General features: G+C 45.3%; 1 protein-coding gene across 1 annotated transcript; it reads right to left on the bottom strand.

Annotated features, from left to right (window-relative positions):
* Nucleotides 1-23329: 23329 nt before the first annotated feature.
* On the bottom strand, nucleotides 23330-136674 carry LOC139254239 (kalirin-like). Its single transcript, XM_070873657.1, has 13 exons — nucleotides 136545-136674; nucleotides 111382-111548; nucleotides 83718-83845; nucleotides 76612-76678; nucleotides 75405-75508; nucleotides 71823-71892; nucleotides 69155-69241; nucleotides 68023-68115; nucleotides 66953-67003; nucleotides 53029-53106; nucleotides 37805-37990; nucleotides 30427-30598; nucleotides 23330-25532 (listed from the first exon to the last, which is right to left on the bottom strand). The coding sequence occupies exons 1-13, from the start codon at nucleotides 136672-136674 to the stop codon at nucleotides 25399-25401; spliced, it is 1467 nt and encodes a 488-aa protein (XP_070729758.1). The 3' UTR covers nucleotides 23330-25398.
* Between the last annotated feature and the right edge of the window lie 7505 nt (nucleotides 136675-144179).

The following is a 144179-nucleotide window of genomic DNA, read 5'->3' as shown; positions in this document are numbered from 1 at the left end:
CTTGGTCCCCATGAAAGTGCCAATGCCGGTTTGAAATAGTGAGTCAAATTTGTCCAGGACCTGTGAGCATGATATTCGCTCCACAGAAGAAATTGCATTGACATCGCCCCATTTCCAGTTCATGACAGCAAGCCAACTCCTCCCCAGCAGTGCGGGACCGTCTCCCGGGACAATCCAGAGTGGCAACCTGTTCTCCGAATCTTTGTGGGTCACGACTACCGTGGCACTGCCTAGCACCGGAATGATCTCCTTTGTATATGTCCATAGCTGTGTGTCAATCGGCAATAATTTTGGCCTCCTGGCCTTGAACGGCCACAACTCTAGCTCCATTGATACTGGGATGCCATTGAGGAGCACTTTCATCATTATTGGTGGCGTCCTGGTGTATGAACTATATATGTGCTCCACATGAACTCGCTGAACTTCAGCTTCCAGCGATTTCCCCCAGTATCCATTTGCCCTCGTAGGGCTTACATCGGGCCCGTCCTCCTCCTACATCAACCTGGCTGCAGGCTTCCTGCACATACGCGCCAAGTGACCACTGACGTTGCAATTTCTGCAGGTATATTACTGATACCTGCAAGCTCTGGCTGTGTGTTTGCTTCCACACCTCCAACATGAGCGATTGTTGAAAACAAAAGGTCCATTACCAGTCGATCGTCTCTGACTGTCTCTGTAACTGTCCTTAAATGCACCGTTGATATGTGTTGGTTGCCCCATTACTGGCCGCATTGTCCCTTGCGCTGGCATGAATTGCCGTTCAGCTAGCCATTGCCTCTGTTGAATTCCCCCTTTGGGTTCGACTACATGTTCGGGCATGGCCAATTGCCCTTGTCTGCCTGGAGAACTGTGTGCCACGTTAACAATGTTGACTCCCTGTCCATTTGCTCCATGATTTTTGTCAAACATCATTTTGGTCTCTTCCTCCCCTGAGATGAATGTCTGGCCATCAAAGCTGTCGTTTCCAGGGTCAAGTCTTTGGTCTCAATCAGTTTCCTGAAAACCCCAGCGTGCCCGATGCCCTCAATAAAAAAGTCTCGCAGCATCTCCGCTCTGCATGCATCTGGGAACTTACATAGGCTCGCCAGTCGCCGGAGGTCTGCCACGAAGTTTGGAACGCTTTGCCCTTCTCACCGCCGTGCGTGTAAAACTGATATCTCGCCATGTGCATGCTGCTTGCCGGTTTAAAGTGTTCCCCGATCAACTTACTGAGCTCTTCAAAAGTCTTGTCCACCAGCTTCTCTGGCGCTAGAAGGTCCTTCATCAGTGAGTACGTTCTGGATCCACTGTCAGGAGATGAGCCCTGCGTTTATCGGCCGAATCCTGTCCCAGCCATTCCTTAGTGACGAAACTTTGCTGTAGTCTCTAAATAAAATCGTCCCAATCATCACCAACACAGAACCTCTCGTCTGCTGCTCGTGGCCATGCTCGCGTGGTTTAAATCACAGTTTCTCGTCGCCAATGATATGTCCTTACTCTACAGTACAAATGCACACGAGACCCATACTTGAGAGAAGGTCACTCTGTGACCAGTTACCTTTATTCCAGCACTGAAGTGATGAAGGTGGGTGGAGCTTCCCCTTTTATAACTGAAAATCCAGGTTAGGAGTGTCTCCCACAAGTTCACCATCTGGTGGTCAGTGTTCTCATGGTGTACAACTTAGGTCAGTTTATACATGGATTCCAATGATAGTTGAATACATGACAGATCATGTGAAGGTGCGGGAAGGGTGGAAATTGGAAGCAAAGTGAATTACATTTTTTAGTTTAGAGTGAGAGCAGGAAACGGCACTGATATAGCCATCGACACCATGGAAAAAGAGATGAGGGAGGGGACCCAAGTAGGACTGGAACAAAGAATGTTGTATCACAAAAAGACAGGCATACCTAGGACCCATGCGGGTTCCCATAGCAACACCTTTAATTTGAAGGAAGTGAGTGGAGTCAAAGGAGAAGTAGTCCAATGTGAGAACAAGTTCAGTCAGGTGGAGGATGGTGATGGTGGATGAGGACTGGTTGGGCCTCTGTTCAACGAAGAAGCCGAGTGCCCTCAGGCCATCCTGATAGGGGATGGGGCTGTGGACAGATTGGACATCCGTAGTGAAAAAGAGACTTGGGGCCAGGAAACTGTTAAAGTGACAGAGGGCGTCGGAAGAGTTGCAGATGTAGCTGGGTACAGACTGGACAAGGGGAGATCAAATACAAGCCGTATCTTCTTAAAATACTAAACACGTGGTTACAGTTAGAGTACGATCAACAAAGCAACCCCCAGCGGCAGGACCGACCCTTGGACTAGGGACAGACCCGAGCAGGTTGGTCAGTGTCAGTCAGGCTCCCAAGGGACTGATTTCCTTTCAGTAATGAACACTAGCAGTGGTCTTTCTGATAGAATAGAGGTGATGAAATACTTCAGTGCATTCAAGATTCAGTTAGATGAAGTGCTGAGGGGACTATAAGTAATTTGTCTGGATGGAGGAGCTAAGATAGCATCCCTCATCTCTATTTTTGGACTTTTTATTTATTCCTCTTCTTAGCTTTTCCATATCAGAGTGGAACTCAACAATGAACACATTGCAAGTAGGGTTCCATCCAGTTGCAGTTTTCCTTTGAAGGCAGTTCTGTTCTTTTTAAAATAAAGAAAGAAATGTTTCTTTTTAAAAACCTATTCTTAGCCTCCATTACAAGAACTGGGATGGGAGTACAAGCACAAGTTTAATGAGCTTTTAGGTTATAAAACAAAAGCTATAACAGGTATGTAATTAGATCATTTTCATTTTTCTCACCCTTTCACACACACACATCATCATCATAGGCAGTCCCTCAGAATCAAGGAAGACTTGCTTCCACTCTTAAAATGAGTCCTTAGGTGGCTGAACAGTCCAATACGAGAATCACAGTCCCTGTCACAGGTGGGACAGATAGTCGTTGAGGGTAAGGGAAGATGGGACAGGTTTGCCGCACGCTCTTTCTGCTGCCTGCGCTTGATTTCTGCATGCTCTCGGCGATGAGACTCGAGGTACACAGCGCCCTGCCAGATGCACTTCCTCCACTTAGGGCGGTCTTTGGCCAAGGACTCCCAGGTGTCAGTGGGGATGTTGCACTTTATTGAGGGTGTCCTTGTAACGTTTCGTTTGCCGTGAAGGAGTTCCGAGTAGAGCGCTTGCTTTGGGAGTCTCGTGTCTGGCATGCGGACAATGTGGCCTGCCCAGCGGAGCTGATGAAGTGTGATCAGTGCTTCAATGCTGGGGATGTTGGTCTGGTCGAGGACTGTAAGAGCGAAAAACCTTAATCAGGGGTAAAGTAATTCGGTGTAATTAAAATATAAAGTAAGAAAGACTGAGAGAACGGTTTAAATGCATTCATGGTAGAATAGCTGCATTCCACATCCCAGCAATTAGGCAGAACATAGAAGGTCAGAGAAATGAAACACTCCCCCGCGTAGTTCCACCATTTTGACTGTATCTCAACTGTATAAAAATGTAATTACACAGCCTGTCTTGAGAGATCACCGTTGAGAGCACTCAGTAACGGTACTGATGAGGCAGGATCTCCCTTGATTAATTAGGTCTTAATAAATAATTATTTTCTCTATATACGGACCTTTGTGTCGAGTGTTCTATTTTTAATACTCCACAACATTTTGTCGCTGCGAGCAGGGTACAACAGGCAACCTACAGACGAGCGTATACGAATCCATCACGAGTGAGTATCTTTAACTACCACTCATAATCCGATGTGAGATGTTACGAGACGTGTCTGTTGCCCGGGGTACCAGAATCTGTGAAAGGTCTGTTATGGTGTAAAAGACTTGGGGGAATTAGGAAGTCACGATAGACACTATCATAAGGTATCGATGTGGATGTGGCCTCTTAAGTTCAAGGGGAACCGGGTACAGGAACCGTCAGCATCAGAATACAGATAAATTGATATGGGTGTCGATGGGATTGGAGGCTCTAGGGGTAGGGGAAACCGATTAGAGGGACAATCAGTATCTAGAGATACAGTTTAAATCGATAAGAAGTCGGTGAGACTGTAGACACCAGGGTTAGGTGATACAAGTGGAAAGATGGTCAGTATCTGAGAATACAGTGAAACCGATATAGGGATAAACGTACCAAAAAGCTGAGTATGGCATGTTAAGATATGCTGGACACTGCTCCCTTATGGGAGGCTGGGATATTTTTCAGGCAACCATAAAAAAACCTGATAGTGACTATCTTAAGTGACAGATGGATCCAAAAAAAATAGAGCCGGCCAAACAATAGCAATCACCAGCGGCTGCCGGTCTGTCCAGATACGTGGCCGCACTGGATTGTGCCAGTTAGGCAGTCAAAATTAACAAGCCTGTAATAATGACAGGAGAAATAATACTGCACACAAAACACACACTGATGGAAATGCTAAATGGGAGGCAGTCCTATTACCACATGATTGACTCGGGTCAAGGGACTCATTTCACGGGTCAAGTGATGAAAGAAACTTGTAGAGTATTCGGTATCACATCCCATATCACCTCTAAAGTTCAGGGATGGTAGCGAGAATGAATTGGACCCTTAAAACCGCCTTGAGCAAGGCAATGAGGTTACCAGAAGGAATAGTGACAGGAGGAACCGACTTAGGCCCCCTACGAGATAGAATCAAAAAGTATGCGAGGGAATTGAGTGAGCAGTTGAAAGCTTTGCGACAGGAGGTCCGAGAAAGGCAGAAAGAGGCGGACGAAGGCAGTGAGATAACCGCCTCAGCTATAATCCCCGAGGTTGGGGCAAAGGTAATGGTTAAGGAAGTGGCAGAGAAACCAAGGTTCGCACCTAGGGGGAGTGGACCATATGAGGTATTAATTAGTGGAGATAAGTGTGCTTGCGTGAATATGAAAGGTAGGGGCCGATGGAAACACTGGTCCCAGCTGAAAGAATATAAAGGTACAACAGATGGACTTTTTAGAGGATGAGGATGGATATTTGCAATATAAGGGGTGCTGGCTATAATAAAATGGATCTGAAAAAGGGCACATGCCCGGAGAAACGGTGCAAACAATCCGGTTGAAACAGAAATGGTAAGACTCTAACTAAAAACCTGGAATATCCAGGATGTGTTTATCAACAGAATGTAAATAAACGTGATCACCACTGCCCTTACGAGTCTACAAGGACAAGCTACAAGGCTGCCCCTAGGAGGCCCAGAAGCATATACCCACATCGGAGGTACAACAACTACGTAAAGCAGCCCCTAGGGGGCTGCATCCAAGTGTCAGGAGCGTTTATCTTGAAGCCACAAGATAAGTGGATAACAAAATGTTACCTGAATATTGTAAACCAGGGGAATTAACCCTGGGAAAGCGCATGGTAGTTAAACCTGGAACAAAAGTAACAGTACATTGTCTGGACCCAGAGAGGGACATGGTCTTAGAGCCGTCCTCGTTAAAAGCCATAGAATGGGTCAGGAAGAGAGTGTGTTCAAGTCCAGCAGTGATGATTAATTGGCAAAAACCTATAGTCACGACCACAGGAACAACAACATTACCACCAATTACTTGCCCCCCTCCCCCCTTACTGAAGGCCTGCCCGGCGGGTTGGTGACAAGAACGGAGGGAATGTTGTTATTTGACAATATGCAACATGAAATGTTATCTGTGAGCATAAATTTAACAGCCCTATATCTGCCAGAAAAGTTTAGCCCCAAGACTAAAGCGTTGTACACACGATTGTTAGACACAATCCTGAGAAAAGCTAGTGATACATCAGGATCAAGGGAGCTATAGTGATAGGGGATTCTATTGTAAGGGGAATAGATAGATGTTTCTGCGGCCGCAACCGAGACTCCAGGATGGTATGTTGCCTCCCTGGTTCAAGGGTCAAGGATGTCTCGGAGCGGATGCAGGACATTTTGAAGAGGGAGGGTGAACAGCCATGTGTTGTGGTGCATATACGTACCAACGATATAGGTAAAAAACGGGATGAGGTCCTACAAGAAGAATTTAGGGAGCTAGGAGCTAAATTAAAAAGTAGAACCTCAAAAGTAGTAATCTCAGGATTGCTACCAGTGCCACGTGCTAGTCAGAGTAGGAATCGTAGGATAGCGCAGATGAATACGTGGCTTGAGCAGTGGTGCAGCAGGGAGGGATTCAAATTTCTGGGTCATTGGAACTGGTTCTGGGGGAGATGGGACCAGTACAAACCGGACGGTCTGCACCTGGGCAGGACTGGAACCAATGTCCTCGGGGGAGTGTTTGCTAGTGCTGTTGGGGAAGGGATAAACTAATATGGCAGGGGGATGGGAACCTATGCAGGGAGACAGAGGGAAGTAGAATGGGAGCAGAAGCAAAAGATAGAAAGAAGAAAAGTAAAAGTGGAGGGCAGAGAAACCCAAGGCAAAAAGCAAAAAGGGCCACATTACAGCAAAATTCTAAAGGGGCAAAGTATGTTAAAAAGACAAGCCTGAAAGCTCTGTGCCTCAATGCGAGGAGTATTCGGAATAAGGTGGACGAATTAACTGCGCAGATAGCAGTTAACGGATAAGATGTAATCGGCATCACGGAGACATGGCTCCAGGGTGACCAAGGCTGGGAACTCAACATCCAGGGGTATTCAACATTTAGGAAGGATAGACAGAAAGGAAAAGGTAGGGTGGGGTTGCTGGATAAAGAAGAAATTAATGCAATAGTAAGGAAGGACATTAGCTTGGATGATGTGGAATCGGTATGGGTGGTGCTACAGAATACCAAAGGGCAGAAAACGCTTGTGGGAGTTGTGTACAGACCACCAAACAGTAGTAGTGAGGTTGGGGACAGCATCAAACAAGAAATTAGGGATGCGTGCAATAAAGGTACAGCAGTTATCATGGTTGACTTTAATCTACATATTGATTGGGCTAACCAAACTGATAGCAATGCGGTGGAGGAGGATTTCCTGGAGTGTATTAGGGATGGTTTTCGAGATCAATATGTTGAGGAACCAACTAGAGGGCTGGCCATCCAAGACTGGGTGATGGGTAATGAGAAAGGTCTAATTAGCAATCTTCTTGTGCGAGGCCCCTTGGGGAAGAGTGACTGTAAGAGAAAAATTTGGCGTTAGGGGTACCAGCAGGACAAGGGTTAAAGTGCTGGTTCCTGCACCGACCCATAAGGAGGTAAAAGGCCTCTCTTTGGCCTTGTACATTCCAGTACCAAGGTGCCAGAAGTTATCAATTCAATGATATTCCGACAGGATACGATGTGAGAACCTAAACAGACATTGATAAGTCCTTGTGAAGAGGCTCGAGGCAGACTCATGGGCACCAAGGAGAATCAACAAATTCTGACCTAATGAAGTCATTCTAGTCACGGCCTAAGGTCTTGGCCTATCAATCCAAAGTAGCATTAATAAGGTAGTCCAATTAGAGAAGTAGCACTGATAAGATAGTCCAATTAAAAATCTAGGGAGGTCTTACCAGGGAATGGAGGGGTTTTTGAAATGTATAAAAGTTGTATGATTGTGCTGTTTGGGGAGCATCTCCATTCACAGGCGGCTGTGATGAGAGGTGTTCCCGGATGTTCGTAATAAAAGATCGTTATACCTTGCCATTCGTCTCTGTCTGCTAACTCTGAGGGCTGTTACGCGAGTTGGGGCGAGCGTTGACCCTCGATATCAGGGGGCCTGCTCGTGGGAGGAGAAGCCTTCCCATTTTCCCCTTACAGTGACCATAAGAGTGAACTTCAGCAATTATACATCCCTGTCTGGAGTAAAAATAAAACAGGGAAGGTGGCTCAACCGTGGCTAACAAGGGAAATTAAGGATAGTGTTAAAACCAAGGAAGAGGCATATAAATTGGCTAGAAAAAGCAACAAAACCTGAGGACTGGGAGAAATTTAGAATTCAACAGAGGAGAACTAAGGGTTTAATTAAGAGGGGGAAAATAGAGTATGAGAGGAAGTTTGCAGGGAACAACAAAACTGACTGTAAAAGCTGCTTTAAATATGTGAAGAGAAAAAGATTAGTGAAGAGAAACGTGGGTCCCTTCCAGTCGGATTCAGGTGAATTTATAACGGGGAATAAAGAAATGGCAGACCAATTGAACAAATACTTCGGTTCTATCTTCACGAAGGAAGACACAAGTAACCATCCGAATGTACTAGGGAACAGTGGGTCTAGTGAGAAGGAGGAACTGAAGGATATCCTTATTAGGCGGGAAATTGTGTTAGGGAAATTGATGGGATTGAAGGCTGATAAATCCCCGGGGCCTGATAGTCTGCACCCCAGAGTACTTAAGGAAGTGACCCTAGAAATAGTGGATGCATTGGTGATCATTTTACAACAATTTATCGACTCTGGATCAGTTCCTATGGACTGGAGGGTAGCTAATGTAACACCACTTTTTAAAAAAGGAAGGAGAGAGAAAACGGGTAATTATAGACCGGTTAGCCTGACATCAGTAGTGGGGAAAATGTTGGAATCAATCATTAAGAATGAAATTGCAGCACATTTGTAAACCAGTGACAGGATCGGTCCAAGTCAGCATGGATTTATGAAAGGGAGATCATGCTTGACAAATCTTCTGGAATTTTTTGAGGATGTACCTAGCAGAGTGGACAAGGGAGAGCCAGTGGATGTGGTGTATTTGGACTTTCAAAAGGCTTTTGACAAGGTCCTGCACGAGAGATTGGTGTGCAAAATCAAAGCACGTGGTATTGGGGGTAATGTACTGATGTGGATAGAGAACTGGTTGGCAGACAGGAAGCAGAGAGTTGGGATAAACGGGTCCTTTTCAGAATGGCAGGCAGTGACGAGTGGAGTACCGTAGGGCTCAGTGCTGGGACCCCAGCTCTTTACAATATAAACGATTTAGATGAAGGAATTGAGTGTAATATCTCCAAGTTTGCAGACGACACTAAACTGGTGTGAGCTGTGAGGAGGACGCTAAGAGGCTGCAGGGTGACTTGGACAGGTTAGGTGAGTGGGCAAATGCATGGCAGATGCAGTATAATGTGGATAAATGTGAGGTTATCCATTTTGGGGGCAAAAACACGAAGGCAGAATATTATCGGAATGGTGCCAGATTAGAAAAAGGGGAGGTGCAACGAGACCTGGATGTCATGGTTCATCAGTCATTGAAAGTTGGCATGCAGGAACAGCAGGCGGTGAAGAAGGCAAATGGTGCGTTGGCCTTCATAGCTAGGGAATTTGAGTATAGGAGCAGGGAGGTCTTACTGCAGTTGTACATGGCCTTAGTGAGACCTCACCTGGTTCAGTTTTGGTCTCCTAATCTGAGGAAGGACGTTCTTGCTATTTGTGGAGTGGAGCGAAGGTTCACCAGACTGATTCCAGGGATGGCTGAACTGTCATATGAGGAGAGACTGGATCAACTGGGCCTTTATTCACTGGAGTTTAGAAGGATGAGAGGGGATCTCATAGAAACGTATAAGATTCTGACGGGACTGGACAAGTTGGATGCGGGAAGAATGTTCCCGATGTTGGGGAAGTCCAGAACCAGGGGACATAGTCTAAGGATAAGGGGTAAGCCATTTAGGACTGAGATGAGGAGAAACTTCTTCACTCAGAGAGTTGTTAACCTGTGGAATTCCCTGCCGCAGAGAGTTGTTGATGCCAGTTCATTGGATATATTCAAGAGGGAGTTAGATATGGCCCTTACCGCTAACGGGATCAAGGGGTATGGAGAGAAAACAGGAAAGGGGTACTAAGGGAATGATCAGCCATGATCTTATTGAATGGCGGTGCAGGCTCGAAGGGCCAAATGGCCTACTCCTCCACCTATTTTCTATGTTTCTATAATATGGTAGAATTCTTTATTAAGATGGAGAGTGACACAGTTAATTCAGAGACTAGGGTCCTGAACTTAAGAAAAGGTAACTTCGATGGTTTGAGACGTGAATTGGCTAGAATCGACTGGCGAGTGATACTTAAAGGGTTGACGGTCGATAGGCAATGGAAAACATTTAAAGATCACATGGATGAACTTCAACAATTGTACATCCCTGTCTGGAGTAAAAATAAAACAGGGAAGGTGGCTCAACTGTGGCTAACAAGGAAAATTAAGGATAGTGTTAAATCCAAGGAAGAGGCATATCAATTGGCCAGAAAAAGCAGCAAACCTGAGGACTGGGAGAATTTTGTAACACAGCAGAGGAGGACAAAGGGTTTAATTAGATGGGGGGAAAATAGAGTATGAGAGGAAGCTTGCTGGGAACATAAAAATCGACTGCAAAAGCTCCTATAGATAAGTGAAGAGAAAAAGATTAGTGAAAATAAATGTAGGTCCCTTGCATTCAGATTCAGGTGAATTTATAATGAGGAACAAAGAAATGGCGGACCAGTTAAACAAATACTTTGGTTCTGTCTTCACGAAGGAAGACACAAATAACCTTCTGGAAATACTGGGGGACCGAGTGTCTAGTGAGAAAGAGGACCTGAAGGAAATCCTTATTAGGCGGGGAATTGTGTTCGGAAAATTGATGGGATTGAAGGCTGTTAAATCCGCGGGGCCTGATAGTCTGCATCCCAGAGTACTTAAGGAAGTAGCCCCAGAAATAGTGGATGCATTGTTGATCATTTTCCAACAGCCTATCGACTCTGGATCGGTTCCTATGGACTGGAGGGTAGCTAATGTAACACCACTTTTTAAAAAAGGAGGGAGAGAGAAAATGGGTAATTATAAACCGGTTAGCCTGTCATCAGTAGTGGGGAAAATGTTGGAATCAATTATTAAAGATGAAATAGCAGCACATTTGGAAAGCAGTGACGGGATCGGTCCAAGTCAGCATAGATTTATGAAAGCGAAATCCTGCTTGACAAATCTTCTAAAATTTTTTGAGGATGTAGCTGGTAGAGTGGACAAAGGGAGAACCAGTGGATGTGATGTATTTGGACTTTTCAAAGGCTTTTGACAAGGTCCCACACAAGGTCCCACACGTGGCTAGAGAACTGGTTGGCAGACAGGAAGCAGAGAGTCGGGATAAACAGGTCCTTTTCAGAATGGCAGGCACGGACTAGTGGGGTGCCGCAGGGCTCAGTGCTGGGACCCCAGCTATTTACAATATACATTAATGATTTGGATGAGGGAATTGAATGAAATATCTCCAAGTTTGCAGATGACACTAAGCTGGGTGGCGGTGTGAGCTGAGAGGAGGTCGCTAAAAGGCTGCAGGGTGACTTGGACAGGTTAGGTGAGTGGGCAAACGTGCGGCAGATGCAGTATAATGTGGATAAATGTGAGCTTATCCACTTTGGGGGCAAAAACACGAAGGGAGAATATTATCTGAATAGCGGCAGATTCGGAAAAGGGGAGGTGCAACGAGACCTGGGTGTCATGGTACATCAGTCATTGAAAGTTGACATGCAGGTACAGCAGGCGGTGAAGAAAGCAAATGGTATGTTGGCCTTCATAGCTGGGGGATTTGAGTATAGGAGCAGGGAGGTCTTACTGCAGTTGTACAGGGCCTTAGTGAGGCCTCACCTGGAATATTGTGTTCAGTTTTGGTCTCCTAATCTGAGGAAGGGCGTTCTTGCTATTGTGGGAGTGCAGTGAAGGTTCACCAGATTGATTCCTGGGATGGCAGGACTGACATATGATGAGAGACTGGATCGACTGGGCCTGTATTCACTGGACTTTAGAAGATGAGAGGGGATCTCATAGAAACATATAAAATTCTGACGGGACTGGACAGGTTAGATGCAGGAAGAATGTTCCCGATATTGGGGAAGTCCAGAACCAGGGGACATAGTCTAAGGATAAGTGGTAAGCCATTTAGGACTGAGATGAGGAGAAACTTCTTCACTCAGAGAGTTGTTAACCTGTGGAATTCCCAATTGCAGAGTTGTTGATGCCAGTTCATTGTATATATTCAAGAGGGAGTTAGATATGGCCCTTATGGCTAAAGGGATCAAGGGCTATGGCGAGAAAACAGGAAAGGGGTACTGAGATGAATGATCAGCCATGATCTTATTGAATGGCGGTGCATGCCCCAAGGGCCAAATGGCCTACTCCTGCACCTATTTTCTATGTTTCTATGTATCACAAGCAGCTGATACACAAAGGAGGAAGACAGAGGAAATCTATAGGGAATGACGTATTAACTAGAGTAAGTACAGGGACCTCTCTGGTAGATGCACTAGATATACAGGTGATCCAAGCAGGAGTCGATAGTTTGAGGGGAACAATGAGGAAACAGGCCGTGATAGGGATAAAATCTTCAGAGTTAGGATCTAAAACATCCAAAATGCTGCTTGAGGGTATATCCGTACTGGAAGATCATGCACGAACAATTAAGGAGCTAAATAAGCAGGAATGAGAGGACAATGCCAAGGACAGGAAAAGAGACACATGTCATGCCTATGGGAGATGAATGATCGGTCAGGTGAGACACAATATGGATCAGATACAAACCGGCCGAGTTCCAGATTGGATCAATAGCATCCAGTTGAAAGAAATGGCAGAGCACACTGGGCCATTAGATGCCTGCACTCTGAAAGGAATGACTAGGGTGTATGTGGTTACAGGAGGATGAGAGGGGAAACAAACCCCTGTGGTCGGGATAATATTAGTGATCCTGTAACAAACCAAGGCTTGTACCCGTATCTTCAATATCAAGTTGAAAACAGGGATATACGAGGGGAAGAGTACATCCGCGATGGACCAGTGTGAGATCAAAAAGAATGGAAATATAAGGGGAATATCTTTATCCGGGTGCTGGAGAGAAGAAAGCCTAACTATTTGCCCTCACTCAGTGGGAGACGGGAGCAAGGATAGCTGCGGGTTTGACAATACTACGGAAGGATGTGTCATTGGAATAAGCCCTGCCCGAACCGAACCCACACATTACGCCTATCAAGGGCGAGGAGAATATTGTGTGGTAATTAGCCTGGGAAGTTACGATTATGGAGGCTTGACTTGTAACATTAAAATGCCTAACTTTTGCTTTACTCCCAGAGTGTCGGTGGCAGTGGGAAGAGCACGGATGACGTATATACACGCCAGGAAGACAATGACATTAAATATAAGTAATGAGATTAAGCAAGATATTGAAGACTACATGGAAAAGCAAGCACCACCAATTCCCCTGTTACTTGAAGATTTAACTGAGCTCAAAGGACCATTAAGAAATAACATTAAAAGATATTATGAGCTGAAGGATAAAAGCAAAGAACTGGACAGTGAAATAAAGGATAATCTGAAAAACCCGCCTTGATACTTGAGATTATACATCCGTGGATAAGGATCCTTTCACATACCCTAGTGGCAGTACAGATAGTTGGTTGGTGATGTTATGTAACAAGCACAAAGACAGAAGAGACATACCCGAGCAAAGTTACAAGATAGGGATCAGAATTATATGCCACGTGTTAGTCCTAGTGCAGCTATAGTGATGCTGATACTCTTGGGAGAATGTGCAGGCAGGTACAAGAATCGCAGAGCAAAGACGTTGGTCAAGGCCCGTAACCAAGAACACAGAGAGCCTTTGTTAGATCCAAAAAGGGGTAATCAAACACAAAGACGGCATGAATACCTGATATGAGTCATGAGTGTCCCAATCCTATTGCCTGATCAACGAAACCGAGGTGGGAGACGCATGAATCAAGACGGAAAGGAAAATTGTTATTCATGGTGGGTATTAGGGGTTACCACCTGATCAAATGGGGGATTGTAAGAGCGAAAAACCTTAATTGGGGTAAAGTAATGCGGTGTAATTAAAATATAAAGAAAGACTGAGAGAAAGGTTTAAATGCGTTCATGGTAGAATAGCTGAATTCCACATCCCAGCAATTAGGCAGAACATAGAAGGTCAGAGAAATGGAACAGTTCCCCGTGAAGTTCCACCATTTTGACTATATCTCAACTGTATAAAAATGTAATTACACAGCCTGTCCCGTGAGATCGGCGTTGAGAGTACTCTGTAACGGTACTGATGAGGCCGGATCTCCCTTGATTAATCAGATCTTAATAAACAATTCTTTTCTCTACATACGGACCTTTGTGTCAAGTGTTCTATTTTTAATACTCCACAACAAAGACGCGAATGTTGGTGCGTCTGTCCTCCCAGGGGATTTGTAGGATCTTGCGGAGACATCATTGGTGGTATTTCTCCAGCGACTTGAGGTGTCCACTGTACATGGTCCATGTCTCTGAGCCATACAGGAGGGTGGGTATTACTACAGCCCTGTAGACCATGAGCTTGGTGGCAGATTTGAGGGCCTGGTCTTCAAACACTCTCATCCTCAGGGCCGAAGGCTGCACTGGCGCACTGGAGGCGATGTTGAATCTCGTCGTCAATGTCTGCTTTTCTTGATAAGAGGCTCCCGAGGGAAATGGTTCACATTGTCCAGGGCCGCGCCGTGGATCTTGATGACTGGGGGACAGTGCTGTGCAGCAAGGACAGGCTGGTGGAGGACCTTTGTCTCACGGATGTTTAGCGTAAGACCTATGCTTTCGTACGCCTCAGTAAATACATCGACTATGTTCTGCAGTTCAGCCTCTATGTACACAGACGCAGGCGTCGTCCACGCACTGTAGATGTCCCCTGGGAGGACAGACTCACCAACATTAGCGTCCTTGACCAGGTCAGCATCCCCAGCATTGAAGCACTGACCATACTTGATCAGCTCCGCTGGGCAGGCCACAGTGTCGGCATGCCAGACACAAGACTCCCAAAGCAAGCACTCTACTCGGAACATTTTTCTCATCCTTTCACACACACACATACATTCGGTGTTACATTCAATATAAAATTTACCTCAGCTTTTGAAACATAGAAACATAGAAAATAGGTGGAGGAGTAGGCCATTCGGCCCTTCTAGCCTGCACCGCCATTCAATGAGTTCATGGCTGAACATGCAACTTCAGTACCCCATTCCTGCTTTCTCGCCATACCCCTTGATCCCCCTAGTAGTAAAGACTTCATCTAACTCCTTTTTGAATATATTTAGTGAATTGGCCTCAACAACTTTCTGTGGTAGAGAATTCCACAGGTTCACCACTCTCTAGGTGAAGAAGTTTCTCCTCATCTCGGTCCTAAATGGCTTACCCCTTATCCTAAGACTGTGACCCCTGGTTCTGGACTTCCCCAACATTGGGAACATTCTTCCTGCATCTAACCTGTCTGAACCCATCAGAATTTTAAACGTTTCTATGAGGTCCCCTCTCATTCTTCTGAACTCCAGTGAATACAAGCCCAGTTGATCCAATCTTTCTTGATAGGTCAGTCCCGCCATCCCGGGAATCAGTCTGCTGAACCTTCGCTGCACTCTCTCAATAGCAAGAATGTCCTTCCTCAAGTTAGGAGACCAAAACTGTACACAATACTCCAGGTGTGACCTCACCAAGGCCCTGTACAACTGTAGCAACACCTCCCTGCCCCTGTATTCAAATCCCCTCGCTATGAAGGCCAACATGCCATTTGCTTTCTTAACCGCCTGCTGTACCTGCATGCCAACCTTCAATGACTGATGTACCATGACACCCAGGTCTCGTTGCACCTCCCCTTTTCCTAATCTGTCACCATTCAGATAATAGTCTGTCTCTCTGTTTTTACCACCAAAGTGGATAACCTCACATTTATCCACATTATACTTCATCTGCCATGCATTTGCCCACTCACCTAACCTATTCAAGTCACTCTGCAGCCTCTTAGCATCCTCCTCACAGCTCACACTGCCACCCAACTTAGTGTCATCTGCAAATTTGGAGATACTACATTTAATCCCCTCGTCTAAATCATCAATGTACAATGCAAACAGCTGGGGCCCCAGCACAGAACCTTGCGGTACCCCACTAGCCACTGCCTGCCATTCTGAAAAGTACCCATTTACTCCTACTCTTTGCTTCCTGTCCGACAATCAGTTCTCAATCCATGTCAGCACACTACCCCCAATCCCATGTGCTTTAACTTTGCACATTAATCTCTTGTGTGGGACCTTGTCGAAAGCCTTCTGAAAGTCCAAATATACCACATCAACTGGTTCTCCCTTGTCCACTCTACTGGAAACATCCTCAAAAAATTCCAGAAGATTTGTCAAGCATGATTTCCCTTTCACAAATCCATGCTGACTTGGACCTATCATGTCTCCTCTTTCCAAATGCGCTGCTATGACATCCTTAATAATTGATTCCATCATCTTACCCACTACTGAGGTCAGGCTGACCGGTCTATAATTCCCTGTTTTCTCTCTCCCTCCTTTTTTAAAAAGTGGGGTTACATTGGCTACCCTCCACTCCATAGGAACTGATCCAGAGTCAATGGAATGTTGGAAAATGACTGTCAATGCATCCGCTATTTCCAAGGCCACCTCCTTAAGTACTCTGGGATGCAATCCATCAGGCCCTGGGGATTTATCGGCCTTCAATCCCATCAATTTCCCCAACACAATTTCCCGACTAATAAGGATTTCCCTCAGTTCCTCCTCCTTACTAGACCCTCTGACCCCTTTTATATCCGGAAGGTTGTTTGTGCCCTCCTTATTGAATACCGAACCAAAGTACTTGTTCAATTGGTCTGCCATTTCTTTGTTCCCCGTTATGATTTCCCCTGATTCTGACTGCAGGGGACCTATGTTTGTCTTTACTAACCTTTTTCTCTTTACATATCTATAGAAACTTTTGCAATCCGTCTTAATGTTCCCTGCAAGCTTCTTCTCGTACTCCATTTTCCCTGCCCTAATCAAACCCTTTGTCCTCCTCTGCTGAGTTCTAAATTTCTCCCAGTCCCCGGGTTCGCTGCTATTTCTGGCCAATTTGTATGCCACTTCCTTGGCTTTGATACTATCCCTGATTTCCCTTGATAGCTACGGTTGAGCCACCTTCCCTTTTTTATTTTTACGCCAGACAGGAATGTACAATTGTTGTAGTTCATCCATGCGGTCTCTAAATGTCTGCCATTGCCCATCCACAGTCAACCCCTTAAGTATCATTCGCCAATCTATCCTAGCCAATTCACGCCTCATACCTTCAAAGTTACCCTTCTTTAAGTTGTGGACCATGGTCTCTGAATTAACTGTTTCATTCTCCATCCTAATGCAGAATTCCACCATATTATGGTCACTCTTCCCCAAGGGGCCTCGCACAACAAGATTGCTAATTAACCCTCTCTCATTACACAACACCCAGTCTAAGATGGCCTCCCCCCTAGTTGGTTCCTCGACATATTGGTCTGGAAAACCATCCCTTATGCATTCCAGGAAATCCTCCTCCACCGTATTGCTTCCAGTTTGGCTAGCCCAATCTATGTGCATATTAAAGTCACCCATTATAACTGCTGCACCTTTATTGCATGCACCCCTAATTTCCTGTTTGATGCCCTCCCCAACATCACTACTACTGTTTGGAGGTCTGTACACAACTCCCACTAAAGTTTTTTGCCCTTTGGTGTTCTGCAGCTCTACCCATATAGATTCCACATCATCCAAGCTAATGTCCTTCCTAACTATTGCATTAATCTCCTCTTTAACCAGCAATGCTACCCCACCTCCTTTTCCTTTTATTCTATCCTTCCTGAATGTTGAATACCCCTGGATGTTGAGTTCCCAGCTCTGATCATCCTGGAGCCAGGTCTCTGTAATCCCAATCACATCATATTTGTTAACATCTATTTGCACTGTTAATTCATCCACCTTATTACGGATACTCCTTGCATTAAGACACAAAGCCTTGAAATTTGCCATTTTTCAAAATTATTTTTCTGAAAGGTGAGGTCTTCAAGTAAAATCTTTATTGAAGGTATGTAAAGATAATTCATTGGATAAATTATGTGTAAGCCATTGGCTCATATATTTTATAGTTTATAAAAGACTGGAATTGTACCCACGGTCTGGAGAAAGACCCATGTGGTGCCTATATTTAAAAGGGCAGTAAGTCAAAAACAGGAAACAGTAGGCCCATTAGTTTAACCTCAGTTAAACCAGGCAAGTTGCTAGAAGGTATTATTAGAGATGCATTGTATGATCATCTCGGTAAAACAGAGGCCATAAGGGAATCTCAGGATTGCTTCTGGAAAAGTAAGTCCAGGCTCACCAACTCAATTGAATGTTTGAAATGTTTATAAAGCTGGTGAATGATCTCGAGTAGATATTGTATATTTTGATTTTCAAAAAGCTTTTGAAAGAATGCTGCACAAAAGTAAGGTTACATCTTGTTGGATTGGCATGAAGATTTTAGGTTAGATAGTGAATTAGTTGCATTTGCGTAGACGGAGTATTTATTAATGGTAATAGCTCTGCATTAGATTGCTGCATGGATCGACGTTAGGTTCGTTACTCTTCACCATATTTACTACTGACCTGGCTGAAGGCATTAACGCATTCCACAAGTTTGCTAATGACAGGAAGACGTGTGCAGAAGTGAGTATTTTTGACAAAATAAGTAGTCTGTAGGTGGATTTAGATTAGGAAAATGGGCCTGAGTGCAGCAGCTGCCTTTCAATAAGGATAAATGTGTGTTACATCTGGGCCTGGGTAATTCCAGGCATATGTATGTCACTCAGGGTTGTCTGCTCAAGGCTGTGGAGAGGTAGAAAGATCTGGGTGTTGAAACATTGAAGGTCCATAACCAGTGTTGTGAGACTGTAGTGAAAGCAAATAAGATGTCATGTGTATAGTCAGGACAATTAAATATAAAACTAGACATATAATGTTACCTTATAGAAGGCCTTGGTAGAGCTGCATCACGAATACTGCGCCCAGTTCATCCATCACCCCTATCCAGTCCATTTCAGCTGAATATTTTACAGGCGGTGTTCACTATTAGGCCTCCATGACCCACTTTCCTCTTTCAGCTACCTGAATTTGCCCAGTAAACAGGATCTAGCTCTGTATGTGTGTGTGTGTGTGTATGTTTGTGTACCTGTATACATGTGTGCCTGACTGCTTAAGTGGGTTTTGATTGCCTCATATTTCACAACCACTATGGTCTGAATTTTAATCGGACGGCAGGTTTAATCAGAAGCAGGGCGGAGTGCTCAGAAACAGTCGGGAAACTCAAGAGAACGGGTTTTCTGCAGGCCCTGCCATTAAATTTGCTTATATTCAATGTATATGTATAAAAAACAGAATCCCATTTGCCACTCTTTAGCCTTTTTTTTTAACCTGAACTCCACATTTAAAGCAAAATAAATCTATTGAAGGAGAATTACAAATCAGTGGAGGCAGAAGGTAAGAAAAATGTTCTAAAGTGATACAAGAAAAACAATATTTATTTTAAGAGTTCTCAATTTTTCTTGTACCAATTTCACCATGAGCATTGCCATGGGTGATCCATTATAAACTGGCAGCAAAATATGACAAATATTGAATTAATTTATTAAAAGACAGGTCTACTACCAAAGCTTAACCCAACTGTTAACAAACTTGTGTATTTCCAGCATTTTCTACTTTTATTTCAGCATTTCGAGCATTTTGTAGCCTTTTAATTTTTTACAAAGTATTACAAATTATTTCCAGCAGAGGCACGTTCGGCCCAACAGGTCCATGCCAGTGTTTATGCTCCACACAAGCCTCCTGCCACTCTTCTTCATTTAACCCCATCAACATTTTCTTCTATTCCTTTCTCCCTCATGTGTTTATCTAGCTTCCCTTTAAATGCATCTATGCTACTCCTTGTGGTAGCGAGTTACGGATTCTAACCAATCTTTGGGTAAATAAGTTTCTCCTGAATTCCCTATTGGATCTATTAATTACTATCTTATATTAATAGCCTCTAGTTCTGGTCTCGTCCGCAAGTGGAGATCTCTTATCTATGTGTATCCTATCAAATCCTTTCATAACCTTAAAGACCTCGATCAGGTCCTCCCTCTTTTCTAGAGAAAAGAACCCCAGCCAGTTCAATGTTTCCTGATGGGCATAACTTCTCAGTTCTGGTATCTCTCAATTTCATTAATCAATTTTGGATTTTTTTCTAGAAAAGTATGTGAATGCATGGGACAGGTTTTTTGTATTAAAAAAAAGCCTTGTACTGAATATTGTTTCAAAATACTCAGAAGAAAAGATTATACACCTAATGAAAATAACAAAACTTTATTTATTGATTTAAGCAAAATGTCTGAAAACAATAATCCTTTGCATTAAATGCATTTTTAACAACAATAATGGTAAGACAACATGACTGGATAGATGCATAGAAGCACAAAATCACAGAAGTTGATAAAGACTGAAGGGAGTCAAGGGTTATGAGGAGCGGCCAGGGAAGTGGAGTTGAGGTCAAGATCAGATCAGCCATGTTCTTATTGAATGGCGGAGCAGGCTCGAGGGACCAAATGGCCTACTCCTCCTATTTCTTATGTTCTTGTGTAACTCACTGATCAAGTCTTTTGCTCCTTTTTTTAATCAATCCATACATAGTTTCAGGTACCTAACTATAAATGTGCAACATAAATTGATGAAGTTGTCCACATTGTTATCCATTCTTTCATATGATTTCATATACATTTATATATAATATATATATATATATATATATATACACACATATACATTATATATAGCAAAGCTGTGTACATATACATTGTGCATTATTAGTTTATTAACAATAGCAGTTTAAATACAGAATGCCATATATTAAAAATGTCAATTAATAATTAAAGTGTTAATTGTCCTAATGACAACTGCAAGATCCCAATGCCTCCTATATTAAAAATGTCAAATAATAATTAATGCCTATAATATATTACCCAAAAAGCTTTCAGAAGTATTTATTATGACCAATGCAGCATCACTGATAACAAGGAATTAATCAGTGTTATAAACTTGCACAGAAATCAAGCACAATGTCAAATTCAAACTAATCGCGTTTGCTGCAAAAAACAAAAATCAGCTGGTAAGAGATGGCTACCTGGGGTAATGGGACTTTTATCATTCCCAAAATAGTGCTTACATTGCTGCCCTCTTCATTTAGCAGCACATTAGAGTTATTGGGGCCGAAATTCAGGGTCCGAATAAGGCCAGTTACTGCTGTTTTGCAGCTGCCATGCAGCGGAATTGAGTGGCCGCCTTGTTGCAGTCGATGGACTGCCCAGACCCAAATTTAGCTTGGAGATTATTAGGCCTCTTCCCACTTTCGTCCTGCTGCTGTTGACCAGCGCAAGCACATCATCAAAACGCGCACCGCTGCTCTCCCGCACTTTCAGAAAACTCTGACCCAAATTCACCATTAAAAAAAAATTGTTGATTTGCCGCACGGTGCCCCCGACAGCTTTCTCTGTCGGTGCACCTTCTCATGACTGTGCGGCCTGGCAGTGTGGTGGCCCTTCAAGGGGAGGGCGCACTGCCGCGGCCTCAATTTTTTTTTTTGTCGGCCGACTTCCCGATCGGCTGCCAATTTATTGCCCTGGGTTCAGCCGGGCTGTCAACAGACAGCCTGGCACCCCCTCTTGGGTGCCAGGCCATTGGCCCAGCCGAAACCCTCCCTGGTGGCCCAGTGGCCGAAACTAAAACATTCCCAATTCTCTCCCCTTTAACGGAGGAGAGAGCATGGTGACGCACACACGCAGTGACGTCACCATCGCTTTGCCGCTGAGTGACAGCGGTGGAGACTCAATCCCATCCCAACTTCCGCTCCTCAGCAGGACTTAGCGCCGCGCTTCCGCCCCCACTATGACCGACTTCTGGTCCGACATCAAAAAAATTTCAAAGTGCCTAAAATCAATCCAGAGTCCACCTCATCGTTCCTAGCGGTAAAACCAGGTAAGAAATCATTGGTGCGCATGCTTTCTGGCATGCCTGAATTTCAGCCCCACTACCTTTTCCCAAGTCTAGAACCAACGAAGGGTGGGACAGATTCAATGCATCAAATAAATATGGTAATTGTTAGCATGACCTAGTTAAAATTGATCATTCCATAGAGCAACTGTTATGATGTGACAGATAATTACAATCATAAATCGTGTAATTTTGCATACCAACAGTCGGTTTGATGCATCCTGGCTAATCCAATATGCTTGCAGTTTGTTCAGTCTGACCACTGGATGGCACTTCAGTTATATGGATAGATCAAGCAAAAACTCACTGCACCATCCGACAATGAAGGCAGCTGAGTACCGATGATACTTAGTTGGGCCAGATGTAAAGTAACCTAGTGGGACTTCCTGAAAAGCGAATGATAATGCAACTCCAGCTGTCCCCAGCCACTCAAATGTAACGTTACGTGAATGGGCCTGAAATACAGAATGGTGAACCCTTCACGGACAATGGTTCCAGTTTGGTGTCTGCTTTTAAAAGGCCTCATAACAGGGCAGACCTCAAACATTACGCAGCGACACGTCTCCTTTTTAGAAGTGAACAGTAGCATTTCCCAGTGGTACATGGCTGAATAGCATCTAATTTCCCCCTTATTTCCTCCCTCCTCATGTCCCCATCCTACCTTACCTCTTCCCTTCTCTGTCCCTCTCCTTTCCCCCCATATCATTTACTCTGTTTGGGAACAATTACTTTCTGCCCTCTAATGCTACTTGACCTGAATACTGCATTTGGTCTTGACTCCCTGTATGCAATGCCATGGAAGATCGATAAGTTCTTAAAAAAAAAAATCAGTGTATCACTATCAATATAGTACTTGACATTCACGTATTTTCACGAGTCAACACGCTGGTAATATTTTAGTGAAAGGGCAGGACAGAACTGGGAATATCAACAGGAAGGCTTGGAAAATTAAGTGATGCATTTTAATAATCTCAGTCTTATTTTTGAAAGCTGTTCAGAGAGCGGGACAAAAATCAGAGCTAAGCCCAGACCATAGGTAGCAAGGGGAAGAGGGAAGGAACCCTTGTTTAATCCTATTTATCAGGGTTTGTACTTTGAACTAATCAAGAAGAAATATCTACAAGTTCCAGACCGTTCAATGTCATGTGGACAATAGTAGTCACATGCAGAAGATCCAGTATTGAAATGGGTATTTCATTGCTGGAGGAAAGAACCCCTTAGAAAGGTCAAGGTCAGAGAAATATTAACAATGAGCATATGATATAATTATTCAAATATCTTTCAAAGTATGAAACAAAAGTCTAAACACATTACATGACATTTGTTTTTCAGTTGTCAAGCTGCCTCAAAGACATTCTTGCTCAGCTCCACGTTTTGTGGGTAAGTAGTGTTACCTTTAACATTTTAATTTAAATTAAAATGGTTTAAACATTTATAATATACTGATAAACCTGTGGTGTTGCTCATACTGAGACCAAGGACAATTCTTTAAAAAAAAACATTCTGCTTATTAAAACTCTTTAAAAAAAAATTCAGCTTGGTAAATATCTTATTAAAGAGTGGGGAAAGAAAAACAATGCAGACTGGGGCCGCTAAAGAAAGTGTTAGGAAAAAGAGAGGATAATTAAGTTATTAAAAATTAAAGAAAGAGCCTGAGTAAAAAGAGCAGTGAGTATTAATGATTGCGGGAAAAAGTAAACAAGTAAAATGTGGTATTAAAGAAAAGTTGCAGAAAATTGAGCAGAATAGGTAATATTAAAGAGACATGCCAGAAAAGATAAAGGACAATGCCTAACTTGTGACATGTTTTTAATTCACTTACCTGCCACCCTGCCATGGTGGTTGTGCCAGACTGGGGTCTGATGTTTACTGTTTCCCATCTCTGATATTACTTTTAGAATTGAAGAGTTGATTTACTACTGAATATCACAAGGATGCCCCACAGATGGTGTGAGATCATAGGAAGTGCTTAGCAAATGACAACTAGTGTGGGGCTTGCAAATAATGGGCAGAAAACCCTTGGACTATCCCAGGACCACCATGGCGGGGTGAGTAGGGATGAGGATTGACTGTTAGGCCAGTATATCGGAGGCAACAGACCCCAACAAAATGGTGAAGGAACAAGGTACAGGAGGCCTGGAAGCAAGAACAGCCAGAAAAAAGGCAACAGGGAAAGGATTTTTTTTGTAATTTTACCTCTAGAAACATTAAAAATTGAAGGACAAGTAATGGGAGAAATCTTTGCCCAATACAACACCATTTGCTAGCTAGAGGCCCTGCAGCTAAAGTGTAAAACATGTTGATATATGTTTTTTCAATTATAAAACATTGACATGTTCCTATGGGTTTTTTCCATTGTAAATGTTGACATGAAATATTGACAGAAAATGGAGACAACTAGAAACAAGGCTTGTGGATAGGAAGTGTGCCCAATGCCATTTAATTACCTAGTTGTTAACTGCAAACAATTTCTTGATGCATTTTCAGCATTTGTAACATAATCATTAAACTCCCTTATTCATTGGCATTGGCCATCAGGGCAGTCACTGCTAACTAACCTCAAACAGAATAACATTTATTTATTTTAACTTCCCTTTTTGTTTCTATTCTCTTTTCTCTATCTCTTTTTTCTATCTCTTTGTCTCTTTCTCTTCCCTCAATTATTCAGATTTTATTTCATGCCATTTGTCCCATCATCTCAGCACATTGGAGTTCAGGATTTCATTTTAACATGGATGACAAAGTAATTTTGCCACATTTAAGTAACTTTCAGAGCTTTCCAAAGTAGTTCCATACATATAATGGCTAATGAAGTTACTGCAATAACATGGTACATTTTGTGTGAACTTTGTGAATCTTGCTAAAGGTGTTTGTGTCATTCACTTCTGTAATAGTAGGGGCTTTAATAACATCTCATATCAAGTGATATAAGAAACTTTTTAAGGATACCTTACCATAAAGAACAATAGTATTGTGGTAGGAGCCACTGGCCATTCTGCAATATAAAGCTGCTTACGTTGGGAAGGTTGCCAAATTGAGGACAGAACCTCCCACGTGCAGGGTGTGGTTTGTCTTACTACTCTAATCCCTACACTGAAAGAAAAATGTATCTTTATGAATGCTTACACCTGTTCACTGCCTCAGACCAGTTAATTTTAATGTTATATATAATTGTATTATTAATGTAATAAGATATCAGTTAAGTCAACAAACAATCTAGCAAGCTGATTTTTTTCTAGTGAAAGAATAGTAAGAACTTTAAATATTTGGAAATAAGGAACATATTAAAAAGGACCAAATTGAAAAATGAAGTGGATCGTCACTTCCAAAGACTGCCCGTTTTTATCTTGTACAACAGGTCTATGTAGTATTATTTGGTGATTTTATCATATTAGATGTATTTACCTGAGTAAATTCTATGGCCCAGATGAGATCTGTGAATTACTGATGATGTCAATTATAAACCATTAGGAATGGATGATTGTACTGTTAAAAATGTTAAAAAATTTAGTTGAGGCGTCTCATTCATCTTAACCTTAATAAGAGCACTGGCAGTCTGACGACTAGTTGTGTTTAGCTCCACCTGCTTAATAGAAAGTAGCAGTAGGGGACAACCATTACCATGTTTTAACTATGATGTGTGATATTCATCTATTATTAAATTAGGTTGAAGGACTTTCTTGCAATTTGTAGGTGTCTTGTTTTGCTCATATTTGTCTCCATGCTGTTATTACTTATCGAAGCCTGGAGTGCCCTTGGAGGCACGTGGCCCGAGGTTGGGTTGAGATAGTCTTCCCGCTTGTGCCTTACCGAAAAAGTTGTCACCATTTTCATTTTTCTGGTAATCAATTGGTGATTGCAGTGCTGAAATAAAGATCAACATATTACGTGTGGACTGTGATAATTTAAAAACGGGACATAAAGCTGGTTTGCATTAAGACCATAGAAAAAAACCAAACACATTGTTTGATCATTGATTCTTACTGTTCTGTTCATACAAATAATATATTTAGAGTGATGACTAAGGCCATTCTAATACCTCCGGCAGTGATTTACATTATTGGTCTCTTTGCAAGGAAGACCACAATGTTCTTGGTCTACCATAAGAGCCATATGTTGCAACTCAAAATACTCCTACTTTCCATTAGTTTTACAGGATACCACTGTTATTATTAATTATGTTTGATCTAACTATACAGAATCTTAACTTACAGTCAATAAGGCTTGAGCCCCGATCTTGACAGAGGTGGGTTGCGTAGGCTGGGGGTTTGGAGTTTCAGATGGGAAACCCAGAAGCCCAGGTTTCCCGCATGCTATGATGTTTTGACTCCACAGAGTGCCTATTTGTTTGCCACAATCCATACCCGGAAGTCGGCCTGATTGACAGGCTTGGCTTCCAGTTGGGTGGGGAGCACTCAGGTAGGAAGCCTGCAGATGCTACTGGGAGGGGAGTTGGGGGGTCCGATCCCTTGTTCCGTCTGCCTTAAACCCGGAAGTGCGCAGGTTGGAGGCGTGTCGGGGTCAGGTTTGAAATTTTTAAAGTTCTGACATCTCACCTGACCCCAACCCACCATTTTTGGGAGTTAAAATTCACCCCTTAGTTTCCAAATCAAATGATGTCAGTTGCATGCAATTAGGATTACATCATAACCACACTGCTGCTAAACTTTAGGTAGTTGGAAACAGGAAAACAATAGGTACTCGTCGTCTAAGTTTAACTGCACACTGACACGTGTGGGTACATGGAGCTGTACCCAAACCGTGCTTGCTGTGTTACCTCAAGGTAAAGTGTAGATTATTAGTGGAATGCTTCATTTGTAAAATATGTTGGTCAAGTACAGAATAAAACATGTACAATAGATTGATTTTACAAAAGTATATTGGACATGTTTATAAATATGTGGTCAATAAAAGATGGAATTAAACTACTTATCCAATGTGCGTGAAATATATAATTCACGTCATCAACATCATAGGCATTCCTTCGGAATCGAGGAAGATTTGCTTCCGCTCTTAAAATGAGTCCTTAGGTGTCTGAACAGTCCAATACATATACTGCTACCCTGTATCATGGCCTACATCTTCAGCTATCTTCTTACCAGCATTCAAGAATTTAATTCACAGGCTCATTTTAGTTTTAATTAGGTCTTTCAACAAGAAATTGGAAGAACTAGAATCCAGTTTTAACTCCATGTCTTAATCTAAATCATAGGGGCTAATTTTAACCCCCCAAACGGGTGGGTTTTGGTTGAACTGGAAGCCAAAATTGAAAACATTTCAAACCCGAACTCAACACGCCTCGAATCTGCCTACCCAGTTTTAACGGAGGTGGATTAGGGAAGGGGGAACAGCTCATCCACTCTCAGGAGGCAGATCGGTCACTGAAAGCTTTTGAGGAGGCTGCATGCCTCCATTTTAACAAGCTTTCTATTTTTAAACTCATGTCGGCTGGGTTTCCCCGAGTCCATGGAAACTTGCCATTTTCTTGTCTTTATTTTTTGATAGCATTAATAAGGCGCATACCTTATGGATCCAGTTCTTCTTGCCTCCTTTTACCTGCCGAGTTTCCTTGGATTTGGGAAATCCAGCTGCCATGAGTTAGCAGATGTAGCTTTGTGACTCGACACATTCTACTGTAGTTTGTATGGCAGAATGACCTGTACCTTACTGATACTCATCCTCTTTCCCTGGAGCATAACTTTACTATTGAACACAAAGCATCATTTCCCACAATGACCTAATCTCCACTGGAGATCTTCCTTCCCCACCCCTTCCACTGCCTGATTGTTTCCCAACACTACAGAGCTCACATCTATCTTCTCCCTAAGGTACAGTAACAGAATTGGACTGTATTATTTCTGTCTGTTTCTGTCCCACTGAACTCATTTCTCTCATTTTGACTCTTATTTTTCCCCTTGTCCAGTACCTATATCCATATCTGTTCCTCCTCTACTACTTGAATCAATTTTGATTTGCTGGTCCCATGTTCTTTTCATTATGGACGTACAATACTTATATATCTCTATCCTTCCAACCTGTGGGCCCTCCACTTCTTCCTTGAACAGCAGTTGAAACAGTCCTCATTCACCACCACCCTCCTCTGTCCGGCTGAACTTGTTCACACATTGAACAACTTATTTAACTCCATTCACTTCCTTCAGATAAAAGGTGTCACCATGGGAACCATCATGGGTCCCAGCTATGCCTCTCTTTTGTAGAATAAGTTGAACACTGGGCTGGATTTTCGGTCTTCTGCTGCCCTGGCAATGACGGCAGTAAGCCCTTCCGGGCGGGAGGCCAGCTTCCAGCGCCCCACCAGGACAGTCAGTGCCGGTTTCAACGGGCCGTGGAGCATTACAGCCCGGAAGAGGCGAGCCAGTGTGCAATGCCCCTGGTTGCGACACCAGCTCGACTTTTGGCTGCCGCCCGATCCATAGCGCTTCATAGAGCGCCCTGCTGGGACCGCCTGTGAAAGCTGCCGGTCCGAACTGTAGCGGCCGCAGTGGGGTAAGTAATGCTGACCTCAGGTAAGTGTGATTGTTTTGTTTTGTGATTTATGTTGTGGTGGCGTAAGTTATTATTGGGAACATTTTTGGTGGAGTTTTTTTTATGTTTCTCCCCCCCCCTCCTACCCACCTCAGGCCTCTCTTAGAGTGCTCTGAGGCCGGATGTTTAGCTCGGGATTTTCACTTGCTTAGCCAGCCTACCGCCTGAAAAGAAGTGTTTGATGCCTCCCTTAGCGCTCCGCTCCACACTCAGGGCCCAGCTGATGAATTTTGCTGACTGAGACGCAAACTGTTCCCAGTCGCAAACTTTACCACCTCGCCGCCATTACCGCCCCGAAATTAGCAGGATCGAAAATCCAGCCGTTTGTTCCAGTTCCACTACGTTAGGGAGATCAAGTGCAGATTAGCTGCCAACTTTGCTAAACACCAATGTGCTGTCACAAGTGTGACCCTGTGCTCCCTTTCATTTTCACTTTAATTCCCTATCCCACTTCCATTCTGACCTTTGTTTTCTTGAGCATCCCTGATTATAACTGCTCAACCATTGGTGGTCAGGCCTTCAGTTGCCTAGACTCCAAGCTCTAGAACTCCCTCCCTAAACCTCTCTGCCTCTCGACCTCTCTTTCCTCTTTTCATCATCAAATCATCATCATAGGCAGTCCCTCGAAATCGAGGAGGACTTGCTTCCACTCTAAAAGTGAGTTCTCAGGTGGCTGTCCAGTCCAATGCAGGAATTACAGTCTCTGTCACTGGTGGGGCAGACAGTGGTTGAAGGAAAGGGTGGGTGGGAGTCTGGTTTGCCGAATGCTCCTTCCGCTGTCTTAAGATGCTCCTTAAAACCTACTTATTTGACCAAGCTTTTGGGTCATCTTACGTGGCTCAGTGTCAAATTTATTTGTTTTGTCTTAAAAAATTCCTGTGAAGTGCCTTGGGATGTTTTACTACGTTAAAGGTCCTATATAAATACAAGTTGTTGTTGTTGTTCCATTGAAATCCAATGCAAGATCAAGGTATTTATTTTTCTATTCGGCACTTTGTAATCCTCTGACCTTAATATTGACTTTAATAACTTCAGACCATAACTATAGCTCACAATTTCTTTATGGCAAGAGATACTGGCGATGTGAGATGATGTATTGGTTATTTTTTGGGGAGGGGAGGCAAGTTAGTGCTTGGGGTGTGGATCTCTTTTTTGAAAACTGTGCTGACAGGACATTTTGCATCCTTGGTGTTGACCTGCTTTTATTATTCTTATCAGGCTGCTGGCTTCTGTTCCACTTGCCAGCCCCTGCTGTTCTACTTTCAGACTTGCCTTACCCCCTGCCACCACCTCAGCTATTCAAATTCTTTTGTTATGTTTCTTCCTATTGTCTCATGTTAATATCAACTCAACCATTTAACAATCTGTTTACAGGAGTGAGATTGAGACAGTGAATGGGAGAGTGAGTGCAAGAGTAAGAGCATACGAGAGAAAAAGGGTGAGTGTAAGATGGTGAGTTACTGAGTGAGAGTGTGCGTGTGTAAATCAATGAGAGTCAGTGAGTGAATGTGAGTGAATGTGACAGAGTGTGTGTCAGTGAGTAAGCGTGGAAGAATGAGTGCGAGTTAGTGAGTGATAATAAGAGCTGTAATCCTGCAGCAGGCTTCGACCTCATTGCTTGCCTTCTCACCTGCCCTACTCACCCTCCTGCAGTCATCGCTTAAGTTGGAAAAGGAGAAGCCGAAATTCAGTGCTTATGAACTGGAAGTATCATTCGATTACTCAGATATTATATAAGACTTCAATGCAACTAAAGCATGAAAAGCTAGTTTAAATTGTCATAAGGATCACGTACTAAAATTGCATTAGTGTTTCAAAACCTTTATAATCGTTCATTGTCATTTGCTATCTATTGCTTATAATTTTGTCAACTATTTTTATATTACCTATTGCAAATGTGCTTCTTCACGATTGTACATGAGCGGATTTGACACCAGGTTAAGTAGGTAGTATTATCATTGTCTAGTAAAATGTAGGGGTACTAAACAGAACTTTTGCACAGGACTACTACATGGCAGATGCTGCCCATGTGCTAATATTGGTTGAAGAGTCACACACAAGACCAATGAACAGGGATAATTAAATGAGTGAACAACAGGCTTATTTTTGTGAGGGGGAGGGGGAGGGGGGGCGGTCGAAGGGAATGATTTTAAATTTAAAAACGAAAGTATAATGTGGAATAAAGAATAAATAGGACACAAGGTGTGCATACCATTCAAGAACCTCTGTTGAAAATCGAGCATTTTCTTGATATCATGAACCCAAGCTTGCCAGATTTCAGCATTTGGCGCTTGTAAGATGAACCGCTTCGACATTCCATGAGATATCAGAGCAAACTTGCAATGTTCATTGTCCACATTATCCTCAATTTTTAGGTCATTCACCTGAAGTGGATCAGACAAAGGAACTGCTGAAAAGGTGTATGAATTAGAATCATAGAATATTACAACAGAAGCAGGCAGTTTGGCCCATCGTGCCTGCGCCGGCTCTTTGAAAGAGCAATCCAATTAGTTCCAACTCCTCTGCTCTTTCCCCATAGCCTTTCAATTTTCTCCCCTTCAATTTTTATCCAATTCCCTTTTTGAAAGTTACCATTGAATCTGCTTCCACTTCCCTTTCAGGCAGTGCATTCCAGATTATAATAACTTGCTGTGTAAATAAATTTCCCCTCATCTCATCTCCAGATGTTATATCAATTACCTCCAAAGTGCTTTTTTTACTTTAGAAGCAAAACTTCACCTGTAGATCACAGCAGGCTTCCTCAATGAGACGTTACTAACGTGATATTTGAACCTTGTAGGTGTAGCACAGGCCAGGCCGGCCACAGATTGAATCACCAATCTGTGTTGAGTTAGCTGATCTCAGCTTGGGCAGTTACAATTGGCCTCTGTACCCCAAGTCTGGAGAGTGAAGGGAGGTTGACAGGCAATCGGTGCAACCTCCACCTCCATGAGAAGTGGCACACAGTGCCAGAAGAGATTCAGTTACCTCACGATGCCAACTAAGGTATGTCTAGACACTGGTGCCATTACACATCTTCTACCACTCATACTGCCCTCATTCACTTGCTTACCTATCTTGCTTTCATAACCTGCAGCTCATTAATGCAAAGGGCAACATCTCAAAATACGCAAGCACCATCTTAACCAACAACCACTCTGTCAACTCACATAACCTACCACAAAGGTATCTGCTGGTCTTAAGGATACTTCATTTAAAGGAACAATGCACCTTTACCTCTCATCATGGCGTGCATGCACTCATATGGAGCAAGAGTTCATGTTATTCACATGCCTTTACCATTCTTTTCTCTCCTTACAAAGGAAAAGCTTGCCCATAACCATCATATGAGGTGTGCAACTGAGGGAGGAGTACCATCACTCAGAACTCTGAGTCTGCAGGAAAAGGAATCTTAGACATCTCAGGCAGGCAGAGACAAATGGCTATGGGAGATGGCATGGTTAGAGGCAAGCTTGCAGTAGATGGGTGGGGAAGGCATATCATATATAATTAGTTTCATGTACTTTCTCAAAGTATTACAATGCCTTGCACTCAATAACTATTTCTTTAAGGACAAGTTCTTCTATGTTTCACATCATATGGATTGCCTCGCAGGAAGAGGCCAGCTCTTCAGATAGCCGCTTCCAGATCCAGAACTTCATCACCAACTCCATCATGGCATCTTACTTGCACAAGCATCAGCTTAGAGAAACCCACTCAGGAGGAAGTAGTTGATGAATCAAAAAGGCTACCACTCACTGAAACTTATGTTCAGAATAACTCCACAAGACTGTGTTGTAAGCTCAAACCATTGTGACCTCGGTTTCTTTAATGTAACTCCAAAATGAGGAAGAAGCATGGTGGATTGCCTTTTATAGCTGCTTACCCAGGGTGCACAGGTAGGCCCCCTGGTGGCAAGTCTTACACATTGATGAGGTTTGCATACATAACATCACTCCCCCCGCCCCCCGCAAAGTCTTACGTACAAGTTATTTACAGGTTGAGGCGATCTGGCGCTCTGCGTTCCCGGGTCGATCGCCTGAGTTGAAGTCCTGGCATGGGTGAGTTTGTCGGATCATTGCTGCACGGCAGCAAGGCTGGTCTGACCGGACTGTCGGGCATGGTGGGTTCATCCTCGTGGTTAACAGCGAGGTCGATTGCTGGTTGGGTGTGTGTTGGTAGATCATAGATGGTAAAGTCTTCTTGGTTGTCAGTGAATCGCAGTTTGGTCTGGTCCAAGTGCTTTTTGCACGTTTGCCCATTCAACAGTTTAACAACAAACACTCTATTCCCCTCCTTGGCTAAAACAGTGCCAGCAATCCATTTGGGACCATGACCGTAATTGAGAACAAACACAGGATCATTAACCTCAATGTCACACGATACAGCTGCGCGATCGTGGTACGCGTTATGCCGGTGCTGTCGGGTTTCTACGTGATCATTGAGATCCAGGTGGATTAAGGAGAGCCTGGTTTTGAGCGTTCTCTTCATTAACAATTCTGGAGGGGGAACCCTGGTGAGCGAGTGGGGGCGCGTCCGGTAGCTGAGCAGGACCCGAGGTAACCGTGTCTGCAAGGAGCTGTCCGTTATGCGTTTCAAGCTCTGCTTGATGGTTTGGACTGCGCGTTCTGCTTGACCATTGGATGCGGGCTTAAACGGGGCAGACCTGACATACTTAATCCCATTGTGGGTCATGAGCTTGTTGAATTCCGAGCTGGTGAAACACGGTTCATTGTCACTAACAAGGATATTGGGCAAACCATGGGTGGTGAACATGACCCTGAGGCTTTCAATGGTGGCAGTGGATGTACATGATGTCATTATTATACATTCAATCCATTTAGAGTAAGCGTCCACTGCTACTAGAAACACTTTCCTCGAAAAGGGCCAGGAAAATCAACGTGGACCCTGGACCACGGTTTGGAGGGCCATGACCACAGACTCAGTGGGGCCTTCCGGGGTGCGTTGCTCAACTGTGAGCAAGTGTTGCATTGGAGTACGCATGACTCCAATTTGGAGTCAATGCCGGGCCACCAAACGTGCGACCTGGCGATAGCCTTCATCACGACTATGCCTGGGTGGGTACTGTGTAGATCGCATATAAATGTTTCCCTGACTTTTTTTGGCAAAACCACACGATTACCTCATAGGAGACAATCTGATTGGATGGACAATTCATCCTTACTTCGGTGGAACAGCTTAATTTCATCTTGCATTTCCCCGGGAACCGGCGACCAACTCCCATTAAGGATGCAGCTTTTTATTAGTGATAGCACAGGGTCTTGGCTAGTCCAGGTCCTGACCTGGCGAGCCGTAACGGGTGACCCCTCGCTCTTAAAAGCACCCATTACCAGAAGCAAGTCTGTGGGTTGCGCCATTTTCACCCCGGTGGTGGGCAATAGTAGCCGACTGAGGGCATCAGCACAGTTCTCAGTGCCTGGTCTGTGGCGGATTACATAATCATACGCAGACGATGTTAGCACCCATCTTTGGATGCGGGACGAAGCATTGGTGTTGATACCTTTGCTTTCTGAGAGCAGTGAAGTAAGCGGTTTCGAGCTCGAACTGGAGACCAAATAGGTATTGGTGCATTTTCTTAACCCCGTATACACATGCTAACGCTTCTTTCTCAACCATACTTTAGGCTCTTTCAGCCTTGGATAAACTTCTGGATGCATATGCAACCGGTTGCAGTTTTCCTGACACATTGGCTTGCTGTAACACACAACCGACCCCGTATGACGACGCATCACAAGCTAGTACTAAACGTTTACATGGGTCATACAATACAAGTAACTTGTTAGAACATAGCAGGTTTCTGGCTGTCTCTTGAGATTTACCCCAAACCCAGTCGTCACCCTTGCGTAGCAATAAATGCAAGGGTTTCAGCAAAGTGCTCAACCCCGGTAGAAAGTTACCAAAATAGTTGAGGAGTCCCAGGAACGAACGCAGCTCCATCACATTCTGTGATCTGGGTGCATTCTTGATGGCCTCCGTCTTCGAGTCCATGGGTCTGATTATGTCTGCCGCAATCTTTCTCCCCAGAAATTCGACCTCTGACGCCAGGAAAACATACTTGGAGCGTTTCAGCCTGAGTTCCACTCTGTCTAGTCGCTTTAGACCCTGTTCCAGGTTGTACAACTGTTCGGTGGTGTTGCGACCAGTGATCAAGATGTCGTCTTGGAACACCACGGTGCATGGAACCGATTTCAGCAGACTCTCCATGTTCCTCTGGAAGGTGGCCGCAGCCGAGCGAATCCCAAAGGGGCATCTGTAGTACATGAACAGTCCTTTGTGCATGTTGATGCACGGCAATTTCTTTGACGGTTCATCCAGCTCCTGTTTCATGTAAGCAGAGGTTAGATCTAGCTTGGTGAACGACTTTTCCCCTGCTAGCGTTGCAAACAGGTCCTCCACTTTAGGTAGTGGGTACTGGTCCCGTAATGAGACTCGGTTGATCGTTACCTTGTAGTCTCTGCAGATTCTGACCGTCCCATCGCTCTTTAGCACCAGCACGATTGGATTGGCCCACTCATTGAACTCGACTGGCGATATGATTCCCTCTCGTTGAAGTCTATCTAGCTCGATCTCGACTTTCTCTCACATTATATATATGATGAACAGGCCGTGCCCCAGGAACAAGATGGATCGGCACCTTGGCACCTGTGAAGTTGCCGATGCCTGGCTCAAATAACGCTGGGAATTTGCACCTGGGTGCACGAGGTGTCATCCACCGAAGACAGTGCTTTGATGTCGTCCCAGTTCCATTGGATCTTTCCTAGCCAGCTTCTGCCGAACAGCATTGGGCTATCGCCTGGTACAATCCATAGTGGTAAATCATGCACCATTCCGTCGTACGATACCTTCACTGCTGCACTGCCGATAACAGGTATGAGTACTTTAGTATAAGTGCACAGTGTTGTGTAAATCGGGCTCAGTTTTATACCTTGTTGTCCCACAGTTTCTCAAAAGTACTTCTGGCTCCTGATTGATTCACTCGCCCCCGTGTCCAATTCCATGGAGACTGGAATGCCATTTAATTTGACTTTTAACATTATCGGAGGGCTTTTGGTGGTGAAGGTATGTACCCCATACATTTCCTCTTCATCCTCAGTTGAGTTGCCTCTGCTGCTCGTTCAGCGTGATCCGCGCTGGATCGGTCGTCCTCTGCTGACTCTGCCACGTGGTGAGTCACAGGTCGTTTGCACATTCGCTGGAGGTACCCCATTGTTCCACAGCTCTTGCACACATAGAGCTTGAATCGACATTGATGGGCTCTATGACTGCCCCCCGCAGTGCCAACATGGTGTTAATGGATACGCATTCACACCCCACAGCGGCCTTTGAGTCACCCGAGGCCTGGCCTCTGCGGTGGTGTAGGCCCTGCCATGTACAATTCTGCCTGCTGAAGGCATTATTTTATGCACAGTACTTGCCGGTGAGCTTCAATGCTGTGAAGATATCTGTTTCATGTTGTCGCTCGTGGATATGAAAGCCTGGGCTATCGTGATGACCTTGCTCAGATCTCGGGATTCGGCAGACAGCAGTTTATGAAGAATGACCTTGTGGCCGATTCCAAGCAAGAAAAAGTCCCGCAACATTTCCCCCAAAGATCCGGCAAATTTGCACTGTCCCGCAAGGCGTCTTAGGTCGGCGACAAAGCTCGTCATGTTCTGGCCCTCGGAGCGATGGTGCATGTAAAAGCGATACCTGGTCATTAGGATGCTCTCCTTTGGCTTGAGGTGTTCCCAAACCAGCGTGCACAGCTCTGTGTAAGCCTTGGCCGTTGGTTTGCCCGGTGCCGGCAAATTTTTGACGAGGCCATATATCAAAGACCCACATACGGTGAGGAGAATTGCCCTGCGCTTGACCGCCATCTCAGCCGTGTCCAGCTCGTTGGCCACGAAGTACTGGTCAAGATGCTCAACGAAGGCTTCCCAATCATCACCCTCAACAAATCTCTCAAGAATACCAACGGCAGCCATTACCGCATGAAAGTTTGTGACTTGTAACTCGTCGTCAATTGTTATGTTCAGAATAACTCCACAAGACTGTGTTGTAAGCTCAAACCATTATGACCTTGGTCTCTTTAATGTAACTCCAAAGTGAGGAAGCAGCCTGGTGGATTGCCTTTTATACCTGCTTACCCAGGGTGCACAGGTGACCCTTAGGTCTCCCACAGGTGTGCCCCCTAGTGGCAAGTCTTACACATTGGTGAGATTTGCATACATAACAGAAACACTGAGCGCCAGTGGGAATGAGGACCTTTGAGTGGAAGAGCGAGAGTCTGCCATACCTCCACAGAGGGGGGAGAAACAACTCCAGTGGTTCAGTGAGTTGTGCATCACGTGAGCCACCCCAGGAAAGTCCCAGGTTTAGAACCAGTCTACTTTGAGTTGATCTTTGTATCCTTAGGCTAAGCTAACAAAGGGACCTTAAAAGATATCAGGCACGGTAACTGCATTTCATTGCTATCTAGTGGCCCCTGCTAGAAAGTACGTCATAGAAAGCAGAACTGATGTGATGCTTCCCATTGTTAAACAGGTCACCAAACAATCATTGTCCCAGCTTACACATTAAGGGCCTGAAATTGCCCCTTTCTATAAGGCCTGAAAGCGGCGGCCAAGGGTCGGTGCGGAATGGTCCCTGAGTCTCCGCGGAGAGGCCAACATTTTGGATATTGCCCTCCTTCAGTTTGGAGCGGTGTAGGGGACGATCCCACTCGTTTTCTCACTGCGTTGTGCACGCGCCGACCCCTTTCCGAAATTGTCCCGTGGGAAATTGCCCCTTTTGAAAATTGCCTTGTAGGAGCAGCACTGCCACCGGTTGGTGCCCCCGACAGCTTTTTCTGTCGGTAACCTTTCTGTGGCAGAGCGGCGCGGCCGTCCTTAAAGGGGAGGTGGCACTGCAGCGACTACGTTTTATCTTTTGTCGGCTGACTGCCAGGTAGGGCCGATAATTATGCCCATGGGTTGGGCCGGTCCACCAACAGGCAGTCTGGCACCCCCTCTTGGGTGCCAGGCTGGTGGCCTGGCCAAAACCCTTCGTGGTGGCCCAGTGTTTACCACTAAAGTGGCTGCAGAGTTCGCAGCAGCCCTCCCCTTTAACTGAATGGGAGGGACGTTGTGAAGCGCCAGCACGATGATGTCATCAGCGTGGCGCTGATGACTTCCAGCGTCGGCCACTCCGGCCCGCCTCCACTTCCGCCACGCTGGTGGTGGCTACTCCGACCCGACCGTACTTGCGCCCCAATGATGAGACTAATTCTGCCTCACTCAAAAAAAGCACACCAAGACCTGAATTTCTCCGGATTGTCCGCCCCATGCATTAGGGCGGACGGAATCCTTGGAAATCGGTAGGCGCGCCCCATTCAGGCGGAAGGCAATTTCGGCCCCTAAGAGAGGCCATTTGGGTTAGATAAGGGAAAACTGTCAGTACCCGTGAACTATGCAATGATTAAAATTACATAACTCTTTGATCCCTCACTAAAATCTATGTTATATTATTCTGTTTTTCCAGCTCTGTGGGCTGATTGTGAAGAACGGAGTATCATCATGATGCAATCTTTAGTTACTCGTTTGCACATTTACCTTTATGCTCTTCTTGAACTGATACCGTGGTGTTGAGGAACCCTTGTTCAGTAGTTCACTGAAGATTAAAATCTGCTCAAAGAGGAAGACTCGTCGTTCCTTGCTTCGGGACAGAACTCCAGAGTCCTGCTCTATTACATAGAAAGTATCCTGTTGTAGAAGTTTCCCTTGTGCTGTGAGTTTGTCCTGGAAGTAACAAATGATTCAGAGTTGATTCAGTTCTGTCGGGCATCATTTTATCATTTCAAATTCAAAAAATCAAGGATTTCTGCACCCATTTCGAAAATAGATTGATCGTTTCCCTTTTTGGGATTCCACTCTTCATCCTTCATTCACTGATGGGGATGCAGCAGACAAGGCATCTGATCTCAGGCCTCCATCAGTGGTTATCTATAAAAAGGGATGTGAAAGCAGCCAAATTGATGCTTCATTTTCTGGGGTAAGGGAAGAGAAATGCTTGGTTCATATCTGGTGAGCAGGCTAGCTAACATTGGGAATTCACCGTACTGGGAACTTTTCGGGATGCGCTTATGGGGCGCGAAAGGGTTTTCGCCCAGGCACGGCGGCCAGACCGCCCCCGCCCCCCCGGAATTTTCCCTGGGGCTCCGCCGGTGAAATGTGTTTGCTGGCGCCTCCCGATTAGCACACCGGCACACGCACAGCGATGGCATCATCACTGTGCGCACCAACTCCTTATCACCCTGCGCCAAACCCTTTGCGCCCCTTGGGGAAATTGCCCCGCGGGATGCGAGGTCGGCATGGGGCGATACCATTGATGCGAGAAGCTGTGGTGGCTGTGGCACCCCGGCCACACCTTAAAGGGGAGGTGGTAGCGCGGCTGCCGACAATGGTGGCCGCTGGTGTGGCCAGGCCGCCAACCTGCAGACCAGCACCCCCGGCCGACACCCTCTCTGGTGGCACAGTGGGCACCACTAAAGAGGCTGCAGAGTTCGAAGGGGAGGGACATTGTGATGCGTCAGTGTGATGCGGCATGTCTATGTCGAATTGATGTCATCGGCGCTGATGTGCTGAGCGTGGCGCCCTGCGAGCACCGCGCGAACGCTTTGTTAGCGCAACAAATATTTTTTGTACTCTTAAGAGACCAATTCGCACCGGGGCATAAAAATCAGATAAATCGAATTGACTGCCCCAAACCCAGCGCGGGGCAATTTTGACCCTTAGCTGGCACAGACAAAATAGGGCAAATGACCTATTTCTGCCCTGAAATTCTATGGCCCTGAAACCAAGAAGTAATTTCAGCATGTCTATCTGTGGCATTTTAACACAGTCACATCATTATAATTTTATTTCCAGGTTAGGCGCCGAATGCACGGCAACGGGCGTGGTGCAGACCCTCAGGACGTAATCACAATTGGAGTACTTAAAGGCCCAATCCAAAGATGGAGTTAGAGGTTTGGCACAGAGACAGGAATTGCAGAATATAGACTCAGGATGCTCAAAGCCTGCGCTCCTCTTTAATGACGCCTCCCTGTGCTCCAGAACAAGCCACACCTCTAGCCAAGCTGCTCCAGAACAGCCACGGCACTGGCATCTATCTGAAGCTGGAAAACTGCCCAGGTATATACTGTCTACAAAAAGCAAGACAAATCCAATCCGACCAATTACTGCCCCATCAGTGTACTCTCAATCATCAGCAAAGTGATGGAAGGTGTCGTCGACAGTGCTATCAAGCGGCACTTACCAATAACATTGCTCACCAATGCTCAGTTTGGGTTCCGCCAGGACCACTCAGCTCCAGACCTTATTGCGGCCTTGGTCCAAACATGAACAAAAAAGCTGAATTCCAGAGATGAGGTAAGATTGACTGCCGTTCATATCAAGGCTTCATTCGACCAAGTGTGGCATCAAGGAGCCCTAGTAAAGTTGAAGTTAATGGGTATCTGGGAGAAAACTACCTAGCACAAAGGAAGATAATTGCAACAAAAATATATTCCAGTGAAAAAGAAGGGCGGCAAGAGAAGAGATAACCAGCCGTGGATAACCAAGGAAATAAAGGAAAGTATCAAATCAAAGACCAATGCGTATAAGGTGGCCAAGGTTAGTGGGAAACTAGAGGATTGGGAACATTTTAAGCAACAGCAAAGAATGACTAAAAAAGCAATAAAGAAAGGGAAGATAGATTACGAAGGTAAACTTGTGCAAAACATAAAAACAGATAGTAAAAGCTTTTACAGATATATAAAACGGAAAAGAGTGACTAAAGTAAATGTTGGTCCCTTAGAAGATGAAAAGGGGGATTTAATAATGGGAAATGTGGAAATGGCTGAGATCTTAAACAATTATTTTGCTTCCGTCTTCATAGTGGAAGACATAAAAACCATGCCAAAAATTGCTGGTCATAGGAATGTGGGAAGGGAGGACCTTGAGATGATCACTATCACTCGGGAGGTAGTGCTGGACAGACTAATGGGATTGAAGGTAGACAAGTCCCCTGGTCCTGATGATATGCATCCCAGGGTATTAAAAGAGATGGCGGAAGTTATAGCAGATGCATTTGTTATAATCTACCAAAATTCCGTGGACTCTGGGGAGGTACCAGCGGATTGGAGAGCAGCTAATGTAACGCCTCTGTTTAAAAAAGGGGGCAGGCAAAAGGCAGGTAACTATAGGCCGGTTAGTTTAACATCTGTAGTGGGGAAAATGCTTGAAACTATCATTAAGGAAGAAATAGCGGGACATCTGGATAGGAATAGTGCAATCAAGCAGACGCAGCATGGATTCATGAAAGGGAAATCATGTTTAACTAACTTACTGGAATTCTTTGAGGATATAACGAGCATGGTGGATAGAGGTGTACCGATGGATATGGTGTATTTAGATTTCCAAAAGGCATTCGATAAGGTGCCACACAAAAGGTTACTGCAGAAGATAAAGGTACGCGGAGTCAGAGGAAATGTATTAGCATGGATAGAGAATTGGCTGGCGAACAGAAAGCAGAGAGTCGGGATAAATGGGTCCTTTTCCGGTTGGAAATCAGTGGTTAGTGGTGTGCCACAGGGATCAGTGCTGGGACCACAACTGTTTACAATATACATAGATGACCTAGAGGAGAGGACAGAGTGTAGTGCGACAAAATTTGCAGATGACACTAAGATTAGTGGGAAAGCGGGTTGTGTAGAGGACTCAGAGAGGCTACAAGGAGATTTGGATAGGTTAAGCGAATGGGCTAAGGTTTGGCAGATGGAATACAATGTCGGAAAGTGTGAGGTCATCCACCTTGGGAAAAAAAAACAGTAAAAGGGAATATTATTTGAATGGGGAGAAATTACAACATGCTGAGGTGCAGAGGGACCTGGGGGTCCTTGTGCATGAACTCTTGTCAAGGTGGGTTTCGTTGCAGTGCAAGTGTTGGCTGCAACCACATTAAAGATTGCAGTTAGCAGAGGATGGTTTCGATCCATCGACCTCTGGGTTATGGGCCCAGCACGGAATCCCAAAAGATTAGTTTGCAGGTGCAGCAGGTAATCAGGAAGGCAAATGGAATGTTGGCCTTCATTGCGAAAGGGATGGAGTACAAAAGCAGGGAGGTGTTGCTGCAACTGTATAAGGTATTGGTAAGGCTGCACCTGGAGTACTGCGTGCAGTTTTGGTCACCTTACTTAAGGAAGGATATACTAGCTTTGGAAGGGGTACAGAGACGATTCACTAGGCTGATTCAAGAATTGAGGGGGTTAACTTATGATGATAGATTGAGTAGACTGGGTCTTTACTCCTTGGAGTTCAGAAGGATGAGGGGTGATCTTATAGAAACATTTAAAATCATGAAAGGGATAGACAAGATAGAGGCAGAGAGGTTGTTTCCATTGGTGGGGGAGACTAGAACTAGGGGGCACAGCCTCAAAATACGGAGGAGCCAATTTAAAACCGAATTGAGAAAGAATTTCTTCTCCCAGAGGGTTGTGAATCTGTGGAATTCTCTGCCCAAGGAAGCAGCTGAGGCTGGCTCATTGAATGTTTTCAAGTCAAAGATAGATAGATTTTTAAGCAATAAGGGAATTAAGGGTTACGGGGAGAGGGCGGGTAAGTGGAGCTGAGTCCACGACCAGATCAGCCATGATCTTATTGAATGGCGGAGCAGGCTCGAGGGGCTAGATGGCCTACTCCTGTTCCTAATTCTTATGTTCTTATGTTCTTATGTTGTTGGAGGTCAATCACCTCAGCCCTAGGACATCTTTGCAGGAGTTCCTTAGGGCAGTGTCCTAGGCCCAACCATCTTAGCTGCTTCATCAATGACCTTTCCTCTATCATTAGTTTAAAAGTGGGGATGTTTGCTGATGATTGCACAGTGTTCAGTTCCATTCACAACTCCTCAGATCATGAACCAGGCCATGCCTTATTGCAGCAAGACCTGAACGACATTGAAGCTTTGGCTGATGAATGGCGAGTAACATTTGCACCACACAAGTGCTATAGTAATAACTATCTCCAACAAGAGAGAATCTAATCACTACCCCTTGACATTCAATGGCATTACCATCGCCGAAAGCCCACCATCAAAATCATAGGGGTCACCATTGACCAGAAACTTAACTGGGTCTGCTATATAAATACTGTGGCCACAAGAGCAGGTCAGAGGCTGGGTATTCTGCGGTGAGTGTTTCACCTCCTGGCTCCCCAAACACTTTCCACCAGATACAAGGCGCAAGTCAGGAGTGTGATGGAATACTCCCCACATGCCTGGATGAGTGCAGCTCCAACAACACTCAAGTAGCTCGATAACATCCAGGATGAAGCAGCCCGCTTGATCAGCACCCCCTCTACCACCTTAAACATTCATTCCCTACACCACTGACGCACCATGGCTGCAGTGTGTACCATCTACAAGATGCACTGCAGCAACTCACCAAGGCTACTTCGACAGCATCTCCCAAACCCACAACCTCTACCACCTAGAAGGACAAGGACAGCAGGTACATGGACACACCATCACTTGCAAGTTTGCGTCCAAGTTACACACCATCCTGACTTGGAAATTTATTGCCGTTCCTTCATCATCGCTCGATCAAATCCTGGAAGTCCCTCCCTAACAGCACTATGGGAGTACCTTCACTACACGGACTGCAGTGGTTCAAGAAGGAAGTTCACCACCACCTTCTCAAGGGCAACTAAGGATGGGCAATAAATGTGACGCCCACATCCCAAGAACTAATAAATTTAAAAATATGTACTTCTGGGCACAGTGAGGAGTTCAAGAGACACGCTTTCCCAGCAGCGGGAGGTAAAAGCTTGCTGCTGCTACAATGAAGGTGTGGCTGGAGGTGGCCTAGGAGGCAAGCAGCAGAAGCATTGTGGCATGCTCCTGGTTTCAGTGCAAGAAGCGCTTTAATCACCTAGCCAGGTCAGGAAAGGTGATTACAGTTGTACATTCACCTACATCCTGTAGTGTGTATCATCAATTTCATGCCTCTCCCAGATCGTCACCCTCACTAAATGCACTCCATCCATCGGGTGAACGCATGCCATTACAGTCACTCACAGGAATGTTCTTTCCCCTGTTGTAGGGTGTAATAACACAAGAATCATGTTATTATCAACGCCACCGGGTGTGTACCCGATCTCTTTTATTCCGCCTCGGATGTACAAGATCCGACTTGCTGTATTGCCCGCATGACATCAGACAGTGGTGCCCTCTGGTGTCTGGTGACCCCAAGCATAAATATATTACAACATCCTCCTTTCAATCAGTCTTAGTATCAGTCACTTTACAATATAAGACGATCTGGGGCTTTCCGTTCACGAGTTGATCGTCTCAGTTCAACATTAGTTCTAGGTGAAGGTTCTAAGTCACTTGTGACTGGAGGTTGAGTACAGTGCTGGTGGGAGTGGTAATAACAACATCAGAGACTGAAGGTCCGGCTTCAGGAATGACAACAGAGGCCTCTGGTAAATGAACGATAGTTGGTGGGTCACTGTCTGGATCTTCCTCAAACGGTTCCAGTTCATCTGTGTGTCGCAGTGTTACCTGGTCAACATGTTTTCTGCATGTTTGGCCATCCTTGAGCATGACAATGAACACTCTGTTACCCTCCTTAGCTGTAACAGTACCAGCGATCCATTTTGGATCTCGACCATAGTTCAGTACAAACACTGGATCATTGATAGAGATATCTCGTGACGCAGCAGTACGATCATGTTACAATTGCTGACTTTGACGTCTGTTTTCAACACGATCATTCAAATCAGGATGAACAATTGAAAGCTTGGTCTTGTGATTTCTCTTCATCAGTAGTTCAACAGGGGAAACACCAGTGACAGTAGGAGGTCTTGTCCTATAACTGAGCAATATACTTGACAAACGAGTTTGAAGTGAACCCTGAGTTACACGTTTCATACTTTGATAGTTTGAACAGCACGCTCTGCTTGACCATTAGAAGCAGGTTTGAATGGAGCTGACCTCACATGTCTAATATCATTGAGTTTCATGAACTCCTGAAACTCAAGACTTGTGAAACAAGATCCGTTGTCGCTCACAACAATGTCAGGTAAACCATGATTAGCAAACATGACACAAAGGCTCTCAATAGTGGCTGTATATGTACTGGATGACATAATAATACACTTTATCCACTTTGAATATGCATCCACTACAACAAAAAACATTTTTCCAAGGAATGGACCCGCAAAATCGATGTGGATCCTCGACCATGGTTTAGATGGTCACGACCAAAGATTCAACAGAGATTCCGCTGGTACATTACTTAGCTGCATGCAAGTATTACATTGATGGACACATGATTCCAGATCTGAGTCAATTCCGGCCACCATATGAGACCTAACAATGGCTTTCATCATAACAATACCGGGATGAGTGCTATGTAGCTCACATACAAATCTTTCTCTACCTTTCTTAGACATGATAACACGATTACCCCACAGTAAACAATCTGACTGAATGGACAGCTCATCCTGGGGGAGGTGGGACCTGTACAAGCCGGGTGGGTTGCATCTCAACAGGGCCGGGACCATGTATCCTCACTGGGGATTTTGCTAGTGCTGTTAGGGAGGGTTTAAACTAGTTTGGCAGGGGGATGGGAACTGGAGAGTAGATTCAGAAGGGAGAAAAGTAAAGCTGAAAATGGATGGCAGAAAATTAGTAAGCGGGTTTTGAAGGGAGAGGAAACAAAGACTAGAAAATAGACAACAAGGGAGTTTGGCAGTGCTAATTGCTATATACTTCAATGCAAGGAGTCTAGGAAATAAGGCAGATGAGCTGAGGGCACAGATAGACATGTGGGAGTATGATATTATAGCTATTACTGAGACATGGCTGATAGAAGGGCAGGAATGGCAGCTCAACATTCCTGGTTACTGGGTTTTCAGACGAGATAGAAAGAGGGATAAAAATTGAGTGGGGGTCGTAATATTGATTAAAGAAACAATTGCAGTTGTGAGGAGGGATGATATGTTTGAAGGAACATCAAATGAGGCCATATGGATTGAGCTTAAGAACAAAAAAGGAGCAATCACAAAAAAGGAGTGTACTATAGACCCCCAAACGGTCAGAGGGAGATAGAAGAGCAAATATGTAGATACACTTCTGAGAAGTGCAAAAACAATAGGGCAGTAATAGAAGGGGATTTCAACTACCCTAATATTAACTGGATAGAATTAGTGTGAAAGGTATAGAGGGAGCAGAATTCTTAAAATGCATTCAGGGGAACTTTTTTAGCTAGTACATAGCAAACCCAACAAGTGAGGGGGTGGTTCTGCACTTAGTTTTAGGGAATGAAGCTGAGCAGGTGGAAGGGGTATCAGTGGGAGAACATTTTGTTGGTAGTGATCATAATTCAGTTAGATTTTAGGTAGTTACGGAAAAGGACAAAGATAGACCAGGAATAAAAGTTCTCAGTTGGGGAATAGCTATTGTTACTAAGCTGAGATGTGATTTAGCCAAAGTGGACTGGAAACAGCGACTTGAAGGTAAATCAGTGTCAGAGCAGTGGGAGGCATTCAAGGAGAAGATAGTGAGGATTCAGAACAAGTATGTTCCGTTAAAGAAAAAGGATGGGACTAACAAATCTAGAGCCACCTGGATATCAAGGACCATACAGGGTAGGAAAAAAAGGGAAGCTTATGACAGATATTGAGGATTCAAGACTGCAGAAATCCCAGAGGAGTATAGAAAATATAGGGGTAAAATTAATAAGAATTAATAATTAGGAAAGCAAAGAGAGGGCATGAAAAAATATTGACTGCACAGTGTTCAGTTCCATTCACAACTCCTCAGATAATGGAGCAGTCCATGCCCGTATGCAGTGACACCTGGACGACATTCAGGCTCGGGCTAATAATATGTGGCAAGTAACATTCACGCCATACAAGTGTCAGACAACGATTATCTCCAACATGCGAGAGTCTAACCACCACCCCTTGACATTCAACGGCATTACCATCACCGAATCCACCACCATCAACATTCTGGGGGTTGCCATTGACCAGAAACTTAACTGGATGAGCCACATAAATACTGTGGCAACAAGAATGGGTCAGAGGCTGGGTCTTCTGCAACGAGTGTCTCACCTCCTGACTCCCCAAAGCCTTTCCGCCATCTACAAGGCACAAGTCAGGAGTGTGATAGAATACTCTCCACTTGCTTGGATGAGTGCAGCTCCAACAACACTCAAGAAACTCGATACCATCCAGGACAAAGCAGCCCGCTTGATTGGCATCTCATCATTTGGAAAACCCAAAGATGTTTTATAAATACATTAAGAGCAAGAGGATAACTAAAGAAAGAGTAGGGCCTATTAGAGACCATAAAGGTAATCTGTGTGTGGAGGTGGAAGATGTGGGTATGGTTCTTATTGAATACTTAGCGTCTGTTTGCACAAGAGAGAGGGACAATGCAGATATTGCAATCAGGGAGGAGGAGTATGAAATAATAGATGTAATAAACATAGTGAGAGAGGAAGTATTTAGGGGTTTAGCAGCTTTGAAAGTGATAAATCCCCAGGCCCGGATGAAATGTATCCCAGGCTGTTAAGAGAAGCAAGAGAAGAAATAGCAGAGGCTCCGACCATCATTTTACAATCCTACCTGGCTACAGGTGAGGTGCCAGAGTACTGGAGGACTGCTAACTTTGTACCATTGCTTAAAAAGTGAGAAAGGGATAGACAGTAATTACAGGCCAGTCAGCCTAACCCCAGTGGTTCATTTAGAAAGACACGGATTAATCAAGGACACTCAGCATGGATTTGTTAAGGGAAGGTCATGTCTGACTAATTTGTTTGAATTTTTTGAGGAGGTAACAATGAGGGTTGATGAGGGTAAAGAAAGAAAGACTTGCATTTATATAGCACCTTTCATGTCCACCAGACGTCTCAAAGCGCTTTACAGTCAATGAAGTACTTTTGGAGTGTAGTCACTATTGTAATTTAGGAAACGCGGCAGCCAACTTGTGTACAGCAAACTCCCACAAACAGCAATGTGAAAATGATCTGTTTTTGTTATGCTGATTGAGGGATAAATATTGGCCAGGACTCCAGGGAGGACTCCTCTGTAGTGTGTTTGATGTAGTCTTTATGGATTTTAGCAAGGCTTTTGATAAGATCCCACATGGCAGACTGGTCATGAAAGTAAAAGCCCATGGGATCCAAGGCAAAGTGGCAAGTTGGATCCAAAATGGGCTCAGAGGCAAGAAGCAAAAGGTAATGGTCGCTGAGTGTGTTTGTGACTGGAAGACTGTTTCCAATGGGGTTCCACAGGGCTCAGTACTAGGTCCCTTGCTTTTTTTTTGGTATGTATCAATGTTTTGGACTACGGGATATGATTAAGGAGTTTGCAGGTGATACAAAAATTGGCCGTGTGATTGATAATAAAGAAAAAAGCTGTAGACTGTAGACTGCAAGAAGATATCAATGGACTGGTCAGGTAGGCAGAACAGTGGCAAATGGAATTCAACCCAGAGAAGTGTGAGGTAATGCATTTGGGGAAGGCTAAAAAGACAAGTGAGAACACAATAAATGGTAGGACACTGAGAAGTGTAGCAGAACCTTGGAATGCATGTCCACAGAATGTCCTGAAGGTAGCAGGACAGGTAGATAAGGTGGTTAAGAAGGCATATGGGATACTTGCCTTTATTAGCTGAGACATAGGGCTAGAACCTCCATTTGTGGTTATTGCCCAAAAATGGGCGATATTTCCGGGTGTTAAAAAAGAGTTTTCAGATCGCCGGCTTCTCGCCCATTCTCAAAGCACCAATCTCCATTTTTGAAAATGGGCGTTACCGCAAGCAATATAAAATGGATGGTAGCATTAAATTTTTTTGACCTTCTGCCGTAAAGTGTGGCCGTCCTTAGCAACGGCATAGCAACACTCGATTCCCGTGATTCAGGAGGTCAAGGGTCATCATGACATGCGCAGAAGAGGAGACAGAGAGGGAGGGAGCTCAGAGGGAATGAAGGCATGTCTGGGTGTGGTATGGCTGCTTTGGGAAGAAAGAGGGAGACTTTAGAGCTTCACAGCAAGTAGGCAAACAAAAAGCAGCTGTTAGCAGCCACATAGTTTCCTGAATTTGGCCTATAATGGAGAGAGAGAGGAGGAGGCATTTCAGCATGCCGTGGAGACTGACACTGGAGAGAGCAGTGAGGTGGGAGAGGAGCACATTGGAGGGCGCAGAAGAGCCAGGAGGTTCTCGGACGAGGCAAATGCCTCCCTCCTGCAGGAGGTCGAGTCATGCTGGGGTGATTTGACACAGGGAGGGCGTGGGAAGCCCACCTCAAAGGCATACTAGAGGATATGGACCGAGATAGCAGAGGTGGTCTCGTCGGCAACCAACGAGGTTTGTGAGGGCAACCAATGCCGCAAACGATGGAACGACCTTGTGGGATCCGCAAGAATAAGTATTACATTGATTTACATGTACGTATGTATTTATATCATTTGATTTGTAACAGTCATGAGTGAGTATCATCAGATGTGAGGTCTTTCATTTTTACCGGGAATGCTGTACTCAAAGCCTGCGATCATGGTGTACATCCTTCGGTAAAGAATGATAATTTTCATAATAATCATGATTACATCCGTTGGTTATGTGTTGTCTCAGTCTCTGTGACAGTACCTAGCAATGATATCATGCAATGATCTCATGCCATGTCGTCCTGTCACCTTTTACAGAAGAAGCTATCGACGATGAGAGGCGAATGGGTGGGGCCCACCAGTCCACAGCGACACCACTGAGATGAGTGCTCACACTCGTGAGGAAGCACCCCCGGACATTCACGGACGCATCTGCAGACCCTGAAGTGATGTCACTTGAGTAAAGTTTACACCATTGCCTGATGTTAAGTCAATAGATGCCACATCCACTCATATCTGAACAATCATATATGATAGATGATTTCTAAAATTGTCATGGAAATAATGCTGGCCTAATGAAAATCATTGGAATGCAAATGTGTTGTCGGTCATGAAATGTGATGTCTGCGATGATTTTGAGAGCAGTGGTGCTTTTGTCATGCAATTGCTGTGTGTAGCGCTGGACTCACCTTGTGACCCTAGCACCCCCCTCTCCTCTAATAACCTCATTTGTGTTTTGCAGCTCAGCCAGCAGCGCATCCCAAGGCAAGACCACAGAGGCCAGAAGGTGGGAGCGCGGGGCCGGACTCTCCAGACAATCCTACATCTGGTGCTGAGGAGCTCTGATTCTCGCCCGTCAATCCGCTGGATCTGTTCTCCACGGATGAGAGCGCGGACTTCGAGGAACCTGCATCGCCACGCTCCAGAAGCCATTTCACCCCAAGGGCATCTATTGGTCCTCCAGTCATTCCCGCCTCCACTCTGGAGGTACCGGCCCCAAGCACCTCGCCACAGGGCACCCCATTTGTCCCCAGGACGGCGCCGACCCCACGGAGGTCTTGTGGACACAGCTGGTCTGTTCCACGAGTGCCACATGACAGATGACAGAGGAGAGATGGTACAGTTGTCCATAAGGACTGTAGACATTGGTGACCAGCTTATCGAAGCATTGGGGGGCATATCCCGATAGCTGGCCAACATGACCGAGTACATTCCGCGGATGGTGGAGGCCCTGGATGTGATAACCAGGAACACTGCTGCCACAGGCCTCCCAGTGGTCCCCGAGCATGACGCTCCACCCCTCGGTTCCGCACCACCACTGCGAACATGAGAGCAAGGACCAAGATCCTGCTTCTGTATCAGAGAATGTTGCCCCCTCGGCACCCCCCCCACTCCCGTACCTGTGCAACGAACACATCTGCCTTCATCCCCCCCAATGAGGCACCGCCTGAGGAGCTCTTCGGCCAGGCGCCGTGGAGCGAGGAGGGGAAGGGGTAGAGGTGGGGAGAAGAAATGAAGGGGGGAAGGAAAGTGAGGTGCATGTCCGCAGGTGATGGCTGTGTTATATCTCCATCTGGGTGTATGCAATTTGTTGTAATGTATGGGGGCTGAGGCCCACCCTCCTGCTTTGCCTTTGTATTCTGTGTTGCTGGACATGTTGAACATTTGATTGATGTCAATAGTGGAAAAAGTGGGGTGTGGGCGGGGGTTGGGTGTTATTGCTTATGATTTCAGACAAATGTTGGTATAACATTTTTGTTATTGAACATAACCTTGTTGTGCATTGTCGCAGTTGCACCGTTACACACTGCTGATTCCTTAACATGAAAGGGTTAAATACAACTTAACATCAATCAACGTAAACTTTAACTGGCACCAAGGTGATGGGCACCATTGATGTCTGAGCTGCACACACACAGCAGTGTGTCAGCATTGTCACTCACAGCAACGCTCGTTCAGGAAAATTGTTCAGATATCAGCTCCTCACGTAAGAGTGCGATGTTAGAAATGCCAGCCACACCGTTGGCGTTCATTCAGAACAGTTCCACTTTTTGTGGCCGTTTTTTTTGGGTGAGCGATATTGTGGGCGATATGTGTGCGAGCTGGTGAAAGTGATGGTGGGCGATCTCCTGGGCGTTAGTTTCGCCAGATGTGCTCTTTACGACCAAAAAAAAGTGGGCGGGCGGTATTATTGAATCTCGGCATTAATTCCGTGCGGAAAGTAACGCTGGGCGATATTATGGGCGTTGATTTCGCCCATTCTGATGATTCCGCCCCAAAAAAGTGGGCGGGCGGTAATATTTTTTCCCGCCGTTAAGCACATGGGGAAAGTAACGCTCAGCGATAAGTTTCCTAAAAATGCCCGTCTGTTTCCATTTTGTGTCAAAATGGGTGATATATGGGTGTTTTACATCATTTCAGCGGTAAAATGGGCATTAAGTGGGCATTAAGCCTGGAAAAAAAGTGGAGGTTCTAGCCCATAGAATATAAGAGCAGGGGGGTTATGCTTGAACTGTATAAAACACTAGTTAGGCCACATCTAGAGTATTGCCTGCAGTTCTGGTCACCACATTACAGGAAATATGTGATTGCACTAGAGAGAGTACAGTGAAGATTTATGAGAATGTTGCCTGGACTGGAGAATTTTAGCTATGAGGAAAGATTGGCTAGGCTGGGGTTCTTTTCTTTGGAACAGAGGAGGCTGAGGGGAGATCTAATTGAAGTGTATAAAATTATGATGGGCCTAGATGGGAAGGACCTATTCCCTTTAGCAGAGTGGTCAATAACCAGGGGGCATAGATTTAAAATAAGTGATAGGAGATATAGAGGGGATTTGAGGAGAAATTCTTTCACCCAGAGAGTGGTGGGGGTCTGGAACTCCCTGCCTGAAAGAGTGGTGGAGGCAGAAACCCTTATAGCATGTGCCTGGATGGATGCAGGCACAACAACCATCCTCGATTTGTGCTCCTGCCTCTTGACTCAATATCCTCCATCACTGGTGGACTTTGGATGTACTGCAGCATTCACCAAGGTTACTTTGACATCAACTCACTCTCCTGCAAAATCTACCACCAAGAAGAACAAAGCAGCAATGTTGTTCTAAGTTACTGTCCAAATCACACACCATCCTGACCACCATTGGACATATACAGGTACAACGTCTGGAATCCTCGGGACCGAGTCCGGGCCGGTTTTGGGGTTTTTCCAGGATTTCAGACAAGAAAATCAAAAGTCTGAAATCCGGAATTCTCAGGACTGAATCCATGCTGGATTTCGGGTTTTGCCGGACTTTGGACCTTGACGATCCTCGCCAAAAGGCTGCTTTTCTGACAATTCCATTTTTCAGATTCGGGACATTGCACCTTTATTGCCATTCATTCATCGTGGTTAGTCAATTTCCTGGACTACCCTACCTAACAGCATTTGGAAGGACCATCACCACAAGGGCAGCAGTGGTTGAAGGAGAAGGCCCACCAACACCTCGGAGAGCTAGGGTGGGCAATAATTGCTGCCTTGACAGCATTGCTCACATCCAGAACAAACAAAAAAAGTTTTCCTCATAATTTTACTAAGTCTCAATAGAATAAAAAGCAACTTGAGGAAAACCCTTTATGACACTGCATCCACATCTAGATTACATTACTAACATCCATCTACTGAGATTTGTACAAGTCAAATTTGAGAAGCAACACACCAAATTTTGTTCACACAAATATTATTTGTTCTGTTTGTTATTTTCATTATAGAAGCAACACTATGCAAAATACTTTCATTTTACTTTTTTGTGAACAATTTAAGCAGAAATGTTTTACTTAAACTTAGGTTTTCAACCCAGAAACCGACAAGTGCCTGGGCTTTAAAGGACAGCCTACAATGTTCAGAGCAAGCATTGAAGTGTTGTATCCTATCCAAGTCCTACATAAGAACATTATTTTGGAAAAAGTTCATCCTTGTAAGCACCAACCCAAAGTAGTTTTATGGAGCATGAATATGGCATTTCCCTTCATGTAAGCACCTTGGGACATTTTACTGCATTAAAAGCGCCATATAAATACAAATTGTTGTTGCTGAACCAGTACACCGAGGTTCCATCTGCTTACCATGCAGATAATAAAGATCTCACAGCTGAAAAACTACCAGCTGGTGCTCCAACTAATATTTTTTTGAAGTAAACTACTTGTACACTCGACTGTTCCCCAGAGACGCAACAGAACATTCTCTCATCCTCCGTAAAAAATTGCAGCAGGCCACGGTCTACTAGAAATATGAGCTGAGATATGGTAGTGCAATCTGAAACTTTTTCAATTTATTACTAACAAATTTCATAGCCATAACATTCTGGTATTCAGTACTTCTACACCAGTGAAATAATAATGTAGGGAGAAGGAAAGGAGGATAAACCTTGCCTTAAAACCCTCGAGCCGTCCCAAATTCATCATATCATTGCAGTGTTTCGGTACAAGGTACATCACATCCACAGCTTTCTGTCAACAAAACACAAAATATCAGTTTGTGCAGATATCAGTTTTTTTTGCATAATATTTTTGGAATCCATGCAACATATTTACTTTCAATTCTACACGTTTGTGTCTTTTCACTTTATTATATTTTTTTCAATAAATTGCAAAATGATAATATTAAGATGTTGTTCAATAATATTTGAAAAATAAACAATGAAGTTGAACACATATATTATCACTATTACCACACAGCAAAATCTAATATGACCTGAGCCATGAAATAGAGATTAATTAACCTTGTACTTTAAGTAACCCCAATACCAGTTTATCAATCTACCTATTGTTTTAATTTGAACTGTAGTTAATAATGGACATAAAATATTGATGCTTTCAATTAGCATTATTCTAGGAATGTAATGTTATGTGGCAGCCAAACTTCCAACAACTGCTACTAGTAGTGTGCCTTTAACATAGTGAAATGTCCGCAAGTGCTTCACAAGGAGGAATGAACACCAAGCAGGAGTTGAGGGAGGAGCTAGAGGATGCGCTGAAGGAGTTTTTGAAAAGGCAGGTTTATGAGAAAGCTTTCAAAGGTGGGTAGTGATATAGCAAGGTTTTAGGAACAAAATTGCCTAGTGCAGGCATGTGATAGCTGAAGCTCTGCCATTGAAGTTGAAGCAAATGCCTACATCTCAAGAGCAAAAGAAAATTCCACTTTCTGAATTAACTTTCTCAATTTGACTGAGTCTCAATGAAATAAGCAACTTGAGGAAAAAAAAACTTGACACTGCACCAATGTTCTAAATTACTTTCTTAACATCCATCTAAAGGAAACATACAGTAGACCAGAGTTGGAAGCCTGGAGTGCAAATTAGGCGGTTGCAGAGGTAGAGGCCATGAAGATATTTATAAACAAGGACAAAGATTTTTAAATCAACATTCTGGGGAAAATGTCCAGAGGCTTTAGATGTTAGCATACAGTCAGTGGATTCCTGGATGAGTTGGAATTTACATTGGGTGTGAACAGTGAGGAAAGTTGGAGAAGTTGAACCTGGAGGTAACTATAGAATGGGTCTTTATCATGAATTGGATGTAGGATTTGAAACTTAGCTAAGGATTAAGCTGTACACAGAGATATTGCACTGTTAGGTTCTACTCAATTGGTCAGGAACAGGGATGGAGTCAGACGCTAAATTGCAAAGCTTTTCATGAGAGCAAAACAGGATAGCTTTTGTATTGCCAATGTTTACATGTAAAAAGTTCTCTCTCACCTACAACTTGATGTCACACAGCATCGCAACAGTCATACAGTCGAGGATGGTGGCCTAAAGGTAAAGCTGGGTGTCATCTGAGTACATGTGGAGACTGATGCCATACCCTTTGAGTAATGCAGTCAAAAGACAGCATGTAGAATAAGAATAGCAGGAGCTAAGAATGTAACTAGAAGTGACTGTGTTTCCAAGGAAGTGCAAGCCATTGCAGAAGATACACTGGTTGAAGTGGTACAGTCAAAATGAACTATGAAAGGATATTGGAGATGGAATATGGAGTACAAAGGATTGCATAGGATATACGACACAGAAACAGGACATTCGGCCCAATCAGTCCATGCCGGTGTTTATGCTCCACTCAAGCCTCTTCCCATCTTTCCTCATCTAAATCTATCAGCATAACCCTCTATTCCCTTCTCCCTCATATGCTTGTCTAGCCTCCCCTTAAATGCATCTATACTATTCGCTTCAACCACTCCCTGTGGTAACGAGTTCCACATTCTCACCACTCTTTGGGTAAAGGGGCTAGACTTTCCATTATTTTTGCATGCATATTGCCCACTTAACGTCCATTTTAATGCTTAAATGAGGTGTAACGCCTATATATCACCCATTTAGCCACAAAATGGAAATAACACCCATTTCTCGGTCACTTATCGGCAAGCGTTACTTTTGACATGTACGTAACGGTGATTAAAAATAATACCACCCACCCACTTTTTTTGGCAGGACTCCGAGGGAAGAAGATCGGTGCAGAAGGTGGATTCCCGGCGTATGGGGCCAAACCTGGGGAGAAAAGGATCACCACAGCCTACCTCAATGATAACGAGAAGATGGTGGCCGCACCACGAGGCAAAGAACCTGGAATCAAAATGGCCATGACCAGACTATGAGGGGCAGTGTTAGAAGAGCAACACGTGGCACCGAGCGGTGAACCGAATCGGGGTAAAGACTGCAAGGCCCTCTTAAAGGAAACCAGCAATCCAAGGCAATTAAAGGGGCAGTTCCACTCTAGGCACAGCGATGCCAGTGACATAGAAACATAGAAAGTAGGTGCAGGAGTGGGCCATTCAGCCCTTCGAGCCTGCACCACCATTCAATATGATCACGGCTGATCATGCAACTTCAGTACCCCATTCCTGCTTTCTCTACATACCCCTTGATCCCTTTAGCCGTAAAGGCCACATTTAACTCCCTTTTGAATATATCTAACAAACTGGCCTCAACAACTTTCTGTGGTAGAGAATTCCACAGATTCACAATTCTCTGAGTGAAGAAGTTTCTCCTCATCTCGGTCCTAAATGGCTTACCCCTTATCCTTAGATTGTGACCCCTGGTTCTGGACTTCCCCAACACCGGGAACATTCTTCCTGCATCTAACCTGTCCAATCCCGTCAGAATTTTACATGTTTCTATGAGATCCCCTCTCCTTCTAAATTCCAGTGAATATATGCCTAGTCGATCCAGTCTTTCTTCATATGTCAGTCCTGCCATCCCTGGAATCAGTCTGGTGAACCTTCGCTGCACTCCCTCAATAGCAAGAATGTCCTTCCTCAGATTAGGAGACCAAAACTGCACACAATACTCAAGGTGTGGTCTCACCAAGGCCCTGTACAACTGCAGTAAGACCTCCCTGCTCCTATACGCAAATCCTCTCGCTATAAAGGCCATCATGCCATTTGCTTTCTTTACTGCCTGCTGTACCTGCATGCCTACCTTCAATGACTGATGTACCATGACACCCCAGGTCTTGTTGCACTTCCCCTTTTCCTAATCTGTCACCATTCAGATAATAATCTGCCTTCCTGTTTTTGCCACCAAATTGGATAACCTCACACTTATTCACATTATACTGCATCTGCCATGCATTTGCCCATTCACCTAACCTGTCCAAGTCCTCCTGCAGCCTCCTAGCATCCTCCTCACAGCTCGCACTGCCACCCAACTTAGTGTCATCTGCAAACTTGGAGATATTACATTCAATTCCTTCGTCTAAATCATTAATGTATATTGTAAATAGCTGGGGTCCCAACACTGAACCCTGCGGCACCCCACTAGTCATTGCCTGCCATTCTGAAAAGGACCCGTTTATTCCCACTCTTTGCTTTCTGTCTGTCAACCAGTTCTCTATCCACATCAATACATTACCCCCAATACCATGTGCCTTAATTTTGCACACTAATCTCTGGTGTGGGACCTTGTCAAAAGCCTTTTGAAAGTCCAAATACACCACATCCACTGGTTCTCTCTTATCCACTCTACTAGTTACATCCTCAAAAAACTCTAGAAGATTTGTCAAGCATGATTTCCCTTTCATAAATCCATGCTGCCTTGGACCGATCCTGTCACTGCTTTCCAAATATACTGCTATTATATCTTTAATAATTGATTCCAGCATTTTCCCCATCACCGATGTCAGGCTAACCAGTCTATAATTCTCTGTTAAAGTTAAAAGTGCAGTAAGCGAATGCAGATATACAAATGTAATGTTAAATGGTGATGCCGAAAAAACTAACAGAATAAATGTAATGAATGCTTCTAAAAGTGATGTAAGTAACAAGTTTGTACCATTGAATATTGATGCCAGAAATGCAATTGTGATAAATGTAACCCTGCATAGAGACACCGATACACAAGAAAGTGTTGTAAGTGCAAAATGTGAAAATGTGAAGAGAGATAACAGTGTAGAGTCGACTAGTTGCGATCGGAGCCAATGTGTCATGCATGTAAAAGGTAGAATGTTAAATGACACCGGGTTCTACAGGTATAATGTCAATGCCAGAGGAAACCCCCCGTGGGAGATCCCAGGTCCAGCGGGCTACCTGACCATGTAGCCTGGGCTTTTGGGACAAATGTGATGCCCCAGGAAGGGCTCGCAACCACCCATTGGGAGCAGACCCACTGCAGGGACAGCGGTCAGTGGGCAGCACAACCACCACCACTGGCAACCTGCCCCAGATTGGCCCTACACCCCTACACAGCTTTCCCGGTGGACCCTGGGATGACCAGACTTCCACCACCAATGGACGATAAGGAGCCCACACAGCCCTGAGGCCCTGCCTACTACCAAATGCCGCCAAGTACCCATTCTACAGTGTATGTACCTTACCCATTGCACTGGCTCCACCATTGAGGAATCCTCCAACAGTGACACCCACATGGTCTTTGTGTGAGGGGGAGGGAAATGGATGAGGACAGCCATGAGCACAGGGATCACACCTGGCACCCACACAACCCTCACCACAACCTTCCACAGCCCACTATTGATCACCTCCCCATGTCATGACAATAAGGACTTGGGTTGTTATGTATGCATGTCAATGATGTACTGAATGTACCTTCACCCTGTATATACCATACCTGTACACTAGAGGGTGCTGCTGCTGGAGACCTAAGGGTCACCTGAACACTGCTGGTAACCAAGTAGAAAAGGGAGCTCACCTCTTGGTGTCCTCACTCTAGGAGCTGCAATAAAGGACTACAATCTGTACAGTTCAAGTGTCATACCCCTACCTCGTGGAGTCATTAACAGAGTGCTTACATACACAATAGAAACAAACATCTTTTCATACTGTGGACAATTGGAATTTACTTTAGTTGTCTTAGTGGGGACATTTATTGTTTGTGAACAATCGGTGTAATACTGATAGCTATTGGAATGCGGCCTGTCATTTCTCAGACTGTCTTGATGACCACACACATGCTGCAGATTCGAGATGGCAGAAGGTACATTCGACAGCATTTAGTGCCCAATGTAAGACATGCCAGACTGCTGAGGAGGACCAGATGTTACACCCCCCGCACTTACAGGGAGAAGCAGTCTTTCCTCAACTTGTCCGACACCACCTGCCTTAGGAGATTGCGCTTCCACAAAGAGGTTATCAGTGAGATATGCCAGCTCATCAGGGGAGATGTGCAGCCTGCCAGCACCATCAGGACTGCACTGTTCGTCAAGGTCACCACAGCACTTTCGTTCTACGCGTCGGGTTCCTTTCAGGCCTTATTTGCGTTATATCTCAGCATGCCACACGTTGCTGCATTAGACAGGTCACTGAAGCCCTGTACGCATGCAGGATGGACTTTATCAGCTTCCCTATGACCAGGGAGGCTCAGACTGAGAGGGCTTTAGGATTCTACTGAATTGCTAATTTCCCCAAGGTGCAGGGAGCAATAGACTGTATGCACATCGCAATGCGAGCATCTTTTCAGGATGCAGAATTTTTTAGGAACCGCAAGGGATTCCATTCCCTGAATGTGCAACTCGTTGTCGACCACCAGCAAATTATTATGGCAGTGAATGCTACATTTCTGGGCAGCATCCATGGTACTCACATCCTGCGTGAGAGCGCTGTATCTGACATATTTACCAGTGAGCCACAAGGTCAGTGCTGGATGCTTAGTGACAAAGGATATGGCCTCACCACCTGGCTGATGACCACCTTGAGTGACACCCACACCGAAGCCGAGAAGCGATACAACGAGAGCCACAGATCCACTCGCAATATCATGGAGAAAACCATTGGAGTGCTTAAGCAGCGCTTTAGATGCCTGGACCACTCAGGAGTCGAGCTCCAATACCACCCTGAGTAGGTAGCTCAATTCATGGTGGTGTGCTGCATGCTGCACAACTTGGCTATCAGGAGGGGGCAAGAATTGCCAGAAGGGTCTGACGGTCCACCTCAGGAGAGGGAGGAAGATGAGGATGAGCAGGTGGACGTTGACCTCAGGCCAGACAATCAGGCTGATTCTGAAACCATGTCCCACCTCCCTCTAGACCACAGGAAAGGGCCCGTGGTGGCTACATAGCTGCAAGACTCTTACGTCAGCAACTCATAAATTAGTGCTTTGCTTGAAAGAATGTTGTTGTTATTCACAAAGTTGCAACACTGCTGGGTGCGGGTCATACATCAATGGTGTGCATCACCTTGGTGACAGTTAAATTTTAAGTTGATTCAAGTTAAATGTAATTATACACTTTCATGGTAAGGAATCACCAGTGTGTAGCGGTGCAGTTATCTGAGATAATGCGCAACAAGATTATGTTAAATTATGTTAAATAAAAAACATTTAATCCAACCATTTGTCTAAAATCATGTATAACTGTAAAAAACACCCCACCTCACCCCCGCCCCACCCCACAACAAATTTATCACATATACATCATTACAATGGTCCCCATTTCCAGCATAACAGAACACACATGCAAACCAACAAGTTAGCCCCTTTGCCCCGACCCTGCCACCAAAATAGCACCAGCAACCTAAAAATATGCCCCAGACAATACCTGCAGCCATGCACCTCACTTTCCTCCCCCACAACACCCCCCACAACACCCCCCCCCCCCTGCTTCTCCTCCCCACCTCTATCCCATCCCCTGCTGACTCCAAGCCGTCTGGCCAAGGAGTTCCTTAGGTGTTGCTTCATTAGGGGGGGATGACGGCAGAACTGCTGCTTGGACGGATACGGGAGAGGACGGTTCCGAGGTGCGAACGTGCTCCGAGCCAGAAGCAAGATCTTCCTCCTGGCTCTCGTGTCATTAGCAATGGGGGTGCGGCACCTTGGGGTGCAGTGCCGCGCTCCGGGACCACTGGGAGCCCTCTGCCACCAGTATTCCTGGCTAACAGCTCCAGGGCCTCCTCCATCCGTTTCATGTTATATATTATTTGTTGGACAAAAACTCGGTGACAATTACATTCTTGGTGCATAGTAGGCTTTTTGCTGCTGGTGAATCTCCCTCTTGCCTCCCACAACAGCCAAACAAGCACACGCCACACCCACACACACTTTCAGTCCCTCTCTGCTCCCTCTCTCTCTGTCTCCTCTTCTGCACATGTAATGGTGACTCCTGACCTCCTGAAACACGGGAAACGAGCGTTGCCATGCCGTAGCTATGGTCAGCGACACTTTACGGCAGAAGGTCAAAATATTTTAATGCCCATTTCGATCGCTCGCGGTAACGTCCATTTAAAAAAATGGAAAGTTAGGGTTTTGGAAATGGGCGATAATTCGGCGATCTCAAAACCCATATTTACCGCCCACGCTGGAAATAACAGCCATTTTTGGCCGATTTGCACAAAAGTGGAAAGTCTATTTCTTCTGAATTCCCTATTGGATTTCTTGGTGGCTATCTTATATTGATGGCCTCTAGTTATGCCCTTCCCCACAAGTGGAGACATTCTCTCTATATTCACTCTATCAAAACCCTTCATAATTTTAAAGACCTCTATTAGGTCACCCCTCAGCTTCTTTTTTCAAGAGAAAAGAGACCCAGCCTGATCATCCATTCCTGATATGTATACCCTCATATTTTTGGTATTATCCTTGTAAATCTTCTCTACACCCTCTCCAGTGCCTCTAAATCTTTTTTTATAATATGGTGACCAAAACTGTACACAGTACTCTAAGTGTGGTCTAACCAAGGTTCGATATAGGTTTAGCATAACTTCCTTACTTTTCAATTCTATACCTCTAGAAATAAACCCTAATGCTTGGTTTGCTTTTTTTTAATGGCCTTGCAAACCTGTGTTGCAACTTTTAATGATTTGTGTATTTGTACTCCAAGATCCCTTTGTTCCTCTACCCCACCTAGACTCGCACACTCCAAGTAATAAGTGACCTCCCTATTCTTCTACCAAAATGTAATACCTCACATTTATCTGTGTTGAACTTCATTTGCCAATTATATGCCCATTCTACAAGTTTATTAATGATCTCCTGTAATTTGTTACAGTCCTCCTCAGTATTGACTATCGCCCCAATTTGGTGTCATCCGCAAATTTAGAAATTGTGTTTTTGATTCCAAAGTCTAAATCAGTAATATAAATTGTGAACAACAGTGGTCCCAGCACTGATCCTTGTGGAACACCACTACCCACCTTTTGCCACTGTGAATAGCTACCCTTTACTCCTACGCTCTGCTTTCTGTCTTGAAGCCAGCTAGCTATCCATTCTGCTACTTGTCCTCTCACTCCGCATTCTCTGACCTCGTTCATCAGTCTATTATGGGGTACCTTATCGAAAGCCTTTTGACAATATAGATAAATTACATCAACTGCATTACCATTGTCTACTCTCTCTGTTATCGCTTCAAAAAATTCAATGAAGTTGGTTAAGCAAGATTTTCCCTTTTGAAATCCATGCTGACTATTCATTACTATTTTTTTGGTTTCTAGATGCTCTTCTATTTTCTCCTTTAGTAGGGATTGCATTATTTTTCCTACCACCGATGTTAAGCCGACTGGTCTATAGTTCCCTGGACATGATGTATCCCCCTTCTTAAATCTAGGTATTACTTTAGCTATCCGAAAGTCCTCTGGCACTACACCTTTTTGAACGAATTATTAAATATGTGTAGTAATGCCTCTGCTATCTCTTCCCTAGATTATTTTAAAATGCGTGGAGTAGGATGGAATGGTTGACCATTATGAAGTTCAAAGAGGACAAGAAGGGAAAATGCACTGCAGAACATACAGAATATAGAACACTTTCTTGATGCTGTGAAAACCAGACTGAAGAGATTGAAACAGAGTGATGAAAGGAGTGGGTGCCGAGTTGTGTGGTGAAGATGCATTTGATGACCTTGGTGAGGGAGGGGAGATTAGAAATGCAGTTATAATTAGAAAGGGTGGAGGGGTCAAAGTGAGCACTTTTAGAAGGCAGGTAGATTTGATAGGCAAGTAGAAATTCCTGAGGAACGGAGCAGTTGATAGCAACACATTTTAGGCTGAAGAGAGGTTGTTGAATGTTTAGGAAAAAAAACTCACCTTAAAGCCCTCAAGTCTAGACCTTAAAATATTTCAATAGGATTGAATTTAAAACTGTTTTAAACATATTCTTGTACAGTTAATGTGACATATATATATAAAATAACATTCTTGTTGCAACTATTTTCTGCATTCTGCTTTGTGACATTTAATAACACCTGGAGTAATGTCGGTCTATTACTTTTAATGGGAAATGCTGGAATGTGTATTATTCAATCTTCTCACCACTGTTGCTGGATCCTCCCACCATTTTCACAGGTAAGCTTTATTTTTTTTAAAATTCATTGTATTTATTTGTTTTCCTTTATTATTAATTTCATATTTCCTACTCTGTTCTGCTGCCCTATTGCATTGCCTCCAGCACCCTGCCGTTTTTGGTATTCTCTCCCCATCTATGTTGCGGATGTTCTCAGTCCTACCTTGCTCTTATTGGATGCCCCACTGCTTTCTGTGTTCTCTCCAATTGTTCCTGGCCCTCCATTACTGCTCTTTTTTGGTCGTATAAGTAATTTGAATTTTTTCTTGGTTGCGGCCTCTTGCCTTATAGCTCCTGGCTTGCTCTATCACCCTATCTGGGTCCTGACCTTCACCTGACAATCCTGGCCTTCTCTTCCTCCCTTTCTAGGCCACAGTCTCTCCTGTCCTTCACCTATCGTTCCATTTTGTTAAAAAATAATTAATTTGGACTCCAATTTATCTTCATACTTCATTGCTTATTCACAGCCTACTGCCCATTAAATGTCCTTGCTAATGGTCTTGCTAAATACTTATTTTTGGAAGAACTCGCTTCACTTTGCTACTTTTATTTAATTAATTATTTTAGTGCAACCTTGTTCAATTGCCTACTCATATTTAATTAATTCATTTGGGCTGAGTTTGTCTCCATTCAATTATTTTATTTAATGAATAGATTTTATGGAAAGCCTGTTATGTTAAATACTTCTTTTACTTAATTAATAAATTTGTGCAAACCTATCCAATTAAATGGCCAACCCCTTACCATCAAATTAAAACTGTTTTTAGAACCATAGTGCTAGAATCCCCCCATAATCCGCCAGATTGCCGCCCAAAATACCGCTAAGATTTAAAAATTACTATGGGCGAAAAATTCCAAGGAATAAATTCCACCTGGCGGAAAAAACCTTACACCCCGATTCTCGGCGGAAAACGCGATCCTAGGCGGTTTGTGCGGTTCTTAATCAAAATGGGCGGTATTTACTAAAATTTAGACCGAGGCTACGGGTTGAGCCTCGGAGAGGGGAGAACACAAAAAATATTTTTTGCAAAAAACAGAAAATAAAAAAATCAGAAAACATTCTCAGGACCCTTTTCAACTTAATCACTGTAAAATAATTTTTAAATAATAATTTAAAACCCTTTAACTTACATTTTTTTGCAGTGCTACTTATCTACCGCCCAGCTCCGACTGCTTTACGTGGGCGTTTTTTTCAAACTTGGGCGGTAGTGATTTTTTTGGCGGTGCACACCGGCTGTCTGCTCCCCAGTGGTATTTCGAAACCGCTGGCAGAACTCTTTTGTGGAAATTTCTGCCAGGTGGTTTTCCACCCAAACCAACCAATACCGCTGAGAAACCGGGCGGAGATGCCGTGGAAATTCTAGCCCATAGAATTTTACAGCACAGAGGGAGCCTACTTGGCTCATTGTGGCTGTGCTAGGTTAGAGCAATCCAACATTACCCCCATACCCTGTGCATTCTCCATAAATCTGTATCTTCCTCTGCTTCAAATATTGAACACATTTTCTATTGAAATATGTCATGCTCTCTGTGGCAAAGCAATCCATGGTTCAACAACAATCTGCATAAAAAGATCTCTCCTAACGTCTCTCCTCATACCCTCATTTTAAATTGATGGCCCCTCATCACTGACATCCAGAGGGAATAATATTTCCTTATTCAGTCTATCAACTCTCTTCATAATTAATAACATTTTTGATTAAATCTCTTCTTAATCATCATTGCTCAATTGGAAATGGTCTTATGCTTTCCTTATAACCAAAGTTTCCCATCCCTGGCATCATCCTGGAGAATCGACATTGCAAGCTCTCTCTGGCCTAGCAATCCAGACATGCCCATTTTGGGGCACGCAGGATCCACCGAGCTCAAACCCTTCACTTGAATGTTGAGGCCCGAGGTTCCCCCAATATTGGTCCTCAGGCCTTATTTCCATGAGCTGTAGAGAGAGTGAGAGGCAGTTCAGATGGCAAAGCATCTCTGAGAACAAAGGTGGACCCAGTACTTACTACTCAGGTACAATACATCCAATCCTTCTCCAATCTAAGCATAATCCATTTACCCTAACTATGTTTCCTGTCCGTCAATGAACCTTCCATCCATGCTGTTACATTTTAATGCAGAAAAGTGTGAAGTGATACATTTTGGTACAAAGATTATAAACTAAAGGGTGCAATCCTAAAAGGGGTGCTTGAACAGGGAGACCTAGGAGTATATGTGCACAAATCGTTGAAGGTGACAGGACAGGTTGAGAAAGCAGTTAAAAAAGCTTACGAGATCCTGGGCTTCATGAATAGATATATAGAGCACAAAAGCATCGAAATTATGATGAACCTGTATGCAACACTGGTTCGGCTTCAACTGGAGTATTGCGTCCAATTCTGGGCACTGCACTTTAGGAAGTATGTGAAGGCCTTCGAGAGGGAGCAGAACAGGGAGAGAGCAGTAAAACAAATTACAATTTAAATGGAGAAAAATTGCAAAGTGCTGCAGTACAGAGGGATCTGGGGGTCCTTGTGCATGAAACACAAAAAGTTAGTATGCAGGTACAGCAAGTAAACAGGAAGGCAAATGGAATGTTGACCTGTATTGCAAGAGGGATAGAGTATAAAAGCAGAGAAGTCCTGCTGCAACAGCACAGGGTATTGGTGAGGCTGCACCTTGAGTACTGCATACAGTTTTGGTCTCCGTATTTAAGGATGGATATACTTGCATTGGAGGCTGTTCAGAGAAGGTTCACTAGGTTGATTCCGGAGATGAGGGGGTTAATTTATGAAGATAAGTTGAGTAGGTTGGACCTAAAAACATTGGAGTTCAATAGAATGAGAGGTGATCTTATCGAAACATATAAGATAATGAGGGAGCTTGACAAGGTGAATGCAGTGAGGATATTTCTACTCAAAGGGGAAACTAAAACTAGGGGACATAGCCTCTGAATAAGGGGCCACCCATTTAAAACTGAGATGAGGAGGAATTTCTCCTCTCAGAGGGTTGTAAATCTATGGAATTTTTTGCCCCAGAGAGCTGTGGAGGCTGGGTCATTGAATATATTAAAGGTAGAGATAGACAGATGTTTGAGCGATAAGGGAGTAAAGGTTTATGGGGAGCGGGCAGGGAAGTGGAACTGAGTCCATGATCAGATCAGCCATGATCTTATTGAATGGCGGCACAGGCTCGATGGGCCAAATGGCTTAATCCTGCTTCTGTTTCTTATGTTCTTATAAAAACAGATTTACGAGAATGATGCCAGGGATGAGAGACTTCAATTACTTGGATAGATTGGAGAAACTGGGGTTGTTCTCCTTAGAGGTGTTCAAAATCATGAGGGGTCTGGATAGAGTAAATAGAGAGAAACTGTTCCCATTGGCAGAAGGGTTGAGAACCAGAGGACACAGATTTAAGATGATTGGCAAAAGAACCAAGAGCGAAATAAGAAAACTCTTTTTTACACAGCGAGTGGTTAGGATCTGGAATGCACTGCCTGAAGGGGTGGTAGAGGCAAACTCAATCACTGCTTTCAAAAGGGGGTTGGATAAGTACCTGCAGGAGAGAAATTTGCATGGCTCCGGGGAAAGGGTGGGGGAGTGGGACTAGCTGAAGCGCTCTTGCAGAGAGACGGCATAGGCTCGACGGGCCGAATGGCCTTCTTCAGTGCTGTAACCATTCTATGATTCTATGATGATTTGATCATATCACACACCTGAATTTTTCCAATGAGATTCTTGTGAAACACGTTTTGAACTCCTTATGAAAATCCTTATACTGTAACATTTCCTTAGGAGCTCACGAGGAAATTATGGATTCTATGAGTTTGCCCGCAACTGATATTAGATTGACTTGATTATAGTTACCCAGTTTATCCTTTCTTTCCTTCTTGAACAAAGGTGTTACATTAGCTAGTCTCCATTTCCTCTGGTGAGGAAATCCAGAACAAGGGGGCACAATCTAAGGGGGCTATTTAGAAGTGAAATATAGAAGCACTTCCTCATGCAAAGGGTAGTAGAAGTCTGGAACTCTCTTCCCCAAAAAGCTGTTGAGGCTGGGTCAATTGAAAATTTCAAAACTGAGACAGATTTTTGTTAAGCAGGGTTATTGAGGGATATGGAACCAAGGCAGGTAATTGCAGTTAAGTTAAAGATCAGTCATGGTTTAATTGAATGGTGGAACAGGTTCAAGGGGCTGAATGGCCTACTCCTACGTTCCTAACATGCTTTGAGGGGCTGAATGAATAATTTAGATAGTTTAAGAGGATTGAAACATTTTGGCCTCTGCTATCTGCTCACTCAATTCTTTCAACAGACAGAAGTGCATGCCATCAAGGTCCAGTGCCTTATCCACCTTGAGATATTTTCTGACATTTTTTTTAGAATATAATAAATTTTGCACAAACTCCGTTCCATTAAACTGCCCCGTTCACTTAATTTTTAAAATTTATGTGAAGACATTTGCAGTAAATAGATGCTATTTATTTACTTAATATATTTGCATGGGTATTCAGCAGTTCCTCCAACTTTCTGCCACTAATGTGACAGGAGATCCACTAGTACTATAAATGTTTGTCAATCTAAGAAAGCAAATTTTACCGCAATCTCTGCACATTCGAGCCCAGCTTGTTCATTGTATTTAAGGAAGTCCTGCAACAAGATAATTTTATGTCATTAATGAATATTTAGCACTCTGCGTAAATAACTTTATTGCACAAAGATATTGTGGATCACCTTAACACATGAAGCACACATGCAGAAGTAAATATTTCATCTTCCCCTTGTATAAGTGGTGTTTTGGTGCTAGTATCTGCTTTGCTTTATCCTTCTATCCTGCCACTCTCTTTGAAAACAAACCCGAAAATGTTCATACCTCAAGATAAAAACATGATCATTTCCTTTAAAAAAAACAAAGAAAGCTTTCTAGTGATCACAGTCCTGACCGCAACAAGTTACAAAACACAGTGCTTATTTTGCAATCCCTTCAAAAGAACACAACTTATCTGCATCCAAGATTTCTGCCCATTTACATCCAGTGAGCAGAGTGCCCAGTGTACATGACTAATTTTGCGTCATACAGTGCCAATAGAGAAAGTAGCTTTCATGCTACGATGCAGACATAAATGCCAAGAAAATAGTTGATGCCACACCCAATGTTCCCCCTAATTATTTTTGGCTGCACGGCCCTCTTAAAGGCCCATTCACAGTTTCACGCATGCGCAAAATTTAACATTAAAAAAGCTGATCCCGGGCTGCGGCCGCACAGCTTAGAGGCAATATTCGCCACGCCCCTTTTACAGATAAAATGGGTGCCTAAGCATCCAATTTGGTGGGTGGCCTTCGCACATTCAGAGGTGCGCAGGCCATCTTATTAGTGAAGGATCCAGTATAGATATCCAGGGCCGTTGCCTGAAATGGCTGTTAGGCAATTTGCATATACAAATAGGGGACCTAACAACTGTTTCAGGACTGCTCCCAAAATTGAGATGCCCTGCTGCATTCATGATAACCATGTCTACCAGCGGTCCTTAAAGGTACTGCTGGATGTTGCTACCAAAAAGGTACAGATGAACCATGGCCTAATTGAATGGCATAACAGGCTCGAGGGGCTGAATCGGCTATTCTGTTTCGATGTTTCTATGCAGGTTATCAGTTGGAGAAGTCCTCACCCTGAGCAGCAGCTGGTACTTAGTTATTCTCTGTACAGGTTTGATGAGATAGTCACTCAGGCTAAACTTCTCACTCAATTCCACTTTTACCTCCTGCAAAATAAGGCACAAAATGTAATACTTAATATTATATCTTATAATTTTATGTCTGCTGAGCTACCACCAGATTTCAAAAAGAACTGTCAAGTGGATATCCTAATGGCTCAATGGGTAAGGGCCCTTGTGGTGTTACACTGAACCATATAGACTAGGAAAATTCAATAGACTAATTTTTCTGACGTTGCACTCCCGGGGGAAGTCTTGTCTACAGGAAGTGCATATTAGAAACTCTGGTGTGGGCTATGCTTGATTTTATGATCATTTAAATTAATTGTTAGAAAACTGTATGCAGTTTTTGCAACTGGTGGGCAAGACATTCCAAAAATTATTCAGCTCTGGTTTGTACTGAGTTAGGTGATTTCATGCTTTGATCACTGTGAAGGCATTATATTTGGTCTTAGAGTCTCTGGGCTAGGGAGAGAAAATCAGCAACCAAGATTCATACTTCTGATTGCTATCCATGGAGCACTTTGAGAAAGTATACTTGTATGGTGATTGAGTGAAGCCAGGATTGGGCTTGTTGATGATGTTCTTCCCCAATGGGTGAACAGCTCAGACATGAAGAATAGATATTTGGACTATATACTGGGCGGCTGCCACGCACATGGAACTATTACATAGCCATCAGTCATTTCAGTAGTCCTGTCTTCACAAGACAAGGAGAAAAAAAACAGGAGGAAAACTGCTAGTGTGGCGTAATTGTTTGAATATGTGTGTCTGTTTAAATAGTGAATATATTAAGAGTATCCTGAAATTTACATTAGAATACCATTTTTATAACTTTCAATAACATTTCTTTTAAAGAACTTCCCCCCACATAAGGCCACTTCACAAGCCAAAATAAGCAGAACGAAAAATCAATTCTAAAGAAAACTAATCATCTCTACTCTATAAACAGAAAATTCCTGCCATGACCCAGCCAACTATTTAACTGTGTTCTTCATAGATTGCTGATAACTTTCTGTAAACCACTGGTCTCCAATTGGCGCTGTTTATCTAAATTACTACTGAAAAATGCCAAACAACTGCTCACCTCAAAGTAGGCGTCATACTCAATCACAATGTACTCAGATTTCGGCTTGTTTTGGCAGTACACAACATACATGCCTAGGCGTCTTTCCTGGAAAAACAAAATGCAGATCTGGAGTTATCCTTTTCTAGTCACCCCTAATGATATAGTCGGTAAATATCCTGGTATTGAGTTGTACACACTATGATCTTCAATGCCTGGGGAAAGATCGGTAAGATACGAATGATGCAATAATCAAAATCATACTGCATACAAACTGAGTTGACTGTGAAAAGACAGCATTCAGAATTTTTATAGCCCCTCTGACTAAGTTCTTAGAACCCCTCTTACTCTTATGGTAAGTACATAAGAGTATTTTTTGTAGGCTTCCTATTGCCACATGTTTAGAAGCTAAGCAAATTGAAGATTAAAGAACTTCATATGCCATAGAACCAGAGAAGATTACAGCACAGGAGGAGGCCATTTGGCACATCATGTCTGTGCCGGCTCTTTACTAACCCTGTATCTTCCTCTGCTTCAAATATGTATCTCATTTTCCTTTAATTGATGCAATGGTCTCTGCCTCAACCACTCCCTGTGGCAAAGCATTCCATTCGTAAAAAAATTCTCCTTACATCTCTTCTCACTCTGCTAGTGACATTTTTCAAATTCATGACTCCTCATCATTGACTCCCCAACAAGAGGAAACATTTTCCTATTTATTATTACCCGTATATACTCGCGTATCATGCGACTTTTGAAGACCTAAATTGTAACCTAAATTTGGGGGGTAGCATGATACGCGAGATACAAAATTTGCGGGTGTGAAGTGCTGGCCAAGATTAGGCTGTTAGGCTGTTAAGCAGACCGTATCCACGCTGAATCTCGGCAGGTATCTCCTGGGCTGGATTGCAGCCTCTATTGTCACTTGTACTGTATCTTTGCTGTGGTCTAGAGATCGCCACCCACAACTCCCTCTGAAGTTTGCTGCATTATTAGAGGCTTTAACAATCAAATCTCCATCTATCTCAGCCCATGCTTCTTTTACCCGCAAACACAGTAGAGGCAAATCCGGAGCCTTCATATTCCCTCCCTTTGTAAATGATTTCTCTCCTTCCATCATCCAGTCATTCCATTTCTTTCTTATATTGTCTTTAAATGGCTTATTAATGGATACGTCAAGTGGCTGAACGACGCGAGTCAAGCCAGCTGGAATGATTGCTATATCGGTGTTCGATTCGCGAACAGCTTTCACAACAGAATCCACTCGATGTTTCATGATTCGGTTGTTAAGGTCTGTATTCGATCGTTGTTACGTGTTGGGTACTTGTTAAAGTTGTTTGAAAGCCTAGCCTAGTGGCATTTGGTATCTCAAAAAAGTGACTCGCATGATACATGAGATATATGATAAAATCATGTTTTGGGGACGAAAATTTAGGGGTCGCATGATACGCGAGATCGTAGGATACGCGAGTATATACGATAAATCCTTTCAGAATTTTTAATTCCTCTATTTAGCCTTCTCCTAGCCTTCCCTGCTCAAGTGGAAATAGTTCCAATACCTCAAGGCATTATTTATTGTTGCAAATCCCTAGCATTATCCTGGTGAATCTACACTATACACTCTCTACAGGTTTAATGGCCTGCCTATAATTGGTGCCCAAAACTGGACATAGTGCTCTAACTGTAACCGAACCAATATTAATGGGGTTTCTGCCACCTCTTTGCTACTGTATCACTCATTGTCCTCACTGCTATATAAGGCTACAAAATGGTTCATGTTTCCGTTCCTCTCCCGTAAACACCTTCTGAGGATGCCAGCTCACCAACCAGTCCCTAAAATTACTTCATAAATAAACAAAAGTAGGCAGTTATGGATACCCTTTGAAAACTCACTTCCCATGTCCTTGCTTCCTTCCGGTTGCTGTCATTCCCTTCTGTTTATCTGAATTCTTCCTGCAGGAGAAGACTCTCCATAGTGCAAAGGAGAGCTACTGACTGCATTATGAAGAAGTGCTGTCATTGTTGGGAGGCACTTGATCTACACTGTGGGCAATGGAGAAGTGGGAGATCCTTTACTGCCCCCTCACCCCACCCCCGTCATTACTTCTGGCAATAATCTGTTGCTTTTCTCAGCTCTGTGGTGGGAACACAGCCAGTTTTCTTATAAATATGTGACTTCCTACTTTGCCCAGCACCCTATCTAAACTCTTAACCTGTTCTTTCCTTCTAAATGCTAAGCAGCAGCAAACAGAAAAAAGGAGGAGAAAGAATAAGTATTTTGTCCCTTAACTGCTGGACATGTCGCCAGATCCTGAACTCACTTCATTATTTGCCCTTTTATTTTTACTCACCATTCCATAGAGATCCATCTGGGGCAAAAGACACAGTTCCCATTGGTACTTAGATGGTGGGTGGGGTACGCTTCTCAAACTCACCTGACATCCACATACAAAAATTATCCAACAAAGCGCACTGGATAGTTATTAGGCGTTTTGTGGAAACCTTGGCTAATTTCACCCTCCTAACTGGGATGCTGAGGTGAATTGTAGCACATTTACTCCTATTTTGGTACATTCTTGCAGGTGACAGAAGGAAAAGTGTAAAGTAATGAAATGTTCTCCAATTCAGCACTAACTGGGCCAAGTTGCTATTCTTACTCAAAGATCTGATGAGAACTGTAAAAACTTACATGCTTGATGAAGAGCTTTGCCAAAAGCCCTGGTTCCTGAAGGCATTTTTCCAGTTCCCCTGAGAAATAACTACAAAGAAATAAGAACAGTAATCATTCCTACAACTTTGTCTAAGTGAATGCATATTTCTCCACTACTACTTTGAGCACTGAATAGCACAGTGTAATCAATTGTGCTAGCTACTTAAGCACTGTAGAACATCCTTTGCATTATGTTATGGTGTATTTACTCCAGGGCTGCACTATTTCTAAAACAAGTTAATAAGTTAGTCTAGCAAATTCAATTGATGGCCAACTTATGTGAATAATTAATTCTGGTGCGACATCAGCACTCATACTTTACAATCAAAATATTAGCATGTCACTATGCATGTGTCACCATCAGAATGTTTTGTTAGACATCTTGGGGTCGAAATTCAGGTGCACCAGAAAGCTGGCGCACCTATGAGTTGAAAGCTGGTACTCACCGCTGAAACTCTTGACGCGGTGAGTAGATTCATTTTCAGGACTTTGAATTTTTTTCAAAGTCCTACAGTAAACGGATCATAACGGGGGCGGGCCTTCGATTCAAAGCCAGGCTAACTGGCTGAAAATGGGTCGCTGGGGCCGTCTGCCGCTGTCAATCAACATGTTGACATCACAGCGTGAATCACCACGCTCTCTCCCCTCCCTTAAAGGGGAGAGATTCTATCATTTTTTAACTTTGGCCACTGGGCCACCAGGGAAGGTTTCAGCCAGTCCAGCAGCCTGGCACACAAGAGGGGGTGCCAGGCTGTCTGTTGGCAGTCCGGCTGAACCCGTGGGCAGTATTTTGCCGGCAAGTCGGCCGGCAAAAAGGTTTGGATTGCGGCAGTGGGCCCTCCCCTTTAAGGGCGGCCGCGCTGCTGGCGGTACACAATCGTCAGAGGGTCCACTGGCAGAAAAACCTGCATGGCGGGGGATCGACAGATTGAGCTGAAAATGGATAGGTAAATATTTATTTTATTTTAATTTAGCGGTGCATCTACTTGGGTGGGATGGGGTCCAGGCCGAAAAATCCCTGACCTGAAATTTGATCGGGTCGGCTTGTTGACCCCAAAGCAGCAGCCATTAGATTTTTAGGAATGGCTGCCGCAAACGGGCATTAACGGGTCTCTTGAGACCCTGAATTTTGGCCCCCTTAGGTCTGAAATTCCCCTATATTTCAGCAAAGCTGGTGTTAACTGGGGGGCTGAGGTAGAACCCCCAGCCAGTCTAGTTGCACAATATGCAAATATACCTGGTCCCAGGAATTAGGATGGGGTCAGGGCACATCCATGGGGCAGGCAGAAGTTCCACCCTCCTCCCCCTCGATCCACCTCCTTAAGCCCTCAAGAGGAATTTCATCTAGTTACATCGAGTCTACAGCACAAAAACAGGTAATTCAGCCTAACTGGTCTGTGATCCACACGGGCCTCTCTCCACCCGTCTTCATCTAACTTGTTCCTGCTTTTGCATACCTCGGAATTCAAACTCACAGTGATTGTGAGTTGGAGGTCCAATCACTGGGGCAGGGTCCGGTCGGGGGTTCGATTGTGGGTCAGGGGTCCGATCACGGGTCAGGGAGGGGCGGTCGCACGGAGGGAAGGAGGTTAGCTTGGGGGGGGTCAGGTGAGGCATTCCTGCTCCTCCTGGCCTACAGGCAGTGCTGGAAAGGCACTTACCATAATGAATCCAGCTGTTCTCGCCTCCCTTCAGCTGCCAGGTTTCCTCAGCCCCAGCACTTAAAATTAAAACTGGTAAAATTTAAGGCATGCAACCTCATCAAAATATTTAAATCACAGACCCGCCTCTGAGAAGCAAAATAGATGGCCGGCTCCCATCCCACCTCTGCTAAAACCGGAAGTGAGCGCATTAGAGACAGATTGGGGTCGGGCTTCTGATTTTTGAAATTTTAACCCTCTCTCCAGCCCGCCCGTAATTGGGGGTTAAAATTACCCCCAATATTTCTTACATACTTACAGATTTTTTATTTGTTCAGGGATTCAATAGAGTCGATACATAGAAACTATTTCTTCCGGTGGGGGAATCCAGAACAAGAGAGCATTATCTTAAAATTAGAGTTAGGCAATTTAGGAGTGAAATCAAGAAGCAATTTTCACACAAAAGGTTGTGGAAATCTGGAACTCATATACATAATAGCTATATGAAAATATTCGGAGGTGATTAATTAATTTAGTAATAAAAGGGCCTGTTTCAATTATGGTCTGTTTTGAATTAGATAGTTTGAATGCTGGTTTCTTTCTCGGGAGTTCTAGATCCTTTGATCCGTTAGAATCTAACCCTAAAACATAGATTAGGTGCGGAAAGGAAGAGGCCACTCTTGGGCTGTGTGTTTCTTTCCTATTTTTTGTTTGTACTGCACTGTTCCTCGACTTGTCATGAGTTATTTTTAATTTTTCACTTCTTTAGCTCTTTGGCATTGAATTAAAATTGAGGTTTTTACTAATTTAAAATAATATATTTTTTAAAGTACGGAATTAAAATTGGTAGATGAGTGGCAGTTTTTAGGACAGTACTTAAAGTTAATGTAACAAGTAGGAAAGTGAGCAGCAAGCGCAGCTTTAATTAAACTGTCAAACATCACACCAAGGATAGATAGTGAGAAGCAGGCACACCCATCTCATTCATATCTGTAAGTAAATACTTGTTTTCTTAAAAGCATTATTAAAACAAGCAGAATTTAGATTACTAATCGATTTGAAAAGGGGTCCCTTGGGGGTCTGTGATTACTAAAACAGTTTGAGAACACTGCCTTAAAATATGTTGTCTTCCCCTGCACCTCTTCCCTGTTCCTGCAGATGTATATAGCACTGAACCTGGCCATGTAAATAAATATGTAAATAAGCTGACCTTGTGAAAAGACATCAGGTTAATTCTGTTATTTTTGCGTTTTGTGTATGACGCAGTGCAGTCACTCCGACCCACTAATGGAACGATATAATTTCCCCCCATAATTCCATATAAGACGGGACTGATTTAGAGTGTTATTTGTCGCAAGAAATTGCAAGAGACAGATTTGAGACCATGATTAGAAAAGTCCAGCTGTCAGGAGTTAAGTTGGGAAGCGAGGAAGAGATCCAGGTGATTACCTGGGACAATTTGGAGTACAAGTAGGCTGATTAATGAGTTGGTTGTAGTCATTAAGGGGAGCAGACATTATCATTAGAAGAGGCGAAGCAGACCTGTTACTTATCATTTTATGTTTTACATTAGTCACCAAGAATCCGAACTTCAGTGTGGGGAAATGTTACCTTCCTCTTACAATCTTTAGGCTTTTAAAACCCAAACCCAGCATCGCCACTTCCTAATTTACTGTTTTCTCTTTTTCAGGATTGGTGCGGATCCTTCATTTCAATTTCTTTTTTTTAATTGCTCAATTGGGCAAAATATTGAACAGTAATTGTTGGCCATGGAACTATGCTAGGAAAGTTTTAAGATCTTCAGGGAAAGGGAAGAATATTGACAGAGAAATATTAGTAAGAAAAAAAGATAAGGAATTCTCTTCACAAATTATTGATTTGTTCCTTCAGCAATAATTATCCAACATGGCTACCTACATACTTTTTGTGCCACTCGTAGATCTGTTGAACATTTCCAAAAACTATCTTATCTCTTCCTTTCATATCATCAGGAATTCCTTTTTCTTCCATTTTTTTCATGAAACCCTAAAATATCAGAAACATGCAGAAACTGGTATCACAATTAAAGTCTCTTGTTGTGATAGTAAATTATACATTACATTTTCCTACCAAATGCTTGAACTCAAATGAATAAAGGTCCCAAAAATCTTCAGGCCTGTTCCATTAGCATAAATGTAGCAGTGCAGGTGCCACTGACCTCTGCTCCTGACCCTGCCGGAGTATCTACGGTTAGGTGGGGGTCACCTGATTTGAATGTTTTCAGTGAGTGCCTTTAGGCAGCATCTGGAGAAGGCGAGGAAGAAGTGCATCGGCGGATGGCCACTTGGGAGGCTGGTGGTGGTCCCCCTCCAAAAGTTCAGGCACTGCAGTTGATTGGCCACCTTTATAAAAGGTTCAATCAATCACATTGCATTGCAGCAGTTCAGGGGTCTTCTAGGCCCAGAGAACTTGATGACCCCACTTTGTCACTAAAGTGACCTGGATGCTAGATTCTTTCTGGCATCCTGCTCACTGGACAGATGGGGGTGGGAGCCAATGGATTCCATTTGGGGGGAAAACTTCCCCACTGGCCCTGTCTCCTATTATACCATGGGCCAGGTGGACAGAAGTTCCACCTGCCTCAAGTCCATGTGGTTAAAATTAGCCTGGGCCTGGGCTGCATGTAAAATGAAGGAAATCTATCCTTCAATTTATTTCCTGGAATCCACATCATTAGAATGCTGAATACAAGGGCTGACTGTTAGGTAGAGGAGGAACGTTTCTGTCAGTAAAGAACTCTGTAAAAAAAAATGTAAAAAATGTTTTTGCCTGCTTGCAGGTGCTAGCGTCCATACCCTGTGGAAGGCCTCCACAATGTGCCACAGCAGAACGACACCCCTATTTCAGTGCGATTACCTGGCTGAAGCCAGCGAGTTTGCCTCCTTTATTTAACTGACCTTGGAATATTGGCTGGAGTCAGGAGACAGGGAGGGCACCTGTGTTGTGAGTGGAGGTCTCACCTCACCAGAGGTGCACTCTGATCAGAAAATCTAGACTCCCAAATTAGCCAACTGGATGAGAGAGCCCTACACAGTGAATATTACTAAACTCATTTCACCGGAAGTCTAATTAGATCCAACTCATCTTACCTCAACCACAGCTCCCAAGTCTCTCACATAAACATTCTCAGTTTCAACAAGTTCATTTAGGACATACCTGCAATAAGATAAAAAGTTATGCACTGATAGGCAAGAATTCTGATTGAAACATAGGAACAGGAGTCGGCCATTTAGCCCCTTTAGCCTGTTCAGCCATTCAATGAGATCATGGCTGATCTGTGACCTAATTCCTTTGCTCCATATCCTTTAATACAGTGTCAGCTGTGGCTCAGTGGATAGCACATGCGGCTCAGTGGGTAGCGCACTCCCTCTGAGTCAGAAGGACTTGAGCACATAAATCTAGACTGACACTCCAGTGAAGTACTGAGGGAATGCTGCACTGTCGGAGGTGCTGTCTTTCAGATGAGATGTTAAGCCGAGACTCTGACCGCTCTCTCAAGTGAACATGAAAAATCCCACGGCACTATTTTGAAGAAGAGCAGGGGAGTTATCTCTGGTGTCCTGGCCAATATTTATCCCTCAATCAACATAACAAAACAAATTATCTGGTCATTATCACATTGCTGTTTGTGCAAGCTTGCTGTGCGCAAATTTCTGCCATGTTTCCCACATTACAACAGTGACTACAGTCCAAAAGTACTTCATTGGCTGTAAATTGCTTTGAGACGTGAAAGGCGCAATATAAATGCAAGTCTTTCTTTGGTTAACAGAAATCTATCAATATCAGATTTGTTAATGTTTTGTATGACGGGAAAAGATTATAATGAGATGTCGAGTTTGGCTATCCATTCGGTGGCCTCATGAGATGCCAAGTGGAGAAATGAGGTGCTTCTCGCAACAGATCTTAGTGGGCATGTTGACATGATATGTTCTATGGTCTGGGGCTCATGGCCACAGTTGCACTTCGGATCATCCCTCATCTTCCACTCATGGAGCAGGTGACCGCATTGTCCATACCGTGTGCGCTTGAGCGTTGTCCATTGTCTTCGAGGGAGGTCGAAGCCAGGGACCTCTGCCGTTGGATCAGTGATGAGGTGCTAATTCTTCATGTTGCATTCGTTCCACGTTTCCGTCCATCTGGATACTGGGTCGATACCAGCTGCATGAATATTGACTGCTGTTTCCCAAAATTAACAATTGATCCAGCATCAACTGCCATATAGCTGCAGCATGACTTCTAACCCCTTGTATTAGAGAGCACCAGTTCCAACTGTAACAGGAGAGAGAGTGGAGAGCACCGGTTCACACTGTCACAGGACAGAGAGTGGAGAGCACCGGTTCACACTGTCACAGGACAGAGAGTGGAGTGCACCAGTTCACACTGTCACAGGACAGAGAGTGGAGAGCACCAGTTCACACTGTCACAGGATCATCCAGTCGTGCCCCGGTAACTGCCCCCAAAGGAAGTGGATTGTGGGAAATTGCACTCCGCTTCCATTGAGGGGTGGTAAGGCCAATTCTGCGGCGGGAGCAGGACTTCCACGCTGGGGGCTAAAATTCCCTGCCCCAGAAGGTTACCGCCCCCAAGATGGGAGCCTGTGCGGGGAGGCAGAGGGAAGTGGAGGGGAGACGGGGGCGGGGGATGGAGGGGAGAGTGGTGGAGGTAGGGGGGCGGAGAAACCCAGGGTGGGGGACAGGAGGGGCCACATTGCAGCGAAGGTCTGGGGGGGCGCGAAGTGTGTTGGAGGGTCGGGCCTGGGGGCTCTGTGCCTCGGTGCGGGGAGTGTTCAGAGTGGGGTGGACGGGTTGACTGCGCAGATGGCGGTTGGTGGATGTGGTGTGGTTGGCGTCGCGGGGTAGTGGCTCCAGGGTGGCCGGGGCTGGGGGCTCGACATCTGGGGGTGTTCGGCATTTGGGAAGGATTCTGACGGGACAGGGCGGATTGGGTGCGGGGAGAGTGTTCCCGGTGTTGGGTGGGTCCGGAGCCGGGGGGGGGGGGGGGGGGGGCATGCTGTTGGGATGGAGGGTGGGCTGTTTGGGGCTGGGATTGGGAGAGACTTCTTCACTCGGGGAGTTGTTGGCCTGTGGGGTTCCCTGCCGTGGGGGGTTGTTGATGCCAGTTCGTTGGATGTGTTCGGGAGGGAGTTGGATGTGGTTCTTGCGGCTGGGGGGGGTCGGGGGTGTGTGGAGGGGGCGTGGGGGGGTAGGTGCTGGGGTGGGTGATCAGCCATTATCTTGTTGAATGGCGGTGCAGGCTCGAAATGCCGAATGGCCTACTCTTGCACCTATTTTCTATGTTTCTATGTATTCTCGTCCTCTGGATATAAAAGCCAGCATTCCATTAGCCTTTTTGATTACTTTTTGTACCTGTCCATGACATTTCAATGATCTATGTGCATAAACCCCCAAGTTTCTTTGGACCTCCACAGCTTCTAGCTTTTCACCATTTAGAAAGTACTCTGATCTATCCTTTTTAGGTCCAAAGTAGATGATTTCACACTTGCCGACATTGAAATCCATTTGCCACAGTTTTGCTCATTCTTTTAATCTATTAATATCCCTTTGTACTTTTATGCTTCCATCTACACTGCTTACAATGCCGCATTGTAGGACCGGAACCAATGTCCTAGGGGGAGTGTTTGCTATTGCTGTTGGGGAAGAGTTAAACTAATATGGCAGGGGGATGGGAACCTATGCAGGGAGACAGAGGGAAATAAAATGGAGGCAGAAGCAAAATATAGAAAGGAGAATAGTAAAAGTGGAGGGCAGAGAAATTCAAGGCAAAAAACAAAAAGGGCCACATTACAGCGAAATTCTAAAGTGGCAAAGTGTGTTAAAAAAACAAGCCTGAAGGCTCTGTGCCTCAATGCGAGGAGTATTCGGAATAAGGTGGATGAATTAACTGCGCAGATAGCAGTTAATGGATATGATGTGATTGGCATCACAGAGACATGGCTCCAGGGTGACCAAGGCTGGGAACTCAACATCCAAGGGTATTCAGCATTTAGGAAGGATAGACAGAAAGGACAAGGAGGCGGGGTGGCGTTGCTGGTTAAAGATTAAATCAATGAAATTGTAAGGAAGGACATTAGCCTGGATGATGTGGAATCGGTATGGGTGGAGCTGCGGAATTTCAAAGGGCAGAAAACGCTAGTGGGAGTTGTGTATAGGCCACCAAATAGTAGTAGTGAGGTTGGGGACAGCATCAAAGAAGAAATTAGGGATGTGTGCAATAAAGGTACAGCAGTAATCATGGGCGACTTTAATCTACACATTGATTGGGCTAACCTAACTGGTAGCAATGCGGTGGAGGAAGATTTCCTGGAGTGTATTAGGGATGGTTTTCCAGACCAATATGTCGAGGAACCAACCAGGGAGCTGGCCATCCAAGACTGGGTGATGTGTAATGAGAAGGAACTAATTAGCAATCTTGTTGTGCGAGACCCCTTGGGGAAAAGTGACCATAATATGGTAGAATTCCTTATTAAGATGGAGAGTGACAAAGTTAATTCAGAAACTAGGGTCCTGAACTTAAGGAAAGGTAACTTCGACGGTATGAGGCATGAATTGGCTAGAATAGACTGGCAAATGATACTCAAAGGGTTGACGGTGGATAAGCAAACATTTAAAGATCACATGGATGAACTTCAGCAAATGTACATCCCTGTCTGGAGTAAAAATAAAACTGGGAAGGTGGCTCAACCATGGCTCACAAAGGAAATTAAGGATAGTGTTAAAGCCAAGGAAGAGGCATATAAATTGGTGAGAAAAAGCAACAAACCTGAGGACTGGGAGAAATTTAGAATTCAACAGAGGAGGACTAAGGGTTTAATTAAGAGGGGGAAAATAGAGTACGAGAGGAAGCTTGCAGGGAATATAAAAACTGACTGCAAAAGCTTCTATAAACATGTGAAGAGAAAAAGATTAGCAAAGACAAACGTAGGTCCCTTGCAGTCGGATTCAGGTGAATTTATAATGGGAAACAAAGAAATGGCAGACCAATTGAACCAGTACTTCGGTTCTGTCTTCACGAAGGAAGATGCAAATAACCTTCCGAACGTACTAGGAGACAGTGGGTCTAGTGAGAAGGAGGAACTGAAGGATATCCTTATTAGGCAGGAAATTGTGTTAGGAAAATTGATGGGATTGAAGGCCGATAAATCCCCGGGGCCTGATAGTCTGCATCCCAGAGTGCTCAAAGAAGTGGTCCTAGAAATAGTGGATGCATTGGGTGATCATTTTCCAACAGTCTATCGATTCTGGAACTGTTCCCATGGACTGGAGGGTAGCTAATGTAACACCACTTTTTAAAAAAGGAGGGAGAGAGAAAATGGATAATTATAGACTGGTTAGCTTGACATCAGTAGTGGGGAAAATGTTGGAATCAATCATGAAGGATGAAATAGCAATGCATTTGGAAAGCAGTGACATGATCGGACCAAGTCAGCATGGATTTATGAAAGGGAAATCATGCTTGACGAATCTTCAGAATTTTTTGAGGATGTAACTAGTAGAGTGGACAAGGGAGAACCAGTGGATGTGGTGTATTTGGACTTTCAAAAGGCTTTTGACAAGGTCCCGCACAAGAGATTGTTGTGCAAAATCAAAGCACATGGTATTGGGGGTGATATACTGATGTGGATAGGGAACTGGTTGGCAGAGAGGAAGCAGAGAGTCGGGATAAATGGGTCCTTTTCAGAATGGCAGGCAGTGACTAGTGGAGTGCCGCAGGATTCAGTGCTGGGACCTCAGCTCTTTACAATATACATTAACAATTTGGATGAAGGAATAGAGTGTAATATCTCCAAGTTTGCAGATGACACTAAACTGGGTGGTGGTGTGAGCTGTGAGGAGGACGCTAAGAGGCTGCAGCGCGACTTGGACAGGTTAGGTGAATGGGCAAATGCATGGCAGATGCAGTATAATGTGGATAAATGTGAGGTTATCCATTTTGGTGGCAAAAACACGAAGGCAGAATATTATCTGAATGGCGGCAGATTAGGAAAAGGGGGGAGATGCAACGAGACCTCGGTGTCATGGTTCATCAGTCACTGAAAGTGGGCACGCAGGTACAGCAGGCGGTAAAGAAGGCAAATGGTATGTTGGCCTTCATAGCTAAGGGATTTGAATATAGAAGCAGGGAGGTCTTAATGCAGTTGTACAGGGCCTTAGTGAGGCCTCACCTGGAATATTGTGTTCAGTTTTGGTCTCCTAGTCTGAGGAAGGACGTTCTTGCTGTTGAGGGAGTGCAGTGAAGGTTCACCAGGGATGGCTGGGCTGTCATATGAGGAGAGACTGGATCAACTGGGCCTTTATTCACTGGAGTTTAGAAGGATGAGAGGGGATCTCATAGAAACATATAAGATTCTGATGGGATGGGACAGGTTAGATGAGGGAAGAATGTTCCCGATGTTGGGGAAGTCCAGAGCCAGGGGACATAGTCTTAGGATAAGGGGTAGGCCATTTCGGACTGAGATAAGGAGAAACTTCTTCACTCAGCGAGTTGTTAAGCTGTGGAATTCCCTGCCGCAGAGAGTTGTTGATGCCAGTTCACTGGATATATTCAAGAGGGAGTTAAATATGGCACTTACGGTTAAGGAGATCAAGGGGTATGGAGAGAAAGCAGGAAAGGGGTACTGAAGGAATGATCAGCCATGATCTTATTAAATGGCGGTGCAGGCTTGAAGGGCCGAATGGCCTACTCCTGCACCTATTTTCTATGTTTCTATTCCTTTCACGCTCATCACCATTGTGGGAGGTACCCATATGTCTCACCATTCACTACAACTCACTAAACCACTTCCAAAGGTGCCCACAAATCTGTCCAAGAATGCAAAGTGCTGAAAATAAAGACTTCAGTGTTTGACAACACATCAACATGAACTATACATGAACATTGGCTAAAGGACCCAGATGCCTACCCTTTTGTGTTGTTAGTTGGTATGATTGGACAAAGATGAGGGTGAGTGTGAGGGTTGGCTTGTGAAATAGAGAACTGATACTGTAGATAGAGAGAGAGGGATGGGTGGAGGTGCAAGCTAAGTTGGTGTGTGCAAGGATATGCAGGAGTCGAGTCGGGAAGGCAGAGTGATGGGGATGTGATGAGTGGCTCATCAGGATGAGGTTGAGTGTGGCTTTGCAGTAACGTTTTGTGATTTATCAAGATCATTGAAGAGCTTGCGCCACTGCAGCTAGTCTTCCTGATGATGTGTCTGCCCTCCTCTGCAACGTGCAACCAGGCTGCGTTCGTGTCCATTGGAAGGGAAGAGAATCTCCCTCCCTGCTGTGACTCCCTCCATAAGCATCTGGAGGGAGTCATGGGAGAGTTTGGGTGCAGCCGTGCACCTCTATGCAGTGCTTCTCAGTGTTTGCAGGACCTCAATGCTGCAGAACAGTGACAGATGAACTGTCAAAATCTTTGTGGGTGTGGTCCCTTTAAGGAAACCAGCTGATAATGTGTCATCAAATGATGAAGACCAATTTCCTCCTAATTGGTCGGTAAGTCAATTGGGCAGGCTTAATAAATCCAATCTTCGGGATAGAGAGTGTGCTTTCCACAAGCCACCAACCCCGACCACATCGATCACACTGCTTAAGGAGAAATTGCAGCCATGATTTGTGACAAATACAGAAGAACTAGGAATTTACCCTTTCACTTGAAAATAAAACATAGAGGAGATTAGAGTAAAAACAGAAAATGCTGGAAAAACACTGCAGGTCTGTCAACATCTTAAACAAAGACTGGTCAATATTGCTTTGTTTTTAGATTTTCAGCCAAATGGCATCCCTCTGTGCTGTAAACATATTTGGTTTTATGTTTCTATGAAATGAACTACCTGCCAGAAAATGCTGAATGCAGAAATTGAGAAATAAAGCTACTACATTTACAGTAGAGCACGACTTCTCCTGATCGAGCAGATCCAAACAATAACAGGTTGAAAATCTATCCTTCCATCTTTTATCAATCATTGAGCCATTAAATACAGCAGAGGACATTGTATCTGAAGAGTCTGGATTTTGGTGCAATACCAGCTATAGACCTTGTGCTGAGTTTTCATAATGTTCTGCCATTATATAAAATTATAGCCAATTGCATCTACACTAGACATATTCATAGCTTTTTAGACAAATGTTAATATGCAGATAATATTTAATATTGTATTTCACTTGTAAGATGATAAAGAAAATGAGCTTACTTTATGCCTTTAAGTGCTTTAGCCTGTTTTTCTTCATCATAATCTCCAGGTGGCATTGAAGAAGTCATTGAATTGGAATGAATGGGATCTTTCAAATTACTTAAGAAACAACAGACTGGTTCCAGAGTCTAGAAACGAAATAAATGTTGTACTTTTTAAAAATAGAAGTGAGCAATAACGATATATATAAATACTGCATGGGGGCTAAATTGGATAGCCTCTGAAAACAGGCACGGGATCGCAATGTTGATTATCACGCCCCATTCAATGTAATGCAGGCAGCACGGCAACTTCGGTTGATTCCTGGTCTGTGCTGATTTAGCTATGGCAGCAATTGGCGTGCTATAAATGCTCTCAACTTTCCAAATTAGGGTAGGGAAATATAGAATCAGCCAGGGTTTCTGCTCCTGACAGTTGTCCTTTACTCCTCTTGTGTGTACATCAAGTGAGCATAGGAATTAGCCTGCAACATTCACTGTCTAGGCTCACAAATGAAAAATGGTCACTTGAAAGAGATACCAGCGGGCTGCCAACACAAGTGGAACCTTCCGGAGAGGACAGGGGGAGAAAATTAGCTTTAAAAAGGAAGAAGCATTACCAGAAGTGAAAGCAGGCAAAAGGGAAGTAAAACAAATAAATAGTCTTGCCACTTGTAATATATTAGGAGGATGGGGAAGAAGGGAGGAGAAAGTAAAGGTTACAGTTACATTTTCAAAGAAATAACATGTAACATACACAAGCAAAATTTTCCTCTGCCCTGTTCCCAAATTCCATCCATAAAATGGATGCAATGCCGAGAAAATATAGATCCTGAAATTCCGACGTTCCCGGGTCCGTACGAAGTTTGTATGGACCCGGGAAAGCATCGGAAAAGTTGGTTTTCAGCGCGTAATGCGCATGCGCTGAAAACTAGCGTAAGTTTCTGGCTTGACAGATCATCTGCAGATCGGGAGCAAGGACATTTGTAAGTGCAAATTTCTGATAGTTACGCATAATGTCCTCAAAAATCTTGCGCCTGAAAAAGCAGGCGCATAGCCGACTGTGGAGCAGGATTTCCTGGAGTGTATAAGGGATGGTTTTCAATATGTCGAGGAACCAACGAGAGAGCAGGTCATCCTAGACTGGGTCTTGTGTAACAACAGAGGATTAATCAGCAACCTGGTTGTGCAGGGCCCCTTGGGGAAGAGTGACCATAATATGGTAGAATTCTTCATTAAATGGAGAGTGACACAGTTAATTCAGAGACTAGGGTCCTGAACTTAAGGAAAGGTAACTTCGATGGTATGAGACGTGAATTGGTTAGGATAGACTGGAGAATGATACTTAAAGTGTTGATAGTGGATAGGCAATGGCAGACATTTAAATATCACATAGAAACATAGAAAATAGGTGCAGGAGTAGGACATTCGGCCCTTCGAGCCTGCACCGCCATTCAAAAAGATCATGGCTGATCATTCACCTCAGTACCCCTTTCCTGCTTTCTCTCCATACCCCTTGATCCCTTTAGTCGTAAGGGCCATATCTAACTCCCTCGTGAATATATCCAATGAACTGGCATCAACAACTCTCTGCGGCAGGGAATTCCACAGGTTAACAACTCTCTGAGTGAAGAAGTTTCTCCTCATCTCAGTCCTAAATGGCCTACCCCTTATCCTAAGACTATGCCCCCTGGTTCTGGACTTCCCCAACATTGGGAACATTCTTCCCGCATCTAACCTGTCCAATCCCGTCAGAATCTTATACGTTTCTATGAGATCCCCTCTCATCCTTCTAAACTCCAGTGAATAAAGGCCCAGTTGATCCAGTCTCTCCCCATATGACAGTCCAGCCATCCCTGGAATTAGTCTGGTGAAGCTTCACTGCACTCCCTCAATAGCAAGAATGTCCTTCCTCAGATTAGGAGACTAAAACTGAACACAATATTCCAGGTGAGGCCTCACTGAGGCCCTGTACAACTGCAGTAAGACCTCCCTGCTCCTATACTCAAATTCCCTAGCTATGAAGGCCAACATACCATTTGCCACCTTCACCGCCTGCTGTACCTGCATGCCAACCTTCAATGACTGATGAACCATGACACCCAGGTCTCGTTGCACCTCCCCTTTTCCTAATCTGCCGCCATTCAGATAATATCCTGCCTTTGTGTTTTTGCTCCCAAAATGGATAACCTCACATTTATCCACATTATACTGCATCTACCATGCATTTGCCCACTCACCTAACCTGTCCAAGTCACCCTGCAGCCTCTTAGCATCCTCCTCACAGCTCACACCACCACCCAGTTTAGTGTCATCTGCAAACTTGGAGATATTACACTCAATTCCTTCATCCAAATCGTTAATGTATATCGTAAAGAGCTTGGGTCCCAGCACTGAGCCCTGCGGCACTCCACTAGTCACTGCCTGCCATTCTGCAAAGGATCCGTTTATCCCGACTCTCTGCTTCCAGTCTGCCAACCAGTTCTCTATCCACGTCAGTACATTACCCCCAATACCATGCGCTTTGATTTTGCACACTAATCTCTTGGGTGGGACCTTGTCAAAAGCCTTTTGAAAGTCCAAATATACCATATTCACTGGTTCTCCCTATCCACTCTACTAGTTACATCCTCAAAAAACTCTAGAAGATTTGTCAAGCATGATTTCCCTTTCATAAATCTATGCTGACTTGGACCGATCCTGTCACTGCTTTCGAAATGTGCTGCTATTACTACAACAATTGTACATCACTGTGTGGCGTAAAAATAAAAAAGGGAAGGTGGCTCAACCGTGGCTAACAAGGGAAATTCAGGAAAGTGTTAAATCCAAGGAAGAGGCATATAAATTGGTCAGAAAAAGCAGCAAACTTGAGGACTGGGAGAAATTTAGAATTCAGCAGAGGAGGACGAAGGGTTTAATTAGGAGGGGAAATTAGAGTATGAGAGTAAGCTTGCAGGGAACATAAAAACTGACTGCAAAAGCTTCTATAGATATGCAAAGAGAAAAAGATTAGTGAAGACTAATGTAGGTCCCTTGCAGTCAGAATCAGATGAATTCATAATGGTGAACAAGGAAATGGCAGACCAATTGAACAAATACTTTGGTTCTGTCTTCACTAAGGAAGACACGAATAACCTTTCGAAAATACTAGGGGATCGAGGGTCTATTGAGATGGAGGAACTGAGGGAAATCCTTATTAGTCAGGAAATGGTGTTAGGGAAATTGAAGGGACTGAAGGCCGATAAATCCCCAGGGCCTGATAGTCTGCATCCGAGAGTACTTAAGGAAGTGGCCATAGAAATAGTAGATGCATTGGTGGTCATTTTCCAACATTCCATGACTCTGTTTCAGTTCCTATGGATTGGAGGGTAGCTAATGTAACCCCACTTTTTGAAAAAGGAGGGAGAGAGAAAACAGGGAATTATAGACCGGTTAGCCTGACATCGGTGGTGGGGAAAATGTTGGAATCAATTATTAAAGATGTAATAGCAGCACATTTAGAAAGCAGTGACAGGATCGGTCCAAGTCAGCATGGATTTATGAAAGGGAAATCATGCTTGACAAATCTTCTAGAGTTTTTTGAGGATGTAACTAATAGAGTGGATAAGGGAGAACCAGTGAATGTGGTGTATTTGGTTATTCAAAAGGCTTTTGACAAGGTCCCATCCAAGAGATTAGTGTTCAAAATTAAAGCACATGGTATTGGGGGTAATGTATTGACGTGGATAGAAAACTGGTTGGCAGACAGGAAGCAAAGAATGGAAATAAATGGGTCCTTTTCAGAATGACAGGCAGTGACTAGTGGGGTGCTGCTACGTTCAGTGCTGGGACCCCAGCTATTTACAATATACATTAATGATTTAGACGAAGGAATTGAATATAATATCTCCAAGTTTGCAGATGACACTAAGCTGGGTGGCAGTGCGAGCTGCGAGGAGGATGCTAGGAGGCTGCAAGGGGACTTGGACAGGTTAGGTGAATGGACAAGTGCATGGCAGATGCAGTATAATATGGATAAATGTGAGGTTAGCCAGTTTGGTGGCAAAAACAGGAAGGCAGATTATTATCTGAATGGTGACAGATTAGTAAAAGGGGAGGTGCAACGAGACCTGGGTGTCATGGTACATCAGTCATTGAAGATAGGCATGCAGGTACAGCAGGCAGTAAAAAAAGCAAATGGCATGCTGACCTTCATAGCGAGGGGATTTGAGTATAAGAGCAGGTCTTACTGCAGTTGCACAGCGCCTTGGTAAGACCACACCTTGAGCATTGTGTGTAGTTTTGGTCTCCTAATCTGAGGAAGGACATTCTTGCTATTGAGGGAGTGCAGTGAAGGTTCACCAGACTGATTCCCGGGATGGCAGGACTGACATATGAAGAAAGATTGGATCGACTAGGTTTACATTCACTGGAATTTAGAAGAATGAGAGGGGATCTCATAGAAACATAACATTCTGAAGGGATTGGACAGGTTAGATGCAGGACGAATGTTCCCGATGTTGGGGAAATCCAGAACCAGGGGTCACAGTCTAAGGATAAGGGGTAAGCCATTTAGGACCGAGATGAGGAGAAACTTCTTCACTCAGAGAATTGTAAACCTGTGGAATTCTCTACCACAGAAAGTTGTTGAGGCCAGTTCGTTACATCTATTCAAAAGGGAGTTAGATGTGGCCCTTATGGCTAAAGGGATCAAGGGGTATGGAGAGAAAGCAGGAATGGGGTACTGAAGTTGCATGACCAGCCATGATCATATTGAATGGTGATGCAGGAGCGAAGGGCCGAATGGCCTACTCCTGCACCTATTTTCAGTGTTTCTATGTTTCTATGTTTTTACAGGCGCAAGTGTTTTTTAAAAAAACACAAAAACATAGAAAAAATAAAGTTAAGAACACACATTTTATCATTAAAAACCCTCCCCACAACAGTAAGTTTATTTTTAAAAACTTTTTTAAACATTAATAACTTTAAGTTAAATGAATGTAGTGTATATATTCTAATTTTTATTCGTGTTTTGGGTGTTTGGGGCTGATTCTTAATCAATGTAATTGGAGTTTAGAACCTTACGGAACTCCTATTACTATGATACTTTACCTGATTGGCTGCCCATAGGCATGTGACTCCAGCTCCAGGCCTGCGCACGTCCCGACGTGCACGCGCTGCGAATCGCAGTCAGGAGAGGCCTCAGCATCGGAAAGTCAAACGTGGGCAACAGCTTAAGGTAGGTGCGTATTTTTCCTCTAAAATGCTCGCGGGAAGGACAAAACGGAATTTCAGGGCTAAAATGTTAACCTTTATTCCCTGTTCTGTTTCTGAATATCACTTCCTCTTTGACTTTTAGGAACATAGGAACAGGAGTAGGCCATTCAGCCCCTCGAGCCTGCTTCGCCATTCAATGAGATCATGGCTGATCTGCAACCTAGCTACATATACCTTTGGCCCATGTCCCTTAATACTTTGGTTAACAGAAAGCTATAAATCTCTGATTTAAAATTAACAACTGATTTAACATCAATTGCCCGTTCCAAACTTCTACCACCCTTTGTGTGTAGAAGTGTTTCTTAACTTCACTCTTGAAAGGTCTAGCTCTAATTTTTAGACTATGCCCCCTAGTCCTAGAATTCCCAACCAGTGTAAATAGTTTGTGTCTATCTACCCTATCTGTTCTCCTTAATATCTGGAAAACTTTGATCAGATCACCCATAACCTTCTAAATTATAGCAAATACAACCCTAATTTGTGTAATCTCTCCTCGTAACTTGACCCTTGAAGTCTAGGGAATCATTCTGGTAAATCCATGCTGCACTCCCTCCAAGGCCAATATATCCTTCCTAAGGCGTGGTGCCCAGAACTGCTCACAGTACTCCAGGTGTGGTCTAACCACCGTTTTGTATAGCTGCGACATAACTTCTACCCCTTGTATTCTAGTCCTCTAGTTATAAAGGCCAGCATCCCATTAGCCTTTTTGATTATTTTCTGTACCTGTTCATGACATTTTAATGATCTATGTACCTGGACCCCCAAGTCTCTTTGTACCTCTACTGTTTTTAGCCTTTCATCATTTAGAAATTACCCTGTTCTATCCTTTCTTGGTTCAAAGTGGATGACCTCACATTTGCCTACATTGAAATCCATTTGCCCATAGTTTTGCCCCTTCACTTAATCTGTCAATGTCCCTTTGTAATTTTATGCCGACTATCTTTGTACCATCGGTAAATTTGGATATATGACTTTCTATGCCATCATCTAAGTCGTTAATAAATACTGTGAATAGTTGAGGCTCCAACACAGATCCCTGCAGGACACCACTCGTCACATCCTGCCAATTTAAGTACCTATCCATTATCCCTACTGCCTGTATCCTGCTACTCAGCCAATTTCCAAACCAGGTCAATAATTTGCCCTCAATTCCATGGGCTTCTACCTTAGTTAACACCTTTTATGTGGGACTTTATCAAATGCCTTCTGGAAGTCCCTATAAATAACATCCATAGACATTCCCCTGTCCACTACTTTCGTCACCTCCTCCAAAAATTCAATCAGTTTTGTCAAGCATGATCGACCTTTCACAAATCCATGCTGGCTCCCTCTGATCAACTGAAAATGTTTGAGGTGTTCTGTCACCCTATCCTTAATTATAGACTCAATGGGCTGGATTTTAGGCTTTTCAGTTTTCGGGGCAAAAACAGAGGCGGGGCAGGAAAGTTACCGGCCAGGAAAGTCTAGCCCAAGAAATTTCCCGACAACAGATGTTAGGCTAACTGGTCTATAATTCACTGGGTTTCCCTCTCAACAATTTTCAGTAGCAGAGTGACATGCACAATTTACCAATCTTGATTTCACATTTTGATTCAAATGGCTCTAGCTTTATACACAGATTTCCTCCAACAGTCAGGAGGCCAGCATCGCGAGAGCGGAGCAGGCACGGGACTACAAAGGGCGGCAGTAGCTTGGAGCAGCGGCAGTCAGGAGGCCAGCTGCAGCAGGGGCAGAAAGTTAAAAAAAATCTAAATCGAAGTGTGATGTCATAGCCAAGCAGGTAAGTGATTGGCTGATAGATTGGTGAGTATTTTTCGTTTTCTTTTTTTCTTTTCTTTAAGAAACCTTCAGCATTGTTGTAGGTTAGGAACTGCAATTAAATATATGTGATCTTTATTATCTAAAGAGAACCAGTTAATAAAATCGGCTGTTTGCTGAGTAGCGGCTGGGTGTGTTTTGCTAAGGCTTAGAACTTAGAGGTTCTACTTGATAGTTCCGAGTGTTACTAGAGGGATGACAGGGCAGCTCAGTCCAGTGGATTGCACATCCTGTGGCATGTGGGAAATCCTGGATGCTTCATGCAGCCGGGACGACCATGTGTGCAGGAGGTGTCTCCAGCTGCAATAACTCGAGCTCCGTGTTTTGGAGCTTGAGCGGCGGTTGGAGTCACCGCTGTCATGTATGTAACCTTTATGTAACAACACTGCAATACTGTATATACGTAAGAAATGCACACCTTGACCACGGGGGGGTAAACTTGTGGGAGACACTCCTCACCTGGTCATCCAGGTATATAAAGGGAGGTCCCACGCAGGGTTATGACTTCTTGGTCCTGTGAATAAAGGTGCAGGTCATGAAGTGACCTTGTCCATAGAATGTGCCTCGTGTGGATTTGGGGTATTGTGTAAGGACTTTACATTGGCGACGAGAAACGGGAATCAACGACCCACGAGAATGGCTATCGGCAGCACAGATGAATGGTACTGTGTTGGTGAGGACTGGGACGATTTAATTGAGAGGCTCCAGCAGAGTTTTGTCATGAAGGACTGGCTGGGAGACGCAGCGGCCGGCAAGCGAAGGGCTCATCTGCTGACCAGCTGCGGACCTAAGACTTACGCGCTCATGAAGGACCTGCTCGCACCCGAGAAGCCGGCGGACAAAACCTTTGAAGAGCTCAGCAAACTAATCGGTGAGCATCTCAAACCGGCGAGCAGAGTACACATGGTCAAACACAGATTCTATACCCACCGAGGTCGGGAAGGACAGAGCATATTGGATTTTGTTGCGGACTTCTGGCGCTTGGCCAGCCTCTGTAAGTTCACAGATGCCTGCAGGGGGGAGATGCTAAGGAATTTCTTTATTGAGGGCATCGGTCATGCTGGGATTTTCAGAAAGCTAATTGAGACCAAGGACTTGACCTTGGAAGCGGCGGCGTTGATGGCTCAGACTTTTATGGCGGGGGAGGAGGAAACCAAGATAATATACGCACGCAATTCTGCCTCCAACGTGGCGATGGGTCAGGGAGTCAATATCATAAATGTGACACAGAGCCCCGTAGGCAGGCAAGGGCAGTTCGACACACCCCAGGCAGCAATAGACCCAAGAGTCAGTCACCAACAGACAATGGCAGGCTGAACGGACATTTACGCCCCCTCAGTGGACAATGAGGCCCGGGAGGGGGCCATTGACACCCACTAACAGGGTGCTCAAGAGCAGTCAAAGGGACAATCAGCGAGGAATGCCTTGTAACAGCTCTTTTGTTCACAACAATGGGAATTTCAGTTCATGCTGGAGGTGTGAGGGCAGATATGCTGCCAGGACTTGCAGGTTTCAACAATTCGTCTGCAGAAATTGTAACCTCAGTGGCCATTTAGCCAGAATGTGCAGAAAGCCTGTAACCAGGCTAATATACGAGGCGGATGAAACAGATGAGGGGTCTGCGAGGCAGGATGATGCTTGGGGCAAATCAAGGGATGCTGAAGTTCAGTGGGTTCATGTGGCAAACAGTCACAGCTCATATACCAAAACGCTACCTATGATGATGAAAGTCCTATTAAATGGCATCCCTGTACGCATGAAGCTGGACACAGGGGCCAGACTGTCACTCATGAGTGTTCAACAATTCGCAAAGCTATGGCCACTCAAAGCCAGCAGACCCAAACTAGAATGCATTGAGACGCAATTACGGACGTACACCAAAGAAATCATTCCAGTGCTAGGCAGTGCAATGTTGGCGGTCACACACAATGGATCGGTGAACCGGCTGTCGCTCTGGATTGTCCCAGGCAATGGTCCCGCACTGTTGGGGAGGAGCTGGTTAGCTGAGGTGAACTGGAAATGGGGGGAATGTGCATGCCATGTCATCTGTGGAGCGAAGTTCATGCTCACAGGTCCTACAGCAATTTGAGTTACTATTTCAACCTGGCGTCGGGACGTTCAAAGGTACCAAAGTAGTGATACGCATCACCCCGGATGCCAGACCAGTGCACCACAAAGCCAGAGCTGTGCCATATGTGATGCGGGAGAAAATTGAGAGCGTGTTCGACCAGTTGCTGAGAGAGGACATCATCTCGCCTGTTGAATTCAGCGACTGGGCGAAACCCATCGTTCCCGTCCTAAAAGCGGATGGCTCGGTCAGGAACTGTGGCGACTACAAGGCCACTATCTACCGGGTGTCCCTACAAGATCAATACCCACTCCCGAGAGCGGAGGACCTTTTTGCCACGCTGGCAGGTGGCAAGCTGTTTACCAAGTTGGACCTCACTTCAGCCTACATGACCCAAGAACTGGCCGACGAATCTAAACTACTGACCACCATCACCACGCACAAGGGACTGTTTGTTTACAACAGGTGTCTGTTTGGCATTCGATCAGCGGCCACGATTTTTCAAAGAAACATGGAAAGCCTGCTCAAATCCATTCCTGGAACAATCGTATTTCAGGACGACATCCTCATCACCGGTCGTGACACCGAGGAACACCTCCACAACCTGGAGGAGGTGCTACGCCGCCTGGACCGGGTAGGCCTGCGACTCAAGGAGTCTAAGTGTGTGTTTTTGGCTCCCGAGGTCGAGTTTCTGGGCAGGAGGGTTGCAGCAGACAGGAATCGGCCTACCGCATCCAAAACAGAGGCGATTCGACGAGCGCCCAGGCCCTGCAACACATCGGAGTTGCGTTAATTTCTGGGACTCTTGAACTATTTCGGGAACTTCCTGCCGAACTTAAGCACATTATTGGAGATGCTACATGTTCTCCTGCGTAAGGGTTGTAATTGGTTTTGGGGGGACTGTCAGGAACGGGCTTTCAATTGGGCTCGGAACCTTCTTTGTTCAAATAAGTTGTTGACCCAGTACGACCCCCGTAAGAAATTGGTTCTGACATGTGATGCATTGTCCTATGGGGTTGGGTGCAGCAGGGTAACGCTGAGGGCCAACTACAGCCTGTGGCTTATGCCTCAAGGTTGCTCTCTCAAGCTAAACGGGGAGATGGGATGGTTGAGAAGGAAGCACTCACATGTGTCTATGGGATGAAAAAGATGCATCAGTACATTTTTGGCAGGAGGTTCGAATTAGAAATGGACCACAAGCCTGCTGTCAGACAGCAAGGCTGTCAATACCAATGCGTCAGCTCGCATACAGCGATGGGCTCTCACGCTCGCTGCGTATGACTACACCATCCGGCACTGAAAATTGTGCTGACGCACTCAGCAGGCTTCCACTGGCCACCACTGAGGGGGCAGCGGAGCAAAGCGCTGAGATGGTCATGGCTGTCGATGCCTTTGACAGCGCAGGCTCCCCCATCACAGCCCACCAGATCAAAATCTGGACCAACAGAGATCCCCTCCTATCCTTGATTAAGAAATGTGTCCTGACTGGGGATTGGGCGCCCGCACACGGAGCATGCTCTGAGGAGGTCAGACCATTTCACAGACAGATGGATGAGCTCTCCATCCAAAACGACAGCCTACTATGGGGCAGCTGGGTGAAGTCATTCCCCAGAGGGGCAGGGAAGCATTCATCAGGGAACTAAACAGCAAGCACCCAGGCATTGTGCTGATGAAGGCCATTGCCCGGTCACATGTGTGGTGGCCGGGAATTGATTCAGACCTGGAACACTGTGTTCGCAGGTGCACGACGTGTGCCCAGCTAGGTAATGCCCCCAGAGATGCCCCGGTCAGCCCGTGGCCCTGGCCCACCAGGCCATGATCACGTAATCACGTAGACTACGCAGGCCCATTCATGGGAAAAATGTTTCTCATTGTGGTTGATGCGTACTTGAAATGGATCGAGTGCATCATTTTGAATTCGTGCATGACATCCACCACCGTGGAGAGTCTGCGCGTGGTCTTTGCGACCCACGGCTTGCCGGACAGCCTTATTAGCGATAATGGCCCATGTTTCACAAGCTACGAATTCCGGGAGTTCATGTCGGGTAATGGCATTAACCATGTCAGGACAGCACCGTTCAAGCCGGTCTCCAATGGCCAGGCGGAACGTGCGGTCCAAATCATAAAACAAGGCGTGCTCCGGATTCAAGGACCCTCTCTTCAGTGCCGCCTATCGCTCCTCCTGCTGGCCTATAGGTCCCGACCGCACTCGCTCACAGGGGTCCCGCCCACGGAGCTACTCATGAAATGAACACTCAAAACCCGGCTGTCCCTCATTCATCCAGTCCTGTCCGACATTATTGAGGGCAAACGCCAGTCCCAAAACGAGTACCATGACCGAAATTCAAGGGGGCGATGTATAGAAATTGATGACCCCGTATTTGTTCTCAATCACGCTTTGGGGCCCAAATGGCTTGAGGGTACTGTAATAGACAAAGAGGGGAATAGGGTCATAGTGGTTAAACTTAACAATGGGCAGATATGCCGCAAGCATCTGGACCAGTAAAAAAAAGATTCATCATGGACACTGAGGAACCTGAGGAAGATCATGAGAAGATATTCACACCACCGCCAGTGAACGAGCAACAATAACATTCAGCAGCATGCACAGTCCCTGCGGTCAGCCCGGACAGGCCGGAATCACCACAGGTGACAGACACGCATACCAAGGCTCAACAACCAGAGCCCCAACTGCGGCGCTCCACGAGAGAGCGCAGACCACCCGAGAGACTTAACCTATGATCCCAATAAGGTGTTGAGGGGGAGGTGATGTCATGTATGTAACCTTTATGTAACAACACTGCAATACTTTATATACGTAAGAAATACGTAAGAAATGCACACCTTGACCACGAGGGAGTGAGCTTGTGGGAGACACTCCTCACCTGGTCATCCAGGTATATAAAGGGAGGTCCCACGCAGGGTCATGACTTCTTGGTCCTGTGAATAAAGGTTCAGGTCTTGGAGTGACCTTGTCCATCGAATGTGCCTCGTGTGGATTTGTGGTATTGTGTAAGGACTTTACAACCGCGGTGCACTCGCGTGACTGAGAGCAACGTGGATAGCATGTTTCTAGAGGCGATCACCCCACAGCTTAAGAGTGTGCAGGCAGATAGGGAGTGGGTGACCGCCGGACAGAAGAGGAGGACTAGGCTGGTAGTGCAGGAATCCCCTGAGTCCACCTCGCTCTCCAACCGATATTCTGTTCTGAGTGCCGGTGGGGGCGATGGTGCCTCTGGGGAGTGCAGCCAGAGCCAAGTCCATGGCATCACAGGTGGCTCAGCTGCACAGTGGGGGGAGGAAGAAGAATGGAAGAGCTATAGTGGTAGGGGATTCGATAGTCAGGGGAGCAGACAAGCGTTTCTACGGCCGCAGACGTGACTCCAGGATGGTATGTTGCCTCCCTGGTGACAGGGTCAAGGACGTCACTGAGCTGCTGCAGGGCATTCTGGGGGGAGAGGGTGAACAGCCAGAGGTTGTGGGCCACATTGGTACGAGTGACATAGGTAGGAAGAGGGATGAGGTCTGCAGGCAGAGTTTAGGGAGCTAGGAGAGAGATTAAAAAGCAGGACCTCAAAAGTAGTAATCTCCGGATTACTCCCAGTGCCACGAGCTAGTGAGTACAGAAATAGGAGGACAGAGCAGATGAATACGTGGCTGGAGAGATGGTGCAGGTGGGAGGGCTTTAGTTTCCTGAGGCATTGGGACCGCTTCTGGGGGAGGTGGAACCTGTAAAAGCCGGACAGGTTGCACCTCAACAGAGCTGGGATCAATATCCTCGCGGGGGGATTTGCTAGTGCTTTGGGGAAGGTTTAAACTAACTTGGCAGGGGGGTGGGAACCTGAAAATAGATTCAGTCGGGAGGGGAGTAAAGCTGGAACTAGAAAGCAAAAATAAAGAAAGTGAGTTTGAAGGAGAGAGGAAACAAGCAGGAAAAAAGGGTAAAAAAAAAAAATTTAATGGCACTATGTCTAAATGCATGTATCATTTGTAACAAAATAGATGAGTTGACGGCACAAATTGAGACAAATGGGTATGATTGGATAGCCATTACAGAGACGTGGTTGCAAGGTGACCAGGACTTGGATAGGTTAGGTGAGTGGGCAAATGCATGGCAGATGAAGTATAATGTGGATAAATGTGAGGTTATCCACTTTGGTGGTAAAAACAGAGAGACAGACTATTATCTGAATGGTGACAGATTAGGAAAAGGGGAGGTGCAAAGAGACCTGGGTGTCATGGTACATCAGTCATTGAAGGTTGGCATGCAGGTGCAGCAGGCGGTTAAGAAAGCAAATGGCATGTTGGCCTTCATAGCAAGGGGATTTGAGTACAGGGGCAGGGAGGTGTTGCTACAGTTGTACAGGGCATTGGTGAGGCCACACCTGGAGTATTGTGTACAGTTTTGGTCTCCTAACCTGAGGAAGGACATTCTTGCTATTGAGGGAGTGCAGCGAAGGTTCACCAGACTGATTCCCGGGATGGCGGGACTGACCTATCAAGAAAGACTGGATCAACTGGGCTTGTATTCACTGGAGTTCAGAAGAATGAGAGGGGACCTCATAGAAACATATAAAATTCTGACGGGGTTAGACAGGTTAGATGCAGGAAGAATGTTCCCAATGTTGGGGAAGTCCAGAACCAGGGGTCACAGTCTAAGGATAAGGGGTAAGCCATTTAGGACCGAGATGCGGAGGAACTTCTTCACCCAGAGAGTGGTGAACCTGTGGAATTCTCTACCACAGAAAGTTGTTGAGGCCAATTCACTAAATATATTCAAAAAGGAGTTAGATGAGGTCCTTACTGCTAGGGGGATCAAGGGGTATGGCGAGAAAGCAGGAATGGGGTACTGAAGTTGAATGTTCAGCCATGAACTCATTGAATGGCGGTGCAGGCTAGAAGGGCCGAATGGCCTACTCCTGCACCTATTTTCTATGTTTCTATGTTTCTATGTTTCTAGGACTGGGAATTAAATATTCAGGGGTATTTGACAATCCGGAAGGACAGACAGAAAGGAAAAGGAGGTGGGGTAGCTCTATTGATAAAGGATGGAATCACTGCAATAGTGAGAAACGATATTGGCTCAAATGATCAGGATGTTGAAACAGTTTGGGTGGAGATCAGGAATAATAAAGGGAAAACGTCACTGGTGGGCGTAGTCTATAGGCTCCCTAACAGTAGCAACCAGGAAATAGTGGGGCCTTGTAAAAATGGAACAGCAATAATCATGGGTGATTTTAACCTCCATATTGATTGGACAAATTAAATTGGTCAGGGTAGCCTAAACGACGCATAGTTTTAGTTTCCATATTTACGAAAGGATATACTTGCTTTGGAGGCAGTTCAGAGAAGGTTCGCAAGGTTGATTCCGGAGATGAGGGGTTTACTTATGAGGAAAGGTTGAGTGGGTTGGGCTTCTACTCATTGGAATTCAGAAGAATGAGAGGTGATCTTATCGAAACGTATAAGATTATGAGGGGGCTTGACAAGGTGGATGCAAAGAGGATGTTTCCACTGATAGGGGGCATAATCTTAGAATAAGGGGCCGCCCATTTAAAACTGAGATGAGGAGAAATTTCTTCTCTCAGAGGGTTGTAAATCTGTGGAATTCGCTGCCTCAGAGAGCTGTGGAAGCTGGGGCATTGAATAAATTTAAGACAGAAATAGACAGTTTCTTAAACGATAAGAGGATAAGGGGTTATGGAGAGCGGGCGGGGAAGTGGACCCGAGTCCATGATCGGATCAGCCATGGTCGTATTAAAGGGCGAAGCAGGCTCGAGGGGCTGAATGGCCTTCTCCTGCTCCTATTTCTTATGTTCTTATGTTCTGGGTATAGCTACAGATGAGGGGCAGACTTCCACCATAAATACCTGGCATTACTGGTTTGGTGTTTTGATGCTTGTTGTGTATGCAATAACTGTTCGAGTAAGTACTGTTTAACTCCAAGAGGTATGACCTTGGCTCTGCTTTATTAGGGCCAAAAGTGCCTAATATACACAATGGCTGCACACACGTGCGTGCAGCCCAATGGCCTCCAACAGTGACGCTATCTAGTGGCTAGTGATCCCAAAAGTACATACATGACAATACCCTCCTCTGAGATATTAACACAGTCTTTTACAAATTGAGATGGCCCGGTGTTTTACGCTCCCGGGTTGACCGTCTCAGTTCAATTCTCAGAGTCTGTTGTGACTGGTGGCTGGGTGGCTGACCTGGTGGGAGTGGCAATGGCCATGTAAGGGATTGAAAGCCCATTTTCATTGAACAGGTCAGTGATTGAAAGTCCCAATTCACTAATGACCACTGAGTCCTCTGATGACTGGGGGTAAGTTGGTTGGTCGTTGATTGTCTTTTCCTCCGACTGATCCGGTTCGTCTGTGTGCCGCAGCTTTGACTGATCCATATGTTTCCTGCATGTTTGCCCATTTTTGAGCTTGACAATAAATACTCTGTTGCCCTCCTTGGTCATGACAGTACCAGCGATCCACTTGGGACCCTGACCATAATTCTGAACAGATGCAGGATCGTTTACAGAAATATCGCATGACACAGCTGCGCGATCGTGATACCCTTGCTGACTTTGTCTTCTATATTCAACATGATTATTTAAGTCAGGGTGTACAAGAGATAGCTTGGTCTTAAGACCTCTCTTCATCATTAGTTCAGCAGGCAAGACCCCAGTAAGCGTGTGTGGTCTTGTCCTTAAACTAAACAGTATGCATGACAGGCAGGTCTGCAGTGATGCTTGGGTTACAAGCTTCATACTCTGCTTTATGATTTGGACAGCACGTTCTGCTTGCCCATTGGATGCAGGTTTGAACGGTGCTGACCTTACATGTTTAATACCATTGAATTTCATGAACTCTTGAAACTCCTGACTGGTGAAGCACGATCCGTTGTCGCTAACAATGATGTCAGGCAGACCATGTGTCGCGAACATGACACTGAGATTCTCAATGGTAGCTGTGGATGTGCTGGATGACATGATTATACACTCCATCCACTTCGAATATGCATCCACCACAACTAAAAACATCTTCCCCAGGAAGGGACCTGCAAAGTCGATGTGGATCCTGGACCATGGTTTGGACGGCCACGACCACAAACTTCACGGCGATTCCGCTGGTGCTTTGCTGCACTACATGCAAGTGTTGCACTGATGCACACATGATTCCAGCTCAGAGTCAATTCCCGGCCACCATACATAAGACCTGGTGATGGCTTTCATCATTACAATGCCAGGATATGTGCTATGTAGCTCACGTACAAATTTCTCTCCCCCTTACTTGGGCATAATAACACGATTGCCCCACAGTATACAATCCGACTGAATAGACAGTTCGTCTTTGCGACAAATGTAAGGTTTGGTCTCGCACATTTGCTTGCGTATGGCAGACCAATTACCTTTGAGGATGCAACTTGTCATCACTAATAAAATCGGGTCCTGGCTGGTCCAGGTCTTAACTTGTTGAGCCGTGACAGGGGTTCCTTCACTCTCAAAAGCATCCATAACTAACAATAGGTCCACTGGTTGTGGCATTCCCACCTTCGTTGCGGGCAACGGCAGACGGCTCAAAGCATCGGTACAATTCTCGGTGCCAGGTCTATGGCGAATGACATAATCATAAGCGGATAATGTCAGCGCCCACCGCTGGATGCGGGATGAAGCATTGGTATTGATACCTTTGTTTTCAGAGAACAGTGAAATGAGCGGCTTGTGATCTGTCTCCAGTTCAAACTGAAGACCAAACAGGTACTGATGCATCTTTTTAACCCCATACACACAGGTTAGTGCTTCTTTCTCTACCATGCTGCAGACTCTTACCGCTTTAGACAAACTTTTTGAAGCATACGCGACTGGTTGAAGTTTACCCGACTCATTAGCTTATTGGAGTATGCAACCAATTCCATATGACGAAGCATCACAAGCCAATACTAAACATTTATATGGGTTATAATGTACCAGCAGCTTGTTAGAGCAAAGAAAATTAGTGGCTTTCTCAAAAGCTCTGTCTTGAGACGCACCCCACACCCAGTTTTCTTAGCAGCATATGCAGTAGTTCTAATAAGGTGTTCAATTTAGGTAGGAAGTTACCGAAGTAGTTGAGTATACTCAGGAATGAACGCAGCTCCATCACGTTCTGCGGCTTAGTTGCATTCCTGATGGCCTTGGTTTTCGCGTCCTGATGCCGTCAGCAGCAATTTTAATCCCCAGGAATTCGACCTCTGGTGCCATGAAGACGCACTTCGAGTGTTTCAGTCTGAGTCCCACTTTGTCCAGACGACGTAGAACCTCTTCCAGGTTGTTCAGATGTTCTTCGGAGTCACAACCTGTGATCAGGATGTCATCTTGGAAAACAACGGTTCTGGGAACGGACTTCAGTAGACTCTTCATGTTCCTCTGAAATATTGCTGCAGCTGAGCGAATTCCAAAAGGGCACCTGTGATAAATAAACAGTCCTTTATGCGTGTTAATGTATGTAAGTCACTTTGAAGTCTCGACCAGCTCCTGTGTCATGTAGGCCGATGTCAAGTCCAGTTTGGTGAACGACTTCCCCCTGGCGAGCGTTGCAAACAAGTCATCGGCCTTCAGTAACGGGTACTGATCCTGTTTCGAAACCCTGTTGATTGTGGCCTTGTAGTCTCCACAGATTCTGACTGTGCCATCACTTTTTAGCACAGGAACAATGGACTGGCCCATTCATTAAATTCAACCGGTGATATGATCCCTTCACGCTGGAGTCTGTCCAGTTCTATTTTGACCTACTCCCTCATCATATACGGAACTGCCCGAACTTTATGATGGACGGGTCTTGCATCCGAGTCCACATCGATCTGCACCTTGGCTCCCGTGAAGTTGCCGATGCCTGGTTCGAACAGCGAGGGGAACTTGCTCAGTACTTGGGCACATGTATCTTTCTCCAATGACAATGTCTTGATGTCGTTCCAGTCGCATCTGATTTTTTCAAGCCAGTTCCTGCCAAACAGCGTTGGGCCATTGCCTGGGACTGCCATAGTGGTAATTCGTGAACCGCACCATCATACGACACTTTAATTGTGGCACTGCCAATCACCGTTATGAGTTCTTTGGTGTACGTGCTCAACTTGGCATTGACTGGACTCAGCCTGGGCCTCACAGCCTTCGTATCCCTCAGCTTGTCGAATGCCTCTGGCTCATTATCATTGTCCAGTTCCATCGATACAGGCACTCCATTAAATTTCACGTTAATCATTATAGCTTTGCTCTTGGTTAGGAACGAGTACAGTCCATACACTTCCTCCTCTGGTATCTCGGATTGGGTATCCGGATCCGCACTAGTCTGACCATCATCCTCCACGTGGTGTGTCGCAGCACGCTTGCTCATCTGCGGACACTTGCGCTGGAGATGCCCCACTCTCAGACAGCCTTTGCAACTATATTGCTTAAATCGGCACTGCTGGTGCTGGCAATTTCCCCCACAATGCCAACACAGAGAAATCGGATGCATTCCCGCTGGCGGACTTTGGGCAGCCACAGGTTTCGCATACGCAGTCGGGTAGGCCCTGCCATGTGCCGCTCTGCCGAACCAATCATATTTACAGTACTTGCCAAGTTTCGATTTTTCACTGATATCTGCTTTAGACTTCTAACCGTCGTCATGCATGACTGCACTATCGTGATGGCCTTGTTCAAGTCCAACGTCTCCAGCGCCAGTAGTTTACACAGGATCATCTCATGGTTGATGCCGATTACAAAGAAGTCCCGCAGCATGTCTGGCAACACAGCCCCGAACTTGCACGGTCCCGCTAGACGTCTCAGGTCGGCAACAAATTCCGCTGCATTCTGGCCCTCTGAGTGAACGTGTGTAAAATCGGTATCTCGAGATGATGATGCCTTCGTCTGGCTTAAGGTGGTCCTGTACCAGTGTACACAATTCTTCATACGTCTTCTCTGTTGGACTCACAGGCATGAGTAAATTCTTTATCAGATCATAAATTTTTGGATCGCAAACCGTGAGGAACACCGCCCGGCACCAATCTACATCGCCGACCTCCTCCATTTTGTTGGCCACGAAGAACTGGCTCAAATGACTCACAAAGTCTGCCCAATCTTCTCCTTCCACAAATTTCTCCAACAATCCAATTGTGCTCATTTTTGCATGCAAAGGTTCTTGTTGCCTCGTCACCAAATGTTGAGTATGCAATAACTGTTAGACTGAGTACTTTTAATTCCAAGAGGTATGACTTTGACTCCGCTTTATTAAGGCCCGAAGTGCCTAATACACAACTGGCCTTTTATACTTGGGCTGCACACACGTGACCCAGTGGGTGCCAGCGGCCCGGTACCCAAGAGGAGTTGCCAGGCTGCCTGTTGGTGGCCCGGCCGAACGCGTGGCTGCCATTGTCGGGCTGACTCATCAGTCGGCCGACAATTAACGTAAAATGGTGGCCACGGCGGTGCGCCCTCCCGTTTAAGGGCGGATGTGCCACCCTGCCACTGGCAGCTTTTCACTGGGAGAAGTTGCCAGGGGCACCGAGTGGTGGCGGCTCTGCTCCCGCGTGGCAATATTCCTCGCAGGGTGGAATGGGGTTGCCGCTGGACGGCAAGGGGTCAGCACGTGCCCAACAGGGTGTGAACATGGGGCACGGCGGAAACCATGCGAGGGCAATTTCCCTGGTGACCCAGTGGGTGCCAATAAAGTGGCTGCAGAGCTCATAGCTGCCCTCCCCTTAACTGAAGAAGAGGGACATTGCTACGTATCAGCGCAGCGCTGATGACACCTTCCGCCCCACTCCCGACGCAGTTCTGCCCCTCAGCCGCCCCAAACACTGCCGCAAAGATTTCCAAAAGTTAAAGAGGCCAATTTCCCTTTATTCTCCACCCCATGGATTCGGGTGGAGAATATTCATTTAATTTGAATTATCTGCCCCGTTTGGGGCGGAGGGCAATTTCTAGCCCTAATACTTCTAGTGATGTGGGTAGTAGTCAGTCCTGTCAACCCACACCCCTATCCTCCCCTCCCCCCCTCCATATTGTTATGTGGTTTATTTGGAGGTGAACAAGGGGAAGCAATCATGAGCCCCATCGACAACTGCTGAAGTTACTTGTCTGGTCCTATTGAGCCATTAATAACTGTTTCCCTACCACAGAGCAAGAATATCCCCTCCCTGACCATGCAACTACTTCATCCCATCTGCAATAAAAAGTAATTTCTCACAGTCAAACTGGCACCCACCTCCTAACTGTACTATCATTCATCATACACAAATTTGTTTTCACTGTCTCTTCACCTACTGCTTGGCACCATGGTGTTGCCTTTTAACCACGCCCTCCAAGGCAGTCTACAGAAGTATGGGACTTCTTGGAGTGTTGTTGTCATCACAGCCATGGCACAGCAGAGGAAGTCATTCACATTTATATAAATGTGAAAATCATCAACATGCATATCACAGCTTCCAGCAGACATAAAAGAATTTAACAACTTACCAGGTGTCATCAGAAGCTACCCACATAAAAATCCTATTTGCATTGCCAAACTTTAAATCCACTTTTTTTTGACCTGCCCTTTAAGGTTGTGGCTGCCTTTAAGGCACATTTAGTGTGCAGACTTCCTCTTGGTTGGCCCAATAATGCACCTTTCCATGTGCATCTGGTGCATATCGATGATATCCAAATCAGGCCCCAAGAGGAAGATCAGGTGCTGAGGTTAAGTTCCTGGTGCAGTACACATCTGGTGCACTGTCCATATTATTCTCAGACAATGCCAGGAGACCACTACTTTGCAATAGGATAGCTAAAATATGTTAGATAAGCTTCTATATTTCCCCCCAGGCCTAAAACAGATAAATCATGGATTATTTGTTTTACCATATTTAACAATCAATTCAGAACAATATTAGCAGATAGAGTGCAAACTAGAGTTACAGAATAAAATTGGATTTGAAACAGACCACAGACCGCTTATCATGACATAAACACTGGACCTTTTAGAAAAAAGAATGAACTACCAGGCAAAGAACTTAAGGGATACAAAAAACTAAGTTTATCTATGTCACATTTGCAAACACACGACAAGGAAACATTTTCAGTCCAATATTTGAGAGTAAACTTACCAAGAATAGTTTCAAAATTTGAACACAGTTGACTATAAGTATTCCAGTCAATGTTCAGTCTGCAGACAACTATAGCAGCAGCAGTCAATTTGTTTCCACGGAGTGCCTTTTTATAATGACCACTGTAGGAGAGGGAATGGGAGGAAATGCGAAGAATGGTTTGTAGGTTCTTTACATGGACTATTCATAGCAAATATTCATTAGGTTACGACATTGGCTATGAAAAGGGCGTATTGGTTTGCATGTATTTTGCATGCTTCTTACTAATAACACATTGTATCAAGTGTAATGAATATTCACATACTCCATATTATAATCAACAAGTTACACCATGCAACTGCATGCTGAATAGAATTAAGCCTCAGCTGAGTTCAATAGCAGCCAATTACATAAAGAAACACGAGGATCATACACTTACGAGATGATTTTAACTCTCCCTGGTCAGCGGAAACGGAGCAGAGGGAGTAACTAATAAAGGAGTAGCTCCATTTCTCGTTCCGTTCCCATCGATCTGTGATTCTAACGCCACTGATTTAGGTTCCCATTGGACTCTGACGATAGCCTCATTAATAAATGCAAATTGAGGTCCCATGACGTACATGGGACCCTGATGGAATTTTAAGCTGCTCCTGAGTGGGCTTGGTGAACCTTTCAAGAAGCTAGCAAGGCCAAATACTTTAAGTTTAATAAAAAAGCTTTCCTTGGTGCGCCCAGAGGAGCAGGAGTACTTCTCCGGGCTCCATAAGGTAAGTTTGGGCCTCTGCTACCCCAGGCTTCCCCCTCCAGCCACGAGACCCTTGCAACACAGCCTCATCATCTGGAGCAATCTGAGTGAGTGCCTTTAATGTAGTAAAATGTCCCAAGGAGTATTATAGGACAAATAAATTGACATCGAGCCACATAAGGAGAAATTAGGGCAGATGGCCAAAAGCATGATCAAAGAGGTAGGTTTTAAGGAGCGTCTTAAAGGAGGAAAGAGAGGTAGGGAGCCGGAGAGGTTTAGGCAGGGAATTCCACAGCTTAGGGCCGAGGCAACAGAAGGCCACCACAGATTGAGCCATTATAATCAGGGATGCTCAAGAGGCCAGAATCAGAGGAGCACAGAGATCTCAGAGGGTTTTAGGGCTGGACGAGATTACAGAGATAGGGAGGGGCAAGGACATGGAGGGATTTGAAAACAAGGATGAGAAGGTTTAAATCGAGGCGTTGCTTAACCGGAAGCCAATGGAGGTCAGCAAGCACAGTGGTGATGGATGAATGGGACCTGATGCTGCTACTCCCCCAGGGCAGAGCCTCATCATCTGGAGCAATCTAAGTGAGCCCAGATTGCTGCCGTGCTTCGGCAACGTTGGGTCCCCGTTGAACTGATGGAGCCCCAGACAAGATGGCAGTGGTCAATGCCTGCATGGCATCAAGTTGGCTCTGCGTGAGCACAGACTGCGACTGCAGTACACCACAGAGTTGATTGATGCCACCAAGCACTGATGACATGACAGTCTGCAGGCTTACCATAACGTCTGCCTGGTGCTCAATGGCTACTGCCTCATCAGCCATAGCCCGTGCCATCATGTCTAGGATGCCATGGTCACTTTTGCATCCAACATCCATTGGTATCTATCAAGGATGGGCTCCAAGGGCTGCTGAGAGACATGTGCCATAGTTGTATATATGTAAACTTGTATTTACTCTGTACAGCCACCAGAGGGCTCATCCCCTGGAGTCCCAAGCGATCCCATAATCCCTTGGGAGCACAGGTATTTAAGGAGGCTTCACAGGTTGGAGAGGCACTCTGGAGACCTGCAATAAAAGACTACGGTCACACTTTACTTTGAGCTCACAGTGTTCAGTTTGACTCTTTCTCCATATACAACATGGCGATGAGATACAGATAGCGAACCCAATGATGCAGAGAACAGTGGGCATCCTGGAGAAATTCTCGGAGGAAGATGATTGGGAAACTTTTGTGGAGCAACTCGACCAGTACTTCGTGGCCAACGAGCTAGATGGGGAAGAGAGCGCTGCCAAACGAAGGGCGATCCTCCTCACCATCTGTGGGGCACCAACGTATGGCCTCATGAAGAATCTGCTCACTCCAGCGAAACCCACGGAGAAATTGTACGACGATTTGTGCACACTGGTCCAAGAGCATTTGAACCCGAAGAAAAGCGTTCTGATGGGGAGGTACCGGTTCTACACCTACAAAAGGTCTAAAGGCCAGGAAGTGGCGAGTTATGTTGCCAAGCTAAGACGCCTTGCAGGACATTGCGAATTTGAAGGACATTTTGAGCACATGCTCAGAGACTTTTTCGTTCTTGGCATTGGCCACAAAACCATACTTCGCAAACTTTTGACTGTAGAGACCCCAACCTTGAGTAAGGCCATAGCGATAGCCCAGGCGTTCATTGCCACCAGTGACAATATGAAGCAAATCTCTCAGCACACAAGTGCTGCTACAAATACTGTGAACAAAGTGATGTTGTTTTTGAATTGTAATGTACAGGGCAGATCACACATACCTGCAGCTACACGTCCACAGATGTCTCAGAGTCCACCATCAAGGGTGATAAATGCAAGGCCATTAACACCTTGTTGGAGCTGCGGGGGTGATCATCGTTTCCATTCATGCCGATTCAAAGAGTACATTTGCTAGGGCTGTGGAACAATGGGACACTACCAATGAGTGTGCAGGCGAGCTGCTAAGCCTGTTAAACCTGCAAACCACCATGTTGTAGAGGAGGACAGATCCACGGAGGATCACGACAAACCAGAGCCTCAGATCGAGGAGGCAGAGGTACATGGGGTGCACACATTCACCACGAATTGTCCCCCGATAATTCTGAATGTTGAACTAAATGGACTCCTGGTGTCAATGGAGCTGGACACGGGCGCGAACTAGTCCATCATGGGCAAAAAGACTTTCGAAAGGTTGTGGTGCAACAAGGCCTTAAGGCCAGTCTTAACTCCAATTCGCACAAAACTAAGAACTTACACGAAAGAACTGATATCTCTAATCGGCAGTGCTACCGTGAAGGTCTTCTACAATGGAGCGGTGCACAAGCTACCACTCTGGGTGGTACCGAGCGATGGTCCCAAGCTGCTCGGCAGGAGCTGGCTGGGAAAGATACGCTGGAACTGGGACGACGCCTGAGCGCTATCGCCTGCTGATGACACTTCGTGTGCCCAGGTCTTAAACAAATTTCCTTCGCTGTTCAAACCAGGAATCGGGAAATTCCAAGGAGCAAAAGTGCAGATCCACCTAATTCCGGGGGCGCGACCCATCCATCACAAGGCGAGAGCAGTACCGTACATGATGAGAGAAAGGGTAGAGATCGAGCAAGACCGGCTTTAAAGAGAGGGCACCATTTCTCCAATTGAGTTCAACAAGTGGGCCAACCTTATCATCCCAGACCTCAAGGGAGATGGCACCGTCAGAATCTGTGGCGATTAAAAAGTAACTATCAATCGTTTCTCCCTGCAGGACCAATACCCACTACCAAAGGCCGACGACCTCTATGTAACGCTAGCGGGAGGAAAGACGTTCACGAAGCTGGATCTGACTTCAGCCTACATGACGCAGGAACTGGAGGAATCATCAAAGAACCTCACTTGCATCAACACGCACAAATGTCTTTTAGTTTATAACAGATGCTCATTTGGAATCTGATCGGCAGCGGCGATATTCCAGAGAAACATGGAAAGCTTACTGAAGTCGATCCCGCACACCGTGGTCTTCCAGGACGACATCTTGGTCACAGATCGGAACACAGTCGAGCATCTGCAGAACCTGGAGGAGGTTCTTAGTCGACTCAACTGCGTGGGGCTCAGGTTAAAACGCTTAAAGTGTGTTTTCCTGGTGCCTGAAGTGGAGTACCTGGGAAGGAGGATTGCGGTGGATGGCATCAGGCCCACCAACGCGAAGACGGAGGCAATCGAGAACGCACCGAGGCCACAGAACGTGACAGAGCTGCGGTCGTTTCTGGCACTCCTGAACTACTTTAGTAACTTCTTACCGGATCTCAGCACACTGTTAGAACCACTGCATGTTTTACTATGAAAAGGGGACGAATGAGTTTGGGGCAAATGCCAAGAAAAGGTCTTTGTAAAAGCGAGAAAAATGTGATGCTCAAACAAATTGTTTATTTTGTATGATCCATGTAAGCGTTTGGTACTAGCATGTGATGCATTGTCATATGGCATCGGGTGTGTATTGCAACAAGCTAATGATTTTGGGACACTGCAACCGGTTGCTTATGCATCCAGGAGTCTGTCTAAGGCTGAGAGAGCCTACAGCATGATTGAGAAAAAAGTGTTAGTGTGTGTTTATGGGGTAAAGAAAATGTATCAATATCTGTTTGGTCTAAAATTCGAATTGGAAACTGACCATAAGCCACTTATATCCCTGTTCTGCGAGAGTAAAGGGATAAATACCAATGCATCGGCCCGCATTCAGAGATGGGCTCACGTTGTTCGCATACAACTACGCCATCCGCCACAGGCCAGGCACAGAAAACTGCGCCGATGCTCTCGGTAGGCTGCCATTGCCCACCACGAGGGTGGAAATGGCGCAGCCCGCAGATCTAGCCCTGGCTATGGAAGCATTTAAGAGTGAGCAATCACCCGTCACTGCCCAGCAGATCAAAACCTGGACAGGCCAGGACCCCTTATTATCTCTAGTCAAAAGCTGTGTGCTTCACAGGAGCTGGTCCAGTGTCCCAGTGGAAATGCAGGAAGAGATAAAGCCGTTTCAGCAGCGCAAAGATGAAATATTTATACAGGCAGACTGACTTCTGTGGGGCAATCAAGTAATGGTCCCCAAGGTGGGCAGAGACACCTTCATCAATGACCTCCACAGTATCCACCCAGGTATTGTAATGATGAAAGCGATAGCCAGATCCCACGTGTTCTGGCCAGGTATCGATGCGGACTTAGAGTCCTGCATTCACAGATGTAATACATGCTCGCAGTTAAGCAATGTACCCAGGGAGGCGCCGCTAAGTTTATGGTCTTGGCCCTCCAAACCATGGTCTAGGGTACACGTCGACTATGCAGGCCCATTCTTGGGTAAAATGTTCCTTGTGGCTGTAAACGGGTACGCCAAGTGGATTGAATGTGAGATAATGTCGGCTAGCATGTCCGCTGCCTGTGGGCCATGTTTGCCACACACGGCCTACCCGATGTCCTGGTGAGCGACAACGGGCCATGTTTTACCAGTGCTGAGTTCAAAAAATTCATGACCCGCAACGGGATCAAACATGTCATATCTGCCCTGTTTAAACCAGCGTCCAATGGTCAGGCAGAGAGAGCAGTGCAAACCATCAAGCAAGGCTTGAAGAGGGTAACTGAAGGCTCACTACAGACTCGCCTATCGCGAGTCCTGCTTAGCTACCGCACGAGATCCCACTCACTCACTGGGATCCCACCTGCTGAACTGCTCATGAAAATAGCACTTAAGACAAGGATCTCGTTAGTTCACCCTGACCTACATGAACAGGTAAAGAGCAGGCGGCTTCAACAAAGTACATACCATGATATCGCAAATGTGTGACGCGAGATTGAAATCAATGATCCTGTATTTATATTAAATTATGGACAAGGTCTCAAGTGGCTTCCTGGCACTGTCGTGGCCAAAGAGGGGAGCTGGGTGTTTCGGGTCAAACTTTCAAATGGACTCATTCACCGGAAACACTTGGACCAAATCAAACTCAGATTCACGGACTATCCTGAGCAACCCACCTTGGATCCTACCTTTTTCGATCCCCCAACATACACACCAGTGGCAACCGGCACCATGGTTGACCACGAAGCAGAACCCATCATCCACAGCAGCCCTGCAGGGCCCAACACACCAGGCAACTCAGCAAGGCCAGCTGCACAGCAGCCCAGCAAGGGCCCAACAAATGACTCAACAACACCAGTTTTCACACCGAGACAATCAACCAGGGCAAGAAGGGCCCCAGATCGACTCACATTGTAAATAGTTACACTATTGACTTTTGCAAGGAGAGTGTTGTTATATATGTAAACTTGTATTTACTCTGTACAGCCACCAGAGGGCTCATCCCCTGGAATCCCAAGGGATCCCATAATCCCTTGGGAGCACAGATATTTAAGGAGGCTTCACAGGTTGGAGAGGCACTCTGGAAATCTGCAATAAAAGACTAAGGTCACACTTTACTTTGAGCTCATAGTGTTCAATCTGACTTTTTCCCATACACAACATCCTCCATCCTCACAGCTAGTGCATCGAGACTCTTGGGCATGCTTGACAATGCACCCAGCAGATCACTGTGCATCTGCAATGATTCTCTTGCGACATCTTCTCATTCGGGCTCCGCATCAAAATGCTGCTGAGCATCACTCAGGAGCACACTCACCCTCCGGGGAGCTGGCCCCTGGTTTCCCCTCCCCGTGGGCATTGCTGCAGGCCACTGGGTACCGGAGCTTCACCCACCTCCATCTCCCCGACCACGTCTACCGCCAAAAAGCTGCTGGCCCCGCTCTCTGACGCCGCTGGATCCTCTGTTACGTCCAGAGAAGTGTCCTCTGCCTCCTCCTCCTCTCCACCGTCACCCACAGTCAAAGGCTGACATGCAGGCTCCTGGCCGTCTCGGTCATCATCTGAAAGCACAAAGCCAGGGAAGAGTGGTTACTTGCAGGGGATGGGGCCAGGACTGGGAAACGTGTTTGGAAATACTAGTCTCATGGAATGTGGTGAAGGATTGTGGTGTCCGGGCTAAGTAGCCTGCTAGAGGCTGCAAAGGAACTCAACATACCGTCATTGTCCCGAGGGGGGCTCGGCCTGACCCACCACCACCGCACCCACTTGTGCGCCCATCAGGGCCGACACGCATTCCTCCAATGCAGTTATGAGTTGCAGGGCAGGGCCCTCCTCTGGTCCGCATCTGTTCCCTTCTATTGTGGGCGAGCTTGGCCTGCAAGATTAAAGGGAACGTCAGAGTTAGTGCCCTTCTATCCGTCTGTTAGAAGTGCCTTACATAATTCAGAACATGTTAGTGTACGAGAGTATTTAAAGGTGGAGGTAACTTCCATTAGCTGCGAGTACTTGATGTGGCAATGCTTGAATGAGGGGGCGAGGACCTCACAGTAACAGTAAGGATAGCGTCTTCCAGACGCATATGAAGACTGAGGAGGTAACAAGATGAGGGGTGGGTCTCAACAACGGAGTAGGAAGGTTAACTGCGCGTGCAAGCCCTCGGGAGTGGGTGAGGCTGCAAATGCAAGCGTTGCATCTGGCCTCAACCATGTAATGCATGGGGTCCGACACACTCACATTAAGGAGAGACTCCACATTGAGCTCAGAGCATGGCTTGCTCGGGTTAATGTTAAAGATACACACCCTCACCACCCGCATAATGTTGTGTTTCACTTCTTGCAACATTGGGTCACTGTCCTGGACACTGTCACTCGCTGAGACATAAGAACATAAGAAATAGGAGCAGGAGTAGGCCATTTGGCCGCTCGAGCCTGCTCCACCATTCAATAAGATCATGGCTGATCTGATCATGGAGTCAGCTCCACTTCCCTGCCTGTCTCCATAACCCTTTACTCCCTTATCGCTCCAAAATCTGTATATCCTTCCTTAAATACGGAGACCAAAACTGTACGCAGTACTCCAGGTGTGGCCTCACCAATACCCTGTATAGTTGTAGCAGGACTTCTCTGCTTTTATACTCATCCCCCGTTCAATAAAGGTCAACATTCCATTTGCCTTCCTGATTATTTGCTGTACCTGCATACTAACTTTTTGTGTTTCATACACAAGGACTCCCAGGTCTCTCTGTACTGCAGCACTTTGCAATTTTTCTCCATTTAAATTATAACTTGCTTTTCTATTATTTCTGCCAAAACTGGATAACCTCGCATTTTCCCACATTATATTCCATCTGCCAAATTTTTGCCCACTCATTTAACCTGTCTATATCCCTTTGCAGATTTTTTGTGTCCTCCTCACAATTTGCTTTCCCACCCATCTTTGTATCATCAGCAAACTTGGCTACATTATACTCGGTCCCTTTATCCAAGTCATTAATATAGATTGTAACTAGTTGAGGACCCAGCACCAATCCCTGCAGCACCCCACTAGTTACTGTTTGCCAACCGGAAAATTACCCATTTATCCCGACTCTCCGTTTTCTGTTAGATAGCCAATCCTCTATCCATGCTAATATATTATCCCCAACCCCGTGAGCTTTTATCTTGTGCATTCACCTCATCGAATGCCTTCTGGTAATCCAAATACACCATATCCACTGGTTCCTCCTTATCCACCCTGCTCGTTACATCCTCAAAGAACTCCAGCAAATTTGTCAAGCATGATTTCCCTTTCATAAAACCATGCTGACTCTACTGGATTGAATCATGCTTTTCCAAATGTCCCGCCACTGCTTCCTTAAGAATGGACTGCAGCATTTTCTCAATGACAGATGTTAGGCTAACTGGTCTATAGTTTCCTGCTTTTTGTCTGCCTCCTTTTTTAAATAGAGACTCAGCGACTTCCCGCCATAGCCTTTGAAATGTCTGCGCCTGTGGCCTCCTTCCAGCCTCTGTCCTCAGTAATTCTCGACGCCTCTCCAGGGCATCAAGCAGTTCATTGATGGCGGCGGCTGAGAAGCGATGAGTGTGCTGGCGAGCTGCTGCTGCTGCATCTGCCATCTTCACTCTGCGCAGGAAGCGAAGATATGCATGTGGTGGTGCCACGCCCAATCACTTCCTCAATTGAATCCAAGTGGCGGCACTATGTCTGTGGCACAGTCACAAATGATGATTGCCTCCTGGATGTTGCCACCCCACTTACCGTCGGCCACCACCTGCAGAGTACCGTGCAATGCCTGATTTAACGCTGCAAACCCCTCTTCAGGCAGCAAAACTGAATTTCGCAGTTAGTGGCGGCAACTACATCCTGGCGTTAAAATATCCACTCAGCAGGTGTCACCGCCTCAAAAACATGCGATACCGAATTTCGACCCCTATATATTCCATAACAACATGAATTCATTTATATATTGAATTATCGTTTGTGTTTTTTAATAATTTCATTACCATTTTTACTTCAAGACCTCAGCCTCTCTCAAAAGCCTGGATTTAAACTTGATGGGGCCAAAATTCAGAGTCCGTATAAAGCCCGTTACCACCGTTTTATGGCGGGATCGAGTGGCTACCGATTTCTAGTCCATTGTCCGCCCCGACCCAAATTCAGCTCAGGGATTTTTCGGCCTCTCCTCACTTCCGCCATGTTGCTGCCAACTGCCGCAAGCACGTCATCAAAGCATGCACCGCCGCTATCCTGCATCTCCATTTCAATCCGCCCCAAATTTGATGAAAAAAATCCACGAGCCGCTGAACGGTGCCTCCTACAGCTTTTTCTGTCGGAGCACCTTGTCCGCTCTCTCTCTCTGCCCTGGGGGGGCGCCGGGCATTAAAGGTGAGTGCCGAATGCCGCAACCGCCATCTTATTTATTTTGCCGGCTGACTTCCATGTCAGCCGCACTATTGTTCCCCCGAGATCGGCCAGGCCGCTAACTGGGCCGCTGACCTGGTCGAAACCTTCCCTGGTGGCCCAGTGGTCGAAGCTAAACAATCCCCGATTCTCTCCCCTTTAACGGAGGGGAGAGTGTGGTGACCCACACACGCTGTGATGTCATCTCCGCTCTGCCGCTGAGTGACAGCGGCGGAGACTCGATCCTACCCCAACTTCCGCCCCTCAGCATGACTTACCGCTGCATCTCCGACCCCATTATGAGCGACTTCCAGTTCAACATTAAAAAATCTTCTAAGTCCTGAAAATCGATCGGACGGCCAGCTCATCACTCCCGGCAGAAAAACCAGGTAAAAAAACATAGGTGCACCAGCTTTCTCGCGTGCCTGAATTTCCGCCCCGATATCTTTACCTCACAACAGAAAGCGCTTTCAATCATACCTGTGCATTGTGAATATGAGCATTTAGCAGAATTTCCAAGATCCAGTCTGTTCATTAACAGGAGTTGAATGGCAGTAAAGTATGTCCCCTGATTCTAAGGGATTTGATAGTTTCATTGCTGTTTCCAAAAGAACTTGAAAAAAAACTGGTAATTAAATTCTGAAAGTTTTATTTTAAGCCACTGATGACATTTATTAAAAATGGTAGTTTTTTGTTATGGACTGCTCAGGCATCTCTGATTTAATAAGAACATAAGAAATAGGAACACGAGTACGTCATTTGGCCGCTCGAGCCTACTCCACCATTCAATAAGATCATGGCTGATCTGATCATGGACTCAGCTCCACTTCCCCCCATGCTCCCCATAACCCCTTACTCCCTTGTAGCTCAAAAATCTGTCTTAAATATATTCAATGACCCAGCCTTCACAGTTCTCTAGGGCAGATAATTTCATAGATTTACAACCCTCTGAGAGAAGAAATTTCTCCTCATCTCAGTTTTAAATGGGCAGCCCCTTATTCTTAGACTATGTCCCCTAGTTTTAGTTTCCTCTATGCGTGGAAATATCCTCTCTGCATCCACCTTGTCGAGCCCCCTCATTATCTTATATGTTCAATAAGATCACCTCTCATTCTTCTGAACTCCAATGTGTACAGGCTCAATCTACTCAACCTATCTTCATAAGTCAACTCCCTCATCTCAGGAGTCAACCTAGTGAACCTTCTCTGAACAGCCTCCAATGCAAGTATATCCATCCTTAAATACAGAGACTAAAACTGTATGCAATACTCCAGGTGTTGCCTTACCAATACCCTGTACAGTTGTAGCAGGATTTCTCTGCATTTATACTCTATCCTCCTTGCAATAACAGCCAACATTCCATTTGCCTTCCTGATCACTTGCTGTACCTGCATACGAACTTTTTGTGTTTCATGCATAAGGACCCCCAGGTCCCTTTATACTGCAGCACTTTGCAATTTTTCTGCATTTAAATTATAATTTGCTTTTCTATAATTTTTGCCAAAATAAATAACCTTACATTTTCCCACATTATATTCCATCTGCCAAATGTTTGCCCACTCACTTAGCTTGTCTATATCCCTTTGCAGATTATTTGTGTCCTCACAATTTGCTTTCCCACCCATCTCTGCATCATCAGCAAACTTGACTACATTACACTCGGTCCCTTCATCCAAATCATTAATATAGATTGTAAATAGTTGAAAACCCAGCACCGATCCCTGCAGCACTGTTTGCTAACTGTTTGCCAACTGGAAAATGACCCATTTATCCCGACTCTGCTTTCTGTTTGTTAGCCAATCCTCTATCCATGCTAATATATTACCCCCAACCCTGTGAGCTTTTATCTTGTGCAGTAACTTCTTATGTCATCATCACCATCATAGGCAGTCCCTCAGAATCGAGGAAGACTTGCTTCCACTCCTGAAGTGAGCTCTTTTGTGGCTGAACAGTCCATACGAGAGCCACAGACTCTGTAACTGGTAGGACAAATCGTCGTTGAGGGAAGGGGTGGGTGGGACTGGTTTGCCGCACACTCTTTCCGCTGCCTGGGCTTGATTTCTGCACACTCTCGGCGTTGAGACTCGAAGTGCTCAGCGCCCTCCCAGATGCACTTTCTCCACTTAGGGCGATCTTTGGCCAGGGACTCCCAAGTGTTAGTGGGGATGTCACACTTTATCAGGGAGGCTTTGAGGGTGTCCTTGTAACGTATCCGCTGTCCATCTTTGGCTCATTTGCCATGAAGGAGCTCCGCATAGAGCACTTGTTTTGGGAGTCTCGTGTCTGGCATGCGAACTATGTGGCTGGCTCAGCTGAGCTGATCGAGTGTGGTCAGTGCTTCAATGCTGGAGATGTTAGCCTGGACGAGGACACTGATGTTGGTGCACCTGTCCTCCCAGGGGCCCCCAAAAGTTCGTCACCATCCTCCGCCTGCTCTACTCGACATGCAGGCCGTGATCTTTACCAACAGATCCATCACAGACCCAATCCATGTCCGGACTAAGGTCAAACAGGGCTGCGTCATCGCTCCAACCCTCTTCTCAATCTTTCTCGCTGCCATGCTCCACCTCACAGTCAACAAGCTCCCCGCTGGAGTGGAACTAAACTTCAGAACCTGTTCAACCTGCGCCGTCTCCAGGCCAGGTCCAACATCATCCCAACCTCTATCGTCGAGCTACAGTACGCGGACGACACCTGCGTCTGCACACACAGAGGCTGAACTCCAGGACATAGTCGACGTATTTAACCTCTTACGTGGCACCTTATCGACTGCCTTCTGGAAATCCAAATACACCACATCCACTGGTTCCCCAATATCCACCCTGCTCATTACATCCTCAAAGAACTCCAGTAAATTTGTCAAACATGATTTCCCTTTCATAAAACCATGCTGACTCTGCTTGATTGAGTCATGCTTTTTCAAATGTCCCCTACTGCTTCCTTAATAATGGACTCCAGCATTTTCCCAACGACAGATGTTAGGCTATCTGGTCTATATTTTCCTGCTTTTTGTCTGCCTCCTTTTTTAAATAGGGGCGTTACATTTCCGGGTTTTCCAATCCGCTGGGACCTCCCCAGAATCCAAGGAATTTTGGTAGATTACAACCAATGCATCCACTATCTCTGCAGCCACTTCTTTTAAGACCCTAGAATGTAAGCCATCAGATCCAGGGAACTTGTCCGCCTTTAGTCCTATTATTACTAGTGATAGTGATTGTATTAAGTTCCTTCCTCCCTATAGCCCTTGATTATCCACAATTGGGATGTTTTTAGTGTCTTCTACCGTGAAGACCGATACAAAATATTTTTTCAATGTCTCTGCCATTTCCATGTTCTCCATTATTAACTCCCCAGTCTCATCCTCTAGGGGACCAACATTTACTTTAGCCACTCTTTTCCTTTTTATGTACTTGTAGAAACTCTTACTATCTTTATATTTATATTTATATTTCGTGCTAGTTTACTTTCATAATCTATCTTCCCTCTATCTTTTTATTCGTTCTTTGCTGGCTTTTAAAAATTTCCCAATCCTCTGGATTCCCACTAGTCTTGGCCACAATGTATGCCCTTGTTTTCAATTTGATACCATCCCTTATTTCCTTAGTTAGCCACAGATGGTTATCCCTTCTCTTACAGTCTTTCCTTCTCATTGGGATATATTTTTGTTGTAAGTTATGAAATATCTCCTTAAATGTCTGCCACTGCTCATCAACCATCCCATACTTTAGTCTATTTTCCTGGTCCACTTTAGCCAACTATGCCCTCATATCTTTGTAGTCTCCTTTATTTAAACTTCGTCACGTCTGTGATCATCGTTTCGTTGTTGATAGGTTAAAAATAATAAAAGAGATTGTTTAATGTGGATGGATTTATTTTAAGTCAATCAGCTCTTTATTTTAGTTGCATACATTCAGTTTAAAATATTATCTCATCCCTGCCATTTTTGGGACTTAGGAATATTTTTATAACTTGGAAACTGCGTAAATGATGACATTTGGAACATTTTATGAGGTAATTTTGTTTGTTTATCAAAATTTATGTTTATTAAACATTTTATAAGTCATCAAACTCAATAATAGTGCACTTAAGGATATATTTTCTGCATCTGCTACAGGCCGGGAGCATATTTTGAAAATTGCTTATGTCCACCTTATGATTTTCCACTATAAATTTTAAGAAGCAGAAAATGTTTCCTTAAATACTTAAAGACAGAAGGTAAAGGCAATACTGTGTGTGTATTGTGTGTGTGTGTGTGTGTGTGTGTGTCTGTGGGGTGGGGGGCGGGGGGATATCTAATAAAAAAGGACTGTGAATAGATTGATGGAGGAGTGTGATGGTTGGGAACATGGTGAGGGGTTAGGACCTAATAGCTCAAAAGAAGCCAAGGCATTTTAGGTCCCATTCTACCGACTGCCAATCTATGAAGACTGCTGGGGGGCGAAATTGCCCCTCTCCTTAAGGCCTGTTACCACCGCAAATCGGTGGCCACACTGCAGAGTAGTCGGCAACTTTTCATGGCATGGCCGCTGATAGCCCAATTGCCCTTCCGAATTTTCCCAGCGGTACCCCGATGCCCCCCCCCACCGCGCCAATGCTGCCGATCTGTCTTAAGTGCGTCATCATCATGCACACTGTCGATCTACCCCCCCTCCCACCCCCCCGACAGCGACATTCCTCTCTGAAAGTCTTTGGCCCGCCTGCCTGTGCCAAAACCTGTTTTTTCCCAGTGGTCCAGTGAGGCTGTGGCCTTCTGCAATGGCGGTGCGCCTTCCCTTAAAGGGGAGGACGCACTGCCACTGCGGGTTTTTTTTTGTCGGCCTACTGCGAGGTCAGCCTGACAATTATGCCCCCCCCGGATTCAGCCGGGCCGCCAACAGGTAGCCTAGCACCCCCTCTTGGGTGCCAGGCCACTGGCCTGGCCAAAACCCTCCCACGTGGCCCAGTGGGCCAAAATTTTGAAATTGTGAAGGCTCTCCCCTTTAAGTGAAGGAGAGAGCCATGACGTCATCGCGGTGGTCAATCTGCACCTTCCCCAACTTCCGCCCTCAAGTGTACTCACCGCCCCAACTTCCGCCCCTCCCATGTAGTCACCGCTCCCATTAAGAGCAACTTCCAGATCTGAATTTAAAAAAACAACAAAGCAGAATTTCACTCAAGAGGTGACCTCAACCACAACTGTGATAAAAACTATTGAATAAGGTTGCGTGCGCCCCATTTCAAGCGGGGGGAAATTTCTACCCCTGGACTCTGCTGCCCCTATCCCCCCTCCCCTCCCAGAAATGCCAGATCCCAGCAACACTACCCTTCCCTTGTCCTGTTCAACTTCAGACACCCACCCCCCCCCTTGCCAAATTTCCCCTCTATTCCCAGTTCTTGGGACTTCCCCATTGAAGTGGGACAATAGGTCGCACTGGACAAATCAGACATGGAATAAAGGGTTAAAGTGTGTGTGTGCAGCAAATAGAAGCAGCCTTTGCAAACCTAAGCCTGAAGAAACAAAAAGATCCTTGATGTCTCAACACAAGAGATAACTCAGAGATAGTTGATTTCAAACCGACACATCAGCAAAAGGTCAAAGCAGAAAAAGAGCATGGAGAGATAACATAACATTCCAAAGCTGCATAAACAACCCAGAAACACATTGGGGAAAAGGTCCCAAGGATAGGCAGGATGGAAACCATCTTCACCTTGAGTGGCAAGGGGCTGTGTCCATTCAAATCAAGAAAATATGTAGGCAAATTGTCTATAGAGGGTGTGGAAATCTTGAAGTGCATTCAGGAGAGCTTTTATAGTCAGTATGTAGTAAGCCCAACACGAGAGGGGGCGGTTTTGGACTTAGTTTTGGGGAATGAAGCTGGGCAGGTTGAAGGGGTATTAGTGGGAGAGCACTTGGGTGCCAGTGACCATAATTCAGTCAGATTCAAGTTGGTTATGGATAAGGACAAGGATAGGCCTGGAATAAAAGTCCTGAATTGCAGAAAAGCTAATTTTGCTAAGTTAAGGAGTGATTTGGCCAGTGGACTGGAAACATCCCAGGCTGTTAAGCGAAGTAAAAGAAGAAATAGCAGAAGCCTTGACCATCACTTTCCAGTTCTCTTTGGATTTGGGCAAGGTACTGGAGGACTGGTAATGTGGTACCATTGTTTAAGAAGGGAGAAAGGGATAGGCCGAGTAATTACAGGCCTGTCAGCCTAACCTCAATGGTGGGAAAATTATTGGAAAAAATCCTTAAAGATAGCATAAATCTACATTTGGAAAGACAAGGATTAATTAGGGACAGTCAACACAGATTTGTTAAGGTAGTGCGTACACTGTAGTGTATATAGACTTTACCAAAGCCTTTGATAAGGCCCCACATGCTAGACTTGTCACGAAGGTTAAAGCCCATGGGATCCAGGGCAAAGTGGCAAGTTGAATCCAAAATTGGCTTAGAGGTAGGCAAGCAAACAGTAATGGTTGATGGATGTTTTTGTGACTAGAAGGATGTTTCCAGTAGGGTTCCGCAGGGCTCAGTACTGGGTCCCTTGCTTTTTGTGGTATACATTAATGATCTAGATTTGAATATAGGTAGTATGATTAAGAAGTTTATAGACAACACTAAAATTGTTGTGTGGTTGATAATGAAGAGGAAAGTCATGGACTGCAGGAGGACATCAATCTACTGGTCAGGTGGGCAGAGCAGTGGCAAATGGAATTTAATTCAGAGAAGTGTCAGGTGATGCACTTTGGGAGGGCTAATAAGGAAAGGGTATATACATTAAGCAGTAGGCCACTTCACAGTGTAGATGAACAAAGAGATCTTGGAGTGCTTGTCCACAGATCCCTGAAAGTAGCAGGCCAGGTGGATAAAGTGGTTAAGAAGGCATACGGAATGCTTGCCTTTATTGGCCAAGGCATAGAATATAAGAGCAGGGAGGTTATGCTTAAATTGTATAATACTTTGGTTAGGCCACAGCTGAAGTACTGCATGCAGTTCTGGTCACAGTATTATAGGAAGGATGTAATTGTACTAGAGAGGGTGCAGAGGAGATTTACTAGGATGCTGCCTGGAATGGAGAATCTTAGTTATGAGGACAGATTGGATAGGCTGGGTTTGTTCTCATTCGAACAGAGAAGGTTGAGAGGAGACCTCATTGAGATGTCCAAAATATTGAGGGGCCTGGACATAGTGGATAGTAAGGGCCTATTTCCATTGGTGGAGGGGTCTATTACGAGAGGGCATAGTTTTAAGATGGTTGGTGGAAGGTTTAGAGGAGATTTGAGGAGGGGCTTCTTTATGCAGAGGGTTGTGGGGATCTGGAACTCACTGCCTGGAAGAGTGGTGGATGCAGAAACCCTCACCACTTTTAAGAGATGGTTGGATGGGCACTTAAAATGCTGTAAGTTGCAGGGTTACGAACCTAGAGCTGGTAATTGGGATTAGACTGGATAACCTCTTGTTGGCTGGCGCAGATATAATGGTAAGTACTGCAGGTAATCGAATACGGTCAGGGTGATCGCCTGGATGGGTCGGAGAGGAATTTTCCCAGATTTCTTTTCCCTAAATTGGCCTGGGTTTTTATCTGGTTTTTGCCTCTCCCAGGAGATCACATGGCTCCGGTTGGGGTGGAGTGTAGAATGTTTCAGTGCTATGTGCGGAGGACTGGTTGGGCTGGGTGCCCTTTCCACCATTGTTCATTGTTCATAGGTTTATATGTAACCTTCAGGGCTGCTGACCGAGGGCTGTGCGGCTCTTTATCAGCCGGTGCAGACACGATGGGCCGAAATGGCCTCCTTCTACGCTGTAAATTTCTATGTTTCTATGTCCTGTACACACACAAGGACCAGAAAGTGGGATTGTAATACTCTTAGAAGGGGACCAACTATAATGTGAACCACGAGATCCTCCCAGTGATTGTGAACCTCACTGACATGGGTCTACCAGAAGAATGTAATGCCAAAGTAAGGGCACTATTACACCTCTACACACAGTCCGCCTAAGAGAGGGGACAGTTGGGGGGAAGGCGACAGCTGAGCAGCTATTGAAGGGAATAATGATCCTAGAAAGGCATGTAGCCACTATCAATAAACTATTTGATAAGGAATACAAGGATGGAATTGACGGGGTGAAACGAGATAACCTGGAACAAGTCAATTAAGGAAAGGTCCCCGATTGGGTAAACAGCAGACATTTGCTTTCCCTCGCCCAGCATCCCGGAAACCTAGACGCATGTACGTTGAAGGGGATGACCTGAGTCTTCCCGGTAATGGGGGGCACTGTGCGGACTCCCATTCAACAATGATGGGGCTGGTATTCCCGGTGGTGACCGGAACAGAGGGCCCATACCCGCAGTATGAGATTAAAAACCTGGGACTAATCTGAGGAAACAAATACCTCCGATATCACCTCATGGGAGCATGCAAGGAGTCTCCCTCTCTGGTTGTCACTGGGTAGAGAGTCTGAACATATGTCCACACCCAGTAGGAAGAGATAGCATAAACGGGTGTGGATTCAACCAAACTGTAGGCTGTGTACTAGAATCTAGTCCATCCTGGACTGAGCCAACACACTCTGTATACAGGGGCAGAGGTGATGGGAACCTGATTTGCCCCATCCCAAGACCTAACTTCTGCTTCACCCCACGGGTACCAGTTAGCATTGGCTGGGCCAGAATGATAGATATCCACATCAGAAGGACGGTGACTCTAAATTTAAAAGATGATTTAAAGGCAGACCTGGAGGAATTAAAGAAATTAGGAGACAAGATTAACGAGGACCTTCAGAAGGTCCCGTGGTATATGTCAGCCTGGGGTTGTGGAATGAACGTTAACATAAACCCTTGGATTCGCATAATATCACACGTAATGGTGATTGTACATTTAATATTGGTGATAGGCTGGCTGATCGTAACATGCAGGGCTTGTGTAACGCGAAAGAACCGACTGCAAGCTAAAGCATTAGTGAATGAACGTTGTAGGTGGCTAGAAAAATAGCGAGTAATTACAGGCCTGTCAGCCTAACCTCAGTGGTGGGAAAATTTTTGGAAAAAATCCTGAAAGACAGGATAAATCTATATTTGGAAAGGCAAGGATTAATTAGGGACAGTCAGCACGGATTTGTTAAGGGAAGATGGTGTTTGATTAACCTGATTCAATTTTTTGAGGAGGTAACCAAGAGGGTCGATGAGGGTAGTGCATATGGTAGTATATATGGACTTTAGCAAAGCTTTTGATAAGGTCCCACATGGTAGACTGGTCATGAAAGTCAAAGCCCATGGGATACAGGGCAAAGTGGCAAGTTGGATCCAAAATGAGCTTGGAGATAGGAAGCAAAGGGTAATGATTGATGGATGTTTTTGTAACTGGAAGGATGTTTCCAGTGGGGTTCCGCAGGGCTCAGTACTGGGTCCCTTGCTTTTTGTGGTATATATCAATGATTTAGATTTGAATATAGGGAGTATGATTAAGAAGTTTGCAGATGACGCTAAAATTGGCTGTGTGGTTGATAATGAAGAGGAAAGTCATGGGCTGCAGGTGGATAGCAATCTACTGGTCAGGTGGGTAGAGTAGTGGCAAATGGAATTTAATTCGGAGAAGTGTGCGATGATGCATTTTGGAAGGGCTAATAAGGAAAGGGTATACACATTAAACGGCAAGCCACTAAATAGTGTAGATGAACATAGGGACCTTGGAGTGCTTGTCCACAGATCCCTGAAAGTAGCAGGCCAGGTGGATAAGGTGGTTAAGAAGGCATACAGAATGCTTGCCTTTATTGGCCGAGGCATAGAATATAAGAGCAGGGACGTTATGCTTAAATTGTATAATACTTTGGTTAGGCCACAGCTGGAGTACTGCGTGCAGTTCTGGTTGACAAATTATAGGAAGGACATGATTGCGCTAGAGAGGGTGCAGAGGAGATTTACTAGGATGCTGCCTGGAATGGAGAAGCTTACTTTTGAGGATAGATTGGATAGGCTGGGTTTGTTCTCACTGGAACAGAGGAGGTTGAGAGGAGACCTCATTGAGGTGTACAAAATATTGAGGGGCCTGGACATAGTGGATAGTAAGGGCCTATTTTCATTGGTGGAGGGGTCTATTACGAGGGGGCATAGTTTTAAGGCGGTTGGTGGAAGGTTTAGAGGTGATTTGAGGGGGGTTTCTTTACGTAGAGGGTTGTGGGGATCTGGAACTGGAAGAGTGGTGGATGCAGAAGCCCTCACCACTTTTAAGAGATGGTTGGATGGGCACTTAAAGTGCAGTAACCTGCAGGATTACGGACCTAGAGCTGGTAATTGGGATTAGACTGGATAACCTTTTGTTGGATGGTGCAGATATAATGGTAAGTACTGCAGGGAATCGAATATGGCCAGGGTGATCTCCTGGACTAGTTTCGATCGCCTTGATGGGTCGGAGAGGAATTTTCCCAGATTTGTTTCTCCCTAAATTGACCTGGGTTTTTATCTGTTTTTTGCCTCTCCCAAGTGATCACATGGCTCCGGTTGGGGTGGAGTGGAGAATGTTTCAGTAGTGTCGCAGTTGTATGAGGTGGACTGGTTGGGCTGGGTGCTCTTTGCCTTTCCGTCATTGTTCATAGGTTTATATGTAACCTTTAGGGCTGCTGACCAAGGGCCGTGTGGTCCTTCTGCGCTGTAAATTTCTATGTTTCTATGACGGGGTTATCTAACCCCAAGGCATTGGGCCTCCCACACCTTGCGGTTGATCACCGATGCGGGGGCGGCAGACCCAAGACAGATGGATGTGCCTGCATCTGCGCACATACAGAGGCTGAACTCCAGGACATAGTCGACGTATTTACTGAGGCATATGAAAGCATGGGCCTTAGGCTAAACATCAGCAAGACAAAGGTCTTCCACCAGCCTGTACTCACCGCACAGCATTGCCCCCCAGTCATCAAGATCCACGGAGCGGCCCTGGACAACATCAACCACTTCCCATATCTCGAGAGCCTCTTATCAACAAGAGTAGGCATTGACGACGAGATCCAACAATGCCTCCAGTGCGCCAGTGCAGCCTTCGGCCGCCTGAGGAAACATGTGTTTGAAGACCAGGCCCTCAAATCTGCCACCAAGCTCATGGTCTACAGGGTTTAGTAATACCCGCCATCCTTATGGTTCAGAAACATGGACCATGTACAGTAGACACCTCAAGTCGTTGGAGAAATACCACCAACGATGTCTCCGCAAGATCCTGCAAATCCCCCGGGAGGACAGATGCACCAACGTGAGCGTCCTCGACCAGGCCAACATCCCCAGCATTGAAGCACTGACCACACATGATCAGCTCCGCTGGGCAGGCCACATAGTTCGCATGCCAGACACGAGACTCCCAAAGCAAGCGCTCTACTCGGAACTCCTTCGTGGCAAACGAGCCAAAGGTGGGCAGCAGAAAAGTTACAAGGACACCCTCAAAGCCTCCCTGATAAAGTGCAACATCCCCACTGGCACCTGGGAGTCCCTGGCCAAAGACCCCCCTAAGTGGAGGAAGTGCATCCGGGAGGACGCTGAGCACCTCGAGTCTCGTCATCGAGATCATGCAGAAATCAAGCGCAGATAGCGGAAAAAGCGTGCGGCAAACCAGTCCCACCCACCCCTTCCCTCAACGACTATCTGTCCCACCTGTGACAGAGACTGTGGTTGTCATATTGGACTGTACAGCCACCTAAGAACTCATGTTAAGAGTGGAAACAAGTCTTCCTCAATTCCGAGGGACTGCCTATGATGATGAGTTAGCATGGGTGGTCACCTTGGGTAGGGTAGCCAAGATCACCAAAAGTGGGGATTGAAGTAGGACAATAGGTCGCACTGGACAAATCAGACATGGAATAAAGGGTTAATGTGTGTGTAGCAAATAGAAGCAGCCTTTGCAAACCTAAGCCCGAAGAAACAAAACGATCTTTGATGTCTCAACACAAGAGAAAACTCAGGGATAGTTGATTTCAAACCGACACATCAGCAAAACTGGTACCCAGTATGAGTAAAGGTCAAAACAGAGTAAGATCATGGAGAGATAACATAACATTGCAAAGCTGCATAAACACCCAGAAACACATTGGGGGAAAGATGGCTCAACCGTGGCTAACAAGGGAAATTAAGGATAGTGTTAAATCCAAGGAAGAGGCATAAATTGGCCAGAAAAAGCAGAAAACCTGAGGACAGGGAGAAATTTAAAATTCAGCAGAGGAGGACAAAGGGTTTAATTAGGAGGGGGAAAATAGAGTATGAGAGGAAACTTGCTGGGAACATAAAAACTGACTGCAAAAGCTTCTATAGATACGTGAAGAGAAAAAGATTAGTGAAAACAAATGTGGGTACCTTGCAGTCAGATTCAGGTAAATTTATAATGGGGAACAAAGAAATGGCAGACCAATTGAACAAATACTTTGGTTCTGTCTTCACGAAGGAAATAATCTTCCGGAAATACTAGGGGCCGTGGGTCTAGTGAGAAGGAGGAACTGAAGGAAATCCTTATTAGGCGGGAAATTGTGTTCGGGAAATTGATGGGATTGAAGGCCAATAATTGCCTGGGGCCTGATAGTCTGCATCTCAGAGTACTTAAGGAAGTGGCCCGAGAAATAGTGGATGCATTGGTGATCATTTTCCGACAGTCTATCGACTCTGGATCAGTTCCTATGGACTGGAGGGTAGCTAATGTAACACCACTTTTTAAAAAAGGAAGGAGAGAAAACGGGTAATTATAGACTGGTTAGCCTGATATCAGTAGTGGGGAAAATGTTGGAATCAATTATTAAGGATGAAACAGCAGCGCATTTGGAAAGCAGTGATAGGATCGGTCCAAGTCAGCATGGATTTATGAAGGGGAAATCATGCTTGACAAATCTTTTAGAATTTTTTGAGGATGCAACTAGCAGAGTGGACAAGGGAGAACCAGTGGATGTGGTGTATTTGGACTTGCAAAAGGCTTTTGACAAGATCCCACACAAGAGATTGGTATACAAAATTAAAGTACATGGTATTGGGGGTAATGTACTGATGTGGACAGAAAACTGGTTGGCAGACAGGAAGCAGAGAGTCGGGATAAACGGGTCCTTTTCAGAATGGCAGGCAATGACTACTGGAGTGCCGCAGGGCTCAGTGCTAGGACCCCAGCTATTTACAATATACATTAATGATTTAGATGAAGGAATTGAGTGTAATATCTCCAAGTTTGAAGATGACACTAAGCTGGGTGGCAGTGTGAGCTGTGAGGAGGATGCTAAGAGGCTGCAGGGTGACTTGGGCAGGTTGGGTGATTGGGCAAATGCATGGCAGATGCAGTATAATGTGGATAAATGTGAGGTTATCCACTTTGGTGGCAAAAAGACGAAGGCAGAATATTATCTGAATGGCGGCAGATTAGAAAAAGGGGAGGTGCAACGAGACCTGTGTGTCATGGTACATCAGTCATTTAAAGTTGACATGCAGATACAGTAGGCAGTGAAGAAGGCAAATGATATGTTGGCCTTCATAGCTAGGAGGGATTTGAGTATAGGAGCAGGGAGGTCTTACTGCAGTTGTACAGGGCCTTACCTGGAATATTGTGTTCAGTTTTGGTCTCCTAATCTGAGGAAGGACGTTCTTGCTATTGAGGGAGTGCAGCGAAGGTTCACCAGACTGATTCCCGGGATGGCAGGACTGACATATGAGGAGAGACTGGATCATCTGGGCCTGTATTCACTAGAGTTTAGAAGGATGAGAAGGGATCTCATCGAAACATATAAAATTCTGACGGGACTGGACAGGTTAGATGCAGGAAGAATGTTCCCGATGTTGGGGAAGTCCAGAACCAGGGGCACAGTCTCAGGATAAGGGATAAGCCATTTAGGACTGAGATGAGGAGAAACTTCTTCACTCAGAGAGTTGTTAACCTGTGGAATTCCCTACCGTGGAAAGTTGTTGATGCCAATTCATTGGATATATTCAAGAGGGAGTTAGATATGGCCCTTACAGCTAAAGGGATCAAGGGGTATGGAGAGAAATCAGGAAAGGGTTACTGAGGTGAATGATCAGCCATGATCTTATTGAATGGTGGTGCAGGCTCGACAGGCTGAACGGCCTACTCCTGTGCCTATTTTCTATGGTTCTATGTTTCTATGTCCCAGGGGAAGGCGGGATAGAAACCATCTTCACCTTCAGTGACAAGCGGCTCTGTCCATTCAAATCAATGTATGTCTCATGTATTGAATGCCTGGCCATTATAAGCCGAGTAACTATCTAAAAACCCTGTGTGTTCTTTGTTCATTGGGTATGGAGAGTTCAGTAGGGACTGACTTACGGACTGTTTTCTTCCTTGCAAGTAAAATAATCTGACGTGTGTTTGATTCCTAACAGACTGTGTCGAGGTTAATTATTTAATCTCCACTTCACTCTTAGTACTCATAAACTACATTCCCAATGCTCCCAGAACCAACCATCAATGTTTCCAGACAATGGAATATCATTCCCCGAGAATTCAGATCCTAGAATCTGCCGCTGTGTTCCCAGGACCTCCTTCACCAATGTGCCAGATCTCTCTCACTCTATCTTGGCACATTCAGACCGTAGGACTCGAAATACTGCAAGGTTCTTGTTATATATGTATACTTGTATTCACTCTGTACAGCCACCAGAGGGCTCATCCCCTGGAGTCCCAAGGGATCCCATAATCCCTTGGGAGCACAGGTATTTAAGGAGGTTTCAGAGTTTGGAGATGCACTCTGGAGACCTGCAATAAAAGACTACGGTCACACTTTACTTTGAGCTCACAGTGTTTGGTCTGACTCTTTCTCCAGACACAACAACTGGCGACGAGATACAGATAGCGAATCCAAAGGTGCAGAGAACAGTGGGCATCCTGGAGAAATTCTCGGAGGGAGATGAATGGGAAACTTTTGTGGAGCGACTCGACCAATACTTCATGGCCAACGAGCTAGATGGGGAAGAGAGCGTTGCCAAATGAAGGGTGATCCTCCTCACCATCTGTGGGGCACCAACGTATGGCCTTATGAAGAATCTGCTCACTCCAGCGAAACCCACAGAGAAATCGTACAATGATTTGTGCACACTGGTCCGAGAGCATTTGAACCCGAAGGAAAGCGTTCTGATGGGGAGGTACCGGTTCTACACCTACAAAAGGTCTGAAGGCCAGGAAGTGGCGAGTTATGTCACCGAGCTAAGACGCCTTGCAGGACATTGCAAATTTGAAGATATTTTCGTGCTTGGCATTGGCCACAAAACCATATTTCGCTAACTTTTGACTGTAGAGACCCCAACCTTAAGTAAGGCCACAACGATAGCCCAGGCGTTCATTGCCACCAGTAACAATACGAAGCAAATCTCTCAGCACACAAGTCCTGCTACAAGTACTGTGAACAAAGTGATGTTGTTTTCAAATCGTAACATATAGGGCAGGTCACACAAACCTGCAGCTACACGTCCGCAGATGTCTCAGAGTCCATCAAGGGTGATGAATGCAAGGCCATTAACACCTTGTTGGCACTGCTGGGGTGATCATCATTTCCATTCATGTACATTTGCAAGGGCTGTGGAACAATGGGACACCTCCAACGAGTGTGCAGGCGAGCTGCGAAGCCTGTTAAACCTGCAAACCATCATGTTGCAGAGGAGGACAGATCCACGGAGGATCACGACGAACCAGAGCCTCAGATCGAGGAGGCAGAGGTACATGGGGTGCACACATTCACCACGAATTGTCCCCCGATAATGCTGAATTTTGAACTCAATGAACTCCCGGTGTCAATGGAGCTGGACATGGATGCGAGCCAGTCCAGCATGGGCAAAAGGACTTTTGAAAGGCTGTGGTGCAACAAGGCCTCAAGGCCAGTCTTAACTCCAGTTCGCATGAAACTAAGAAATTACACGAAAGAACTGATTCCTGTAATCGGCAGTGCTACCGTAAAGGTCTCCTACAATGGAGCGGTGCACAAGCTACCACTCTGGGTGGTATCGGGCGATGGTCCCATGCTGCTCGGCAGGAGCTGGCTGGGAAAGATACGTTGGAACTGAGATGACAGCCGAGCGCTATCGCCTGCTGACAATACTTCGTGTGCCCAGGTCTTAAACAAATTTCCTTCGCTGTTCGAACCAGAAATCGGGAAATTCCAAGGAGCAAAAGTGCAGAGCCACCTAATTCCGGGGGCGCGACCCATCCATCACAAGGCAAGAGCAGTACCATACATGATGAGAGATCGAGCTAGACCGACTGCAAAGAGAGGGCATCATTTCCCCGATCGAGTTCAACGAGTTGGCCAATCCTGTCGTCACAGTCCTCAAGGGAGACGGCACCATCAGAATCTGTGGCGATTACAAAGTAACTATCAATCGTTTCTCCCTATAGGACCAATACCCACTACCAAAGGCCGACGACCTCTTTGCAACGTTGGCGGGAGAAAAGACGTTCACGAAGCTGGATCTGACTTCAGCCTACATGATGCAGGAACTGGAGGGATCATCGAAGGCCCTCATCTGCATCAACATGCACAAAGGTCTTTTTGTTTATAACAGATGCCCGTTTGGAATCTGATCGGCGGCGGCGATATTCCAGAGAAACATGGAAACCTTACTGAAGTCGGTCCCGCACACTGTGGTCTTCCAGGATGACATCTTGGTCACAGGTCGGAACACAGACGAGCATCTGCAGAACCTGGAGGAGGTTCTTAGTCGACTCAACCGCGTGGGGCTCAGGTTAAAACGCTCGAAGTGCGTTTTCCTGGCACCTGAAGTGGAGTTCTTGGGAAGGAGGATTGCGGCGGACGACATCAAGCCCACTAACGCGAAGACGGAGGCAATCGAGAACACACCGAGGCCACAGAACCTGGCGGAGCTGCGGTCGTTTCTGGCACTCCTGAACTACTTTGGTAACTTCTTACCGGGTCTCAGCACACTGTTACAACCACTGCATGTCTTACTACGAAAAGGGGACGAATGGGTTTGGGGCAAAAGCCAAGAAAATGCCTTTGTAAAAGTGAGAAAATTGTTATGCTCAAACAAATTGCTTCTGTTGTATGATCCATGTAAGCGTTTGGTACTAGCATGTGCTGCGTTGTCATATGGCGTCGGGTGTGTATTGATGATTTTGGGAAACTGCAACCGGTTGCTTATGCATCCAGGAGTCTGTCGAAGGTTGAGAGATCCTACAGCATGATTGAGAAAGAAGCGTTAGCGTGTATCTATGGGGTAAAGAAAATGCATCAATATCTGTTTGGGCTAAAATTCGAATTGGAAACTGACCATAAGCCACTTATATCCCTGTTCTCCGAGAGTAAAGGGATAAATACCAACGCATTGGCCCACATACAGAAATGGGTGCTCACATTGTCCACATACAACTTCGCCATCCGCCACAGGCCAGGCACAGAAAACTGCGCTGATGCTCTCAGTCGGCTGCCATTGCCCACCACGGGGGTGGAAATGGCGCAGCCCGCACATCTAGCCATGATTATGGAAGCATTTGAGAGTGAGCAATCACCCGTCACTGCCCAGCAGATCAAAATCTAGACAAGCCAGGACCCCTTATTATCTCGTGTCAAAAGCTGTGTGCTTCACGGGAGCTTGTCCAGTGTCCCAGTGGAAATGCAGGAAGAGATAAAGCCGTTCCAGTGGTGCAAAGATGAAACGTCTATACATACAGGCTGCCTTTTGTGGGGCAATCGAGTAGTGGTCCCCAAGAAGGGCAGAGACACTTTCATCAATGACCTCCACAGGATCCACCCAGGCATCGTAATGATGAAAACGATAGCCAGATCCTTTGTGTGGTGGCCCGGTATCGATGCGGACTTAGAGTCCTGCGTTCACAGATGTAATACATGCTTGCAGTTAAGCAATGTACCCAGGGAGGCGCCGCTAAGTTTATGGTCTTGGCCCTCCAACCGTGACCTAAGGTACAAGTCGACTGCGCAGGCCCGTTCTTGGGTAAAATGTTCCTTGTGGTTGTAGACGCGTACTCCAAGTGGATTGAATGTGAGATAATGTCGGCTAGCACGTCCGCTGCCACTACTGAAAGCCTGCGGGCCATGTTTGCCACACACGGCCTACCCGATGTCCTGGTGAGCGACAACGGGCCATGTTTTACCAGTGCTGAGTTCAAATAATTCATGACCCGCAACGGGATCAAACATGTCACATCTGCCCCGTTTAAACCAGCGTCCAATGGTCAGGCAGAGAGAGCAGTGCAAACCATCAAGCAAGGCTTGAAGAGGGTAACTGAAGGCTCACTACAGACTCGCCTATCGCGAGTCCTGCTTAGCTACCGCACGAGATCCCACTCACTCACTGGGATCCCACCTGCTGAACTGCTCATGAAAAGGGCACTTAAGACAAGGCTCTCGTTAGTTCATCCTGATCTACACAAACAGGTAGCGAGCAGGCAGCTTCAACAAAGTGCATACCATGTTAGCGCAAATGTGTCATGCGAGATTGAAATCAATGATCCTATATTTGTATTAAATTATGGACAAGGTCCCAAGGCCACTGTCGTAGCCAAAGCGGGGAGCAGGGTGTTTCGGGCCAAACTTTCAAATGGACTCATTCACCGGAAACACTTGGACCAAATCAAACTCAGATTCAATGACTATCCTGAGCAGCCCACCTTGGACCTACCTTTTTTGATCCCCCAACATACACACCAGTGGCAACCAGCACCATAGTTGACCACGAAGCAGAACCCATCATCCATAGCAGCCCAGCAGGGCCCAACACACTAGGCAGCCCATCGAGGGCCCAACAACACCAGCTTTCACACCAAGACAATCAACCAGGGCAAGAAGGGCCCCAGATCAACTCACATTGTAAATAGTTACGCTATTGATTTTGGGGTGGGGTGTGTTGTTATATATGTATACTTGTATTTACTCTGTACAGCCACCAGAGGGCTCATCCTCTGAAGTCCCAAGGGATCCCATAATCTCTTGGGAGCACAGGTATTTAAGGAGGCTTCACAGGTTGGAGAGGCACTCTGGAGACCTGCAATAAAAGACTACGGTCACACTTTACTTTGAGCTCAGTGTGTTCAGTCTGACTCTTTCTCCATACACAACAGTTCTGTGATTCATTCCCAGGATATCTGAATTCCTGGCTCTCTTCCAGTACTCCCAAAGTCACTCCCAATACTGATATCAGTGTCGTTCATGATACCAAAGCGTTCACAACCTTGGTGCTGTATTTGACCCTGAGATGAGCTTCTGACCACATAGTCGCTCCAACGCCAAGACCGCCTACTTCTACCTCTGCTACATCGCCAATCCCCAGACCTGCCTCAGCTCACCTGCTGTAGAAACCCTCATCCATGCGTTGGTATTATCTTTAGACTTGACTATTCCAATGCTCCCCTGGCTGGCCTCCCATCTTCCACTCTCCAGTGTCGGCTGTGGCTCAGTGAGTAGCACTGTCACCTCTGAGTCAGAAGATTGTGGGTTCAATTGCAACTCCAGGGACTTGAGAACAAAAAAAATCTAGGCTGACACTCCAGTGCCGTGCTGAGGGAGCACTGCATTGTCGGAGGTGCCGTCTTTCGGATTAGACGTTAAACCGACGCCTCGTCTGCTCTCTCAAGTGGATGTAAAAGATTCCATGGCACTATTTCGAAGAGGAGCAGGCGAGTTATCCCCGGTGTCGTAGCCAATATTTATCCCTCAATCAACATAACAAAAAAACAGATTATCTGGTGATGGGGAGTTGTTGGGTTGTGGGAGCTTGCTTGTGTGCAAATTGGCTGCCACGTTTCCTACATTACAACAGTGACTGCACTCCAAAAGTACTTCATTGACTGTAAAGCACTTTGAGATATCCGGTGGTCATGAAAGGCACTGTATAAATCCAAGTCTTTCTTTCTGTTGACAGATTGCTTCTGTGATCTCAGGTTCTTTTTTCCATAAACTTGAGCTCATCCAAAACTCTGCTGCCTATATTCTAACTCGCACCAAGTCCCATTTACCCAGCACTCCTGTGCTGGCAATACCTTTTAAAATTCTCATCTTTGGTTTCAAATCTCTCCATGGCCTCGCCCCTCCATATCTCTGTAATCTCTTCCAGCCCTACAACCCTCCAATTCTGGCCTCTTGCGCTATCCTCGATTTTAATCACTCGAACATTTGCGGCCGTACATTCAGCTGCCTAGGTCTGAAGCTCTGGAATTGCCTCCCTAAACCTTTCCGCCTCTCTACCTTTCTTTCCTCCTTTAAGATACTCCTTAAAACCTACTGCTTTCTGTTCTAGTATCTTCTTATGTGACTCAGTGTCAAATTTTGTTTGATAACGTTCCCGTAAAGTGCCTTGGGATGTTTTACTACATTAAAGGTGCTATATAAATGCAAGTTGTTGTTGCTACTTATAAAACCATGAGCAATGCCGCAGGAAACCTCCTAATGTATCAAAATAAGCTTTGTACAGGGGGCTGAACTGCAGTAGTCTCTTTATTAGGGTTTTAAAACTTTCTCTTTATAATCAACCGAGGCTGAAAAACTTTTCTATATAATTGGTTTTATTACCATTAAGACACAACAGTTTTATAGATAGAGATGCTTAAAACCTTAGCTGATAATACAACTCAAAACGATCAATTCTTCTGCTTCGAGAGACTGAGAGGTTAATTCTTTGTTGACGTCTTCTGCAAACTGCTTCTTCTTTGTCTCCTCGAAAATTCTAAAATGGCTGTTTTAATATCTCTCCTTGCTGCTGTGAATGACAGTTTCTCAGTTTCCCAAGGTCTTACCTCTAACCTCCCTCCTTACCTCTGTGAAAGTGCATCAAGTCTCTTGAACGCAGCAGTTAGTCTTCATCAGTCTGAAGCAATAATAATATCCATGAAAGCTTTCGGACTTGGTCAAGCTTCCCAGCATGCCTTCGGATTTTGGTCAAGTTTAATAGTTCTGTGTTCTAACATTTGTTGTTAATACTTGTAACCAAATTTAGCTTTTTAAGCATGCAATCTAGGGTTTCTAGCCATCCTGTCAGTTTTCCTTAAAAACTGGTATTAAAAGTCCATATTGAGATTCCAAAATCCTTCACTTTTCAAAAAGTATCCATGTACTTGTGACTGGGTGTATATGCTTAGCCACGAACTAAAATAAACAAAAGTAGATAATTTTGCTCACAGATCAGGTTAACTCCCTCCCTCCAATGTTATTTCTGTCCCTTTGGGGATCTCCTGGTTTCACCCTTGTATCTCTGTTAGTGCACTATGGGCCGTATTTTCGGCTTTCCGGGTTTTCGGCGATACGTGAAACTTACCGTTTTTGCTGCGCTACTGTTTTTAGCCCGAACTTTTGGCCTTTATGTATACATAAGAACATAAGAAATAGGAGCAGGAGTAGGCCACCTGGCCCCTCGAGCCTTCTCCGCCATTTAAAAGATCATGGCTGATCTGATCTGATCAAGGACTCAGCTCCCCATAACCTTTTATTCCCTTATCGCTGAAAAATCTGTCTATCTCCACCTTAAATATATTCAATGACCCAGCCTCCACAGCTCTCTGGGGCAGAGAATTCCTTAGATTTACAACCCTCTGAGAATAAATTCCTCTTCAACTCAGTTTTAAATGGGCGGCCGCTTATTCTGAGACTATGTCCCCTGGTTTTAGTTTCCCCTATGAGGAAATATCCTCTCTGCATCCACTTTATCGAGCCCCCTCATTATCTTATATGTTTCGATAAGATCACCTCTCATTCTTCTGAACTCCAATGTGTATAGGCCCAACCTACTCAACCGATCTTCATAAGTCAACTCCCTCATCTCCGGAATTAACCTAGTGAACCTTCTCTGGACAGCCTTCAATGCAAGTATATCCTTTCTTAAATACAGAGACCAAAACTGTACACAGTACTCTCGGTGTGGCCTCACCAATACCCTGTACAGTTGTAGCAGGATTTCTTTGCTTTTATACTCCATCCCTTTTGCAATAAAGGCCAACATTCCATTTGCCTTCCTGATCACTTGCTGTACCTGCATACTAACCTTTTGTGTTTCATGTGCCATACATGTTGTTGCACAAGCACTCGTGATGCAAAACGCGACTTTCGGCAACTTTAGTCCAGGACCGGGAGCGCTGTGAGAGAGGCTTTGGGAGGGGGAAAAAAGAAAAATAAATTCCAAAACATATTCCAAAAACATTCACAAGACCCTTAACTATCTAATCACTGCAAAAAACAAAAAACAACATGAACTTACCTTTTTGCAGTTTTTCATACTTACCAGTGCTGGCATGGCTGCACCGACAGGTTTGACCTGTCGCTATTCTGGGTGCGGCGTACGGGTCGGGAGAGTGCCAAAACTCAGACGCAAATGTAATCCGAGTCATTGCACATCGGCGCACCTCTTCCTGACGGTACTTGAAAGCACCACCGCAAACAGGTACCCGAGGATCCCGCCCGGGGTTTGCGACTGGGTTTTCGCCGCGGAGGGTCAAATCGTGGCGAAAACCTGGTCGCAAACCTGTTGAAAATCCAGTCCTACAAGTGAGATTGGGAACTCACCTTGGGGGTACTTAACGGCACAAACCTGCTATCTATCTATTACTTCATGACACACCACCTTGTGGTAAGATATTTCAGGTAATATACAGTCCAAGAAAATGTTTGTGTAAAATGAGAATGTATTATTCAGAAACAGGATTGAAATAATGAGAAGTTTCTTGGAGCTGCTCTCATTCTGCTACTATAACTTTACTGCAAGTGTGGTTGAAATCCCATTTAACACACATAAATGGGTTATGGTTATGGTTACCCATAAGGTTATGGCACTGGAGCAGAAGCAGCGCTGAGGAAATTCCCGCACAATGATTTGTTTCAGTTTACAATATATTTCTGCTTTACTATTTAACATTTATTTTGGTCCTGTTTTCTCCCCCTCCTCCTCTCCTGAAGGTTATAGCCCATGAAAATTGTATGGCTTAAGTGCAAGTTTCCCATATGGTCTTGTGGGGGCAGAGCTTTTTCTTGGCTCAACAAGGCCAGTAGTGTAAGGGGTTTGGGGCGAGGCAGGAACTCCCTAAGTCAGCTTCCCACTCCTAAGCCCTCAGTCGGGACCCAATGTTGCAGCAGCACAGCAATTCTTGGTCTTATCAGTGTACCTGGCCAAAAATGGGGCCAACCTTGGGATCCAGGCCATGGTTGGGGTCTCTAACTTCAAAGATCAGGAGTAGGAGTAAAAACCTCTAAAGCAGCCTTGTGGCACAGATTATTTTTCCTGATAGGTGGACACAGAGCCCCTTCCCTCCCAGGCCGACCAGTTTGGCAGATTTCAGGGTCCTTGAAGGTGGGCACCACAGGAGGTGCGTCGCTGAGTCGGGAGCAGCGTGAGTTTGTTGGAGAGGCATATAAAAAGGCCGCGAGATCGGGAGGTGCGTCGCTGAGTCGGGAGCAGTGTGAGATCATTGGAGAGGCGTGGCTTGTGCAGCTACAGGGAGAAGGCAAAAAAGAAGTAGAAAGAAATAGAAAAGTGACCTCACAGCCAAGGGCGTAAGTGATTGGGAAGTAGTTTTTTCTTTTTCCTCTTCTATATCAGTGAGTAACTTTTAACACTGTTGTTGCCAATTTAAGTTAATCTAAGGGTTAAGTCATGGCAGGAGAGCTCGGACACGTGTTATGCTCCTCCTGTACTATGTGGGAAATCAAGGACGCCTCCGGTGTCCCTGAAGACTACGTGTGCGGGAAGTGTATCCGCCTCCAGCTCCTGACGGAGCGCGTTGCGGAATTGGAACTGAGAGTGGATTCACTCTGGAGCATCCACGATGCTGAGAATGACATGAATAGCACGTGTAGTGAGTTGGTCTTACTGCAGGTAAAGGGTCCACAGCCAGATAGGGAATGGAAGACCAACAGGAAGAGCAGTGCAAGGAAGGTAGTGCAGGGATCCCCTGCAGTCATCCCCCTGCAAAACAGATACACCACTTTGAGTACTGTTGAGGGGGATGACTCATCAGGGGGGAGCAGCAGCAGCCAAGTTCATGGCACCGTGGCTGGCTTTGCTGCACAGGAGGGCAGGAAAAAGAGTGGGAGAGCGATAGTGATAGGGGATTCAATTGTAAGGGGAAAAGATAGGCGATTCTGCGGCCGCAACCGAGACTCCAGGATGGCATGTTGCCTCCCTGGTGCAAGGGTCATCGATGTCTCGGAGCGGGTGCAGGACATTCTGAAAAGGGAAGGTGAACAGCCAGTTGTTGTGGTGCACATTGGTACCAACGATATAGGTAAAAAATGGGATGAGGTCCTACGAGATGAATTTAAGGAGCTAGGAGCTAAATTAAAAAGTAGGACCTCAAAAGTAGTAATCTCGGGATTGCTACCAGTGCCACATGCTAGTCAGAGTAGGAATCGCAGGATAGCTCAGATGAATGTGTGGCTTGAGCAGTGGTGCAGCAGGGAGGGATTCAAATTCCTGGGGCATTGGAACAGGTTCTGGGGGAGGTGGGACCAGTACAAACCGGACAGTCTGCACTTGGGCAGGAACGGAACCAATGTCCTAGGGGGAGTGTTTGCTCGTGCTGTTGGTGAGGAGTTAAACTAATATGGCAGGGGGATGGGAACCAATGCAGGGAGACAGAGGGAAACAAAATGGAGACAGAAGCAAAAGACAGAAAGGAGATGAGTAAAAGTGGAGGGCAGAGAAACCCAAGACAAAAAACAAAAAGGGCCACTTTGCAACAAAATTCTAAAGGGTCTAAGTGTGTTAAAAAGGCAAGCCTGAAGGCTCTGTGCCTCAATGCGAGGAGTATTCGGAATAAGGTGGACGAATTAACTGTGCAGATAGCAATTAACGAATACGATGCGGTTGACATCACGGAGACATGGCTCCAGGGTGACCAAGGCTGGGAACTCAACATCCAAGGGTATTCAACATTTAGGAAGGATAGACAGAAAGGAAAAGGAGGCGGGGTGGCATTGCTGGTTAAAGAGGAAATTAATGTAATTGTAAGGAAAGACATTAGCTTGGATGATGTGGAATCAGTATGGGTGGAGCTACGGGATACCAAGGGGCATAAAACGCTAGTGGGCGTTGTGTACAGACCTCCAAACAGTAGTAGTAATGTTGGGGAGGGCATCAAACAGGAAATTAGGGGTGCGTGCAATAAAGGTGCAGCAGTTATCATGGGTGACTTTAATATGCACATAGATTGGGCTAACCAAACTGGAAACAATACGGTGGAGGAGGATTTCCTGGAGTGCATAAGGGACGGTTTTCTAGACTAATATGTCGAGGAACCAACTAGGGGGGAGGCCATCTTAGACTGGGTGTTGTGTAATGAGAGAGGATTAATTAGCAATCTCGTTGTGCGAGGCCCCTTGGGGAAGAGTGACCATAATTTGGTGGAATTCTACATTAGGATGGAGAATGAAACAGTTAATTCAGAGACCATGGTCCAGAACTTAAAGAAGGGTAACTTTGAAGGTATGAGGCGTGAATTGGCTAGGATAGATTGGTGAATGATGCTTAAGGGGTTGACAGTGGATGAGCAATGGCAGACATTTAGAGACCGCATGGATGAACTACAACAATTGTACATCCTTGTCTGGCATAAAAATAAAAAAGAGAAGGTGGCTCAACAGTGGCTATCAAGGGAAATCAGGGATAGTATTAAAGCCAAGGAAATGGCATACAAATTGGCCAGAAATAGCGGCGAACCTGGGGACTGGGAGAAATTTAGAACTCAGCAGAGGAGGACAAAGGGTTTGATTAGGGCAGGGAAAATAGAGTACGAGAGGAAGCTTGCAGGGAACATTAAAATGGACTGCAAAAGCTTCTTTAGCTATGTAAAGAGAAAAAGGTTAGTAAAGACAAACGTAGGTCCCCTGCAGTCAGAATCAGGAGAATTCATAACTTGGAACAAAGAAATGGCAGACCAATTGAACAAGTACTTTGGTTCGGTATTCACTAAGGAGGACACAAACAACCTTCCGGACATAAAAGGGGTCAGAGGGTCCAGTAAGAAGGAGGAACTGAGGGAAATCCTTATTAGTCAGGAAATTGTGTTGGGGAAATTGATGGGATTGAAGGCCGATAAATCCCCAGGGCCTGATGGTCTGCATCCCAGAGTACTTAAGGAGGTGGCCTTGGAAATAGCGGATGCATTGACAGTCATTTTCCAACATTCCATTGACTCTTGATCAGTTCCTATAGAGTGGAGGGTAGCCAATGTAATCCCACTTTTTAAAAAAGGAGGGAGAGAGAAAACTGGGAATTATAGACAGGTCATCCTGACATCGGTAGTGGGTAAAATGATGGAAACAATTATTAAGGATGTCATAGCAGCGCATTTGGAAAGAGGTGACATGATAGGTCAAGTCAGCATGGATTTGTGAAAGGGAAATCATACTTGACAAATCTTCTGGAATTTTTTTGAGGATGTTTCCAGTAGAGTGGACAAGGGAGAACCAGTTGATGTGGTGTATTTGGACTTTCAGAAGGCTTTCGACAAGGTCCCACACAAGAGATTAACGTGCAAAGTTAAAGCACATGGGATTGGGGGTAGTGTGCTGACATGGATTGAGAACTGGTTGGCAGACAGGAAGCAAAGAATAGGAGTAAATGGGTACTTTTCAGAATGGCAGGCAGTGACTAGTTGGGTACCGCAAGGTTCTGTGCTGGGGCCCCAGCTGTTTCCACTGTACATTAATGATTTAGACGAGGGGATTAAATGTAGTATCTCCAAATTTGCAGATGACACTAAGTTGGGTGGAAATGTGAGCTGCGAGGAGGATGCTATGAGGCTGCAGAGGGACTTGGATAGGTTAGGTGAGTGGGCAAATGCATGGCAGATGAAGTATAATGTGGATAAGTGTGAGGTTATCCATTTTGGTGGTAAAAACAGAGAGACAGACTATTATCTGAATGGTGACAGATTAGGAAAAGGGGAGGTGCAACGAGACCTGGGTGTCATGGTACATCAGTCATTGAAGGTTGGCATGCAGGTACAGCAGGCGGTTAAGAAAGCAAATGGCATGTTGGCCTTTATAGCGAGGGGATTTGAGTACAGGGGCAGGGAGGTGTTACTACAGTTGTACAGGGTCTTGGTGAGGCCATACCTGGAGTATTGTGTACAGTTTTGGTCTCCTAACTTGAGGAAGGACATTCTTGCTATTGAGGGAGTGCAGCAAAGGTTCATAAGAACATAAGAACATAAGAATTAGGAACAGGAGTAGGCCATCTAGCCCCTCGAGCCTGCTCCACCATTCAACAAGATCATGGCTGATCTGGCCGTGGACTCAGCTCCACTTACCCGCCTGCTCCCCATAACCCTTAATTCCCTTATTGGTTAAAAATGTATCTATCTGTGACTTGAATACATTCAATGAGCTAGCCTCAACTGCTTCCTTGGGCAGAGAATTCCACAGATTCATAACTCTCTAGGAGAAGAAATTCCTTCTCAACTCGGTTTTAAATTGGCTCCCCCGTATTTTGAGGCTGTGGCCCCTAGTTCTAGTCTCCCCGACTAGTGGAAACAACCTCTCTGCATCTATCTTGTCTATCCCTTTCATTATTTGAAATGTTTCTATAAGATCACCCCTCATCCTTCTGAACTCCAACGAGTAAAGACCCAGTCTACACAATCTATCATCATAAGGTAAGACCCAGTCTACTCAATCTATCATCACCAGACTGATTCCCGGGATGGCGGGACTGACATATCAAGAAAGACTGGATCAACTGGGCTTGTATTCACTGGAGTTCAGACGAATGAGAGGGGATCTCATAGAAACGTTTAAAATTCTGACGGGTTTAGACAGGTTAGATGCAGGAAGAATGTTCCTAATGTTGAGGAATTCCAGAACCAGGGGTCACAGCCTAAGGATAAGGGGTAAGCCATTTAGGAACGAGATGGGGAGAAACTTCTTCACCCAGAGAGTGGTGAACCTGTGGAATTCTCTACCACAGAAAGTTGTTGAGGCCAATTCACTAAATATATTCAAAAAGGAGTTAGATGTAGTCCTTACTACTAGGGGGATCAAGGGGTATGGCGATAAAGCAGGAATGGGGTACTGAAGTTGCATGTTCAGCCATGAACTCGTTGAATGAAGGTGCAGGCTCGAAGGGCCGAATGGCCTACTCCTGCACCTATTTTCTATGTTTCTATGTTTCAATGCACCCAAACTGCCAAAGACCTACTCATGGAGGCCCTTCCCCTGACCCCGAAAACATAGGGAAGGTCAATGCCAGAGCTGCACAGTGGGAGTAGCTGCCACAGCAGATTTTTTAGGTCACTGACTTTCTTACTGTGGTAAAGTTTGATTGATTGAATTTTTTGAGGAGATAACAAGGAGGATCTATGACGGTAGCGCATTCAATGTAGTCTATATGGATTTTAGAAAGGCTTTGGACAAGGTCCCACATGGCAGACTGGGCAGAAGAGTAAAAACCCATGGGATCCAAGGGCAACTGGCAAGTTGGATCCAAAATTGGCTCAATGGCAGGAATCAAAGTGTTAACGGGTGTTTTTGTGACTGGAAAGCTGTTTCCAGTGATGTTCCACAGGGCTCAGTATTAGTTCCAATGTTCCCAATAATCTGTGCAGGCCACACACCGGCTTTTCAATGGAATAACCACGGTTGCGTGAAGATTTGAATGGGCTGCACAACCAGTTCAACATTTTTTTTACAGGGAATATTGACTAGGTCCCATGCTTTTTGTGGTATATATCAATGATTTAGACTTCAATATGGGGGCGTGATTGGGGAAGTTTGCAGATGATACAAAAATTGGCCGTGTGATTGATAGTCAGGAAGAACGCTGTAGACGGCAGGAAGATATCGATGAACTGGTCAGCTGGGCAGAAAAGTAGAAAATGGAATTCAATCTGGAGAAGTGTGAAGTAATGCATTTGGGGAGGGGTAACAAGGCAAGGGAAGACACAATAAATGGTAGGATGCTGAAGTGTCGAAGAACAGAAGGACCTTGGCGTGCATGTAGGACAGGTAGATAAGGTGGTTAAGAAGGCATACGGATACTTTCCTTTATTAGCTAAGACATAGAATTTAAGAGCAGGGAGATTATGCTTGAACTGTATAAAATACTAGTTAGGTCACAGCTAGAGTACTGCATACAGTTCTGGTCATCACATCACAGGAAAGATATGATTGCACTTGAGAAGGTACAGAGGAGATTCACGAGGATGTTGCCAAGACTGGAGAATTTTAGCTCTGAGGAAAGGTTGGATCGGCTGGGACTGCTTTCTTTGGAACAGAAGAGACTGAAGGGAGATTTAATTGAAGTGCATAAAATTATAAGGGGCTTAGATAGAGTGGATAGGAAGGACCTATTTCCCCTAGCAGAGAGGACAATAACCAGGGGGCATAGATTTAAAGTAATTGATAGAAGGTTCAGAGGGGAGTTGAGGAGAATTTTTTTCACCCAGAGGGTGGTGGGAATCTGGAACTCACTGCGTGAAGGGGTGGTCGAGGCAGAAATGCTCATCACATTGAAAAAGTGCTTGGATATGCACTTGAAGTGCTGTAACCTACAAGGCTGCGGACCAAGAGCTGGAAAGAGAGATTAGGCGAGATAGCTCTTTTTCACCCGGTACAGGCACGATTGGCCGAATGGCCTCCTTTTGTGCCATAAACTTCTATGCAAGTTTCATGGGTGGTGGGTGCCCTATGGTACCTTGCTGAAATGTCCATTATTCATGTGTGAAGCTTGACAGCAAGTGTCAGCAAACTGGACTTCACAGGCAGGCATCTACACATGACGCTCCAGCAGTTACTCACAATCAGGGCTGGCAACCCTAGCTCATTTTTCTTTCCCTGCAGCCAATTGTAATGCCATTATCACTGCCATGGTTGAGATGATCAAACTCAGCACAGTCCAGGA

Source organism: Pristiophorus japonicus, chromosome 3, assembly GCF_044704955.1.
Source record: "Pristiophorus japonicus isolate sPriJap1 chromosome 3, sPriJap1.hap1, whole genome shotgun sequence".
NCBI classification, from domain to species: domain Eukaryota; kingdom Metazoa; phylum Chordata; class Chondrichthyes; family Pristiophoridae; genus Pristiophorus; species Pristiophorus japonicus.
The sequence above is the reverse complement of the archived record's forward strand: the minus strand, read 5'-3'. Positions and strand labels throughout refer to the sequence as shown.

Coding starts and splice junctions, on each gene's coding strand:
- LOC139254239 (XM_070873657.1), bottom strand. CDS start 136,674: ATGACTCGGATTACATTTGCGTCTGAGTTTTGGCACTCTCCCGACCCG. Junction 76,679..83,717: donor AAAGCACTTAAAGGCATAAA/GTAAGCTCATTT, acceptor ATCTTATTGCAG/GTATGTCCTAAATGAACTTG. Junction 53,107..66,952: donor TCGAATGTGCAGAGATTGCG/GTAAAATTTGCT, acceptor TTTTGTTGACAG/AAAGCTGTGGATGTGATGTA.